The 144179-nt window shown below is 44.2% G+C and overlaps 2 protein-coding genes across 6 annotated transcripts; both read left to right on the forward strand.

Annotated features, from left to right (window-relative positions):
- The first annotated feature begins 21267 nt into the window (after positions 1–21267).
- add3a (adducin 3 (gamma) a) lies at positions 21268–82598 on the forward strand. Of its 4 annotated transcripts, none has more exons than XM_079160179.1 (16): positions 21268–21347; positions 51970–52214; positions 61528–61666; positions 62540–62691; positions 63166–63246; positions 66324–66473; positions 66855–66998; positions 67393–67491; positions 68995–69171; positions 70687–70941; positions 71702–71806; positions 71898–71984; positions 73713–73736; positions 74472–74595; positions 77305–77397; positions 79602–82598. In XM_079160179.1, the coding sequence occupies exons 2-16, from the start codon at positions 52020–52022 to the stop codon at positions 79850–79852; spliced, it is 2076 nt and encodes a 691-aa protein (XP_079016305.1). In that variant the 5' UTR covers positions 21268–21347; positions 51970–52019; the 3' UTR covers positions 79853–82598. The 4 variants fall into 4 exon arrangements, with proteins under 4 accessions (XP_079016305.1, XP_079016307.1, XP_079016304.1 ...); XM_079160178.1 differs by lacking the exon at positions 21268–21347 and adding an exon at positions 45874–46317; XM_079160181.1 differs by lacking the exons at positions 21268–21347; positions 77305–77397 and adding an exon at positions 45873–46317.
- Positions 82599–110715: 28117 nt separating this feature from the next.
- mxi1 (max interactor 1, dimerization protein) lies at positions 110716–139014 on the forward strand. 2 transcript variants are annotated; one of them, XM_079159124.1, is made up of 6 exons: positions 110716–111064; positions 113448–113550; positions 117689–117718; positions 133358–133472; positions 134619–134817; positions 135284–139014. In XM_079159124.1, exons 1-6 carry the CDS (start codon positions 110833–110835, stop codon positions 135445–135447), a joined length of 843 nt encoding a protein of 280 aa, XP_079015250.1. In that variant the 5' UTR covers positions 110716–110832; the 3' UTR covers positions 135448–139014. The 2 variants fall into 2 exon arrangements, with proteins under 2 accessions (XP_079015250.1, XP_079015251.1); XM_079159125.1 differs by lacking the exon at positions 110716–111064 and adding an exon at positions 112789–113272.
- The last annotated feature ends 5165 nt before the right edge of the window (positions 139015–144179 follow it).

Genomic DNA, 144179 nt, shown 5'->3' on the forward strand with positions numbered 1-144179 from the left:
ACTACATTCATGTAAGTTTCGTCAAACTCAACTTTAGGAATACAGCGATCCAGTGGAAATTACAATTCTATCCAGGAAATAAAAATCTGTCGGTGTGTGTGAACTCTTGTTGGCCTTATTTGTCCAGGAAACATGCTTTATTGCCTCTCTGACCAAACATCGACATTTACCACATCATCTGCCACTGTTTCAGCAGGCACACCCATGCCTCGGTTCCTGTTTGTGGACACACACGTACACACAAACACACACACACACACACACACACACCATGGTATTGTCACATCACACACACAGTGACAAGCCACAGTTGGCAGCACTGAGTTTAGCTGGCGGATGAATCCTGGTGCCGGGCTTAGTATGCGCTGTACTGTCCTCTGTTGTTGGTTGTAACTGCATCAGCTTGTGTACCAAATGATGATTCTTATCCTCGCTGCCACTGAACTAAAATTGCCTTGTCAGCACAGCTATTTGTTGTCCCTCGTCATGGTTTAATTGATATAGAGTGCTCTATTTGTACGTGTGTTGTGGTAGTAGGACGGGACAAGAGTGTGACATGAATAAGTCAAATGTCATCATACAAAACAGCGTTGACGTTTCCAAGGCAGACAATCAGAGTAGTTCTGTGCCTCCCAGAAATCACTTGTCAATCAGTTGTGCGTGTGCGTTACATGTGTGTGTTTTTAGCACATTGACCGAGCTGGCCATAGTGATAGATTGTATTTAAAGGCACAGTACATCTCTAGTATAGGGGGTGGTGGAGCGTGAGCTACGTGTGTGGTGACATTAGATCCGCAGTGTGTTTATGTCTGCTCCTGCTGGGCCACAAATAGTCGCGTGTCTCCTTGTATTGGTTTATGAAGTTGCATTTGCCTCTCATCCCTACATGACCAACAATACCACTCGGGACACGTCGATCCAAGCACTCCATTGGTCACAGTGTCTTTGTTTTGAAAGAATTGATGTCACTTACAACATCTGTTGTCAAATGCAGCACAATTATGTGCATCTTTCAATGAGAGAGAGAGTGATACACAGTGTTATTACACTGATACAGCATGATGAAACACCAGCTTGTCTATGTCCATGCAAGCTAATGCATTCTGGCGACTTGATGTGATAATAATTACAAGTACTGGACATCATAAACTCTTAAAATTTGAGTCTGACAAGTAGCTGCAGGTTTGTGAAGTTCAGGCACCTTAAGATACCATTAAAGACATTCACAAAAAAGGAAGACCATTAAGATGCTAAGGCTACCGGGGAAGTAGATTGGTTGCTTTGTTACACATAATACGACAGAGTATTATAGTATCGCTCCAATAACAGCTGCTTCTTTCGCATGTCGGCAGTAGTGCAAATATAAAATTCTGAATTTAACTGGACAACATCTGCTAGTAAAGACAACAAGGTCAGCAACGCCTGTAATCAGTTATCTATGTTATATTAACCACTGGTAGTCGATCGATAATCAAGACTGTTGATGTTTGTGTTCTTTCGGAAAAGGGTCACGTGATGGGGGCTTGACGAATCAGGAGAGGACACGTCGTGACTGCTAACACCCAATCAAAAAGCGAACGCGAGTGTCTTTAAGTCATCGTTTCCAAACGTATGCGGTTACGCCCGTCCACACTAGGAGATAACCCCGGAGTTTTCAAAGGTATCCGTTTTAAACTTTAAACTGTTTTCGGTGCCCTGAAACTCCGGCCTAGTGTGGACGCTCAGTGTAAACGTAGCAAAAGATATGCGTTTTAAAAGGGAAACGTAGTAGTGTGGACATGGCCTAAATTAACAGACGGGTAAAGTCCCTGCAGCTGCCCTGACTCATTATCACCTTTTCCCGGCCCCCAGCTCCCATCAACACATAGTACTGCACCATAAAGACTATCTAAAACCCCGTCGGGCATCACAAGCAGTCTTTGAGTCAGTGTGTGTTTGCTCGTGTGCATAGTACACAAATTGACACATTTTTTTAAGTGAATGTTTGTCTTCTTACAGTTGGATAATCTGTTGGTTTGTTTGTGTTGAACAAAGGTTTTTATTTCTCTTTTCATAATATTCTCTTTTGACATGTTAATGACCAGTTCAAGACATGTAGCCATTACTGATAAGGGCATCACAAGCAGTCTGTGCCTTTTCCATTTTAATTTTGAGTGCCTAATAATACACTTTTAAATCAATTTTCCTCCAGAATCTATTGTCAAAAGAATGAAAGCGCCATAAATCAAACACGTTTGTGTATCTGTGTGTTGCAGGTAAAGCACCCAAACTTCTCCATCTGTCTCTGCTCCCTCCGACTGTCACTCATCCTCTCCAGCTCAGTCTTGAGACATTATTTTCTCAGTGTCACACCCAGAGTTCCCCGTCTGTGACAAGTTTCAGTTACTCAAGGAGCAATGTTGCATTACATCCTGTGCATTCAGGTGGCAACGCAACCCTTCCTCTAAAGGGAAAACCCACCCAAATACACAAAGAAATCCACTGCAAGTGTCGGCAGGTAGACTAGTAGATATCACAAATTCCCAGTACAATTTTCATCACACTAAAATAAAATGTAAATTCTCAAACCACCATTAATATTCTGTGATTAACGTCTTAGTGTTCAATACATGCAACAACTGTCTGACTAGCAAGTTGATTTGACAGACACGGATTAATGCATTGAAATTATAATAGAAATTGCCCATTTCTTGTACAAGACAAATAAGTAATGCGGCAGAGACAAAAATAACTGTAATCTTTATTTTCAATGGAAGCCTTCATAGCAAACTCCTGCCAGCAGCTGCTTCTATATTTCATCAAATGTAATAACTATTTTAGATCTGTTTTTCCTCTAAGCATTTGAAAACAGATTCTCGTGACAAACTCACTTATCATTTTCCCTCCTGACGGATCGCTGCCCACACACACACACACACACACACACACACACACACACACACACACACACACACACACACACACACACACACACACACACACACACACACAGACTCACAGACTTTCCACGGAGGATGTATCTGGTCGGAGTGGGGGAGAGATACCCTGTCAGAGGTGCGTGGTGTCGTGTCACATGTTGTCGCAGTATGGGAAGTGTGGGAAGGCTGTATTTCCTTTTACCTCAGCAGAGGAAATCACTGGATAGGACCCATCTTTTGTTCTGTCCGTCCAGGACGGTCACTGATACGCCCGGGGTGGGAAGTCACAACATGTAGGACAAGGCCATGTGATATGCACATAACATGTCTCTGTGCCCTTTATGGGCCAACACAAGCTGTTGTTTATAACTTGGGCGAGTGATGTCATTCATTTTGTGGTCAAAGGGACTGTGGTGGCGTGTCCTAAAGATGATGTCATCAGTTTGAGCTTCGTTCTGGTGTTTCATGGCTCCTGGGACATGGCAATTAGGGGAAAAGAGGACAATTAGGCTTGTGGTTTTTGTGTGTGTGTGTGTGTGTGTGTTACAGGTTTTTTGAGTCCAAAATGTTCTCAGCATGACCTGAAGAGAAGGATCTTTCATAAGAAGTTAGGTTAGTAATGGTGTTGACACTCAATCTATAATTCAAACAGAATTTGGCAACATAGCGTTCTGTCGTATCATGGTTAGAGCTCCGGTAAAGCAAGGTCTGAGATGTATTGGTATACTTTTAAGTGGCAGAGCTAAACATTTTGCTGAACTTCAGTGTGAGCTGGTCTGGACTATAGTACATCAGAGTGATAAGTGTAGGAATCAAAGGATTCTACAACCAGCCGCATAGAGAAATCAAAACTACATCTGAACTTCACAGGCGTGTGGAAATAAATAAATTATTTGTGAGAGTTTAGTGAGAGGATTGATCTTCTCACCTAACTTCAAGAAAGAAAGCAAATGTTATTGATTTGACTTTCTGTTATTTTTAGGCTAGCGGTTTGTTTACTGCTCCAGTTACATTTGTGGTTTATGTTTGGATGAACCTTCAGAGATGCTGTCAAGCTTAGGGACAATAACCTCTTAAGTTAATGTAAGTGCGTGCACAGATATGTTTGGCTGTTACAGACACAAAGGGCGACTTGCCATAGCTTGAATTCAATCTGGTTGTCTTGTCATTTATTTAGCTTGTGGGGTTTTTCAGTAATCATTTTTATGATTCCTGGGACTGGCAGCAGGTTTCCTCTGAGAGGCCCCACATGCATCTTAAACTCGCCAGTTTGTGGGTTGGATGCCAACGGACCATGTTTAAAGAACCGTGAGGTTGACTCAAACTAACATTGGACTTATTCGGTTGCTTGGATTCTCCAAAAGACTTGCAGCCTGTTACAGTAGACTTGACTCTCTAAAGCAGTCTCTTCAGCTATGGTAGCCGCTCGGCTAATTAGCTAACTAACTAACTAACTATTTTTGTGACTGAACGATGGGAACGAGCCCTTTTCCCCAAAAAGAACACATCACATGGTGACTTGGTAAACGTTTCCCTCACACATCTTAAATTAGTGACTTTAAATGAATGTAAAGGGTTTTCACGACAATTGCTAGTTGCAGTTTATTTGTTCTTTCCAACAGTTTTTTGGGCAGCGCCGGCTGGCCGTGGCATCCTGAGCATCCTCCAACTACACGGCCCACGTCACATCATCAAACACTGACCCGGCTGAAGTGCTGTTGAGCAAAGCGCTGATACCGTATCAGCTCCAGAGGTGCCGCTGTACGGCTGAACACGACCCCTGACCTCCCTGAGGAGGGAGTGTTTGCCTGCTTGGATTAATAGTGTATCACATTTCCAAGTTGTTCTTATTGAGAAAACAAAAGTGAGTGTTTACTGGGGCTGTTTCCAGACCAGTCCTGTCATGTACTCCGCCTGAACTCATCCGTCAGCGAGGCTCTCTTCCCGTTAATACAGCTGTCTGGGTGATCTGTTCAGGAAGGCTTTGTAGAGCGTGGCGGGCTGCCAGCACCGAACACAGATCGACCCGAGGGGAGATTGTGTCATCTCTCCAGAACAACAGGAAACGTATGTAACATCATACACACACCAGTTGAATGCTCGTCCCGTAGTGTGACTGTGCACATATGGGCTGGGTAATCAGTGGGCATTACTTTACAGTTTCACCTGAAGTATTTCACGGATGCTGTTGTCCAGTTGTAGCAGGGGTCTCACTTGTGACCTCATGGTTAAAGTGTCATCTTTTTACACACACTTCTACACAACCTCCGTGTCTCTCTGCAGCCTGTGTGGTGTTGTTTTCCTCCAAACAAATTGTTTCTCTAGTAATTATCCATATTGGATTATCATGTAGGTGTTCTCGTGGTTTTTGTTGTTGTGTATTGATGCATGTGTACATCTCTTGTGCCCGTTTTTTAAACGCTGGAAAAGCTGTTCGATAGACTCCTTTCCTTTTGCCAGTATATGAGTTTGCCTTTCTGTTGTTGTTTTTTCTGTCGTGTCAGAAAACCCTGGGTTGGTAAATGGTAGAAAGCAGCCTGGAGCCCAGTGACAATGTTACGGTGGTTACTACTTTTTTTTTATATCTGTTACTTATTCAGTCTCCCCTTCGAACTCAGTGCCGACTAATTTAAAACAATGTTCCAGCGCCGCTTGGACGGAGACGGGCAGAACGTGAGGCTGAGAGTTGCAGAAGTTACCGAAAAGGGTTGAAAATCAGCGTGTCCAACTGGGTGTCATGTTTCCATCACTGCTGATTGGAGCTGAAGCCAATAAACACCTGTGACTGCTGCAGAGACATTTGTCCTGGGAATAAATGCTGATTGTTGCCTTTCCCACTGAAGACAAAAGCCAGATGTTAGTGGGTGTTAGGCTTTTTCTGTCCAGTGGGAAAGAGGCTTTAAAGACCCTGCAGTCCTAATGTTACCTGAAATGCATCGCTTCCACCAAAAAAAAAACTTCAATCTGGTTTTACCATGCGGGTTCATTTACTAATGAATGAGTGAGCCTTTATTTAAGGTTTCTACATTTTCCATATTCACACTTAACTTTTACGTGACGTATGTTAATATGTCATTTTCCACCCACAGTACAAACTCTCCAAGGCTGTGTATAAGTATGTCTAAATGTTATACAGTGGAAAGATATCTGGAAAGTTGTGTATGTTTATGGGTGGGGTTCCCCTTGTGAAATGAGGTCAGCGGTACGAAGCACATTTCTTGTGTTGGGGATGAGAGATGAAGGGCACATGTTGACGAAACAGCACTGCTGTTCCCTCACAGATCACCTCAGTGTTGTGTCACAAAGACACAGATGTGTTTATTGCAGAGCAATTGTACTGTAATTATACGTGCACTGTTAAGGCATCTGCGTGCGTGTGTGCATACTTGTGTGCAGTATTCCAGAGCTGAGCAGCTGTATTTATTTAGTATTCGTAAAGTATTATAGTGACCTGCGTGTTGTTGTACTGCTGTTTTCTCCAGTGAACTTCATATTCACCCCTAAGGGCTTCCATCAGATGCGAGGCACATTTGCACATTTGGCAGAATATACCAATAGCCCAGTTTCTGCAGCAGGAATAAGTTGATAACTCCAATCAAACAGCTACTATATGTTAATTTGTTTGTTTACTGTACATAGTAACTCACCGTTGCATCTTTTTTCTGCTGGGATGAGTTGCCATTTTGGCTATAGTTTCAATATAGTTTTCTGTCACCGTTTTTTTACTGTATGCTCTTTTATACCCGTTCCTGTTGCTAATTGAATGACCCTTTAATATACCCTGATTTGATTGTTCATTATTAAGCTATTGACCATTCTTGTCATTTTCGGCAATTAGTTGTTGGAAGTGTAAGAAGTAAATCATTTATTGTTAGACATTTATGGCCAGAAGTAGCATAAAGATGGAGACACACACACACACACACACACACACACACACACACACACACACACACACACACACACACACACACACACACACACACACACACACACGCACACACGCACACACGCACACACGCACACACACACAAACATTAGCCTGCAATCACCTGTGTGCGGTTGAGCTATAGTGGCAAGATGCTGTCATGTGCACATGTGATCACTCTGATAAATGGGTTGATAGTCACACCTGAACAACATTTTACAAAATATCCTCTACCCACCTCTGAATGAACACAGTCCTGACAGACTGTCCCATCTGCCATCTGTTCTGCCGCTGATGTGAAGATAAACAAACTCTGCAACACGCCTTGCTTTTGCTTTTCGCCTCAACTTAATTGTTTTGCCAGTGTGTTACGTCTGACGCTGGCTGCCGTCTCCTCATCTCACTTACTGATCCTCTTTCAATTTTAAAGTCACATGTTGCATTAATCAGCTCAAATAGCAGTGAAAAGCGTCACCTGTCATCCCCCTCATACCTCTGAATTTAGTCTCCAACCAGCACGCCGTCAGAGAGTGCCGGGGCTGAACAGACTGGACACTGCAGCTCTCACGTTCTTTCTCTATACCCGTGTGACAGAATCACTTTAATGAGATGTTGGGATTGTTGTGTAACTGTGGCAAAACTAACAAGACAGAAAAGCAAAGTCCACTGTCATCGCTTTTCAAAATAAATCAAAATAAAGTGGTGTCTTTTAGAGCTCAGGCTCACTTATTGAAGGCCTGCAAGTGCTTTATGTTTATCAGAAGTGACCCCACCTCCCCTAATATGGCTTGCGCAATAATTAGTTCAAAATAACATTTGCCTGGATCTTATATAATGAGGCCAAAGGGGGCCATGCTGTGTGACCGGACAGCCACATCCACCAAATCACTGTGGCCGCCGCAGCGGTCAGCAGAAACGGTTGTTATGTAACTGTGCTGGTTTTCCTTGTCTCTCTGCATCTCGCCTGAAGCAAAAATAATTAGTGTGTCAGGTGCGGTGCCCGGCTTAGTCAATGACGTGAAGCGGAATTCATTGTGGTTGGTCAACTTGCTCTGGTACAAATTAGTAATACTGCTGACAGTGTGGCTTGAACCCAGATGTGAGGCTGATGTTTCGGGGCTAAGATTTTTCGGGGCGAGAGCAGCCATGCTATACGTTAAGATGGTGGTTGACCCCAGGAGGGTATGGGTGATGGAAGACTTCAACCAGCTGACTATTTAAACGCCACACACCATTTTCAACTTCATTCTGCATAGATTACACACAAATAGAGGTACGACAGAGTACATTTTTGTACTTAAAAGTACCCGTTAACTGATGTATTTCTTGTACTTTTGCACCATAACACATAATGGGCCCTCGTGGTAGCGGGTGCTAACCTTTTTTACTCACCATAAAGCCAAGTCATTTCTGTTACAAATTTGTAGCAATCGAGCTGAAACCAAAGATGAAGTTATTCAGTTAGTTGAGGTAGAACGCTGATTGGGCGATCAGATGGTGTAGGAGGAAAAGCTCTGGCCCAAAATCAATCCTTGGCCCGATCACAACCGAAGTACGTGAGTCAAATAAGTTATTTCACATGATTCCCATGACCTTGTGTAAATTTAGACCAATGTCTAAGGGACTTGAATGAAAGGTATCACTGACTTCCTCTCATTATTTGGAAACGGACTGCATTTTCCCAGAGAGCTTTAAGTTTTCTCGCACATCCACCCATTCCACCCAAGGCACTAGCCAAAGCAACGGGATCAAACCCTCAACCCTGGGACTTCCTCCTGAGTGACAGCCGACCCACATGTGGTCAATCGAGAGACATCTGCAATTGACACTGGCAGATAGATCTGAACTATGGAAGAATGTGTACGCGCTGTCGGCGAGCTTCATGCTTCCCACACTTCTCGTTGTCCGTCCGCACCTGAAGGAAAATTCATTTCTCAGCAGGTGGTTTCAATTCCTGTTCACTCGGCCAACCTGGACAGAAAGTGTGTTACTTTCCACCACTGCTGGGCCGTCTGAGGCTTTTCACATTTCGGGTGCTCTGCAACCTCTCGCACAACTCCCAGAAGCAGCCTCAACGCCTCCAGTTACAAAATGTCGACCGTTGTGCTAAATACAACCTGATGTCACCTGACTATCTTCTACACATTCTTCCCTAATTCTATTTTTTAGTTGTTATTTTGGACCAATCCCAAATTCCTAGTAGCCAGTTATCGTGCTAATGGAATGCGGGCGCAGCAGCCTCGACAATAACACGTCTCGCGTGCTATCAATAGCGCTCATGTTCTCCAACAGCGAGCCGGGCTCCCTGGTGTTGACACAGTTGGTGTTTGTGCAGATGACATAGATAACCATCAAGGGCACAGACCGAGTCCCTGTGGCCCGGCTGTGGCCACCAGTACAGTACGCAGGCACAGCCCACTCTCCATAGTGGAAACTACTGACCGGCTTCACCAGTACAAACACATGGGCAGTAGTTGAGCCACAGCCAGAGATGGTAGAGGTTCCTTTTAGTGCAGAGAGCATTGGGGAGAGCATAATGAAAATGGAATGCATATAGCTTCTCGGAGCACATGCTCATTCATCACACTTTGCTTCCAGTTAATGATTCATACGAGAGGAACAAAGGCTTCTATTGTTTCCTTCGTGAAGTACGTTGTTAGTTACAAAGTCTGCCGTATCTCAACATAGGGCAGCTGTTTTATAATTTGGCCTGTGTGCAAAATGGGGTGTTTAAACAAAACATAAATCCAACATTACAGGTGTATGCTAAAATTGAATATCTTCTTTTTAATTAGATCTTTTTGAGTATGTCAAATATGCAGAATTACAGAGTTTGCAAGGATAATGAAAAGGCTTCAGGCTTTATTGTGGGAGCCTTCTTCCTTTTTAATGTCAGGTTTTTATTTCACTCATTCCCGGCTAAGTTGTGTTTTTGTATCTAGAACTTCAAAAAACGGAGTAAATAATGTTTAAAGCAAATTCATGTGTCTGCCTCTAGTTGTGACAGATTTCTTCACCTCAGACGCACAATATAGCTCAAAGTTTTAGTGGACAGATGTAAGAGGCTCCAGAAAACGTGCAAAGCAATAATGTGCTTCTCACTGTTTTTGTCCTAGTTGGCGAGACGTTGTTAATGCGAGCCGGCCGCTGGGAGGTAAGAATTTCTGCATCAACACGCGCACCATTTCAGCTCCTGCTCGAGCTTCTAAAACACCTGTTGGTTGCATTAACAGCGCAGCACCGTCTTGAGGATTATTTTGCACCATAACACTCAAAGTTGAGGGGAAATAAGATGGAGAAAAAAGTAGTTTTTGGTCTGATGTCCAAACGCCTCCGCCCTCCACTTTGGGTTTCCCAAGGAAACAGGAGGTAAGTGGAGAATTATAGCGATGTGATGGGAATTTACTGGAAAGGAAATAGTGACCTCTCTCTCTCTCTCTCTCTCTCTCTCTCTCTCTCTCTCTCTCTCTCTCTCTCTCTCTCTCTCTCTCTCTCTCTCTCTCTCTCTCTCTCTCTCTCTCTCTCTGTGTGAATGTTTTTGTGCGTTTGATGGAACCAGCATTTTAATCACGACATTTTGAGGGATTCAGACAGTCGTGTGCGTGTTCTAGATCATAATACTGCTGCAGATGGTTTGCCTAATGAAGGCAAGGCATGTCAGGTGTCACTACACTGCAACGCTTCCTGATGGCGGCTGTGCTATTGCAAGAAGCGCAGTGTTGCAAAGGTTGGACGGGATAAGTACACTACACTACGCTTTTAGTCATCCATGCCATCTCTATAGCAGGACAACGCCTCTTTAATTTCAACTTTTCAGGACATTAGAATTAAATAGCTTTTGACTGCGCAGTCCACAGCTGCCATGCTTCATTTTCACTTTTTGAGAAATGTTGCCTTTAACTATTTAGACAAATTGACTTGTCAGACTCTACTGTAATAATCACATTTGTTGCAGAAGTACCCGTTTGCTGTTTTGTATTTAACTTCTTATTCCCATTTTAGTCTTCTTTATTCTCTCTCTGTGGTTCTGATGTCTTCCTTTCTTCCCTCCCTAATACCTCCTTAGTGTTTGACTTTCTCTACCTGTCTTGTCTGTCCTGTTTTTTTTGTTTATTCTCTCTTTTTGTCTTCGTTGTGTAAATATGTTCACTTCCAATTGTCCAAGTTGAGAAGGGTTGTCTCTCCCCGTCTGTGTGTCCCTTGACCTGTCTCGCTTCCACTCAGTCTTATCTCGACTTTCTTCGTCGTATACTATAAGCGTCTCTCTCGTCCTCTTAGTCCCTTGGGGGGGAACATTGCAGCACTGCTTGCTGACATGTCTCACAATGTGTCTTCTCTGAGTACCATTGCAGACTGAGCTAGGCAGTAGCTGTCCTCATATCTTAATCCCTGTATGGGACCATTTGAACTCTCACCAGGTTTAGCTGCTGAGAGCTTCAGTTGTTTTCAAGACTCTTATTAGTTTCTCTGATCACAGCTGCGGCTCCTGCTCGCTGATGATACTGTGGTTTATATTTGCATCAGCATGTTGAATGGTATTGCACACACCGTGATTGGGAATGAGCTGCTTTGCATGCCTTTCCGATACACGTGCAAGTGTACATTTATAATAAGCTCGTCAAAGGTTAAAACGTCACGTTCTAAGCTGCCTCTTTCTCACAGACATCAAGTACAAAACGTCAACTTCAGTTTATTTAAAGTCTCTTATTACTCAGAGAGTCTCTGTAGACTTTACAAGTCAGCAAACACACAATATTAGTTGTAAACGAGTACACTTTTACATACATACACAAACGGGTAATAATGTTGAGGTTAGTACATTTTAAAAAATGAAGATCATACAGTATAACCGTGACAGGACTGCGGTAGCTAGCCTACTTGTCCACGAGGTGATTTGGGATCCCAGAGATCAAAACTCTTTTTAGGTTATATGAAGATTCTTGATACCTGCTCTAATCCAAACCTGTTCATTTGTCTATTATTGTTACTGTTGGCAACATGTCTAAAATTGACTCAACGAGCGTTCAGATTTTATAACTGAGTCGTGTTTTTGATTCAGGACTCGGCCACTGGAGCTGACTGCTTTGTGATTCTGACTCGTTTGCCTTTTACAGTGCAAACGACCACTAAGCCATCTGGCTGAGCTCCTAATGTATCATTTATAAATTACACCACAATAGAAAGTGGATTAACAGCTGTTGTCATCCCTTAATTTTATTAGTGATATAAGAGTCCAGGAACAATGCACACGATTGAACTGAATGAAGCTTGTTGACCTTCTGACATGTTGATATTGTTTAGTTATAATTGAACTCAGTGATGGTGAGATTAGAGTCAAGTCAATCGTTCTGTTCTCATTCTTTAAAGCTGAATTAACTGAACTTTGTGACCACTTTTGGCAGAGCTGTAAACACAACGTTGATATATTATCACCTCATAAAGTTAATGTGGGGAATGTCTTAGTTTGTGTCCAGTTGGTGAAAATAAGTCCAATATTCACACTCTCTTTTAGCTCTGTTTTTGGTCTCTACCAACTCCTGGGGGCTAAAGAGAAAGAGCCAAATATCTGACTATTTATCTGCTAAATGCTCCTCTTTGTTGACCAGCTAGTCGCTAACTTTGTGTGTCTGCTGTTGGGTGTTTGGCAGGTAGACCACAGTGGGTTTATCAGAGGTTTTCAATGAAAGCGGTGGAACGGTAAAGTTGTGCTGTGTAACTGGTAATTTCATGTAGGTTTGTCACCACCAGTCAACCCCTTTCGCATTTACAGTCCTTTCATTCATTGATACTAGTGCAGAGCCCACATACAGACATGCGAAGATGCCTACCATTTTAAGTTGGATACAAAATATTGCTTATAAGTCATTTGTCTCAGTGCTTTTGGTTCTCTTTCTCTCTCAAGCTTAGCATTCCTGTCAGCCAGTCTAGCGCGACTAATGTCCACGATAGAGGTTGACAGCGAAGGAGCAAAAACACTCGGCGTCACATAGAGTAGTCAAGGTGTCCACGTTACCAGGTAACAAAGACACAATGAGAGGCAGGAAAAAAGAAAGGACCGGCCATTATTGAGGCTTTTGAAGGGTGTCGGCACTACGAGGAAGGCTGAATAGACAAGCTGAGGGCCAAGCAAAAAGCACCAAGAAAGTGAAGAGAGATATAAAACCGCATGACTGCAAAACCGTTTACTGGGTCAAAAGTTTCCACTGGTCATCTTCTTTCTCCTTCTGTCTTTCCTCGGTCTCGACTGTTGTTTTTCTATCCTCCTCCTGTCAGTTCATGCTCCGCCTCTCTGTCTCTTCTCTGTACTTCAGTAAGACAAGCTGTCCTCTACTCAGCAGGACAGTAAAGAGACGTCAGCGTCTCTCCCTTCGCCCTCATTTACAGTCTCCTCATCTCCTGACTTGGATTAATGCCTCAGCCTGCAGTCTGGTCCCGGCTGCCTCGGCCTGTTGATGTCATGCACCTGCTTGTAATGTCATTACAGTTACGAGTTTTTACAGAAGTACAATGACTTCGGTGGCTTGTTGGCCTGCTCTCATAGTACATTGCCTTTTGTGAATGGCCCAAGCTGTTTTTTTTTTTTTGCAGCAAGAAAGTGATGGAAGCAGCTTTTCAATCATAATTTTGTCACGTTGCAGACTTGGGCTGCGGTTGAAAAGTCCTTTTTGCTTAAGAAGGTTCCTAACGGAGTGAAATGACCTGGAAGTATCTCAGTGGCCGTCATAATAGGAGCTGTTTGAATTCTCAAAATGCTAAGGAAAGGTGCTTCAATACTTCCTTTCTTAGATCTTTTAGCATAGGAAACACTGGACCTTCCTTTACCAAAGGAAAGATGATAATGGCGCCCCATAATTCCTTGCGGCGGCAACATTTAAAGTGGCGCACCCCATTCGGCCGTCCATGAAAACAAACGATATTCTTATCTTGCACAGGTTTAACAATTATTTTCATGCAGTTATAAACGAATGGGATTCCTGTTGATGAATATGAATAGACAGTGACAATCCTTTCGTTTCATTATATACAAATAAGTAAAGAAAAAAGCAAGAATACGAAAGAGAATGAACAGTTAATATAGCAATCAGTAAAAAAACAAGCTCGATTATTAAACTGTAAAAAAGCTAAATATAACCGAACCGTTGAATCTACATTAATGCACAACAGAAATATTGATATTAAACAGTTTCATTGATATTTCATGAGTGAATTGTCAGTTTCTACTGGAAGCAGTGTTGATTAAGTGTGACAGCAGCAGGAAGGACCTTCGGTTTCTCTCCTTCACACACTACGAGTGAAGCAGCCTTTCACAAAAGCAGCATTTTAAATAGCCTGCATGCTGAATTATGATATATTTCATGGGGCCATGATTAAGCTTTGTGTAGTCCTTTGTCGTTGTAGTTTCACCATGGCAGACCTACGTCATAATTACGTAGTTTAGTGAAAGTGGAGTTGAACTCTCTAAACACCACGGTTATCTTTTCCTAACTCCTCATGACTTCTCCTTCACATCTTTCCTTGACCTCATGACGTTTTCCATCAAGGTCAAGGAAAAGCGGTCAAGAATAGACGTTAGGAGGGAATTTTTTGAATTTTTCGACCGCAGCCCTGGTGAAGTTAATCAGCTCTGTGACCTGAGATGCTGACTGCCTGCTGTCTCCTCTCCAGCAGTCATCTGGATGGCCTCACAGCTGCTCTTGTGTCCCGGCCCGTCCAAACCTCACACGCCCGGCCGCCCACATGACTGCCCGTGTGAACACACGTACACAGAGTTAGTTTGATAAATCCATCAGGGATCAGTGATGATAGAAATTCCTTTGCCAGTTGAAATCACCTGGATTTTAATGCATGAATGTGGTTTGTGTGAAGATGATTTTTTTTTTTGATACTGAAGTCTAACTAAATGCAAATCAGGTGACGTTTTTCAGATATACCTCTTTTATGCAACGTACCGAGTAAGAAATAAGAAATACAAATTCCACAACTGGCCAAATAAAGGCAGTAATATTTGCCTTATATGATTTTAAAACCAATACAAGCTGATACAGAGAGCATGCTATATAGCATAACATGGGGAGGGATACACACAGACTAAACTGATGGCCCAGTTTGTTTTAATCCCATTAAGTTCAAGACAGAGAAGACCCTGAACACACCTTATACCTAATTAAACCTTATTTCATCATTTCTGAATTTGGGATCTGTGTTTCATTTTTTTTTATGCAGTGTAATTTAGTACTTGTTCATCTTTTCTTTTTGTGTGGTTTTAAATGTGAACTAAAAGTGCAAAAATGCCGCTTCCTGGTGCATTTAAAGAGAGACTCATCCCAGAGCTCTGCTCCTTAGCGATGAGTGCAGCTGAGGATCTGTGCACACATACTGTACGTATACAGTCTCATCTTCTCTCCCTCACTAATAGATCTGGAGTCAGACATGTCTGGGCCTCTCACTCACCTACTCCGTCAGACTAGTCAACACACATGATAAGCTGGCTGCAGTCTAGAGACTACTGGGAGTTTTCAGGACAACGGATGTTTTGAATTATCCTCGTTTTTTGCCACAGAGATGGCTGTTGGTGGGTGTACAGGCTGTGATACACAAACATAAAAAGACTAGTTATCCAGCCAAAGTGACGGGCCTCATAGATGGCGTAAGCAATGAAAAGCGTGCAGTTCTTGGACTTTCAGGGAGAGTCTGTGTGTAAATCATGAAAGGCCGGGCACATCTGACATGGAGAATGGCGTAATGATGTTCAGCCCAGCCCTCCAGCATAACAGTGGTTCAGTTTATTACAAGTTAATTCTTGTTAATCCCGTCCATTGTGGGAAATGTATTGCGCTGTCACATAAGCATTCACATTTAAATGAGCTGTGTAACCATATAATTCATTCTTTTGTGTGTGTGCAGTTCAGTCACTGTAAGAAAGATGACAGCGAGGTGAGACAGAGATGAATGTGGAAGGCGTCACGTCGACCGGCTCTTCTCTTGGCAGGCCTGGAGTAACACACAGATTTGTGGTAACCATGTGCATTGATGTTGATCTAAAGAGGTCTTTCCGAGAGCTGATACTGGTTTTGTAGTGACAAACCGTTTTTTAATCAGGACGGGTGTTTTCCTGATAAATAACAGCTGTCTCCTCTGTGACTCATCAGTCCTGACAGCAGCCAGAGGAGGAGTTTGGTTTGTGTGTTTGCATCTGTTTCTTATGTACTGTTTGGTTTGTGTTTTACAACCATATTTGATATGGTTTGTTGGCCTCCGTTTGTGTCAAGATCCAAGAAAGAGTTCTGGTGTTGTTGCAGCGGCCGTATATCTGTCTGTCTAACGGTTGGGCGGTTGAGTTTGTGTTCGACTGGTTCTGGGCCACACGATGTGTGTTTTGTAATCATTAGGGGCATCCTTGTAAAATACAGACAGGTTGTATGTGGCCACATCTTGACCACATACACAAACGCATGCACACACTTGTAAAAAAGACATGCACGTAGACATTGTTATGCACACAGACATACATGTACATCCATTCACTTTCAGCTCTGGCGGCCTGTGGGGCTTTTGTAGTGCCGAGGGGCCACAAACGTCAGCTTTGTGTTCTGGGAGGCTGGGAAAGTTGGACCGCAACACACACACACACACTGTCTCTTTTTCACACACACACACACACACACACGCACTCACACTTTGGCAGAGTCAAAGCCTGCGCACAGTTAAGGCTCAATGGGCTGATTCATTAGAACCTCGTCATGACACTAGAGGAGAACATGGACTTGCGGGAAAAGGGAGGATGAGGAGACGCAGAGTGTTACAGCTCAGCAATCCGCGGCTGAAGGCTCACATGACCTGTGTTCAGGTCAGTCTCAATAGAAAAATCCACCTAGAATACTTGTTTGTGATTTTGTGTCTTGAGCCTTGCGTTCCCCAATTAATGTCGTTGTCTTTTTTTGTTAAAAGACAGTTGGAAGGATGACGCGTCTTGTTCCTTGTTATAACAACCACTACAAACTATTTACTTCACTTAGAAGGTCCAGAAGGGATACATTACCTTTAGTCTTTAAAGCTGTCATAAAAAGTACACCATTTTATTAGCTGCACATTCAAGAACCCCACGATTTAAAGGGTACTGACAGCCACCATGACACATCACTTATTCACAATGATTCAAACATATTTACAATCTTCGGTCATTCTGTCCTAATGCATGAAAACACTCCAAAGTACAAACCCCTTTTTCTTTCCAATAGCTCATCCCCAAAAAATTGAATTGCTCTGTAGGGGAGGTTTTTTGTTTTATTTTACAAAGGAGGTTGTTTTTTTTTAATCTAATATCACGATTGCTGGACCTGGCAACAGGCAGTGGAAATGTGCCGTGGAGTCGAGCGGGTGTTGTGAGTAACGACGCTTGGCAGCGCGCTGTGTTTGTCTGGGTCCGTCCCCTCGCTGTCTCCACTGGAGTCAGGCAGACTTACAGCCCGGGCCTCCTGTCCATGAGGAGCTCTCACAGCCAAGACCAAGACCCCTCCCCCTCCATCTTTACGGCCTGTTGTATACGGATTACTTTTATGCTTTTGCTCAACCTGCCATCGTTATTATGACGCTTCCAGCATTTCTTTCTTTTGAAAAATACCAACAGACATTGGACTGATTTAAGGTCAGTTTTAGCCTACACGCCTGCATCGCTATGAAAACGAGTTGCCAACATGCTCGAACTATCACAAGGTGAGGTTAAAGTCCCCGTCACTGAGCGCATTTTTATTTTTTTTTGGCCATAATGAGAACTTCCCTGACCTTGAGTCAGACATGGACTCATTAGCTGAAACGCCATGTTTACCTCTGTCGCATGGTGTTACAGTCAACACGGGCAATTAAAGAGAACCCCCCCCCCCCCCCCCCCCCCCACCACCTCCATTGCAAATGGGGCAAGGGTCTCCACTCACCACACTGCGATGGGAGTTCGCCTCGGGACTCGAGTCGACCGAATTCTGTGAATAAACAAGGAAAAATACATCTAGATGATTAATAAAGACGCCTGCTTGGGGGCCATTGTGTCAGGTTTGGTTATTATAAAGCATGACATATACCCATGACTTATTTATTGAATGTCACATTTTGTCAACGCCTAGATTCATACTCCTGAAGGATAAATCATACGTACAAACATGCAGTCAGATATGCACACACAGTACTTTATTTGCAATCGCTGGCCAATGGTCTACTGCAGGCGACTCGCAGCACTTCCTCTGGGTTGCTCATGGGACGAGAGCTCAACAGTTACATTGCTTTGCAATCTCCTCGTGTTTGCCGGGAGTAGAAAGGGTTTGTTCACCCTGCGTGCACAGAGTTAGATTCTGGGGGAAGATAAATACTTTTTTTTTTGCGGGGGTGGTTTTTAGCCGCTTGATCTGATTTTTATGCACATTTTGTTCTCTCCAAGAAAACACTCTGACAAATGAAAATACAGCTATTATTGCTTTATTCTTGTCGTTGCTGCAGCTCTGTGGGTACGACTTTCTTTAGTTGTTTGTGATTAGGAAAGGCTACATATTGGTCACGTGCAACAGTGGAAAGAACTGTAACAATGTATGGTGGACATTCAGCAGCATGTTGTGTCGGCGAGAAGCAGCAGCAGGATCGTACGCACACATGTGAGCACACTTCGCTGTCCAGTTGTTGAGTCTGCATCACTGAGTGGAGAAATGTTATAATGAAAAGATACTGACGGACAAGCACTTAAGAATTTGATGATTTATCAATCCTGTGCACAGATCATATGTACGCACATAGAATTACCAACCTCAGCACAGATTTACAACTTTGCACTGGCTTTAGAGCTCACCCTGCTCTACTTGAGCTGTACAATTACCTCCCTATAAGTGCTTATTAACGTTCAGCGTGCGTATGCCCTCTGACATTTGTTGCAAAGTGCACTGCTCCACTCCATCGTCCTCCTTCCTCTCTTTTAAGTTATTGTCGAACGTTACAACTAGCGATTCCCGCTCATAAATAATCTAGACGTGCATGCCTTTTTGCCCCACGGAGACTGCCGGGCTTATGCACATTTCACTCAAATATGTGCTAATGTTAGACCAGGCATCCAGCGGGGAGGCCAGAGGGCGAGGTTTATTCTGGGACAGGTATGCACAGTCTGAGAGAGCCGGACGGACACCGCAAGAGTGGATGTGGTGCTGCTTCTTGTGGTTTAATATCCTGTTTAATAAATGCATGAGTGAGGTGTTTTCCCACGAAGCATCTTACCATCAATGTGTAAGGCTTAGAAGGTCGTGGGACAACGCAGGGGCGACGCAGGTTTTTAGATATTTCTGCAAACATGAGCCGTTAGCCGTCAGATACAAGTCATTCCCGACGACACTGAGGATGCCGTTTCTTCCAGTGCAGCAGCTTGAACACACCACAACTAAATAGTTTCCAGTGTGGGAGATCCACTGCTTTCAGCCCTGACGAGGGATTGATCCTCCCGTCCTGGACGCAGTTTCACAAACATAAAACCACACTCGCCGCACAGACGAGCAGAGTCGGCAGGGAATCCCTGCTACTTAGAGATTGACAGCTGGGTATACGGTAGCTTGTGTCTCGCCATAATCCCCCTCTCTCAGCTTAATTGATTGATTGTGAATTGATTTAGGCTCCGCTGGCTCACTGACTTCCTCTGCCATGTATGTATTTTTGCTTCTTATAATTATTGTCTGCCTTGTTTCTGTGCTAGTCAGCAATAAAGCTGCGCTTTTACCCTCCAAATGGAAGCGTTTTCGAGGAAACGGCAATTAAAAAGTAATTTGAGATTTGTTCGTTTCCCTGGCTGACTAAAGGTTACACACAGCAAGCATTTCTTTACATAAGGGAAGTTAAATGTCCGCCGATGCTCGTTTAAATTCCTCATGAGAAATCTCTTGGTACATGATTTTTCCTCAATATCAATCTCCTCAAAATCTGTTTAAAATCAACTAATGAATTGATGTGTATGAGAGCACACCTGCTTAATGCAGAGGACTTGTGAGCGGACACGGAGGGAAGACATGAAGATGAAGACATGGACAGCCTACTCAGTGTGAAGTCGGCGAGAGAGCCTTTCACATGCTAATTTAATGTCATTCATCTGCCCTCTTTTTTTTGTTATCATGTTAACAAATTGACCCGACAACACTGAAACATATTAATTATCTGTGTCCTCTTTAATCTGATCATCTATTGTATGAAATATACTCCCAACAATGTCTACCAACGAGCAGTATTTAACATTTTAACATTCATATGTGTGTCTGAGCTTTCCTTTTAAAGGAATAGTGGGATAGTCATGTTGTTAAATATTCGTATTCAATGTCTGGCCGAGAGTGACCTTTCATGCCTTTATGGTGAATGTGAAGGGACAGCCAGCAGGCGGTTAGTTTAGCTTCGCTTAGTTTAAGCTCTGGAAAGAGGGGGAAACAGCCAGCCATCATACATTGTTGTTTTTATAATTGTTTGAACTCAAAATTGAAATTGAAATGGGATGAATTGCACAGCCCTATTATGGAGTGTTATGTGCCTGACTACAAACTAGCTGTTTCCCTCTTTATGCTGAGCTCAGCAAACCGCCTGCTGACTCTCCCTTCATAGTTAGCATATAGGGGCATTAAAGTGCTATCAAACGTGAATATGCATATCTTTAAAAAAATGTCAAACTATTCCTTTAAAGGAATAGTCACTGTGTTTTATACGTATTCCCCTAATTCTAAATACCAGCCCTTCCCTCGTTTCTTGGTCAAATTCTCCTCCAAACTCTTTTGTGCGGAGGTGAGATTCCTCACATGAGGAGGTTGTTAAGCTGCTATCAGGGGAAGTGTTGGATGGAGGAATAATGGAAAGGGAGGGACTCTTTTAGTAGAGGGAAAGTAAGGGAAGGCTCTCCTGTCAGACCTTGCTGAAAGAAACTTTGGCATTTTTCGTTTTGTCCCGCCAAGAAAAAAACCGTTCTGATCTCAAAAGAAAGGAGGTGGCGGATAAAAAAGGTTTAGGGAAGTTAAGGTGAATGGGAGGAAGAAAAGAATGAAAGAAATGAGTGTTTCTATTTCTGAATGTCTTTTGAAGGGGAAATTACCCTGTCATCTCACTCCTGTGTGTGTGTGTGTGTGTGTGTGTCTGTGTGTGAATTTTAATCAGGTTTGACCCTCCCCCCCGTTCTCCCCTCTTCTACCCCTCCACCACCACCATCTCCCACTGATTTCACAGCTCCCCCGCCTCATGCATGCCGGCTAGTCATCTGCAGCTCCTGCAGCAGATAAGGGAGATATTGTAGGAGGAGGAGCGTGAAGGAAAGAGGGCAGCCGGTGCAACAGTTTTACACTGCGTGCAGCTACAATGGGAGAGGCGTGTTAGAGAGAGAGAGGGAGGGAGGGAGATAGAGAGAGAGAGAGCAGTGCAGGCAGAGGACTCGCTGCAGTGCAGGTGGATCACAACTGAAGAGGAAGGTTTCAGAGGCAGCAGTATAACTCTAACTGGCTTTCCAGCAGGTTTGTAGTTTGCAATTTCTTTACAATGCTAGCCGATTGTTGCATGGTGTGTGTGTGTGCCTGTGTGTCTTCTGTGACTGATATAATGGATGCTGTGTTCTCCACCATCAAGGGCTGCTGTCTCACTGCTGTCTACTCTTGTTGCCGCTGTGCACTTGTGACCATTTCCCAGAGCCGACACTGCTGAGGAAACAAACGTGAAACTCATACATGAGTTGTATTTTTCTCGCTGTCCCACGCATGACGAGCTCAGGCGACATGAAGAACTTCTAAGAAGGGAGTAGGAAACTTTCTGCTTTGGTTGCTTCATGCTAAATGAAATCGCAGAGGGCCTCTTCCCTCCATTCAGATTGCTTTCACTTTGGAGAAGAATGGATCCGGGAGCTGTGAATGGCCCCGAGATGGCTTTCTGTGTGCAGAAGAGAGGTGCCGCCCTCTCAAGTGTCAGCATGCTTAGTGGGTTGCTGGTGGGGGGTTAGGTTCATGTGCTTGTAGTTTATAGAGGGGGCTGGGCTTTATGCATCTGGGCCACTGATAAGAGACGCGCTATTGCCTCTACGTATAGTCCTCCACTTTTTATAACTTTTAAGAGTTGCTTATTTCTCATGTTTCGTCTTGTGACTCCTATCCCGCTCTTTAAACCCCAGAGGGAAAGGCGGAGTGATACAGTCAAGTGCTTTGTCGGTTCTCATCTTTTCAAAGGTGTCCATTTACCATTGGCTGAGCAGTGATAAGGAGCTGTTTGGAGCTGCTTGCTTCTATTTCTGACTGTTGTTTTCTGGGTGTTCCTATGAAAGGCCCCCTTTCATGGTCTGAGAACTGACTGGAAGATGGGAATGTTTGTGGTTTGGTTGCTCTTTACACGTTTTGTTATGTGTTTACCAGCCTTGAATGTGTTGCTAACATCATTTTGTTCAGTTTCATATCGCTTGGGGTGATTGGCATGATGGAGGTTATGGAGCATTTCTACTTGTTTTCTTGTTCTAGAGTAACTAATCCCCCAAACCACTTTTTTTTGCAGCTGAAACCCAATGTCTATGGGTATATAGTTGATGCTTTCAGCTCCAGATCTTAACATATTTCTGAAAAGTATTTTAATTCTACATATTGTGTCATAAATATGCATGATGTCTGCCCTCTACTGGTTGAAATCTGGCTATTGCATTCGAATTCTGCTATTGGCTGATCTGAAGTGCTTTTGAGGTGGGTTAAAATTTCAGCACCAAAAATCAAATCTACAAATGTGGGTGTCGTGTCCATGTGAAATTAACACTCCAGCGTGTGTATATTTGCTCATGTCGTCTTTCTGTCATCTCACCGCTCCTCCTGACGAGCACGGCTGAAATCATTTTCCAGCTGCTCGCAAATAATACTGACTTGCTGTCAAGCTCGTCTGCTCAGCGCTGCAGTGATGAAGTGTGATGGATTCACATCAGTGAAGCTGACGCCTGCGTCCATGGTGCTGCCTCCTGAAGGCAGTGACCTCCTGGCACTGACACACACACACACACACACACACACACACACACAATTTTGTCCTTTTATTGTTCTGTCTTCACCGTGGTGCACATTACTTTCAAATAGAGGTTCTCTGAGAACGTTATTGATTACACAATATAACGATGGGGTAGAGGAATGCTAAAGCAAACTTACATTTTAATTGTGTAATTTGGTTGAATGTGTGAGGATGTTGGATGTTGTTTTTGCTGAAAAGTAGATTAAAGTCACACTTTTCATAATGTTCACAATGCCTCAAAACACTTGATAAAGAAAATTGGGACGGTCCGTTCAAAGTGCAGTTCAATCCGCTAATAGTCTTGCTTCGCAGCCATTTTACCAAGCTGATGTGTATCCTGCTCTGAGATGTGACTGTGTCTGTAGAGGAGAGTTGTAATCTGCATACACATCCTGCTTCCATGGCACTCGCTGCCATGGCGATGGCCTCAGTCCTCTGACGAATCCTGAATCGTCAGATCAAATATTTGTCCGGAGTTGTTTTGCAGAGAAGCAATAAAACAGGACCTTTGCATCAGGCTTTCTTTGGTCTTCATCTTTTGGCCGTTCTCTGAGGTTTTCTCATTGCTTCAGGAAGGACTCTGTGTGCCGGAGCCCTTGAAGAAAGATATTGCTGCCTCAGGCTCAGTGATTTGCAGTCCTGCTGGCCTTGATTTCCTCTCCCCAGGCAAATGTGCATTCATCTGAACTCAACACCACATGCCTGCTCTCGGGTCAGGGTTTTAATGCAATATCTTTCTGTTAACATTAAGACAGATTTTCCTCAGTGTTCCATGTGAGTTATTGTACTTTTACCTTGGACATGTAGTTGGAATACATTTAAAAAGTAGCGAAAAGAGGTCACGTTTCCCCCACGCTGAGGCCGAGGAGGTGAAGTATTGTCCCGGTGTCTCAATCAACCTCCGTGACCCAAGCACCTCTCCAGTTCCTCTCCTTATGTTTCCACTTTAGCAGGGTTGATAGACCCTTGTGTGTGTGTGTGTGTGTGTGTGTGTGTGTGTGTGTGTGTGTGTTTTAGTGTGTTAGTGTGTGTGCGTGCTTGAGTGAGTGTGTTTTACATAGAGACAGGAAAGGGGGTGTCTTATCGTCCAAGAAATGGGTGTTCCTCTTCTTTCTAACATGTATTGTAAATCACTGGTTTAGTGTGTTTGTGTCTCTGTATGTGTGTGTGTGTGTGTGTGTGTGTGTGTGTGTGTGTGTTAAATAGCCCTGCTAGCCTGCCTGCGATTATGTCATACAGCATGGGTTCCAGCTGTCCGAGTCAGCTGCATTTGATTTAGCTTTCAAAAACGTCATCCCCAACCACAGAGTGTGTGTGTGTGTGTGTGTGTGTGTGTGTGTGTGTGTGTGTGTGTGTGTGTGTGTGTGTGTGTGTGTGTGTGTGTGTGTGTGTGTGTGTGTGAGAGACATTTATGTGTGTGTGTGTGAGAGAGACATTGTGTGTGTGCTAAAACTGTACGTCTTAAATTAGTGCTTAATTGTTTGTATAAAAGTGCACATAAACTCTGTGGAGCGTCACCTGTCGGCCCGCAGAGCGCAGCAGTCGTTGCCGTCAGGTTCTGGCTGATGAAGACTTTTTTCATGATTGTGATTTGGTTTTGATTGAACTCTGCAATCCAGCTCTAAGTTAAAGCAAATGTATTTGGGCTCGGTCCCACTGAGGGGCTTTAGATGCGAGCTTTGACAAAGGACTGCATGCATTTTTTTAAATCTTAAATGCAAGGTTCACACGCACAGGTCCAAACTCCCAACGATCGCGTTTCTGTGCACAAAGAAAACCAGTCATGCTAAATGGACATTTACAGTTTATTTACGGTTATTTTATTCAGTAAACACTGGGGTCTTTTGAAGTTTGATACTCCCACGGACAGCTGATCCTCAATTTCCTTCAGTCTTAAAATGATATCTAGTGTTTTGTTGACATAGGCTGATTGACTTGCTGCTGTCGTCTCCCGCAGACTGTTCAACTGTCATGTTACTTAATCAGATTCTTGGAAAAAACGGCTCCAATAAAAGGAGGATTGATGCTCTGTGGTTGAATGGTTGTTTGATTTACTGAGGATCTTGCTGCAGTTGATGTTCCTGTCTGAGAGGGCGGTGTATAGTGTACTCGCTGTGTTCCTCTGGATGATAATATCAGTTAAAGGGCTACATGCCGATAGAAATGTCTGTCACTGCCTTGCCCTTCTCTTTGCCCAGCAGTTGTTAGACCCGTCTGACCCCAGTTGGCCTTCATTAAACCACAAGGCTTTGAGGCTTATACATTGAAACCAATAATATTTTGAACTTTTCCCAACACTTTTTATAGGCTGCTCTGGTCAGGTCAGAGTTCATGGGAGAGCTTTGCTCAACCTGTCTTCACCAGAGTGGCAGGCCATGCTGCCATGCTACTCTGTGGACTCGTCACTATAATTGGATCTCACAGTTATTTCTAGAAGAAGAGAGAATATAAATGCACCCGTTGGACGTACTGTAGGTGCGCGATCAACTTTCAAATGTAAACATTTTAATACATACTAAGTGTGAATAGAATAAGTCATATTGTCTGTAAAGACGAGCTCAAGATTCAATTACTTACTGAATGCTGCAAGATGCTATGAGTAAAGGTTTCCACCAGATGAAACGTTGGGCAAAATTCACCAAAACCACAAGATGACTCAGGCCTCGGAGACACGACGCAACAGGACATTTCTCCCCCGCAGTTATGACCAACCTTTACTTTCCATTACGCTTCAGTTCCTTTTGGGTTCATGTCATTCACGTTGATTTATTCCTATCTGCAAATACAGTCCACTCATTTGCTCTTTGAACTTTGACCTGAGATGCCCGATGAGCAGTTTTATCTGCAGAGATCCGCATGTTGTTTCCATCTGAGTACAGTTTCTGCTCAGTTTCCATTTTGTCAAGGACAGCTTCCCTCCCTGTCTTGGCAGTGTTACTAGCAGACTGTTGCTGAGTCACAGGGACTATCATGTGTCTTGCACCAGATCAGCTGGAGGAATTTCAGGTTTTTTATTTGCATAAAACTAAAGTCAGCATTTCATTGGCGTTGGTTAGTAACGTTGATGCAAGCTATCCGAGTAACAAACCACTCAGCATCCAAGTGAAGCCATTCTGGTTTTTTCGTTAGCTGTGGTAAGTGGAGAAAAGCTCTTTGAAATGTACTTCATCAGCTTTTTTTTTATTGTAATGTTTAATGCCCCATTGATTCCCACTGTGATTGCTAACAAATGCAACGTAATGCGTGGTAATTTCTGAAACGGCACAACTTTTTGGTAAATTGTCTGTTTGCTCCAGATTTGGATTTGCGCCTCTGTGAAATGTGATGTGTGGCAGGTTGAGGACTTGTCAAAGGAAGAATGGCTCATACCTAGTGGAGGATGTTGCGTTGTTCATCCCGGCCTCGTCACTTTCTAAATGACTAGGAAACGTACCAACCAACCAGCACGGACACATATGACGTCCCTGATATTCACTGCAAAACAATACAGAACCTTGTTTTCTAAAGTCCCAAAAAACAATGACTTCATCGGTCAGCGGGAAGCTCTTCTGTACTGACTCTGGTGGTGAGGAGGCTGAACACACAACCTCCCAATTTCCCCTAAAATCCCTTTCTCTTCCTTTCTTTTTTTTCTCACCATCATTTCTTTCCTCCATCCTTCTTAACCGAAACCTGGAAGTCATTTACAAAGTCGGGATGGGGTTTCTCCCGTCCAGAAGTGGATATGTGAGCGGGGCTGAGCGAGGAGGGACTGCCCACACCTCCCATCAAGGGAATTGCATCAGAGTGAGGCTGAAGATCTCAATGCTGGAACCAGCTGTGGTTTGACGTTAAAACCAAGCCTGGTTACTAAAGCAGAGATTGTGTTTACTACAGTCACAACCTTTTTAACAATTAAAGTCTGGAACATACGTCTGGAACATTTTGGCCGCGTTTGGTGTCGAGACATTGTATGAGACTCATCATGGTGGGCCTCAAAGCGCCATCTGATGTAAGTTACAAAGATGGTTATTTTTACATCTAAATGTGCTCAAGAATTCACAAAAATGTCAAATTTAAAATGCATAACTTAAATAAGTGGTCATCGTTTAATATCCCCACACAACAGGTCGAGGCAAACGTGTTTTTACTGTCAGCTATTGTTCCCTCGGATGCACTGACTCGACATGGATCAGTTTTGGAAGGAGGAAATATGACCCTGAATACTTTTAAATTTGGATTATAATGGCAGTGATGGGTGAGGGTAAGCAGAATATTTATTTTGGTCGTTACAGCTGACAGTGGAAACACACATATTCATTGTTTCTCCTTGTTTTGTCTTTCGTCTTTCACACATTCAGAAGTGAGAATCCCTCTTGTAGACTATGTAGGCATGGTATTTTCAAAGGACAGCCCCCCCCCCCCCCCTCCCATAGCTTGTCCGGGGTAAAGAATAAAGGAATATATTGTTGAGTCACCTTTGAGGGAATCAAATCCAAATCATCCATCATTCAAGGTGCTCTCCAAAGGGAAAGAAAAGAAACATTCCCATGTTTCACTTCTAACCTTTTACCTTCGTTCTGTCTCTGTGAATCCTGTTGATCTTGTAAGACTTCCCTTTGCTCTCGTCTCATACGTGCATCACACAAACTGGATTAGAGGAGATGGCTGGTTTTGTGCTCTGATTGTGGTTTCTCTTTTCTGATCTGCTTAATCAGGTTTACCAGAAAATCGTCTGATTTGATACGTTTCAGACTCTTTGTGGTTGTCTGTACCTTTTTCGTTCTTCTTCTGTGAGGGCGTTTTAAAGTCAGCATGTACCTGTATTTATCACACTGTGACCACTACAGGAGAAAGGGGGATTATGAAAGGGCTGAAAACGTTTAACTGTTCAGATACACATGCAGTGGTTTTCCTCAGATCTCCTGATTGAAAGCTCTAACGTCACAACTTTGGGGGAGTTCTGTGGGTCCGCTCTCCGAGGCCTGCTAATCATTGTGGGCTTAAAGTTGGAGAACGCAGCCCGGATTCCTCATGCATGACGGAGGACGGGGTCCAACGGGGGGGGGGGGGGGGGGGGGGCGATACGAAATCTGCAAGTGAGCGAGCCTCCTGAGCAAGACAGAGTGACGTGTCAATTTCACGGGTCAGGGGTCTCGATCGGGTAGATGAAACGAGCAGAAATGCAGATTGAGGAGTGGACCGGGAGGTCAAACGAGCCACATGTACTGAAAAAGAGCAGTTACATGGAGGACGAAGAGAGTAGGGAGCCTGAGTAGGTGGGAGGAGGTGTTATTAATCTCTGTTGTTTTCCCTTCGTATTGTCATTTCCTCTGCAGCTGGTCCCGGGTTGAGAGGGAAAGAAAAACACAACGGAGGAGATCAGAAATCTAAACAGTGGTCCTGCCAGCGGGCTGGGTGTTCCCCACCGCTGACACATCTGTAATACAACACATAGTCTGATTTCATAATGTGCTGCTCGTGAAGGCGAAGAGGAGGCCATGCAGGTGAAAAATGCACAGATGCAGAGCAAAGATTCACAGTTCAGAACAAGTTCAAAACTGATATTTTGGTACAAATTCATTAGAAATCATGTGAAAGGTTGGGTCAGGAATTGGATCACCATAGTTTTTAACGGACTGTTTACTTCTGAGCTCTGTTTCGTCTTTGGTTTCTCTGTTTCTTAAATAGACCTAAATATTTGGTGTGACACAGTAATTCCACAGATTTATTGCCCTGCCTCTTAACAGAGACCAACCCCATGTCTGCTCTCAGGTCAGGTCAGTGGAGTCTGACCTGACAGTCTGTGGGTCACGGCCCCATTAAAACACACTCCCAACAAGGCTTTTCCCACCTGGCAGTGAGTTTCTACTGCACCTCAAGCGCTGCACACACAAACATACGCTCTTGAACGATCATGTGTGCACTCATACACACCAGAGACTTTCCAGCGCTGGGGAAAAGTGATTTGTTTGGGATACCCGCTGCATGTCATACTCTACGCAACTGTGATCAGAGCTCCTCATAAAAACCCTCTGTAGCCGATGCACGCACTGTTTGGTCTATATTAAGGCCCACGGTGTCATGGGTCACTCGTATGCAGTTGTTCCCTTCTGTGAGGCTGCTTTGATCCCCGCTGAACAGGCCACTATGTGTTTATTAATGTGTGCCTTATTGGGTCGGCGTAATGGGGGATTCAAGGTATTTTCTGTTGTTCTACTTTAATAAGATGCAGGTGAGACATTAAGATGTATGAGTTTTATTTAGCATATGTAGCTCAGAGATTTGTCTATATGGCTTCTAGCTTGAGAAGGTCTTTGAAGCTGCTCAGCTCTTCAAAGGTTCCTGCTTGGCTCAGCCTCACAGAGCTCGTCATCAGTGCCGCTAACGCCGGCTCGTCCAGAGTCCACTGTTCTTACCCGATGCTGCCTGGGGTTTGGCAGGTAGAAGAAGTCAAAGTTATGGAAGTCATTAAAATTCCTCGGGAACATGTGGACGCTTGTTTATTTTTCCGCCCAGGCAGGGGAGGGCGGAGAGCTGCCGGGACGCTGCACTGTCCGTCTCTCAGCGAGAGGGACAGAGTGTGGGAGAGAAGGAGGACCTGGTGGAGGACGAAGGAGATGAAAGACAGATGAGTGGAAGGAATGAGTGAAGCGGAGGACAGGCGGGTGTGAGGGAAGAGGGAAGGAAGGAGAGTGGAAGTGGATGAAAGAGGGAAACTGAGGACGGAGGGATGAATGGAGTCGGAGGAGGGAGAGAGGCAGACACCCTCAACTGGATGTCAAACAAAGGGTCGGACGAATGAACGTCGAGGTTTTAGCGATCCGTACAGGAAGCGGATTAGAGACGGATGGATTGTCACAGCGGTTGGAGGCGGGAGAGAGGAGTCGAGGGAGGGAGGGAAGGACAGAAGTATAGAACTACATTTTGTCCAACTGTCAAGTGAAATTTAGACAGAAATGTCACAAAAAGTGTACTACTTTTTTTTTTTTATTGGTTTGGTTAAAGCAAAATGACATGGCTGTGAAAAGAGAAACATGAGCATCCACCTGTGCTAACGTTAGCTGTTAGCGCTGTGATGTCGGCAGACAGCTGGTCACTGTGATTACCACATAAGTGTCTGATTAAGTTAGTTGTTCCAAATGTTTTAAGATTGTTCCTCCACGACTTATTTTGGACTTTCAGATGTGACAAATCGCAAGCTTTATGTCTTCTCACGTGCTGCACATGTGTGTAAATGTGTGCGGTAAAGAAAATCTATTAGATGAGACCGGTTTCAATCGGCAGCCTGTGCATTTCTAGCTGTGGGTTTGTTTCCAGCACCGTCTATCAAATCACTGCCGCTTTATTATTAACGTAAGCAGCTAATCAGATCCCTTCCCCGCCGTCCTCTGTTAAAGCTATCCAGCATTGCCGGCTGTTAATAAGAGTCCTCTGATGGCGTCTCATTTTCTGTGATTTTCCTTATAGTTCCTTATGCTTTACATCGGCCCCTCAACGAGCCATGCATCTTCCTTGCCTTCGTCTCAAATGTGGAAAGAATTCTTCATGCTCGTCTTTAAACACCAGATCCAAAAACGGCCTGCTGTGACAGTGGGCGTTTTTTCTGATCGTTTAAACAGAGGGGATGACGTGAAAGGGATATTAATGCAGCGTTACCCAGAGGAAACTAACCCTATAATATATAGGGGTGCACGTGGGGGAAAATATTCAGAAATGACGGGTCTGTCTGTTCCGTCGGGCACCTTGTAAACCGAGTCACCGCCTCAACTTTAAAGCACTATTCTCCTTTTTCATGTCTGCTGACGATATTCTGTTAACCATCTGATCTGACAGATGCTCGATAGCATTAATGGATGAGGATATTGTGAAGGCATCGCAGGGGGAAGGAAAAAAGAAGGATGAGGACGGTGCTGTCAGCCAAGGAGCATGAGGAGGGAGAGAGACCGACAGAAGGGAGTTGTGGAATTTCTCGGTGCATAGCTTCGGTATCGCCTTGCACAGCTCAAAAATTGTATCGCAGCGATTTATCTTGCTGCCGATACTCCCCTCATCGTGGTCCAGGAGACAGATATTTCAGCAACAGGCATCGGGGGGAGGTCACTCTCCACCCCCGTCCCTCTTTTTTTTTCTCCTTTCCCTTTCTGCATTTCCCTTTCTGCATTTCCCTGTGTTTGATCATGCTAATTGGAACCGACACTGCCATGAAGGCCCTGGAGGCGATCCTCGCATTTACCTGCCTGGCCGACAAATCGGTGTGTAATCGAGGCGTAACACGAGACCCCGCGTCTCCCTCCAAGAAAAGGCTGTGGCCTTTGACATCGGTCCAACTGTGGGATCACATGTCTGTGATGCCAATTTAAATCATTATGTGGCATGTCTGAAAGCTGACATGACATCAGTGCTTTGGGGTCAGAAGCCTTCCAAAAATTGCTTTCGTTACCAAAGACGGGAAGTAGATATGACAGCGGGATATGGTATGTTAAGGTTATTACTAGGAGACAAATGCCAAGGGTTCGTTGGGGTTCTGGTGTCATGAGCATCTGTGGGGAAAAAAAATATGAACATTTTCAAACCCTCTGACCTGCCGAAGATCCAGGTATGATCAAAACATGAATAAGTTAGTAGGTGTGCAGGCGTTACCTTTTTCCTTATTGACGTTGAATTGAAGCTTGGCCTTTTAATAGAAGCTCTTATTTTGTTTCACCAAAGGACTCCTGATTCATCTCAAAGTGTTGTCAGACGAGTGAGCTGAGCCACTTGGAGTTGACGCTGATGCACAGTGACACGCCGTAGTTCCTAGTAACCATTAGCCTGCATGAGTTTTTGATGGTTGGAAAGATAATCCCTTGTGCTCAATGATCCGTCATCGGTTGCGTAATCCTTCCTTTGCCTGCTTTGAGATATCTTTAAGATGTCAGTCATTAGATCCTTGGCATGTTCCTCGTCAGCCTCAAGTTGACAGTGACACGTGTGGTGGCGGTACAGGCCGCAAGTCTGCCATGGAGAAAAGATCCTCCTGTCAAGATGCCAAATAGATAAAAGAGCAAGGCAGCGTTTAAAGTTTTTGTTTATTGAACAGCTCACTGTACAAACAAACCTCTCTACGACTGGATTTGGGTTTAAATCAAGCAACCCTTCCCTGAAACATACACAAGTTTAATCTCTTCTAACTGAAAACTTTTTTTTTAATTTGCCACAAGTCCTTCATTTAATCTGAGAAATGCAATTAGCTTCTTAGGTTTCCCAAGTCACTTCAGTATAGTCAGGATATTCAGAGGCAGCATTTAGCAGCTCTCAGGGAAAATTAACTTTAGCAGCCAGCTGTGGCGATTGTCAATTGCGTCAAAGTTTTCCTTCCTGATTGCATCACGAGGCCTCGGTCTGCATGGCGGCTTTGATGACACACTGGTAGCCAGGAACAATAAATTGACAGAATGAAAACGCTGCTTAAAGCAGCTCTTCCTGACTGGGAAGTGTGTGTGTGTGTGTGTGTGTGTGTGTGTGTGTGTGTGTGTGTGCGTGTGCGTGTGCGCGCAACTGGTGTGTAAGTGGGAACGTGAAGGGTGTGTGAGGAAACAGCTGGACCTAGTTGTATAAACATACACAAGAACACTCATCCACATCCAGAACAGTTGGTAATGAGGTCATTTATACGTTTGTGCAGAAATGTGTTTGCTGCCTTTAAATAGCACCATGGTGCAGCATGTCTTTTCTTCAAATCACAAGAGCACCTCAGACAAACTTACTCCATTTATGCATCCACAGTTTTTTTTTTAAATGCTCCTTGTTGTAAAAATGCTACTTATTGATTGAGGCCATTTGTCTTTCTGCCACTTTTGTCGTTTTATTTAAGGCATAAAAGTACATTAATGCGACTGAAAAGATCATATAAATCTGCGTGAGATATCATGTGATAGTGGGATGATTGAAATTATCCTGGTTATAAGAAAACTTACATTTTATAGTATTTATGACAACGTTTCCTTAAGTTTCTGATGTGTCCTGATGTAAATCGTTCTCTACTATTCCCTCCTTCCACAGCACCTTCTTTAGCATACACACTTCTTGCTCAATAAAACTTCATTCTTGCTCAGAGCATGAGCAACTGTGCACCGTTTTTGCACTTCTTGTGCAGATCCAAATTATTTCTATATATTTCACCTGGTAGAAAGACAGAGAGAACATGAACTATGGTGAGAAGAAGTGAGAATGCAGATAGAGAAGGCAAAGGAGATCAATGGAGAGAGTAGAGAGGCCGGAGGAGGGATCTCTGAGGCCCAGGCTCTGGAGTATTTTCTCCTCCTCGGTGGTCTAATTATCTACAGTCACTATGATCGTGGCGCAGGAGGGACGCTGATAATTTGCCTCATTTGGGTTCATCTGGAGCTCTGCTGTAGAAGAGTTCATGACTGAAATCTCTGCTACAGCATGAGCCCCAAATGTTCCAGAAGAAATTTCCTACAGTCAATGAAATGAAGTATACTTGCTCAGTGGCCCGAGCAATCAGGACACGGACAACTTCACGTGAATGCACGGACCACAAGGACACACACACACACACACACACACACACACACACACACACACACACACACACACACACACACACACACACACACACACACACACACACACACACACACACACTCTGACACACTTGGTTTCAGCAGAAAGTTGTGACTTCTGGCTAAGTGCCACTGTCCCCCTGCTGGACCCCACATCCTGACAGGAAGCTTGTTCTTCCTTCTCACACACACACACGCACACACACACACACCACACACACCACACACACGCACAGACTGTCCCCGAGGGAGAGAGGCACTGCAAACACTGCAGGCTTCACATTTGGACAACCACAAAATAAGAGCGATAAGGAGACAGACCACAAATGGAGGGAAATGGATCCTAAATTACTCCAGGACCCCTTAATAGAGAGCACGGATCCCGTGTTGAGGGCCCGGCATCCCTAAAGCATGTCTGCTATAATCAGTGTTGTTGAGTATCATTGGCTTTAAGCAGAGCTAAGTGTTCCAGGATGACTTTGGGAAGCAGATTTAGAAAGAAGCTGGAAACCATTTTAATCATATTTACAAATACCACTTTATTTAGGCATTTGTTGGCCTCCAGTGGTTTTGCTACAGTGATGTCGAGGTGAACTCAGGGTGTGGTCGGTACACCCTGACATCACCACTGTTGGGTGTGGTTACAGGTTCAATAGAGCAGACTTGAGACAGTGAAACAATGCTCTTCATCTCTGGGTCAAGGAACTTGAAGTGATGTAATTCTTCTGTTTTCAGGTTGCAACTGACAATTATCTTTTGCATGAATTGTTTAGTACACAATGACAGAAAACGGTTGAATAATAAAAGAAATATTGGATACTTGGTGACAGCATGCCATGTTGCATCATTCATCTCAACGACACACACACCAGCTAAATGGACATCTTTCCAACCTCGAAGCTGAACTTCTTCTATCTTCTGCCGTGTTTGCTGGACTCTGCGTGACATTGATGCTGAGTGAATAGATTGTTGACGAGGCGAGGAAGGACCCCGGGGGGGGCAGCAAGATGCCTGAACTCCTGCATGTCATCAGCATCAGTTGCGGCCACTTTCCTTCCCATGATGGATGCTTTGTATGGATTTGTGTCGCAACCCCCGAGGCTCGAGCCTGACAGGCCCGGAAACATGCTCATAAACACACACACACACACACACACACATACACACACACACACACACACACACACACACACACACACACTCTCACTTGTTGGAGGCTGTTTTCCACCCCGTTCTGACAGCGTGTCATTGAGCGGTCAGACGTGATAGAAAGGGTCAAAGCGCAGCACAGTGACAGTGACTCACTGGGGAGAACTCTGCTTGTTTCCATTTCCTGTTGTGGGAGAGACATGCTGAGATTTCCTTTCAAATAAAGAACTCATCAAAGCCCCCCCTCCTGGCCGATTTCCAGTCTGTGGAGACCACCCATTTCATAGTTCACATGGGTTCAGAAGCTCATGCCCTTGAGAGCAGGAGCTTTTGGGATTGTTCACGGCTGTCACTATTTATTTATTTATTGTTTCATAAACGTAGCTTCTTGGCGTGCCCCACCTTTGTCGATTAATCCGCTAAATGTCCGTTATGATCCCGGTGGACTACTAACTTGATTGGTTAATTATCTTTTTTATGAGTAACAAGCTATTACACTACATTAGTGGTTACTGGCATTACAGCCACATTTCACTGCTCACACTGTTAGACAGCAGCTTGACATTTATACGTAGTGTATCGTTGGTAGTTTGACACTTTATATCTTCTTTATGCATGCGACCATAAAGCAGTGAAACCCATCTCAGTTCATGTGCTGCTTTAGTGGAATCTATCCCACAACCTTTCAGCAGCAACAGCAGAGTCCCAGCTTTCATCTTGGCAGGATGGACTCAAAGAAAAAAAAACACAAAAGGAAAAATGCCAAAAGTCCAAACGGTCAGAGGCTTGTTCTAAATGCCCGTGTCTTTTTAATGTGCGGATGTGGGCGTTGTTCTACCGCGACTGACCTTGGAGGCTGCTAAGCCTCAATAGCTGGACTTCACTTTGATACAAAGCTGCATGTCTGCTGTTGGTGTGTTCCCCTTGCTGTTTCTGGAGCTCCAAGGTGAATGAATTGGCCTTTTTGGAAAGGGAAGGCGGGGGGGGGGGGATGTTGCCTTTGTGGTCACTGTGTACTCAGGTTGCGACCTGTGTGGTGGAACAACTTAAAAGGCTCCTGAGATTCTGATGGGATGAGATTATTCCACAATTCCCTGAACTGAAATATATCCTGGTGCACTTTTTAGAAAGTGACCTCCATGGGCAGTGGGTGATCTTCTTCATTTTTTTTTTTTTTATGTCTCTGCTATGAATGAGACACAGGGCGAGCATAAAGTGAAGCACATGGAGCTGCAGTGTGATGTCGCTCGCTGCCGCATTCATCTCCGCTCGCGCTTCCTGTCTTACTGTTAAGTCTGTTTTTTGCCTCGTTGTCTCCGTTTCTCCCTCTTTTCTGCAGGGGTGGGGTCGCCACATGCACGGACTGTTTGTTTGGAGTTGCTATAGTAACTCATGAGAGAGTGTGACTGTTTGTCTGCCCGTGTGTGTGTGTGTGTGTGCGCCCCTGTGTGTGTGTGTGTGTGTGTGTGTGTGTGTGTGTGTGGTGTGAGTGTGTGTGTGAGATGGGGCTGCAGTTCTGCTTCATGCGTAATGACCTCATCCAGACACAGACCCCGAAATTTCGAATCCGGCTGCTTCCTGGGATTGTGTAATGGATAGTCCCTGAACCCCCCCCCCCCCCCCCCCCCCCCCCCCCCCACACACACACACACACACACACACACACACACACACACACACACACACACACACACACACACACACACACCAGCTCTCTGGGCCGACGCCCCCTCAGTGTTGTGCCTCGTTGCTTGACCACAGATGATTCACGGGATCCCTTAGCAACGATAGTCCAACTCCATCTGACAAAAGGAACAGAGCTTGATTTCTGGATAATTTCATTTCATATCATGCGCGAGGTTGGAATTAGATTAATTTGATTCATACGTCCCTTTAGGAAAGGGGACGGAAAGTTCATGAACTGACAGTGAACCCTCAAACTTTAGTTCTCTTCATCGAGTGTATGTGTTTCATGTCACTCCTACTCCCACCTGATCACCCGGGGTCAACCACTACTAGACGTTCCTCAGCAGGGTATCTCGGATAGTGTGAATATGTGGAACACAGCCCAGCTGTTGATGAGCGGCGACTCGAGTCAAAATCGGACGTTCATCAGCATTATTGATCGTGTGGACAAGAATGCTGAAAAAAAATTCTGCTTCATTCAGACAAAGATTTCTGGAAGATCTATTTTCCCCCCAAAGCATAAACGCATAAACACGGTTATTATAGTCCTTGCTATTGACGTGACTGTGGTCGTCCACGCAAAGGCCATATTCACTGTAAAACGGGCACATTCAGAAACAGCTTGATAAAGCTCAGAAAAACCACATCTGTTACATTTGGATACACATGACTAATCCTGTGAAATGCAACTTTACAAGTCTGATTTCAAAAAGCAGACGTTTCATATTGGAAGGAATAAATAAATAACTGACTGGACTCGAGCCATTCCGTGGATGTACCATCAGCTCAGGTATCATCAGCTCAGAAATCCCCAAAAGCTACTGTTGCTCTGCATAGATAATCTGTTCCCACATGTCCGTTCAGGTAAAATGAGTGCTCAATTTATTGCCCAACATACAGAATGAACCCATTAGTTCCAAATGAATTATCGACTGTCGCTGTAATAGAGACACACGGTCCATCTCAGTGCTTCGCTCTGCATCATCTGTTGGAAATCGAGGACAGAAGTGTATTCTTATCCTCTACTGCAGGGACTCTGTATAAGGGACTGCAGCATAGAGCGTGAACTCTCCAGGGGTTTTACAAATATAAAAAGAAAAGGTTATAAAAGGTTTATCTGTCCAACGTTTGTTCTGACAGCCAAAGGGAAACTGCACTGGCTATGTGTTATGTGGTTCAACATTTCTGATGAATTAATCATACATGACTGAACGAACAAAATGATTAATAAAACACATTTTCGAATCAGAATGTCCCAGTGGACTTGAAAGGAGGCCGTGGAGAAAGATGCAGCCATTTAAGTCAAAAACCGCCCTCCTCCTCCGAGTCATTACTCCAATCTGATTCAGTGTGACTTTCTCTTTCCAAGGATCTCATATATGTATATATGTCATCTATTGTGTCCCATCGGGAATATGTGTCTAAATGCTCCTAATTACTCCAGAAGTAGAGTAAGAATCGCCATGTTTTTAAGTACAAACGCAATCCAATGATAGTTGTCTTGTGCATCCATGAGTACAATGCAAACAGGAATTGCTAATAGCTAATTCGGCATTCTATATATGGTGCAGATTTGCCAAAAATGTTCATTTAGACCAAAAAATTTACTTAGACCACAAGTTGTAGACCACAGCCTAGTAACTGATTCCACGGCAACATTGTGCTTCCTGTTTACATCCCCCAAAGCATTATGGGAACTGACTTTTGTCAGGGTGTTTTTTAATGGGTACCATGAAGACTTTTCCAAAGGGTTCTTGTTTGTAGAAACCATCATGGCGTAGTTGAATAAAGACAGCAGAGTCAACTTTAAAGAATCTTCTCTTTTTTTCTCAGTCAGGCATTGATGTCAGTAAGAGCTTTGAGAAAATGTCAAGTGATTCACACCGAAGCCTATTCAGCACACAGCTCTCCTGTAAAAGTATATTGTGTCGGTGTAGCCATGGAGCAGCGTGGACCGCTCTGCCGTTCAGCCCGTCTGACTACAAAGCCAGCGTCTGGCGGTGAGGACATACGGTAGCAGTTAGCCGCCGCGGCACCCGGCGATGGATTGTTTTTGTTTGTGTGGTTAAAGCAACAGGGTCCTGTGAAACTATGTCTCTGGCTCTGTCATTACCAGCTACATTCACAGGGTGATTAGCAGTGTGTGTGTGTGTGTGTGTGCATCAGTTTATTCTAACATTTCAGTGGGGTTTGTTTGTGTAATCCTTTTTTAAATTGCTCTAACAATGTCAGAATCACTTAACTGAGCAAGCCCAATTAACTTAAATATAACAATAGTAAATGACCTGTGTGACTATCGCATTTTGAAGTATGCTGTACAAATGCAGCAATGGCTGCTATGAAGCTCTGTGACAGGACAACATTAAACAAGCAAGTAATTACCTGTTAATTACTGAGCTTTAGAGGTACTGGTTGGCAGAATTTATTAGCTCTGGGCAAAACCAGGCTTTCTGTGTCCCTCTTTATGCTAAGCTAAGCTAAACGTCTCCTGGCTGCAGCTTCATATTCAGGGTACAGACGTGAGGTGGTCTGCGTTCAAACGAAAGAGTGTTTCGGTATTAAAGCTGCTGCAGAGGAAGCTAACCATGTTGTTGGTGCTTGTAATAATTCATTAACACATTGTGACTTTCACTTGAATTGTATTGTGCCTGTTATGGGGTATTGTTCTATGTTATTCTGCTAACATTTCCATATCATGAGACACATTCATATAACCATCCTTTTAATGCTACCTTCATTTTTGTCCTAATTTATGAAATGTCAGTGGTACGATTAGTGGTTAAAGCTTTACTGTGCCAGCCGTCTTAATGACCTCGCCACTCATTAACGTTTGATGCTGATCAGTCACAAATCTTTCAACTAAAAATGTAAATCTCTCTTTACACTCACTTGCTTGTTTCAGCTTTTTGAAAGAATAATGAAAAAAAAGAACACACCCCAACGAGTGCATTTGAATTCAATTTAATTAATGCGTCACAAAAAAAATCTACTTCTCACTGTTAAACGGTGTTGACCGTTGACCAAAGGCTTAGGACACGCGTGCACACAGAAACATGTGTGCGTGCGCATAGAAACGTGTGTGTGCGCATAGAAACGTGTGCACACACATTCTCCAGACTTGAAGGTCACCACCTTCTTTCATGCTACACGCACGGCGGCGTTCAGTGGCGGGGATGAAAGCGGGCGACCCCTTCCTTTCACGGCTTTGATTCAGAGGAATTGGCCGGTGGGATGGATGTGAAGCTACAAAGCACTTTTTTGTCTCCTGAAAGTTAGTGCGACTCGCACTGCTTTGGCTTTCATGTCACGGTTTCATTGAAGACTCATGCAACTGACCGCCCAGTGTGGACTTTTTTGGTCGACTTGGTTCTCATTGGCTTCAAAAAGGTGCCATCAGCTGTGAACTTCTAAGCTTTCCCAAACTCATTGGCAGTTTTTGTTCAAAGTTTATCCAGCCACTTTGGACTTAAGGTGACGTTTTGACATGTTGTTCTGTTCAAATCGTTCCCTCTGGCTCCTTTACAACGTAACTACTGCAGGACAACCAGGACTCCCTTTTTCTTCTTTCCGTTTTGACGACTCATTTTACATTTTACATAGTAAAATACATGTATTTATGTATGTTGGAGTGTCAACATGAAAACTTACTGAACATACAAATATGAAAAGCTGAATTTACAACCAGAGGATGTGATGTTTTGTTCTCCTTTTCTGTTGACACAAGGTGTGTATTCTCCTTTGCATTCTCTTACCAACAGGGAGTGGAAAAGGTGTGTGTGTGTGTGTGTGTGTGTGTGTGTGTGTGTGTGTGTGTGTGTGTGTGTGTGTGTGTGTGTGTGTGTGTGTGTGTGTGTGTGTGTGTGTGTGTGTGTGTGTGTGTGTGTGTGTGTGTCAGAGGTTATCTGATATGCTGTGATTGCTCTGTGATCATCCAATTGGTGTCAGGCTTCAAAAAACAATCGCATCAAATGAAAATGGCTTCAGTGCTAATCATCCTATCCCCATGCTGCGACACCAGGGCAAGAGAGAGTGAATATAAATCAATGGGTCATTATTTTTAGCTGTTTCCATCTTCATCCTAGTTTTAGTTACGAGCATCGTCGGGTGAATCATGGTTTCTTTTGGGTCCTCAATGAGCATACGTGCTCTAAATTTCCAACAGACAAACACTGTATTTCCTCAGCCACCTGTCACTGAGGTGCTTTTCGTTCAACTTGACCTGGAATGGCACATTTGACCCTCGGTGACGACTGGGCGGAGACTTCCCATTGTCACGTCCAGGCCTCCTTTTACCTCCGTCAATAGAGGAAATAAAGGAGTAACGACTTCTTACAACACACCGACACAAGCACTCTGCTTCCTTGCTCGCTCTCTCTCTCTCTCTCTCTCTCTCTCTCTCTCTCTCTCTCTCTCTCTCTCTCTCTCTCTCTCTCTCTCTCTCTCTCTCTCTCTCTCTCCTTTCTCTAAAGAAGCTCGTTGTCTCTCTACCTGAACCTGGAGGCAGACTTCTCTTGTCACGCATTAGTACATCCCTGTAATGGTGTGTGTGCGTGCTTCATCTCCATGCTAAGTAACACAGCTGCTCAGACAGGGACAGCATTGTTCCCAGTGAACGCTCCAGGAAGTGAATCATGAGCACGTCTCAGTGCGTTAAACATTAGCTGCTCTCTAAATGCCTCTTTACCCCTCAAACATGGATTAGAGGCTATTTAGGATCACTCCCATACAAGTGTAAAACTAGACAGGCTGTTAAGAGCCGGATATACAGAGGAGTGACAGTTTTACAGGTTTTCCTCTCCGTGTGTGGGTGTGTGTAGGTGTGTGAGGGTGTGTGTGTGTGTGTGTGTGTGTGTGTGTATACACAGCAGGTGATTCAATACTGGACGTTTTTTCAGCCCTGCAGGGGTAAAAAAAAATGATCAGAGAAAAACTTGCTTCAGCACAGCAGCCTTTATGAACATAGCTGATATATAAACTAAGGCCATGTTCAGACCAGCAAGCTTTGAATGAATGTTTTACGGCTTGCATACAGTACATAAATCTAGCACTTCCCACAGTAGAACAAACTTAATCCAGGAAGCTAGCAAAGCTAGCTTTGTGGTTTTCATCGACACATAACTGGCAATATAAAAAAAGGTACGAGACGCGGCTGGTCATTCATTTCCCTGAGACCAACTGTGTCGACACCATCTGGCACCGATCGTTTTGGCCGGTCCGAAATGTGTAAGTGCACGCTCAGATTATTTTGTAACGTGAACAGGGTAATTGTACCGTTAACCTTGCGATCATCGAGACGCAGGATAAATGAATGTCCTAACTCTGCAGAGTTGCTAAATTGTTTCTTGCAGTATTATAAATGGCTGCAGTGTTTTGACATCTGGTAAGCCTTCAAATTATTGGATTTACACTACAGTATAACTCAAACTGGACTTCCTGAACCCTTCTTCATCGCCTCACCAGTAGCCCGACGCGGCCCAAAGCAAGTCTTTTTCAGTGCTGTTTTTATTCTAATTGTCCGGTAAAATGGGTGAAAAGCTCCAGGTGAAGTTGAAATCCTCCTTGGCAGATGTAAACGTCTCAATCTGCTCTGTAGACTTGCTTCTCCCGCAGGTCGAGTTTCCTGTCATGAACGGACAAGAGCTGTTCCCAAAAGCTGTTATTTTGGAGGCCGTCATGCAGCTTTATACTGTCCTCTGGGAATCTACTTGACCTCGCTGTCATGTGGGTGAAAGGCGTTTGAAGTAAAAGCAGTCAAAACAAGCTTTGTAAAAAGAAAAAAAGAATGCTCCTTATGTCACTGGGGTTGCTTCACAGCCATTAACTGAATGAGTTTTATTTTCTTAAGCATAACCACATCTGTCAATTTCCCACCGAGGGGTCTCACCACCATGTTGTTTCTGTTCTTGTGAAAAAGCTCCGAGAGCCCAATAATGAGCTCAAGTGTTTGCGCATTCCTGAACGGTTAGCGTCGGTGAACGTGCCCCCGCGCTCCTCTCCTGTTACCGCTCGGCGTTCGGTGGGAAAACGCTGACAGCGGGGCTTTTGGCAGTAAATGGATACCTGCATGCATTTAGACCAGGAGTCTTCCTCTCTCTCCTGTGTTTTGTTTTTGTGCACGGCTTATCGCCGAGGTCAAGGAGGGGACGACTTCTACAGAAATACGGGAATACTCAAGAGCACCGTGGTGTGCAACGGACTCCATCAGACTTGATAACAGTTGCGTAGAGACGGCAGAACATCAAGCCCTTTTTTTTTTTGGACCGCCTGGGTTTAGTCTAACTTTGTCTCTAATGTGTCACATGAGTCAACCTAAAGCAATAACAGTAATGTGGGTTGCCACGGGGTCGTGATTAGCTATCGTTAAGAGCCTGCTGTTGTCAAGCAGTGAGACATGGCTGCTTGGACGCTGTCCTGGGACTGTCCCGGCTTGATTTAGCACTTTTGTACTCGAGGTTTAGGTAAAACAAAGGTTGCAGTTAAGTTTGTCGAACTGTTTGGTTTTTTTCACCTCTGACAGTTATGTATATTTCTAGGTTGGGATGTGTGTTACACAATCCATAGTACAGTGTAATGTCTCCTCTGCTAGAATCTGTTTAGAAGTGGTATCATTCAGTATAGTGCAGGTGTGTGTGTGGGTGTGGGTGTGTGTGGAGCTCTGTTTCCCTGAGTCAGGCCTGGCAGTGACAACTCGGGATTGTGATTGCGGGTAGTGGAGTTGGGCATAAAGTGCTGAGTGATGCATCAACATCCAGGAGAGAGGGGGGGGGGGGGGGGGGGGATCAGTCTCCTTTCTATGCCAGTCTGTACTTGGCGCATACACTCGCTGCACTGCAGATGAGATGAGAACACTGTGTGCAGACGCAGGGCAGGGCGACACAGAAACAACCTAAGATTCAACAGATATCAATATTTGGCAACAAACTTTAATTCCATTAAAGTTTCTTTTTATCAAACATGAGAAATTCTTAAAGTTATTTACATTGTATCATTCATTTTGCAAACCAATTGACAGGTTATAGTAAATTAAAATCAGTTCAGCATTGCTCAGCCCTTTGCAAGCGTGAAAAATAATATAAAAGTCAAATATAAGAGTCGTCCCTGCAGCTTGTTACGTGTTCCTAACAGAAAATGTAATGAAGGATATACACAACGATGCAGACGCTGATGCCAGTCAGTGAGTAATGCTGCAGATTTTACTGATCAGACCCAGAAACTAATCAGTGAGATCTCATCCGTCAGCATTTGGTTGGAATGAAGACCTGCAGACTTATTGCACTAAAAGAGCATTTTCTTTAAGACGATGCTGCAGTGGATTCTCAATCTGAAATAAAAAGTCCCCACTCAAGCTACGTAACACAAATACGGATATTGTCTATAAGCGTAATGTCATTTCACGGACAAGCAGCACAAGTGATGCCCAACAGCACATGGTTGTTCTTTGTATAGAGGACGCAGCATGCAGGGACTGCAGGATGACGTGTAAACCCATTACCTGCATGTATTAATAAGTTATTATTGAGTGTTTTGTACGTTGTAGACTCACGAAGAGGGCAGTTTGAAAAACCTCCAAACTCTATACAGCAAAACGGGATATAATACACAATGTATCAGCATATAGAATTTGTCCAAATCATGAAAACTATAGTGACTGCCAGTTGTGGTTTTATACTATATTAAGCTCACATGGTTGCAGTGTGTTACAGGTTCACCTCTGCTGCTTTAACTTGCTCCTGTGTCCTGCTGTCAATCGTAGAGAATCCCTCTCATTTCAACTGATGGCTCAGAGTGATGTAGAGACATACGACACACACCTAAACTCTAACTATCATCCAGCAGGTAGTCAATCTTGGCAAACTCATTCAGTCACCGACATTATCACAGACTGTGATGAAACGTGGTGGTGTTTTCAGTTTAACTTCGTGCCTGAACTCGTGTTGCAAACTGTTTTTTACCGTAGTGATGCACCAGCACACGACTCTCTCCACCTTGTTTTACAGCATGGACGACATCATACTTACACGGCTGTGGACGCTGGTTTGAACTGATATCAGGGGGAAATACAGAGTCAGATTTCACAAAACAATGCAGGATTTCGTGTCAAGTTTCATTTTGGCAGGATTTCAACTTGCGTGCAGGTCGTCAGAGGCTTGGTCGGCTTGGTGTCTGTTGCCACAGCCTTGTTTTTACAGTTTCTCCTACAGGAGCCGAAACAAAAACTTCTTGTCATCTCTAAGCTATCAAATGATGGCGGTCAACGTGTACTACGGCTCTTTATTACCCAAAAGCTCTTTTATGAAAAACCTTTGGCATCAACTGCTCACATGAACTGGAGGTCACGTTTTATGACGGACTTCTGTGACAAAGTGAAAGAAAGACAGGAAAGAGACACCTACGAATATCCTGCATCTTTAAGACATTTAGATATGATGAAAGGGTTTTAAAGTAGTTGACTCTTTTTTTTTTTTTTTTTGAAATCTGCACATTTCAAAAGTTTTCTCTGAAGGTGGTTCATTGCAACAATCATCAATTATATGTGTGGTTTTGTATACGAATGAATACAAATATTCAAATGAGTATACAGCCGATGACTCATGACTCTAAGACGATATCTCATGTCACGATGTCGGTATAATGTCGGTATATTGCTCATCCCTACATGGTGAGTAATTGATAAACAAACGGTCATTTTAAGGGGCAAGTATTCCTTTAAGCATATCACCCTAGACATCAATCAAAGTACATTGTTTTCATTGATCATCTATCTATCAAAGAGTATAAAATGTGACAAAAAGACAAAACACCAAATGACAAAACTGCATGAAGAGCTGATAATTGATTATTTCATTCATGTCTCATTATAGCGTGAGCAACACAAATGGAAGAAAACAAGCTTTGAGTGGTTGTCCTTGGTTTTTAAAGTATCATTTAGGAACGTACTGTAGAAAAGCAACATGTAAGTGGGTCAGGAGTCGCAGCTTTGGTGAGAATCAATCGTCAGTAAAAAAAAAAAAATCTTTTTTGCTTTGGGCAAGACACTGAATCACAGCTGACCTCTGACCTAGGATCAGTTAACTGTGACATTGTCTAACAGTGTAGTTATGACTGTTCGAGTCTCACCACAGACCCAGATAACACTGGTTCTGAGGAGAAGCGGCTATAAAGGCGGGGCAGCTTTGGCTGCAGCAGGTTTGTGTGGCTGTATTACGCCGCTGCCAGCCGGACTCGTAAACACTGACCTTTAGTGCGGTCGCCTGAGGGGTGACGATGTAGCAGCGATTGTGAATGAAGGATGTGAAGAGAGAGCGAAGAGTCAGAGAGCGAAGATTGTGGAATGTGGGTAGGGAGACCAGAAAGTGAATGGATCAAAGAAAAAAAGAAAAAAAGATGACTAGACAGAAGAAGAGAGAGAGAGAGAGAGAGAGAGAGAGAGAGAGAGAGAGAGAGAGAGAGAGAGAAGGCGAGGGAGGAGGTGGTGGTGGTGTGATTAGTCTGTGTGAGCCTGAGCTCTGATTGGTTGAGCAAGCCTGTATGTGTGTGTGTGTTTGCCTGAGTGTGTGTGTGTGTGTGTTTCTAGCCAGTGGGCGGGGGATTAAGCCTGCGTCACGTGGTCCCTTTAGCTTCTTTTCCACACAAACACACACCCTCATTTGCAGAGGGCACACAGACACACACACACACACACACACGCCTATCTTCTCACATACACACTCACAGCTGTTGATGCGTCTCTCTGTGATAAACGCCGGGGCAGCCGAGGAGCAGAGCCCGCAGGAATCTGGGAGAATCTGCTGGCAGCTCGGACCAAAGAGCATCTATATGGACGATCTGGTCGGATAAGTGGACCGACTGGTTTTCTAAACGCAGCCCTGCTCTCACTTTCTGTCGTTCATATCCCGCTCTTTCTCTCTCTCTCTCTCTCTCTCGTCTTTCCCCGGCTCCTCTCTGGGACTCACTGTTGGAATTTGAGCGCAGACTGCAAGCAGCAGAGAAAAATAGAGACATGTGTTTTGCCCCAGCTGCTTACTACTGCTGCCTGATCTCTCCCATTCACTGATCGAGGAGGAAATACAAGGTTGGTTGGGCTTGGCTCATTTCTTTATGGACTGGTTTCTTGTGTCTTTACACCTAGATTTTGGTTTGGATGTTCACATTTCTTTGAAAGACCCAGAATTCCTCTTCTGTTTTTTGTGTTCCCACAAGCTGCCAAAGCATGACTCCAACTCTCATCCCTAAAACTGATTTTGTAGTTTTAGGGGAATTCCATGTTTGTATGGCTGCTCAGGCACACACACACATGCACACACACATGCACACGCATGCAGGCACACACTCCTGCCCTATAAACAGTAACAGTGCAGTGAGTGTGAGCTCCAGAGGAGATTAGCTGTGGCTGTTATCTCTAATGTGTAGACTAGCAGAGGCTGCATGTGAAGGAAGACACACTTTGTAACAAGAATCAGCCTTCAGCAGATACTTTTCTCAATAGTTTCAGGGAATGGCCGTAAAACGAACCAAAATAAGTTTGTTTTCGTGTGTGTTTGTGTTGCAATCTGCACAATAAGGTTGCACAAGAAACCAACAGCCCAAAGCAGTGGTAGACCAGCCGCTGCCGTGGGTTGCAGTGGCAGACAAAAGCAGTCGGTGGGCTCAGAAGAAGAGTTTTCTCTTCCTCATAGTAAAGCGTCTAGGAGAAACACACACACACACACACACACACACACACACACACACACACACACGCACCGTCCTCCAGTTTCACTGCTGGATCTGTCATGCAGGCGTGTTTAAACACACTCTGAGTTTGTTTGTGTGTGTGTGTGTGTGCCTCTACAGGTTTTACACTGCAGGTGACCTGTGTGCAGATTTGTTCATGTGCTCATTTACAGTGTGTGTGTGGATATAATTAGCCAACGTACAGATTCTTTCCTGGTATTGTTGCCGTTGGGGTCGTAACACAACCCAAAGGGCTGTTTGTCTATTTTTAGTGGTGGAGACTCAAGTAGCCAGGCTATGAAGCTTCCCCCCGGGCAAGATAAAGATAAGAGGTGTGTGTGTGTGTGTGTGTGTGTGTGTGTGTGTGTGTGTGTGTGTGTGTGTGTGTGTGTGTGTGTGTGTGTGTGTGAGCTGGTTGGTGGGTGCATTATCCAGAGTGTTGTGTTGACTGCCTGTGTTGTTGTGACTTTGTTTTCAGTATCTTCTCTACTAATTTTGCATGCGCCAGGCGGGTTGTTCAGTCTTTAAGGACAGCAAATTAATTTTCAAGGAAACCAGAGAGACGGGACCAGACAGAGAGATGCAGCAGCAGATACGCGGGTTGGAACGTAGGTTTCCAGATTAGCTGGCTGTCATCAGATGAAGATGGAGAGTTGTGTGTCGTCTGAGCCGCTGGCTCTGCTCCAGCTCCAAATGTCAGAGAACTACTGAGGCGTTATGGGTGAGCACTGTCATAGAGATATACAGTTAGCTCCCGTAATAGAGATTAAGAAAGGAAGTCATTTTATCAAATAAAAATAAGGATTTTTGGATTTGAATGCAGCCACGCATTAATAAGACTTCTCTGATGTTTTTCAGATTTGTTTATTAAGTCATTCATAATTTGATGTATGAGCTGCAACAAGTAGTTGATTGATCGGTTAGTCGTATGAAGTTAATTGGCAACTGTTTTGATAATTAAATAGTTTTAAGCGAAAGTTTGCTGCCTCTGAAATGTGAGGATTCAGCTTTTCTTGGTCATACCTGGTAGTAAACTGAATGTATTTGGGTTTTGGACTGTTGGTGAAGACATAACAACACATTTATTAAAGCTGTCACCTTATGTAGTTATTGCTTCTTAATTGAAGGGTTTTGCTGTTCTTTGTGTTTTGTGACGGTAAATTGAATATCTTCAAGTTTTGGACAGTAAGTCAGACAAATCAAGTAAACTGAAGATATCAGCTTGGGCTTTACAAATTGCGATCAGCCTTTTTGGCTTTTTTTCTGACATTTCTGACCCAAGTAATAATAATTATATATTATTCAAGGAAATGATGCCATAAAAATGGATAGTAAAAATAACCATAAGACCTAGTAGAATATAGTTTAATCTACACAGTCCAGTTATGTTTAAAACCTAGAGGAGCGTTTGTCTCATGACCAGAGCTCCCAGATGAAGAGATCTTGAATCTCAATGGGACATTCCTGTTTAAATGGACTTAAAGTGACATATTGTGAGGGTTAAGGACGGACATCATGTAACTCCTGATAACCAAAGACGTGTTGACCATCGTTAGAGGTTAGGTTTATTGCGGTCATTGGTTTTGTAGCACTCTTAAAGTAATTGTTTATAGATGAGAAAGTTTTCATGGACAACTCGCCCACTGTTGAAGACGGGTTATGTCTGCAGAGCTGTGAGGGGGGGGCACTAAAGGTCACAGGGTGGGAGGTTGCAGTCTCCTTAACCTCGGGCAGCGGTCGCAGTCTGGCGCCCTTCAGTAAACCCAGTCAGCCTCGTCTATATCTTCCACATATTAATGGAGCGTAAATCAACACAGCGCTGTCCTTTTAATGTCGTATCTTCAAAGGGCAATTGTGTCTCGAAATTTCCAGCCGGTCACTGAACTCAATCTACACTTCTGGCCTTGTTGTGCAAACTTCAATGTGTCTCATCGGATGAGTGTTCGAACGAATCACAAGAGAACATCTGCCGTGAAGCGTGACATTTCAAGTATAAACATTGGCGCCGTGATGCGGTGGATCAGATTTCATTCTCACTCAGATTAATTGTGCACACTCACACAACCACCGCCGCCGCTCTCACCCTCCCGAACCTCCCAACCGTCGATCTCTCTGGATGTGACCAGACCGAGAGGATTCGGGATGGGGGACAATGATCTATTGAGAGAGGCGTAGGGAGGAAGGGAGGGAGGGAGGAAGCTCATGCTGAGGACTGCTGTAGTGTGTCTTGTGACAGAGTGGTGTTTGTGTAAAAGGAGGGGGAGGCAGGGTTTGGAGCTTGGAGGGGGGTGCAACTTTATTTTGGTGAGGCTACAGCTGTTGCATTCGGCAGTGACAGAATTCCACTCATTCAGCCTATTTCAGGCGTGAGCGCCTCTCCTGTCAATCATCACTTCTTCAGATGTGTTTCTGAGCATTTTCGGCTCATCACATTTCATTTTACTTTCGGAGCAATTGGACACTTTGAAAGAGTGCAAAAGAAAGAGAAATATAGAGGTAAAGGGGTTTAAAAGCTGAGACGGAGACTGTAAAAACGTCAGAGGGACGTGTTGATGACGGAGTGCAAACAGGGCACAACGGCAAATAATTCCTTTTACTCCCATCACCAACCCATCGCTTTGCGGTTTCATCCCAGCCTGGCTCGTGCACTCAGGAAGCAGAACAGTGCAGTGAGGATGAATTCAATATCGGGTTACATAACTCTTCCCCGCACAGCTGCCGTCAATTAAAGAGGATTTTTGGGGCGGCTTTTATTCGCTTCCATAGTATAAATCAGAGCTTTCGTTGTGGGATCAGGTAGTGAGCGAGAGGCTTCCTGCGCTCTTAGGGATTCTCTGTGTTGCAGATAACATAGATATATCTGCACGTTATTGTCATATTTGAGGCGTAAGCTTCTTTCTTTATCCGACGATTTACCGGAACTCGTGACTGTATGTCATCTCCGAAACACGGAGATCATCTGCATAGGAAACTAGTTCCAATGGGGAAAAGCAACTGACAAAAACATTGAGCTACCACTGAAGTGTCCTCGAGCAAAGCACTCAACACTTGGCACCTCAGTGACCATCAGTAGAGGAAGCAGCGCTGGTTATATCAGGCTGAGAATAATGGCCGCTTTAGGCCATTGACAATCCTTCAGAAAGGATATGTTGTTGTTAGCTGTCTTGCATATTTGAATTGGTACAGCAATACAGTAAATGTTAAGGCAACACAGTGAGTTTCATCCAACAAGAGAAGGCAAGAGGTCATGATGAAGGAAAAAAACAACACTTTTCTGAAACTCATTGTTTGTTTGGTGTGACTCCTCTATACACCGAGCAGTGTGTCACTGCACTAATCTCAACCATCTTTTTAAGTGGCATTTGACCCGAGTGAGTAGCTTAGCGGCATGTGCCGACCAAATCACCTCAACATTCCCCCTGTTTCCCATCAGATGTAGTTCAGAGAAAAGGTTAAAAAAGGGAGAAAGAGTCACTTCTGGTGGAGTAACCACTACATTTTTATCCTCCTGCTGTCAGATGACCACTGGGCTTTTGAAAGCCGGAAAGCAGCGTGATTCCTTTCTTAAACTCTTTCTTGCTCTCTCTTTATCTCCCTCTCTCTCTCTCTCTCTCATTCCTCTGCTCTTCAAGCCAAGACACCATCTGTTAGGGCTCCCATAAGCCCCGCCTCTCCCTAATACACCACCAGCTTATCCTTTGCTGCTGCTGCAACAGCAGCCTTGTTGCAAGGCATCCTGGAAAATGCAGTTTTGTGTGTATTTGTCTGTCTTTTCCAGTGAATTGATCTTTGCATTTCACCAAGCGTGTTGTGCATTTGGTCTCTTGTTAAAGGTTTTCCCAAACAAGGTAAAAAGTCAAACGGACCAGTGAATCAGTCTTTGTTTCTTCACTTGGTCATCGGTCAGGATTTACAGGAATCGCTTAAATCAGAAGAAAATCTGTTTCCCAGTTTTTTGTTTTGTTTTTGTCAGGCTTCCTCTAAAATGTGTGTTGCAACACAAGTTGAGTCAACTCTTTCACATGCACAACAAACGCTGCCATATTTTCAAGTGCATTGCCTTTGTCTTTATCGGCTGCGTCCCTTTTGGCGTGACACCAAGGGATTCGGGGTCACTCTGGTTGCTGTAACGATTCCTGTATCCTGCAAAATGCTTGTTGTCATGCCAGCTGACCTGAGAGTGAACGGTGGGAGTAAACCACCTCAGCAGCCAAGGCCTGGATGATCAAACAAAAACTGCTCATTTCCTCCTCGTGCGCTTTGCTGGATGCTGTCTCAGTCGAGTGGCCCGACTAATGTCTACGTGCTGCTGCGACACGATGAGCGCGCTAATCACAGGGCCGTCCATTGCCACGAGCCGTGACTCTGTCATCTGCTGATGATGTGTTGATGATGTGTTGTTTGTCAGTATACTGGATTGCCAGTTTAGAAAGTAATATATTACTTGTTGATTACTCTATTGAGTAAGCCCTTATGTCAGAAAGTTATTCCTGTTGCAAAAATGACAACAATCATTTAACTTCAGCGATGGATGTCAAACATGAGCGGTGTGTCCATCAGTGAAGCCTTTGTTGTTGTTTGTGTGGTAGTTATTTCGGTGGAAGTAAAGCAGCATACAAATTAAATTGATAATAATAGACATTATGAAAGTTGGCAACGTGTTTCTTTTGCGTTCTGCAAGCAAATCTGGTTTGCACCCTAATAATTTGCATACCACATTGCCATAGGTGCTTTAGTTTGAGTCCTGGTGCATTCTGTTCAGTTCCTTAAACTCCCTTTATATGTGCTGTGAAATCATTCAAAACATTTGAGTGAATATGTTTCTTTTTTTAATGCTAAATATTAAACTAAGTTGAATGAAAAACAATTGAATACCTATAAATACCACTTTTCTTTTTTTAATGCTAAATATTAAACTAAGTTGAATGAAAAACAATTGAATACCTATAAATGCAATTAAAACCCACTTTGCCTTTCAAATGACATGATTTGCGTTCTGTTGTCTTCTCAGGTGGGAGTCTGAGCGGCGGCCATAGAGCGAGCGAGAGCGGTGAAGCAGGCATGAGCGCGGACAGCCATCAGGAGGTGGTGACCACCCCGCCCCCACCGAGCGGAGGGACTAAGGAGCGCTACTTCGACCGCGTCAACGTCAACGATCCGGCGTACATCAGGGCCAGGAACATGTCACCTGACCTCCGGCAGGACTTCAATGTCCTGGAGCAGAAGAAACGTGTCACGCAGATCTTACAGAGCCCCGTAAGTCCGTTAACTGCATTTCAAAATGAGGGAAATGAATGAAATCTCTCACTGGAGGGACATCCAATCTTTTGGTAAACTGGCAACTCTAAATCCCCTCTGTCTGTTAACATGAGAGTGAATGTGTTGGTCTGACTACTGCTGACCTGTCCAGGGTGTACCCCACCTGTTCCTCCATCTATGAATATGGAGTCTGGAGCCCTTTTCTTCCAGAAATGGAATGGAAGGACGAATAGACAGAATAGGGTGGTAGTTTCCAAATGGAGAACTTGCTACGAGCAATGAATGTTTCCCCTCACTGACTACTACCGTGGGTAATCAGTTCCCATTTTCTCTTCCGTCAGTTATTATTCCCCAATCAAGGGATTTCTAAAGACGTTACAGCATCACATGTGCTTGTGTTGATGTTGCGACACCGACCACAGAATGAAAGCAGCCAGCGGCCTGTTATAACCCGATTATAACCACCAGCTGCCACGCCCTCGCTCAGGCTTACTGTCGGAGCAGTCCCAATCCAGCGGCTCTCATGTTGGGTCAGGTTTTGCTGAGGTAAACAACTCTGTGAGCACAGGGCATATTTCAGCCAACACGCATCATGTTGTGCTTTGATTTTCTTTTTCCTGGAGGTCTGGATTCTTGAGAATTACTGTTGCTCTAGTAGCCAAACTGAAGTGCTGGAGGTACAGTTGGGGGTCCGAGGCCTTTTTTTTGGGACCACACATACTAATAGTTTAGGCACTGTAAAGGCAAAGTACTGGGCTGTATCGCTGCTGGAGGTTTGCAGATGACTGTAACCTGCAAAGATCAGAATCCAGCGCAAATATTGTGATTATAAGAGGCTTAATAAACACAAGCCACAGCAACACTTGAACACACTTACAATAATTCAATATTTGCCGTGCTATGTAGATCAACTTGTTTCCTTGTGCATTTGCATCCGTGAGGAACTCAGCATCTAACTCTGGTAACAATAGCCCAACACTCTCTGCCTATTAACCCATGAACACAGTCAAGCTCAATGTTGTCCTATCTTGCTGTTTGGTTTCTGCCCTTTGAACAGTTGCTTCACCTTGAGTGAAGATTTTACAACAAGCCCCCTGCTTCAGTTCAGCCCACATAGTATTGGGAATATTAACTCTGCACTATTGACTCAAGGCTGGTCTGTGACTGAAGTGCTCTTCACTGTTGACAATGGAACCTTACATTTGCAAAGACAAGGTGTGTGCATGTGGGTCTGTATGCATTTTGTACTCTGCGATGACAAATGAACTTTGAAGGAGTCAGCGGGGACGCATGGTGAAGTTAAAGTTAGATAAAGTTAAACGTTGCACAGGCAATGAATGTCATGAATGAATGTCCCTCCCAAGCAGAGTTATACAAGCCTGGAAGTGTGTACGTGTATGTGTGTGTGTGTGTGTGATTTGATATTGGGTAGTGGCCGCCGTGGTCTGGCCCGTCTCGTTTTTAAGCTTTAAATGTGATCCGCATTCTGCACATGCCCAGTGTGGTTTCCTTGGCACGCTGTGTTTTGTGCCAGATGTCTGGAAGGGCACCGGCATAGCGCTGCTGATTCAGGTTTCCACTTGATACTTGGTGTACGTCCGTGTACGTGATTGAGTACCACAAGTGTAGTTAGGGGTGAGCAAAATGAGTGAGTGCATCGCAGCTCCCTGCTTTAACTAGACAGTCAAGCTGGTCTGTGGCCGACCATCACTGGTGTTTTTCGAGGTGTGTCTCGCACACCTGGCTCCAGTCCGTACTCATCAGCGAAGATTCAGCGTGTTGAATTGACGGCGAAGGCCGTCAGTGAGAGAAAGAGAGCTGTCTGACCACAGCCTGACAACACCAGCACGAGGCAAAGCAAAACAGTGCCGGCCACAGTGATCCATCAAACACGTCCACCCTTTGTATTACAAACTCTCATGCAGGTGCAGAGAACACATGGATGCTGCCGACCACCAGCTGACCATTGGCTCTATTCTCTGTGGTGTGTTCAAGTGCTACACTTGACGTCACGCAGTGTTATGCATATTATTCCCGCTTGCGGTAGTCGAGTCAAATGACGCGCCAAACGTCCTACTTTTATGGGAACGCTCGCAGGTGCTGAGGATGAAAGCCTGAGTTCACGTCACAAAGCAAGTTGATTTGTGGTTACCTGTTCAACGGAACGTAAGGCTTTATCGAGCCAGCTTAGGCAAAGAAAAGCCCGGCTCTGTTGAACCTGCTTCGTGGTGAAACCCCTCAGCTCTCAGTCAGCAGTAACAGGTGGCTCCCTGTTGGCTGCAGAGGGTTTTTTCCGGCCTTACATCAGGACAGTTGGCCTCAGTGGTTTACTCGTATTCAACAACAACAACAAGTGTGTGTCACCAGCTGGTCTTTGCACACGCGTGCCCTCTCTCATCGCAATTTCTTTCTCGGTTGCTCTCGCTCATATTCAGCTCCAACAACAACGTCACCAGCTGGGTGTCCGCACATGGCGTCTCTCTCTCTCTCTCTCTCTCTCTCTCTCTCTCTCTCTCTCTCTCTCTCTCTCTCTCTCTCTCTTCCTCCCCCCGTGTCTCTCTGTCTGTTTGTTTTGATTCCAGTGTTATGGGACTAGTGGCGGCTCCAGATTACATGTTTGTAGCGCTCGGCTGGCAGGTTGTATTTAAAGTCGGACCAATATAGACCAGGAGGGACTGAATCAAACCACTCGCCTCATTCATGCAACAGTGTGTTTACCTTTAGGAACTGGCAGCTACGGCTGAACCTTGAACCCATTCAGTCCCTTTGTGTTCTACCAGGCTGTCCGGACACTTGCATTGCCTTTATGCAACAACAATGTGCATAGGGAGGCAAAGTGAGACAACGCATGAAGGGTGGGTGGGAGGTAATGCATGATTGTGTAAATTGGAACACATGAAACAAATACATAGACTGCAAAGTCCGTTGATGCATTTATGGAAGTGACGCGGGCAAAAATATTGATCTCGTTTTCAACCTGAAAGCTAAAGTGTTTTTATTCCCTCTATACATATAAGAGCAAAACAATCCTGAAGACTTTGGATGCAGTTAATGTCATTTAAAACACTTTGTAGAAATAGTTTTAATATGTAATTTCTTTAAGATAAACAGCCGAGCATTGTTTTCCCTCGGTGAACTCCTGGTTCATTTGTATGACAATCTGCTTTAGTTTTCATAATACTTGATTTATTCGGTTACTTAAAACCATACGAGGAAGGAAGAGAGGAAAGGAAGCGAAAGATTTTTCAGAGGGCTTTTGGTGGAGTGTTTTGTATGACATGCAAGGATTACAATTTGCCTTGAGGTGGTTTGTGAGGCACACTAAGGGGATTTTCCGTTGCATTTCGAGAGCTTGGATACAGATTCTGGCTGCAAATGCAAGTCTCATGATGTCATGGTTGTTAAATCATGATATTAATTTGTTTGTGTTAAATTCCGAGGATAAGCTTCTTCTCCCCGTGATGGGAACTAGGTTGACGAGACTCTATTTGCGACCCAAAAAGTCAAAAGGTCAAAAGCCCCGAGAGGCTTGAAATCAAATCAGATGAAATTGAATTTGAGTTATACTTCCACATGCTGCTTCTATTTTCTGCATCTCCGCTCATCTTGCGTTTTTCCCCCTGCTATTAGGTTTTCCTCTCCACTCTTGTCCTTGTCTTGTGGCACACTTTTACATCATCCATAGGAATGACTTACTGATGCCACGGGGTAAATTTACTCAGTCTCATTTGCACTAGTCATGTGGCACATTGTGTCCTCTCGCCCCCCCCCCCCCCACTTGTCAGAAAACACAAGTGGATGATTTATGGTGCTTTGGCGGGTTCTGCCAATTACCCACTCGTGTGAGGTAAATGTCACGGCATGCGCTCTATTATGTCTTCCCTTTTTCTTCTTAAAGTCCTGAAGGTCTCATTTGGCAGAACATTAGTGGTTGAAACTTTTTTTTTTAAAACCTCCTCCGTTCCGCTCAGAGCCATGTCTCAGCGACTGTGTTTCAGTTTTGGCATTTCACGACATCTCTTGGGCGCTGAACTTTGCAAAACCTCCAGCAGTGGAGCAGTGTCGTCAGGATTAGAGGGTAACATACTAAAATGTTAGTAAGTCCACTTTAGCTCATGTGCAACCTCAAAAGGATAGGCCACAAGTCAAAAGACTCTCTTGGGTGCTTAGTGTGTAAGCTTTCCACGTCTGGCAACTGAACTCAACATTTTACAACAGTAATGTTTTAGTCAAAAAGGAAAATAAATGTTAAGATTTCTATCTTGCTGAAACGGATGCGTGAACCTATTCCGAACTAGAAAGGTGCACTCAGTAGAGTGCTGATCTCTGTGATTGAATGAAGACAACCCACATTTGGCTAAACCACTGTCTAGACACTAACTAGTAAGGCGGCGTAAAACTCACTTCGTTCAAACTCAAAAAAATGTGGCAATGAAATAAGGCACAAGCACTCTTGCCTGTTTAGCGGAGGTTGAGTGGCAGCGATGTACTCAGCAGTGTGTGTACTGATAGTTCTGTTAGCTGTCAGCCAAACACACCGTCCAAAACAAAAAAAAAGTGAGCCGCAGACAAAGAGAGGTACTCCGCAAACGTCTTTTACCTTACTGTTGGTGCAGAGTATTCAGAAAGTTCCATGTTCCAATTCTAAATGTGTGAAAAACCAGCGGTGCTATCAAAATGGTGCTCGGCCAATATCCTGAGTTGTGGTATCGGAAACATGCTGTTTACTTTCTGTCCGGGTAAACATGTGAGATAAAGGGCAGAGTTTATGCAGAGTTACGGAGCTGTTGCAGCTAAAAGTGGGGGACCAATTTCCCTGACGCACACTCTGAGGTTAGACGGGGGGAAATCAATAGCTTTGGCAAGCTTGCAGGCAGGCACTCACTTACTTTGTAACACTGTCACGTTGGCAGCTTGAAAGAACAGCATTGTGCTGACATAACTGGGGAGGTTGTGGCTGAAATTACAGGCCTCACCTGGTGAGCAAGTGTGTCTGCATGCTGTAAGGATAATGGGTGTGTGTTTGCCTTTTCATCGATCTTTACATGCATGTCTGAAGTTCTCACGGCAAGTCGATTTATTTTGAATCTGTTGAGATGCCTCCTTTACTTATTTACCGGTTTATCCAGCCGGTTAACGTAATCTGAGCTTGAATGCCATCACCAAGGGACCTGAAAAAATGCAGGTCACTATGTTCTTCCAGGTGAACTGAGACGCAGTTTTGTAAGAGTGTGCATGTAATCCTACCCTGCTTCAGGAAAAACATTGTGTTCACAGGCATAAGTAAACCGAATTGGACCTTTGATATCCAGCAGATAAAGCCTGGTTTAGGATCGGGCCGACACGAGCGACTCGTGAGTGTTGTTTTCAAGCCTTTTCAAGTTTGCTGTGTGAACTTGAACAATAACCCGATCGTTTCAAAGGTAATAATTAAACTCTGCTGAAGTGAGTCAGTCAAACTCATTTCGCATGAGGACACGAGTGTGTGTGAGGTAATGCTGAAACCATCACTTCTTCAGTGCACAAGCACAGACGTGCAAGAACGGCAGCGCTCCAACAAAGTCATAACTGTCTTCCTTTCCCACAGGACGGACGTACGACGGTTAAAGTGTGACCTGCATCTGCAACAATAACTGACTTGGACAAAAGGAAACGTCTCAGTAGATCATATGACGCAAGCTCTCGGAAGACTAGAAACTTCCTGTAGTAGTAAGAGTTCGAAGAACAGTTTCTATCGTCTCTAAAATACGCATGTGAAAATGTATTTTCGTTTAGCATCCACCAAATAGTGAAGTCTGATAAAGTTCCCTTTCCAGGAAGCATCTGCTCTGATGTAATGTCCTCCGGCGAGGCATGAATCTTAAAGACCGTTTCTCAGCAGGAACCAATAAACTCTCACCTTTTGAGAACGTCTAAAACATTTACATGTCCGACTCTGACTGTTGTTACGTTACACAAGTGGCCATGTGTTACTACTTTCTCTCTCAGGCTTTGACTCGTACACCGAAGTGCTGGCCAAGCTCCAATCTTGCACGCCAACTTAATTCTCTCAAGACCGCTGCCGGTCCATTTTGAGAGATTCACTTTTGTCATATTGGAGCAGTCACGGAGACCCTTCCTCATTTCTCTGATTGGATCACATGTGTCTCCTCCAGTAGGTGGAGAGACCTGCTTGCCCGTCATTGATCTTAAACAGGCAAGTGAGATGATGGATATTTGTGGGGGGTTTTAACTCCGGAGGCAAATGTGCTGTAACTGCAATGATGTAATGTTGTTTTGAAGGGAGAGTCTTTAGTTCAGCTGTCACGGCACAGCAGTTAAAAAACACATTTGATGTGTTTTGTTTTTGCTGCAGATGTGGGATTTTTTTCCGAAATAATAATGGTCGGATCCACTCTAGGCTCCAGAATTAATCTGTTTAGATGATGAGAATCAAATCCCTGCTGTCATAATCTTCTTGGGAATACACACACAAATTGTAGACCAGATGCCTGCTAGTGTGTGTGTGTGTGTGTGTGTGTGTTTCTGAAGGTGTGGTTTTATGCTCATGTGTTTTTTTTTAGGTTTTGTTCCAAAACATTGCGAGTCTGTTTTGTTGAGATTTTCTCTAAAATTGATTGGACGATATTTTAAAAACAACATTTATATTAGTTTTGTTCGGCCCACAACTTTTTCAGTTTTGGTGCACTGCATCACTTTCAGCCATGACAGGCAGCTGGTTTCAGCACAAAGCTCTAAAAGTCCGCTGTACACCACCTGCTCGGCAGCAGACAGCGAGCAGACAAAGCTGGCGACTAGCAGGTGAACATAACGGAGCATTTAGCCGCTAAAGAGCCAGGCAGAGAGCTGGTGGAGACCAAAACAGAGCTGAAAGGAGAGAAAAGCTTAGACTTGATGTGTAAATAAGCATCTGTCAGCTAACAAACTTCAACTCGTAAAATGATAAGAAGTCAGTGTTGTGTTAACATCTTGTATTGTCTTAATGCGGGTTTAAGACCTAAAACAAAGACCTCTCCGTCTCCAATGAGCTGTGTCTTCAGCACTGCGGCTCCAGTGTAAATGTGATGGCACAACAGTCTTTGAAACAGAAATGCTCAGAACAACAACAACAACAGCAACTGAAGATTAAATTTAAAAAAAAACCCCGACCCGCCACCGTCAGACATCAGCAACATGCTGGTTGCCACGGCAACCTCGCCACTAGGGACTGAAGAATGTCTGGCTTGGGTTCAGAATCAGCGGTGCTCCGGGACAGTGTGTGTCCTCACACACACGGGGGGGGGGGTTGCTCCACTTTCAACAAACCCCCCCCCACACAGGCACAAAACCAAAGTTCTCAACCCTATTCGCATAAGACTAATGGACCGTCCCATGGGGTGACTCGAGGGGATGCGTGGGGCAGAGACAAGGGGAAGTTAACGGTCAGGGATGCTTTTGTGCACAGCTTATATTGGAAATGTGTTGTTAAGCAGTGAGATGAAATGAAGGCATTAATATTGGATGTTGCCCTGCAATAGGAGTGGAAGCATGGAGAAAGTGTCGTGGCCTATTTTCACTCTCAAGCTACGCTGATCTCGCCACAGATTCCCATCACTGCTTTCTACCAGGAGGTTAGACTCAGAGTGTCAGGTTATTGTCAGCTAACTCTATGATAAGGTGAAGTTGAATTTAGACCAAATCCAATGGGCTTAGTAGCCCGACATCACCAGACCAAATCACAAATGTGAATTAGTCCGGAACATTCATTTCGTAAGCAATGGCGTAGACCAAAATGCCTCAGGACGCGATAGTATACAGGAGCTCTACAACCAATACGAGCGATGCTACATGTCACGTAGCCCTGAGTGATCAGTGACCAATCACAGCACATTAGGGCGGGACTTAGCGCAAAGCCGGTATAAGAAATAAGGCGTCAACGGAAAAATTCAATCAAACTACAGCGTGCAAGAATGAGCTTCTGAATTGTGAGTTGGTATTTTAAACTTTTGGCCAAATCCTATCGGTCTGTGTGGCAAACACATTTGATTGTGTTTCTTTTTGTGAAAATATACTCTCCAGTTTGTTCATTTCTGACACAATAGTGGCTTCAAACAGAAAGTGCCACATCTTTTCAAAAATGCCTCATCTTACCAGTTCCTTAAAACCTCTGTAATGCAGGACAGAAGATAGGATGGTGGAGCAGCTGGAGAAAACCTAATTAAAATGTCCCCAACATCCAATAATGAGTAGCATTATGCATACAGACTGTTGTCTTTGTAAGGTGTTCTTCACGGCTGATTGTAGGCTGCAGTGCTGGAAATCATTTCCATCGTCAAGCACAACGAGATGCAGGGGATGAGATTACAGTCGAGCCATGAGATGTTTGAGTGTTCGTTTCGATATTTTAACGTTAAACACAGGAATAATGCTTCTGCCAATGAATTATCTTACCAGCTAAGCTGACTACAGACAAACTTAAAAACAATACATACAGTATTACTTTGTCTCCTGTCACACTCTGCAGCCCGGCGTTGACTGTTGCTTTATTAATATAACATGTTTGCGTTAGTTGAATAGGCTTTAGCACCATTATATTCAACACTTTCTGCTCCGATCTTCATGCATACCGAGAAGTCTTGTGATTTCTGTTTGAAGGTTTAATTTCATGATGAGTAACATTTGCCTCGAAGAAAAAGTAAAAGCATAAAATCATACAGTGCTCCATGTGATGTAACGCAGCCAGCTGTGTGTGTATCTGGTCTGGCATGAGAGCATGTTAGCACGTACCGCATTGTTGTCTGTGGATTCAACAGATGACTGGAGACTGGAGGAGACTATGAGAGTTAGCCACAAACACACACTTCCAGTCAAGCAGCCAATCGTTACGCAGGCTGTGAGCAGGCCGGACGGCCAATCCTGACTCGGCTTGTTGTGAAGCCAGCCTATCCTGGTCCGGCTGAATCGAGCCCTTTGAGGACAATTCAGATTAACACCGAAGGCGATTGTCTAATCTGTGATTAACACGTCTTCTTCTTTATCCCTTCTCTTCCTGTCTCTCTTAATGTTCGAACATCTTTTTACTCTTTCATCCCTCTGTCGCCACTAATCCCCTGCTCTCTCTTCTCCCTTTGACTCTAACCTCACCATCATCTCGCCCTGTCTTTAGATGTCATTACAGTTAGTAATATGTGAAATGGTCGCTGTTTAAGCTGCATAATACCGGATGGAGGTGTCCGATCTGTTGTTGAAAAGATGTTGTTCCCGTCTCAGTGCCATCCCCCCGGCCTGTTTAACATGATTTCCTCTCCTCATCTTTTCTCTTGTCTTCCAGGCCTTCAAGGAGGAGTTGGAGAGTCTCATCCAGGAGCAGCAGCGGATAGGGAACAACCCCACCAGCCTGCTGGCCCTCAGGCAGATCGCCGACTTCTTCATGGCCACCTCCGTGGGCGGCTTCAACACCTCCCCCCTCAGTAAGTGCTCACAGTGCTGTGAGCACGCGACGCTATCATTTAGCCCAACATGCCACACTTGCAAAATGCAGCATCAGTATTTGAAGACAGGAGATCCATATCCAAACACGAGCTCTGCGTGCTTTGGGGCATAAATACCCCAAGACAACCCAACCCCAGACTCCGGAAGAGCTGCGCATACTTCTCTGGGTTTTGATCTAGGATTTCTGTCCAGGAGACCATATGTGAAGCCTGCTTCCAATCCCAGCGCTGGAATGCACAACTAATGCCGCATTACACATCAAATGCAATATAGTAGTGCAGTTCGGCTTTCTTAAGATATTCCGCTAATGAGTAAGTCTGAGAGGCATTGGCAGTAAACAAAGTATTGGTTGGAGGGTCTGTTTACATCGCCTCAGTGTGATTCATGTGGAGCTGGATCTCAGGCGATTCATCTCGGTAATCGATTACAAAATACATTAATTTGCATAACCTGTGTTGGCGAGTCATAAGAATGGATCCCGGGGAACAAACTGCAGCTAAAAAAAACAACCTCTAAAGTGTGCAAGTATTTTAGACAGAGACCCAACGATGCGGTGCTAGGGTCTATTTCCGTTTCACATTTGTTTGTTTTTAAGAGAAGTTGATTGAATTAAATACTGAAATGTTTATTCGACAAGTTTAGATATTTATTATGGGTACTAATAAAGAAAATAATCGTTAGATTAATCAATAGAAAAGTAACCGTTAGGTGGAGCCAGATGTGTGAGCTACATCATTAGATAAAAAGACAGATGTTGACAGTGGTCCTTTGTTGCTGTCGTGGTTGGGAAGAGAGGATACAAGTGTGTGTTCTTTAACCCGTATTCTGTTGTTTCCCTTTACATTGTTCAGGTCTGGGGATGGTCACTCCCATCAACGACCTGTACGGAGTGGAATCCACCACGATGGTGAAAGGCGAGAGGCTGACGCGCTGTAAACTGGCCAGCACGTACAGACTGGTGGACCTGTTCAGCTGGGCCCACCTCTCCAACGCCTACATCACAGTAAGTAGCTGCACCAAGACTGGATTTCATCACTGAGTTCTTAAATGTGTTGACAGTTATGGGCTGTGTCCGAAAGCAGTCCCTAGTTACCTTATAGCGCACCACATTTACTGCCCGCCAATTTTTTTCGGTGTCCCACAATGCAGTGCATCACATTTTATAACAAAAATGACAAAACTCTACATCTGAGAATTTATAATTGAGTGACCATAGAGAGTATATTTCGGACACAGGCAGGAATGGATATATGTCGATCGATTCGATTGTCTGTATTCCCGTGTTACTGTGAGAGGTGGAAGCATGCTTAAAAAAAGATAAAGAATTGGTTTCCTTTTGAGTCATCACTCACTTGAATTTTGACTGGAATATTTGCCCTGTTTAATTTTCAGAATAAGAAACGTGTATCCTTACTAAAGCCTGAGTTAACGTCAGCTGTTATCACATTTACATCCATTTGATTCTTTCTTGTCTTAGGCTCGAGTCAGCAAGGAGCAAGACCACATCCTCATCATCCCCAGAGGACTGTCATTCGCTGAGGCGTCTGCATCAAATCTGGTAAGAAACATAAGAAGCCGTGGATCCTTTCCCAACACGTATAAAGCCGTTTAGTTATGTGCTCGGCCCTAAAAAGAAATTGTATTTAAGCAGTAAAGCAAAAATAGTTGCAAAAATAGTTGAGGTAATTTCACTTAACTGCATACAAATATAATATTTTAATTTCATTTTCAGTGGAATGTAACAAGCGCAAGATTCTGAGTTGGGAGATTTTTATTTTTTTATTTTTTTTAAAATAAGATAGTAATTAAGTGATTGTGTATCTAAAGAATTGAAACACAAAGAAGTAAGATGCCCACAGCATCTGGTCTTTGCATCACCCTCTCTCTCTTTATGTGTTCTCTCTGTCTGCTGCTTTCACACAGCTCAGCAAAGTGTTGGTTCTAAGAGTGCACACGCCGTGTATTATGTGCGTTTGTAACCTCCTGCCTTACATTTTAGATCCCTTTAATTAAGTCATTAAGTTTGTCTCCGTTTGTCGGCTCTCGCTCTTCTTTCTCCCTCTGGTTTCCACCCAAATGTTTGTCTTCTCATTCCAATGTATCAGACACATTTATTAAGTTTTATCAGTGTTTAAAACAAGATATATTCCTGATTTGTGGATGTCATGAATATTTTTGTAGACGTATTAAATAACTTGAATAGAATAATAACTATGGTTTTGTTTTGATGCACATAAAGACGTTTATCAGGAATATTTCCCTAAAAAAATCGGTAGTTTCTGAGACTTTGTTTTGTTTTGTCTTGGTTTAATCCATAAAATATGAAATATGGAAAACATGAACTGACACTTAAACACGGTAATATCAACTTGCCCAGTAGCAATACATTCCTTGAATGCTTTTCATGTTGCATATTCAGGAGAAATATGTGTGTGCGTCTACCAAACAAAGCCACGTGACTCCCCCGTCATTCACTTCTTATGTTTTGTGACATTACTCGGGTTTACATAAAAGTCACTCGACACTTGAATGATATCTTTTTCTCTCCTCTGTTCTCTCTGCTTTGTTGTACTTCACCCCTAGTTTATCTTCAACACCTGGGCAAACATACGCACATGTGTGGGACGACAGCTGGATGTCGTAGCCGCACTGCTGACAGGCACATTTCACTGTTTGACCCGCAGCAGCGGTTGGCAGATAGGCAGAGATATGCAACAAAGCTCGGTAGTGTAGTTCCAGCTCGTCATCTTCAGCAGTGTTTACCGATCCAGAGTTGGTGTTGCTTTGTTTCCCTACATTTCAAATGAAGCATACATTGCCCACTATACCAATGCAGTTCTCACTGTACTCTGTGAAATCTTTTAGGTGTCTGAGTGACTGAAATAGTTAAAAAATAAACTGTTATCAAGCAGCTCGTATTGGCACTTTTTGTAACTCACAGGCGACAGCAGGGTAAAATGTAGGCTCTAAGCCAAAATCCTATTTTTAGTGCATCTGGATCACATCCATCTTTTCTGTGGTTGTCTGTATGAGAGCGATGACCGCAACAAAACGATGTTGTCTGGCGCTTTCATATTGCCCTGACTGTGTTTTAGTCTGTTTGTGTTTTGACGCCAGTCTGTCGCTGCTGGTCTTCCCCCTCGCTAATCTCCTCCCCTTCTTATTCTTCTAATCTCAGCCTGTTTTGAACTCGCGACCTCTATGTTTACACGGTGTTGAGTTCAGGTGTTCAGAGAAGCGAACAGATTGATCATTCAAGTCATCCAGAATAAAGCGTTTGGGAGGTCGTGTCGGAGTCAGCTGGGTGGAGCGCTCTGTTTGATCTCGGAGGTGAAGCTGCGGTCCTTTCAGTTCACTGTTTTGCTCCACCTCAGTGGTTTGTTGCTTCCAGATAACATTCATCTTTGAGTTTAGTTTGATGTCAGTGCGATGATGAGGTCAGAAGGTTAAAGTTCAAGTTTCAGCTGACCACACTTCTTCTTTAGACCCTTATCGTGTACTTTCCATCCAACCCGAGTCACGTTTCAGATTCTTTCCTTTGGCGTCTTTTTATAATTAGAAGTGCTATGTTTGTCAGAAGGGCCTCTCAGCAGCAGGGCAGGTTTTACTGAGGGACGTGACAGGGTGACCTCATACTGTACTGGACATGTGATTTAAACCAATCGATGTTCGATCCTCTGACAGCTGGCCGCGGCCGCGGGTGTCTGTGCTGACAAAGATTGCGGTAGTTAGTTACGCTCGGCCGGTGCCATTCTCTTTCCTCTGCTGGGAGAAAGATCAATAGACGGTCATCCATCCAGACAATCCTTATGGCTGTTAAAAGGCAGAGCAGCACTGGGGACGTGCATCAGGATTTTCAGCTTGAGTTGATCCAGAGGATCACCAGCAAGCTGTGGACTCCTCCCTGCTGTTAATTCATCAATACGTTTCTATATCGGTGCCATTATAACACCTGTATTTTTGTTTTTGTAACAAAACACTTTGTTGTGAAAGAGAAATGTGATCTCGTTGGTTCTGGTTTGTAGCACAGAACAACATGTGGTTGCGTTGATGACGATGATTTTGTAGAAAGCCTGCAGACAAAGTAGTGTTTCTTTTGTTTGTTATTAGGCTTTACAGCGAGGACTGTCATCTGTGGTCAGTTTCTCTTTCTTCAGGTTTTGAATACCTCAGTCTCTTTGTCCCCTTATTCGTCTTCACTTTCTCCAGTTAAAGAACTCTCCTTCCTCCAGGTTTCTACCTCTATCTCTCCCTTCATCGCTCTTCTCTCTCTCTTTGTAATCTAATATCCTATAACCGGCTGGTAATGAAGTTGTCAAGGACGTCATGTCCACTACATTATGTTTCCCGGAATCGCTTGATAATGTGATTTCTGTCGTCACGCTCATTGATTTTGACTTCATGTCTTCTTAGCTTACGTTGCCGGGTTACCAGCTCTGTGATTGTGTGTGATGAAAGATGCTGCCGTCCACTTTTCATCAAGCTGGTTCAGCTTGTGTTTGAGTGCCTTTGCACCAGTTAAGAAAAAAAAAAAGTGTATATATTTCTATATATATATATATATATATATATATATATAGGTTTGGGCTCCACGAAGCATTCACCAAGCTTGCTCTCCTCTCCTTGTTTCCCCAGGTGAAGGTCAACATCCTCGGGGATGTGATCGAACAGGGCTCCACCACCCTGAGGATCGACCCCACGGGTTTCAGCCCCCACGCTGCCATCTACTCCATGCGTCCAGACATCCGCTGCATCCTTCATGTGCAAACTCCTGCCATAGCTGCGGTAAGTTCACGTCACGCTGGAACGTCTTCAAACCTGCCCTGCAAGCGAGCGACTGTCGAAGCTCCCGATTAACGCCGGAATGTGGTGCTCAGATGTTGGATTTTGAGTCGAGTTGTTTTCGTGGGAGGTTGATGGCGTGATTATACCGTGCGAATGGTGTAACTGTATCACACGTCAGAGGAGTAATGATCTGTAAATTGACGCTGTTATGGGAAGTGTTTCTGATATGCAACAAAGTGTCTCGTCTCTGCAGCTCTGAGAGAAGTACAGATCCTCAAAGTTTTCTTCACAAAGGCAGCTAACTTAAATGTCAAAACAGCTCCAACACACCTGTCAAAGCTTCTCACCTGCCTCTGCTCCCCCTCTTCTCACCTGCTTTAGGTGTCATCCATGAAGTGTGGCATCCTGCCCATTTCCCAGGAGTCATTGGTCCTGGGTGATATCGCCTACTACAGCTACCAGGGCAGCCTGGACGACCAGGAGGACCGCAGAGAGCTGCAGAAGGCCCTGGGGCCCACGACGAAGGTAGGAAAACCAAGAAAGCTACACACGGAGCAAGGGCTTCTGGCTGGGCAGTCCTCCTCGGTCTTAATAAAGGAATAACTTGCTTATTAGAAATACGCTTGATTCGCTTTCCTGCCAAAGGTTAGATGAGAAGGGAGATACCACTCTGAGGTTGAAGGCAAAAGTACAAGACACAAGTTTTAAGAGTGATGGAGCTACGCACCCCGTAAACCATACACAGGTTTTCTATGAGCGTCAATATCGCAGTTGATCGTGTTCATTTAATTGTGGGAAGCCCAAATCGTGATTGCGATAAATATTCAATTATTTGCCCCGTTGAGTGTTGAGCTCTATGGAGCTCTAAAGTCTTCTGCTGTTCCTAACAATGCTATGCCTGTAACTTTGTGTGTTACAGGTTCTGGTGCTGAGGAATCACGGCATAGTTGCTCTCGGGGAGAGCATCGAAGAGGCCTTTACCTACATGTACAATGTCCAATATGTCTGTGAAATCCAGGTACACAAATGCACACACACACACACACACACACACACACACACACACACACACTCCCACACGGGCTAACTGCTGCTGTTTTTGGGGTACCCAGCACATTCAGCTTCCCCTGCACATGTAATAGACTAACAGGGCGCAGCTTTTCCCGCTAAATATAATCTCTCGACAGCCATTCTTACATTTCCCCACTCTCACTATTTTAGCAACACTCCATAAATCATAATCTCCTGCCTTGTGGGAACTGTTCGCTAAACAGTTTAACAGCCAGGCTATTAGGAGTGATGAAGGGAGTAACGAGATGATTTGTTGTTGTTGATGTCTGTCCAAAGCAGCATTTACCGAAGGGTGTTGCTCTTCCTTTTTATTTATTCAGCCGGTAAGAAAGCTGGAAGGAAGACGGCAGAGGGGATTTCAGGAGGTCTGGATCAAGCAGGGGAAATGAATACATTTTAGATATGAAATCAGTAACAGCCGACATTCAGTTTCACATTCATATTTTGTGTATCTTCTCTTAAAAATCGCCTGTACCCCTTGGATGGTTGAACGGGATGTGTGGAAAGATTGTGGAGTAGCTCGGCTAATTTAAAACATTCATTTCTAACAGTTGGAGCAGTTCGGTGAAAGCAGCGGCTAAAAGTACCAGATAAACAGTTGGAGCAGTTAGGTTAAAGTAACGGTTAAAATGGATTAGTTCATCTTAAGGTGACGTATGAACAGTTGAAACAGTTAATTAAAAGTAATGGATAAATGGAATAGTCAGCCAAAAGAAAGAGTTGAGACAGTCAAGTAACGGACAAAAATGAACCAATTCAACATAAACCCCAACAATTCAACTGTCTGAAACAATATTGTTGTAATATCTACTTATATAATTAATGGTTGAGTATTATACAGTTTAAAATATTTTCAAAGGAGCACATTTGGAACATGAAGGGTGTCGAGGAGTGTTGGGGGTCAACAGATTCAAAGCTGACTTTTTTATTTTTTTTTAAAATGTGGTCACTTGTGTTGTACAGTGGCAGAGCTATGAGAGACGTCATGATGCATCAATGCTTGTATTAAAGTTAGTGTGTCATGTGGGGGGGTGTTTCTCTGGCGTTTTGCCGTGAGACTCTTGCGTGTCTTTCGTGTTTACTTGTACGGAGGATTTTAGAGATGTTATTGCGTCCCTCGCTGTAACGGGCACACCAAATCTCCTCATTGACTCTCCCCGGTCAAGCAAAAGAAAACATTAATCCATCCTGCAAAGCCCAGCTTAATTTCTATAAATAAATCCCCCCCTTCATGTGTGTTGTATGCCCTGTGCAGTACTGTATATTCCTTGGTGCTGTGGCAGCTTTAGATTAAGGGGCAGCCCATTTAGATTTTGGTAAACAACGTCTTTCTCCTAGATATTCCCATTTTAGGTGACGGATCTAATGCCACAGTTGTTTGATGATAGAAAAGTATTTTTGTCTATTTTGTGTCTCACACTCTTCTCCCTCTGTCCTTTTGTGACTGCAGGTGAAGGCCATGGCGTGTGCTGGCGGGGTGGACAACCTGATAGTGCTGGACTCGGCGAAGTTGAAAGCACAAGTAAAGGCTGTTGGCAAAGCAGATGCTGTCAACATGTGTGGCAGCCATAAGTGGAAGTATGGCGAGATGGAGTTTGAGTCTCTGATGAGGATGCTGGATAACCTGGTGAGTCCACAGACAACAAAGTGAGAGTAAGCATAGTCATCAGGCTCATTAAAAACACTTTTCACTTCACTTCAGGGTGTTAGCTTTTGATCCGTTCTTGAATCTCAGCACACTGTGGCATGTTTGAGAGGTTGTTTTTCGACAAAAAAACAGTCCAACCAGTCATTTTCATATGACTAAATGTCTGTCTGGTTTTTCTTTGTCGTTCATTGAAAAGATACATTAGTGACACAACCTATAGGCGTTTCATGAATGCATTGCGTTTCTTTCAAATTTCCACCCTGGGAGAAACGCATGTGTGGGTTGTTTTATGGTACGTTTCTGTTTCTTTGTAATGAACTGAAGGGGGACTGGGTAACGACCGTGTGCAGTGTCCCACCGCTGTGGGAGAACAGAGGTGTTAATTAAAGAGCGCCCCCTACAGAAACCTCTACTGTATGATCAGAAAGTACAGGGAGCACAGCAGTACTGGGTGCTTGTTAAACAGGTAAATGTTATTTGAGAAGCACAGTGCGGAAAACAGCTCGAAATTACACAATTTGGGGCGAAGAGGACATGGGCCAAATGCATTTTGAAGAGTAAAGGACTGATGGTTGAAAAGTGTATAATTTTGCATCGCCACTAAGAGCCGCTGTGACATTGATGACGTTGCCTCTCAGCATGTCATCTCAGTCTCATCCCTCTCTCTACTGACCCCTCATGAACTCAGCATTGGTCAGAATGGGAGGAAAATAAACGAGTTACTCTCTTCATCAGCCTCTTACAACCCAGCATACAAATGCAAAAAGACCTTCCTGATTTGAATGTGTAAAACAAACAAAAAAACAGGCATGATATGAAACAGGACTTTATGGAAAAAATGAATGCCAGCACCAGCATGACGGTGTCTGGATAGAAAAGGGTGATCGAGTCAAGTTGAAAGGTCAACTTCGAGCATGGAACTGAGATGAATAGCGAAGGACAAAATGAAAACGGAATGTCAGTGTGAAGCCGAGTGTGGAAAAATGTCCGACGAACAAACAGCGGGACCATGTGAGAGTTCAGCGACAGAGAGAAGGGCCGGGAAACGGGATGTGTGAGGGGGAAAAAGGAGAGATGAAGAGGAGAGGGGTGAGTGGAATAGGCGGATGAAGGGAGAAGGGACAAGAGAGAAAGGGTCAGAAAGGAAGTGGCTCTCTGACTCCGTCCTCTGTGCTGCCAGAAACCCCGTGTGCACAACACTGTGTCTGTCTATTGCTTTCATTTGACTAACTGTGAAACTGGCAGCTCAACCAGGGATGCAGGAAGGGAAAAGCAAAAATACATCACTATGAATGTATAATGATGTGATCTATTGAATAGCATTCATGGGGTAAAGTTACCACAGTGGATACATAAATACAACAAGTACAAATGTATGAATCAGCCTCCCGTGTGGCCGTGAGCTTTTGTTTTGGTTTCCTGGTCATTGCGAGACGAAACAAACCAAATCGTCTCCGATCAAAGAACTCAAACCGCCGTTGTTTCCTGCTGCAGGGCTACAGGACAGGTTACACATACAGGCACGTCATCGTCCGAGAGAAGCCCAGGCACAAGAGCGACGTGGAGATCCCCGCCACGGTCACAGCGTTCATGTTTGAGGAGGACGGGGACTGCGCCACGCGGCTGCCCTTGAAGTTCCTGCAGCAGCGGCAGCAGAGGGAGAAGACGCGCTGGCTCAACTCGCCCAACAGCTACACCAAGGTCAGCGTGGAGGGCGGAGAGGAGCGCTACAACAGCCGGACAACCACGGTGAGCAGAGTGTGTGTGTGTGTGTGTGTGTGTGTGTGTGTTGATGTGAAGGAAGGAAGGAAGATTTTTGTTTTTATACTGATTTCTGCACGTACGAAGCTGAACTGAGAGAAAACTCTTTCCGAAGGTTTTAAGAAGTGATATGTGTGTTTATGTTTGTGTGCTACGACACAGTTTATATAATAAACCCTGAACTTGCAGTGACAAAGTGAAGTTCAATGTCGGTTGGTGTTGACTGCTTTGTTTGGTCGGCAGTTGTTCCTCAGGGTTTGAAAGCTGATGTGAGGTCGCCACCTACAGGCTGAACAGAGATCTACATTGGTTTTTTGTTCAGCTGCAATGGTTCATGATCTTTGAGGCATTTAGCTTCGTGGTTTTATAAAAGAGTAGTCCAGTGATTTAGTGTTGCACTTCTACGAGGTGGGATGTCTCACGGGAGACGCATTTGAAAAGAATGATCAAAATCAAAGAGCAGACACTGAAATATCTTACTGTATTTTTAGGGACTTTAAGTTTCTAATGATGGTGGATCCTACAGTTCCCTTAATGCATCGCTGTAGAGTTGTTCACCAGACCCTCTCTGACCGCTGGATGCCTTTCTCTTAAGACCCCCCGTTTTGTAACACACACTTCTGATTAAAAATATAATTTGAGTGTAAGATCTCTATAAATAGGGTGACATATAACAGTCACAATACTGATTGTACATGTTTTCACAGTGCTGTGTTGTTGTTTTATATTGCCTGCCTTCCTTCTACAGTGGATGAAGGCGGAGGAGACGGGAACCCCGATCCGGATCGAGGACCCCAATCAGTTTGTCCCTCTCAACACAGACCCCAGTGAGGTGCTGCAGAAGAGGAACAAAGTGAGTCTCACGCTTGTCTCCTCTCCGTCAGCATTGTTTTCAACACCGAATGCTCTCCGCTGACGTCACCGTGCGTTTTGTCCTCTCACAGATCAGAGAACAGAACCGCTTTGATATGATGTCGTCAGGGCCGCGCTCTCAGCACCTTGCAGGCATCCCTGTTGATCCACCGCGACGGGTGAGAATTATTTCTCTTTGGACCTTCTGACATTTTTTTAAATTCACTTTGTTGGCTGGCCTTTTCGGCCTGATGTAGATCTGTTCAATCGAGAAGTTGAATCATCTCATGTCTATAAAGCATTTTTCACAGGAAAAACAAATACGTGATTTAATGCAGATTACCTTTACTGTTTGATGTTACAGTCCAAACTGAAAATAGTTTTGTTTCCTGCTAAAGGGAAAAATGTAGCTGTAAACCGAGTCCTCTGGCGCTAAGGTTCAGAATATTCTTCTGTTAATACACGTGACAGAATTATCTTTATTGGTTTTATAACTCAACAGCCCTAAGGCTGAATAATGCAACAACGTACAGGAATGTAATCACATAGATGCCAGATCGAGCCCTCCCTCCCTCCCTCCCTCCACCACATAGCCCACATCCATCCATCCATCCCTTCAGGTCCTATTCAAAGAAACAGTAATAACCTAAATAGAAACAGTACATGATATAGTACAGCAAAACATGAAATACGATATGCCTAGTTGCTAATAGATAACCGCCCTCGTGTATAAATTAAGTTGTAATAGAACTGTAAGCTATGACACAGACTCACACGTGACAGTTGGATTGTTTGAATATAAAAGGATATAAAACTATGTTGTGGACTCTGTCTCGTATCCTCAGGTTGTACGTTATCTTGTCATTTGATAAACACAACATTCATCAATTTGTCCATCGAGCAGATTCTAGGTGGTTGTTCATCTTCCCATTGCATTGCTACACATTTGTTGGCCGTGATAAAAGCTATTCTAATGAATTCGAGTTTATTTGTATTGACTTTTATCATAGATGTGTCGCCCAGTCAGATTGCTCTTGGTTGTGCAGGGATGGTCATTCCTGTTGAGCATAGAGGTCCGATATGAATTTAGACATTTAGACCAGAACACATGTATCGGCACACTTCTTCCAGTTATACATCTTGGGCAGAACTGGGAGTGCTGAGGATTTATTTAGTGCAGCCCATCAGGGCTATAGTATATTCTATGACTGAGCTTATATTGTGTTTTGTTTCGTGTTGTGTATAAGTGTTGAAAGAGAAATGCTGACCAACACACAGTGCTCCCCATTCTACCTCTTCACTCGTCTTCCAACCCTGCGATTTAAAATAAATATATAAATACAAGATGTAAACCCTTTTACATCTATTTTTCACGCACCAGACAATGCGGAAATTTGAAGAAATAAAAGAAATCTGGACTACACAGGAGCAACATCATATGTTCAGAGTCGGAGACATTTCAATTCCATTCTGCTCCAGAGAAAGGCTCCCGTGTGTGTCTTTTTGTGGGCATGCAGTGCTTTATTGCCTGTTGGACCAACAATACAGATTTCCCTCATTACTGGTTATTGAGCAATGACTCAAAGGTGTTTTTCAGTTACTCTGGCTGATTAGACACAAGTGAAAACACCTGTGTCGGCGCGCCATCGTTGTGTAGGAGCTTTAATCGCCTTCCTCAGCGGATCACCAGAAAGCCAGTTTAATGACACCTCTTGACCACTAGGTGGAGCTAAGGAGAACATTTTGAAAAGGCAAAAGGAACCTCTAGTAAGTTGATATTTGGACTTAGTTATCAAGATAAATGATTAGATAGACAATGATAAATACATAGGAAAGAATAAGGTAGAAAATATCTAATTTAGACATTTCGATGTTGATGGTTTTGTGGTTGGTCTCTTATCTTGAAGGATCTGGCGCAGATACAAGTTCTGGTAAATATCCACAAATGTTTTCTAATTGTTGCCGTTGCTGTGGTGTTTGACACATTATTGCCCGTTCAGAACAGAAAACATTGCATGTGTTTATTAATGTATCGTGTTTTTAAGACTTGACACCAATTTTCTATTCATTTTCAACCGTTTTATTTCTGCTGTCCACGGAATTGCACGAGTTGTTTTCCCGCGTGCGAGTCCTCGAGGATGACATGTTGCGTTGGAGCATGATGGTCTTCTGAGGATTTTATTTTACACAGAAATCTTGTGAAATGTGTGTTTTTTTTCCGTGTGCACACGTGTGACTTGTTTTGTGAGTATGCCGGTTGCCCCTATTAGTGCGTGTCTCATGCTCGGTGTTTATGTTTCCACAGTCTGTTAAAAAGATGTTGGTTTGCAGACTAATTAGTCGGTGATTATATGAGCTCTGTGTGATGCGGTCGACACTTTCATCTTTATATGAGCGGCCTCAGTTGGGTCGTAATGAATGATTGTTCCTCTCATACACAGCGGGTCTGTGTGGATACCAGTGTGTTTCCTTTTTTTCCATTTGTGTGTTTAAATCAGTGGTTGTGTGCATGCGTTTATGCTCTGATGCGTACCGTAGCAGTTTGTGTGTGTGTGTGTATTTGCCTCCTGACTGTGTGTGTGTGTGTGTGTGTGTGTGTATGTATGTGTGTGTGTGTGTGTGAGTGAGTGCTCCCATGCTCACCCCTCTCCCTGTCTCCTCCCCAGCCATACGTGCCCACAGAGGAGGAGCAGATGGCTCCCTTGCCTCCCAACCCCTTCAGTGAGCAGACACAGAAGGAGCTGCAGGAGTACCGCACAAACGTGGATAGGAGGCATCTAGGCCCCAATGGTACGACACACACACACACACATGCATTGACACACACACACACACACACTTGAGCAAACATGCAAACTCATGAGTTCATGGACTGGTGTGTGTGTGTGTTTGTTCATACGTGTGTGGATTTGTTTTTCTTTAACTGTTTCACGCTCAACTTGCAAACACCACAAGAGCTCAGTCCCACTGAGAGACATATGGACTGCTCACACTGGAACAGACACACACACACACACACACACACACACACACACACACACACACACACACACACACATAGTGACTTGTGCTCTACGTTCTCCATGTGTGAGCAGTAAACAATCATGCAAATCTGTGAAGGTTCATTTAACTGCTACTTATTGATTTTTAGACACTCAATCAATAATCAATCCGTAAAGCCACAGTTTGAAAGCTCGCAGGAAGAGATTAGTTTGAGCCAGACGGATTCGACACTAGATTTCAGCGAGCCGCAGGTCTTTGATGTGTGCGTCTCGTCTTCGTCAGTTTCTTATTAGAGCCCGCTGATGTGTCAGCGGGGCAGATAGCATCAGCCAATAGTGGTCAATCACAGATATCGGTTTATGTTTTGGCAGTAATCAATTGCAGCGAAATATGTTTCATAGTTAGCGTTTTTATAGAGAACTGTCACCTCAATTTCTCTTAAATTCTATATATTATGTTTAGATTTATAGTTATTTATATTAGTAATATTCTTGTTACTTTGCCGTCTTTTAAAGTTAAATGTATTTTACAATTGTAAAAATATTCCGATCCCGGCATACATTATCTTTTTTGCAACTCTTTAATGACAAAATCTGAGCTATCTATGAAAGTAAACACATTCCCGATATAACACTATCTTATTTCTATAGTTCCCAGATAATGGTATCAGCTTAAAAACGGACTATATATTGTTCTGAGAATCTATTGAATTTGACCTGAAGTCTCAACCTAGCAGATTCCTCTCTCGAACTATAGTGTTCTCACGGTCTGTAGTGCTGTCACCATAGCGTCGATCTCAGTGGACGTATTCTAACCGACTGCCTGGGGTATCACACACACACACACACACACACACACACACACACACACACACACACACACACACACACACACACACCTATATACCTTTTAACAAGAGGGCTTGTCCCTGCGGACTCCACTGCTGCCTTCATCTTAACCTTGTGTGTGTGCGCACACACACACACAGTATTGTCAATGCTAATCATATTATCCCTCTGTCCCACTGCCTTTCAGACAGGCGGGGGGGGGAATCAATAGTGAACAGATAGTGGAGGGGGGGGGTTGACCACTAGTCCCCATTCTGCACAGAACCCTGCCACGTTGGAGCGGATTAGTGTGTGCGCTTGCAAACATGCGTGCGTACATCAGCGTGCACAACGTGTTCATGCGCGTTCGCCCGAATCGATCGTCCTTACGAAACGCGGCGCAAGTGCCCAATGTGTGTGTGTGTGTGCACATGAACTGTATGAGAGGCCGGTATGACTAAAAGATGGCAGACCGAACAGACAGCAGGTCTTCACACCCACCACATGAGCAGAGCCCGTTGCTATGACACTGTTGCCTCCACAGGCCCACGAATCCCCCGATGGCCAATCTGGAAGCAAGCTGGAGACCGTCTGTCATGGCCTCATATATGCCTGGGCAACACACACACACACACACACACACACACACACACACACACACACACACGCACGTATAGGTTTACCCTGTGATTAGTAGAGTTCAGTCCACTGGGTATTAGCTTTGTAAAGTGTGGTCATTTTTAACATTACATGTCAAAACTGACTGAATTAAATGTGCATATTGCATATTGAAATCGATATTGGACCCATGCAGCTCATTCTACATTTAACTGACTGAGTTCACGCCTCAAATCTCAACTTTGTGCATGTAACATCTGACAGAGAACATATTCACACTCTCAGGCTGTTACGCAACCCCGTTCTATATGCTGTTGAGAATGTGCGACCCTGAATGTGCCAATGAACGTGTTAAAAAGGATATGGGAATGTCATTCATTCACACTAATCAGTGTTCAACACTAATAAAGTTACTAATGCGGAGCTCGACTGTAACATTCTCAAGCTGTTAATTTGATCATTTAAGACGTACAAAAACACGAGTCATCATTTAGTGTCATTGCTTTAAAAGCCATGAAGGAACATGAAGGGCTTTTAAAGATAAAAAGATAGGTTAGGAAATAAGAACATCTTTACTCTTAAGTAGAGTAAGGATATGAAGGGCGGTATGAAGGTTGCTATTGCTCCTTTTGTTCATTTTTAGCCTGAAGTTTGGACAACATCATTCGCTACGATACAATTGAATGTGTCCACCCTGCAGCCCAGAAGTCTCTGTTCGTCAGTGGGACACGAAGGCACCACAAAGCGTTACAGTGCACACTCAGACACCAGGAGAAACAGATAACAAACGATCAACAAGAATTTTGGGACATTTTGTTGAAAAGCAGCTGTGCATGGCCTGATTCTAACATGTGTGTTACCACTAATCTCTCCAACCCACCCACTCCCTCCCCCTGACCCTTCATCCCTTCATCCCCCCCCCCCCCCCCCCCCCCCCCCCCAACCTCTCATCCCACTCACCCCTGCTGTCGTCCCACTACTTCAATCCTCCACACCGCCCTGCAATCCCCTCATCCCTCCCTCGACCACCCCCTCCCCACCCTCCCTGCAGATGGAGAGCACGAGCTAACCTCCGACGACGGCTCCACTCTCTCTCAGTCTCTGTCTCTCACCCAGTCCCCGCAAAGCACTCCAGCTAAAGAAGGTATCACTCACCCAGAGAGAGAGAGAGAGAGAGAGAGAGAGACACTTTGTCAGAATGATCTTAAGTTTTTTGCTCTTTGAGTGTTTGAGTGTGTGCGCATGAGAGGGCAAATGAATTGTTAATTCTGTATGCAATGCCTAAACTACTGATCTGTGCTATGAGTTTGTACCTCACTAATGATTTTTCGTGTCAAAACGTGTCCGTCTGCAATAATAATACTGCAATAATGTCCCATCCCCTCCGTATCTTTTTTTTTTATAAAAATACATTTCTGCCGTTGGTTATGAAAGCTCATCCATACCCACCGGAGGTAATGACGCAAAACTTTTAAAGCGCTTTCTTGCCTATTTAGCGTTACTGCTGACAGCTTTTTTAAAGCGGACATTTATATTCTCTACATTTGAAGATACTAAACAGATTCAGACCCACTGGTTTCCGTTCATTTCAGTACAATATGAGAATCAAGTCAAAATCAAGAGTATCACAGCAGCAACTGTGTTAACTCGCTTGAACTGCCTTTGAAAGCTCCGCCTGTTGGAGCATTTGGGGACATTGAGGGTTTTTTTGGAGGTGGCTGCAAAATCCAATTTACATTATTCTTTTCAGAATGTAAATATTTGCTTATTAGTAAAAGTCTTCTGGGTCTGACCTTAAACGATACCAATCATCATGTCTGTACGTTTAGTGTGGAGCTTAGCTTAGCATAAAGACTGGAAGCAAAAATACGCTCACACCTAAGGCCTAATAATTAAAATGGTACATCGCTGGTTTAACTTGTTCAAAACAAATGTAAATACACAACAGACCATTTTTTTGTTTTACAGAAATGAGGAAGAACAGTTTTTCTGTCCCTTATGCTAAGCTAAGCTAAGCTAAAAAACCCTGCTAGCTGTAGCTCCCTCCTTAAAGCTTAGACATGAGTTATGACATGAGTGTCAAACTATTGCTTTGAGCGTAGATCACAAAGTCTGTCCTCAACCTTGAATGTTGCAGCGTCCTTAAACGCACCACAAACTAGAATAGTTCAAGCGAGTTCACATCGGGACGAGATCTTTTGCCGACTTGGTAACACGAACATGCTATGATGTCGCATCACATGATTTCTGGGTATTGAATAGTTGCCTCTTGGATCTACAGACTCGTATCTATTAACCAAGAGATTTTTGTGTCCGAGGCCAGTCGATGTGCATCACAGCGGCCTCCTTACAGGTTGTAAATAACGACACTGATGGATTGACTTCCTGTCAGCTTCCCTCCAGCACTAACACGCAAAACCACACAATGAGTAACAATTAACCCACGACAGCACGTTGGCTCAGGGGAAACATATTTTCTGACACCGCCGCTACGACGTCAGCCCCCAGTTGTGCTGACACCAGCTCAATTGTTGCGTGAGCCGCTTTTTAATTTCGCACTGTGTTCTTTTTGTGTAAAACTAACACAAGAGGTCGTCTCTGGTTTCATGTTTTAGTACAGCAACATGATGCCGCTGCTCTGCATTCCCTAATCTGCATTTGCAACGCAGAGGAAGAGATGTGACACTGGCAGGCCTGTTTCGTGAACATTCATTAAGGCAGTAGCTCTAAGCCACTGTTCAATGCCCCATTTATTTTAAGGTGAAAGGAGGACGGGCTCAACGGGCTATCGGGTCACTGGCGTTGTAGGCGGGGACATTATGAAACCTGTAGAGCACTAGGACACCAAGTCTCTTTGTGTGACGTTCAACACACAGTTCAAATAGTATTGGAACTTTGGTGACGTTTATAATGTTCCATTTTGGTTGAGACGGTAAAAGAGAGGATGTCATTCAACTTTGATTTTTTTTTGCGGCTGTGGCTCGTGCTTCTTTTAAATACCGTATCATTTTACAAGCTGTTTCTGTCATTTTGTCCAAATACATGGATTCTGTTACATTTTACAACCGTTCATGTTGGCGAAGTAACCTCCCTGTATGCTGGACATGAGCCTGATATATTCTGTGTGTTTATGTGAGCTGCTATTTCCCACATTATCTCCTCTTGCATATTAGTTCCCTTCGACTTTGCGCAGAGGTTAGTCATATGAAGCGTCGTCCCTGTCGTTATTTATGTGTTATGGGTGCTGTCTGTGAATAGGGTGCGTCTATCAGAGTTGAGTGATGTGGCCTTCCTTTGTTCCTTGATCCCTGTCCTCGCCCAACCTCTGTCTCTCTTCTTCTCCCTCAGACAACCACACGGGCCTGATGAACGGCAAAGACAGCCACGGTGACGTGGACGAGGAGCTGTCCAAGCGCGTCAGCCAGCTGACCACCAGCGTGGAAAGCGTGGAGATCAAGGTGCGCTCCGGCGAGAAGATCGAGGAGGCGCTGTCCCCCGAGAGCTCACCCTCCAAGTCCCCCAACACCAAGAAGAAGAAGAAGTTCCGCACGCCGTCCTTCCTGAAGAAGAACAAAAAGAAAGAGAAGACGGAGGCCTGAGAGCAGACGGGAAGGCCGTCTGCACAGAAGAAGAAAGAGGGGCGGCAGCCACCTTTTCTGTTTCATGTCTGTGTTTATATTATGTCTCCGTTTTCCATGTCCTTTCATGTTTTTAATTTTATTCAAATTTTTAACAAAAGGTTTTATGTGCAAAAGGCAGGAGGACGGATCACGTAGAGAAAATGAATTGGTTTTCTGCAACAACAAAAGAGGAAAGACCTCTCCTTCTGCTAGAAGACGAGAATGTTTGTGAAATGTTGGGATGGGCATGTGGGTGCACAAATTAAAGTTGCAGCAGATTTGAGGTGACTTGCATGGGTCCAAGGTGTCGGGTGTCTACACACGCGATCACCTGTGCAGTACTCTTAACAGGGCTCCATGGTGTCATGTGAGGCGCTTTAGATCCTGAATAACTGGCTCCTCCTGTGTCGTTTCCCAGGCTGAAAATAGAACTGGAAACCACCTCGCATATTTCTTGCTTTGAAACCCAATTGTATTCAATGATTACGTTGCAACATTGAGTGACGTTAAACTGCACAAGTTGAAACTAAATTAGTTTTGAAAGTTTTGTTATTATTAAACCCTGGCCACCTGACTCTCAATAGTGAACTGAGGGGGCCACATGAAATTTGGAGTCACACTGGAAAACTGCTCTCAGAATTGACAGCCAAAAGGGTTTGTGTTGATTTATTTACCGTGTGAGAAGTTTTCTCTCGGCTCTCTCTCTCTCTCGCACGCTTCTGATACAAACCTTCTCTTCAGCTGACTGCGGTTGAACTAGAAGAAGAGTTAAAAAGAAAAAACTGGACTGGACAACATAGTGGGGATGAAGGCTGGCAGTTTATCACAACTAGGTTGACATAATCGCAAAAGAGCCGCTGACTCGCCCAAATTATTTATGTAGCATTTTCACATCTCTTCATCTCAACGTTGTTTTTTTGCCAAACTAAAAAGAAGAAACAACCTCATTTCAGTAGAGCTTCACCGTTTGTGTCTCGTTTGTCACCTCATGAAATGTGATCTTTTTTTTTTTTATTCTACACAGATTTGGTATTAGTCAACTCATTTTGTACTCATTTGTAAGCTTTTACAGAGAATTACAGCTGTTATGCACGTTTTCTCTTTTTGCGAGAGCTGAATTTATATGGCTGACTATGTTCTTTAGTGATGCCTGATTGCTGAAATTATATTCTAATCTTCAGAGTACACAAATTTACTATATAACACAGATATATGAAAACTGGATATGTTGGCTATAGATTTTTAACTATATTTTTTATTTTATTGTGCTGCACTTTTCTTGTGGTATATAACCTATTTCAGTTGCAGGTGGTTTCACCAGTGAAGGAGATTGTGAAGTAATTTGATAAAAGTTGTGCAAGTAGCAAGCGAGGCATGGTGTCGGAGAAAGGTCAAGGACCCCGAAAGTGAGTCGAATGAAGCGGGACAGAACAGTCTTTCATTGGTGTCGCACGTGAGAAATCATCTCTGCTTCTCAACCGAACAGGAAGTGTAGTGTCGAAATACTGAGTCCAGATATCTGCAGTCGCCAGCTGAAATGAGAGTCACGGGTCGCGGAGTGAGGAGCGGCGACACCTTTATTGTTTGATGTGTTTCTGTGTTTGTTTTCAAAGCCATATTCAAATTTTATTTTTCCTCCGTTGTTTTTAATGATGAGACAAGGGTTGCGATTGTCGTCTGCCTGCTCGGGCGTCAATGGACCCGAACAAGACCGCTGTTAAATCTCCCCAGTGACTGCATCGACACCCCTCAGGCTCCCGGAAACTTTATTTCTTTTTCAGTAGCTACATCCACTGCAGCTTTTGTTTGCCATTTATTTTCTCCTGGAACTGGAACATTACAAGGAGGTCGTACGGACATTTTTATTTCATCGCTCTGAGAGCCCACTCGTCATTTCAGCTTTTAAAGCCTCCCCCTCGTGTCATTTCTCCAGTCAACACGATGGTGCTGTAACTGTCAGATGACCCACAGTTGAACTCTGCAAAGCCAAAGTGTAATGGGTTGCCACATATCCTCCCCCCAGCAGTTTAACCAGATGTACCAATATCCCAGCTAGCAATGTGAAGTATTGGATTTGGGGGGGAGGGCGTTTCGGGACACATATTTAGCTGTGTTAAATGATAGCTTTTGGCTCTGAGCAAAGAGCTGCTGAGGTCACACAACTGGAAGATGGAGAAGGGAGGTGTGAGTTTGGAAATGGAAGTGCATATATAGTATATATATATATACATACATGTGTGTGTAATAGAGAGGGTCGGTGGGTAAGGACAACCTGACACTAACGCACCATCTTTTCATCACTCAGACAGTCTTCTTCTTTCATACCATCTCTCTTCCTGGAAAGTTCTCTCTTTTTTCATCCTCCATGTTTATCGCAGTAGACGCTTTCTTTTTTTTTTTTTCTTTTAGTTTGCAGAGAGCGCTAGGCTTATTTTAATTTTTATTAACCATTCTATGAGCAAATTGCTCCCAGGTGAACTGAATGTGCATTGGATCCTTGTTATTTTCTCCACTTTTGTTTCCGACTGTTTGCACCTTGCTTTACTAATGCTCTCTATCCACCTTTTTTTCTGTTTTAAAAATAAATAACGAGTTTTGCTTTGGCATGCCAGAATAAGCCAAGCGACTTTGTGACCTGTGAAAATCCTATATAAATGGTTATCTAATGGAGTTGCTTTTAGATGTATTGCTAATCAGTGTAAATTCACAAATAAAGCTGTATTTTAAGAAACGGAAGCTCATTTTTCACGTTTGTTCATCACAATTTGCCTCATTCCTCAAAACAGTTTTTAAGTTCAACATAATCCATGCACACTCATTTTTCCTTTATGCCACGATCAGCAGAGTAGACCGGCTTCAAAGTGAAGGACCTCTGCTGAAATACAGGGCTTTGTTGTTAAATGAGCAGGAAAAAAAACACTACCCGGTGCCTTATTTTAAATCTCCATCCAAGATGTTGAAATATGAGAATAAATATATTGTATGCGTGAATAGTTCAATCAGGAAGTCGTGACACATTTATGGCAATAATTGACTAAATGCGAGAGAGAATGTGACGATGACAACGGAGGCACAGGAAATGTGGAAGCACTTGAGCAGACGTGCTGTGAAATGCCGAGTGAGCACGACGACACCGAGATCTGCATTGCTCTGTGAACACAGAGAGAGCAGTGTATACAAAGTACTTTCTCCAACACGCTGTATATTCAGACGGTACACACTACCAGAAATGCACCGTTCAGTGCGAGATGTATTTAGTTATTGACATACTGTAAATACTGGATGTCATTGTTGTATTCTTTGTGTTCTTCAGAGCAGTGTTGGGACTGCCACGGCGGGTTGCAAGATGATTACTGGTGTAGGAAATAAGAATATCTCAGTTCTGCGGCAGCACATTTTATTTTTTTCAGGGCTTTTATTTATAAGCGTTGATTCTTTCTTGTGAAATGCCGTCTAGTTTAGAAAAGAAACACAGCGTCAAGCCGCTGGCCTTCAGCAGAGATGAGGAGTGGGCTACAGAGGTCAGGTCAGCTCACTTCTTTCTAACTTCACACCCCTGATTTATTTTTAAATTGTAAAACTTTTAGTCCCAATTCACTCAAGTGACATCACATGAGGAAATTAATCAGATTTCATAAGCCACGAAAGCCTTTCAACTACTTTTTCCAAATACAACCCAGTCCCCAAGACCTGTAAACAGACTTTGTTGTGTAACATCAGTGGAGTTCCCCTTTAAAGGGTAAAAAACAGAGGGAAGGAACCGCTGCTTGAAACAATGGTTATGTTGTTCTATTTTTTGTATGAGTAGGTGTGACTTTTTGTCTGGCGTCCTTATGATGTGTCCACAGATGCTCACTTTACTGCCAAAGAGTCCGCTTCTCTCCTCAAATTTGAAATCAGCTGCACTCCTCCCACATCAGCGTCTCATGTCGGTGCAAAGCTGTCGCAGATGGGACACGACGTGGCGTCTGTGTTGCACAGCGAGCGTGGACTGTTCAGCAGAGTATCCAGGCTACTTTGTGTGCATATGAGCAGCCAGTGTGCCTTGACTGCATTGATCTCCTCAGATGCAAAACAAAATATGCAAAACCGACAGTATGCGTGTCATAATGGTGTGTGCTAACCGTAAGATGTGGGAAGATTGACTCAATAATTACATCCTGACGTAGAACTAGCTTACCCCCAAACCTGTCCTTACCCTGCAGTGACCTTAAATCATGATAATAAAAGAAACATTTCTATTTTTATGTTACTAAGCTGCTGCAGATATTATTGGTGATGTCCACTGTGGACTGTCCATTGCCTCTTATGATGTCACTTTTTTTTAAGAAAGGATTAGAAATGTCATCAAAGTAATGATGCCTTTTCTCACCTTAGTCTATTTTTACTTGTACTTGAAAACAACACAATTCAGCGTCCACCACGACCGTCAAAGATCATCATTTTCAGGACGCTTGTACGGCCAATAATTTAGTTGACAATTTAAGAAATGGCTGAATGGTTGGAGAAAAAGTTACTTGAATGTAATTTTAGTGAAAGTAAAGCACTAAAGGCACTATAAGAGACCCATCAGGGAGTGTTTTAGTGAGAGGGGAGGATGTCATGAGAAAGCCTTTATCTAGGATCATTTTTTGTTTTACATGTAGCTTCCATATATAGCATTTGCAATTCTGTAATCCTGTGCTGGCGTCAGTGAACATGATATCAGTATGCAGCACTTTATTTGGCAACGTTCCTGATATGAACAATAAAAGCGTGTGAGCAATCCTGTGACTTGTGCGTCTCATGATTGTGTAAATGTGAAGTCTGTTACTGGCAGTTAAACAGGTAACGGAAGCCAGCAAACTGGTTGATCAAAATGAAAGAAGGCCTGTGTTTTGTTCTCTCATTCATTTAATGAGTGATAAACCGACTGAAATGGTTTGCATTTCTCTGTGTTGTGGCCTGTCTGACTACATTTAGTTTTTCAAGTACAACATGTGGTGGCTGTGGTGGGATGGTACGCCTTTGTGAATGTGAAACCAGTGAAGGAAATAGACTGGAGGGAGAGCATGAGGTGTGGATGAGATTCTGAGGTCATTTGATTAGTTTGTTGTTCAGACTTCAACTCAGATGTATGGAAAGACAAAAAACTATATGAGAGAGGAAACTATTGATCCCTTGGGCAATTGAGTTTGACTCGATAAAGCTTCTTCTCTCATAATGTGTTCCTCTTCCTCTTTAGCAGAAGAGACGGATAGAAGATAAGTGGAGAATGTATATTCATGAGTTCTATGTTGGGAAGTTTATTTGCAACATGTTACAGTATATTGTCAATTCTATCAATTCAGGAAAACAAAATAACTTAATCATCCAGTTTTTAGTCAAAACCAGAGATTGATCACAGTTATTTTGGAATATGTCTGATTACTTTAGTGGCCCTGAAAACTGAGTGCACTGCAACTCAAAGAAGCGCATTCAAACATCTTCACCAACTTGACAACTGATAGGAAACAAGGCTTCAAAGTGAGAAACCTCAACCGAATACAGAAACACACCTCACAAACAGAAACTCACACAGCCAAGTATGGACAGAATGCTGAAAGTTACAACGGAAATAAGTCACGAAAAAGTGTCTAGGGGACGTTAATTAAAACACACCGGCCATATTTAGTGTCCCCATACAGACTGTTGTTGTTTTGTATCATCAATTGTGTTTTGTTTGACTTGCAGCGTTTCTGAATGTGTTTCTTATGTATGCTGTGCGTGAGCCGTCAAGTTGGTGAAGATGTTTTCTTCGCTTGCTCGTATCTTTTCTAGCTGCGTGTGTTTACTTGAGTTGCCGTGCATTGAGCCTTCAGGGCCACCGTTCTTTCACATGAGTGTCCCATTTCAGACTGAAGCTCTTCAACACAGACACACACACACACACATCCGTCCTATTGCATCATGCACAGCACAATTAAGGAGGTTTTCTCCCCTCCAGACAGCACCACGCTGTGAGTGTCAAAACAATGAACCTACTTGCGTCCAGATGGATGATCTGCTAGCGGAGGGTGGAAACCTTGATAGGCCTTTTTTTTCAGGACAACCCTACCCCTCCACACACACACACACACACACACACACACACACACACCGCCCCATCCCAACAGACCCTGCTAGACACCCCAGCACTCCAAGCTTCTCAGCTACCAGAGAATGCAGTGATGCTCAGAGGCCTCTGGGATGAATTAGGGATTTATAAACAACATGAGGGGTCAGTTTGGTTTGAGCGCAAATGCACATCCCATGGAACCACACACACACACACACACACACACACACACACACACACACACACACACACACACAGTCATACAAGCTGGTGGTAAATGTTGTTCATCCATGAAGCCTTCTGTGTGAGAGAGAACATGAGTGAAGAAAGAAGCAAAGGCTCTTGACTGGCTGAGGCCTTGAAGTAAATATCCTCAGATTGTCGTCACCAAAAAGACGTCTTCAATTCTTTACCATTTCATTGTGTTTCATTATGTTTCACATAGCATTGGTGTGGATACTTTTATCCGACATGAGTGCACGTGTTTTGACTCTCGCTCCACCCTTCTCTGTGCCTTTGACCGCAAAGGCCTTTTATAGTGCTCAATTAAAGCTGCTATTATAATCCCACGAAGCTGTTTTCAGCAAAAAGGCTCTAAAAACACACAACATGCTACCTGTCCAGAGCAGCAATTAGCTGATGAACATAGTGGAGCACTTAGCAGCTAAAGACACTGATATTTCCCTCAGGGGTTGGTAGAGACCAAAGACGGAGCTAAAACAGGATTCAAAAGGTTAATGTTGCTCCGTAACTGCTGGATGTGTGAATAAGCAACTGTTTGCGAACAAGTTCGCCACATCAACTTAAAAGGAGACCCCATTGTGTTTACAGCTTTTTTACTGCTGCCCACATAAGGCCACAAATAATCAGTTAATGCAGTTTTAGTAAAGTATTATGTATTATGTATTTTATGTAAAGTATTATGAAATCTACATCATTTATTGACCTCAGTGTCATGTAATCAACAGAACTAATAAAGTAACATTGTCTGCAAAAGTGTCTTGTGATGAAGTAATCACGATGCAGTACACTGGGAGTACAGTACTGCTGTGTTAGTGGCTTTGTTGGCTTGAGTACATAATGGTGCCCTCATAGCACTGTCCTGCGTCACTGAGCGGGTGGGGTGAAAAGTGCAAGTCAGTGTGTGTGCATGTGTGTGTGTGTGTGTGTGTGTGTGTGTGTGTGTGTGGGTTGGGGGGGATTATTTTGTGGTATTGATCAACTGCTCTGTCAAATCCTTGAAGATGTATTATGTTCATTTTGTGCTGCCGGGCAGTAAGGATCTCACTTATGGCCCCTTAATCTTTAATTCATTGATGGCCGACATTATAGATGTTGTTTGGGAAACCAAGACAAGGAAATCTGCTGAGCAGCATTATCTTGGTGTTTTATCATTCCTCCCCCAACAGGCAACGCAGTGCAATTTTTTTAGCATCGACATTCAAGGGCAGGGGACAAAAGGGGAGTCGTCAACAATGACCTGATGGAGGAATCACATGACTGGGTTTACTGATTGGCTGGAGGTCTGGCCACAACTCGCAGCCAAACTATCCCCAACTTTTAATTTGACCACACCTTGCCGCTGCTCTGGTGTGTTTCTGGAGTTATTGCCCTCTTCAGTGTGCGATAGTCCTCAGGTTCGAGTAGTGGTCACCAGTAAACTGTGTATTTATTTATGGCCACTTGGGGGCAGCAGAACAAGCTGCAAACACAACATTGACATATTATCATCTTATGAAGTTGATTTTGCGAATGTGTTTGCAAACAGTATGTGCTTGTTTACACATCCAGCCGCCACATCAACATTATCATGGTGCACTTGACAAATGTGAGAACAATATTCACTCTCTCTTTAGCGCTGTTTTTGATTTCCGCTATCTGCGAAATATCTGGCTTTTATTTGCTAAATGCTCCACTATGTTCACCAGCTAGTCGCTAACTTTGACTGCCTGCTGTTTGGTGCTGATCAGGTATGAGCATTCTGTATGGGCGTGCATTTGAGTGAAAAACAAGACACTTACTTATCCCCCAACAAAACAATCGTACCATGTCCATTAATCTCTAACAGAGCGGAAGTGGGCTTAACCGCATTATTAAGAACATCTTTTGTTTTTTTTCACTCACACAGGAGTCATATATGCAGCTCCTAGAATTATATCCTGTATCAGTTTTTTTTAAAGTTTTTTATATAGATGGCCCAAAATTAAAAGTTGTTATTGTCAGAAACTGGTCTGAGGTAAAATTCCAGTAAGACTTGTAGTATGCAGAACAACTTGATCTAATGCAAAATACAAAATACCACAAAGTGGTTCTGCATACTACAAGTGTTGCTGGAGTTCTTCCTCTTCAAGACTTTTTTCCATTCTCCACGCACCTTGGAAGTACGTTGTGCTGAAAATCCCGACTCTGCCTCGTCTATTATACTCTCCTATATCTCTACAGCATACCACACCCTCGATCCATAGACTATCAATTTGGAGGAAAAATGTGATAAAGAGCAACAGGACATAAAGACGTTAAGTAACTGCTGCTTGTAGTGTAGAATAGACAGAAGAGGCAGTGGCAGAATTACAATGTTAAATAGCAGAAATACAGAATACAACTAAGAACCACAGAAGAGTGATTCTACAAAGGGCTTCAAAATAACAGAATAACAACACCCAACAAACCAGCAAACAGGAACAGTGGCTACATGTTGGAGCTAACCAATAGTGAAGTGATGCACATGGAGTGCCCTTCAACCAAAGCCATGCAGGAGCTCCCACTGACTTCAGCTCTGGAAACGTATGAAAAGCTGCTTCATGAGCTCTCCTACAATTGATAGATCCATGTGATGAAAGGCAGGGACAGAGAAATTAGTGGCATGGATTGCCTTTAGCCACAATATCATTTGTTCTGCTGTCTATTGACTCCCTTCTATTGGTTATATATAGGCCACTCTGTCACATGCTCCTCCCATTGTCGAATGAGACCTGCATGTAGGTTTTGCTATAGGAAATCTAATCCTCCATTGTAGATCAATAGCATCCTATTTCCTCTTCACTTGTCAAGGACTCAATAGATTTCAAGCGTGGACTGGGTGTCCGCTCAATGTTTTGAAAAAAGCAGGATTTATTGGATCCCAAACCACAGATGATGATTTACTATTGGTTATTAACAGAACATTCCTACCATATGCAGCACACCACCTTGACCAATCTGACCTGATTGTTTCTTAATACAACTATAAACTGTTTCAGGGATCAATGTCGTTTTACACTGGGGATGATGGAGGGGCATGTTTGTGCATCCTTTGCAAAAAAAAGAAAGAGCTATGGTTACTCGCTGTGATCTATAGTCCCATGTCAACCACACACACACACACACACGCTGACCTTTAACCTCCTTATCAGCACAAACCAGGGCTCCAGGAAGGAAGAGACGAAGAAGCGCTCTGATCTAAGCTGGGTTTGAAGGGCTTCTTGTGCCATCCAGGTTAAGAAGAACTGGCAAGACAATTCGAGGGTAAACTGGGCCAAACTGCTGGGTTGGACTGGAGTGGGCTGAAGTAGGCTAAATTGTGAATGGCTTAGTTAGCTGGACCAGTAGACTGACAGCTGAACTGGATTTGACTGGACCAGACTGGACAGACACAAATATACTTGAATTATATATGTCTGTTGGATTATTTTAGGAGTTTTAAAGGGGAAATGTCATCCTGAGACACAGTTAAATCAAACCCTAATTTTGATACTATTTATGTTTTTAGCCATTAAATGTATTATGTTCAATAATTACTGTTCTATTTAGTATTTTTCATCTTAAGTGGCGGAGTCCACCATTCCCGAAAGTGAAATTCGGTCACAAATAGTCACCCAAGACACATTTACTGGTGTTTTGAGTAACAGTATGCCATCCAAGTTGAGTGAAACACCTGCTTTCTTTCTTCCTACCCCGACCCCCAGGAATTGCAGCAATTGTCCGACTCCTGCTAGATAAAAAAAGTGCACACGTTTGTCTGTATGTGTGTGCGTGGCGTGTGTGTTGCATGGGATTGACTATATAACATCCCTGCGTTAAATACCAGCGTCAGGAGGCCTGCTGAAAAGAGGGTGTATACCTTTGCTGACAATGTCTTAATAGAGACACTGTATAGTTTAGTTTTTCTCTCTATTCTCCCATCCTTCCTTTCTTTCACTATCTGCCACACCCCACTGAAGAAAGGGGGGTTGGGGGAGGAGTGGAAGACAACGCCTAGCTCCCTGAAGGGGTGCATCTGCCATAAGGGGGCTTAATAAGGTACCAACAGGCTACTGTGGTTTGATCCTCCTCTTTTGTGTCAGCCACTATCTTCAATGGCACGCTGATGGGAGGCTTGGATTTCCCGAAGTGACACTGATTAATGGCTGAGAATGCAGGGAGATCATTCTCCTCATCAGTACAAGCCCAAACTTATATTTGCCTTGAAGTATGAGGTGAAGTGTGCCTTTGAAAGAACGTTTTGAATTTTCGAAAAGTTAAATTTAAATGTCTTGCCAAGTTAAAGCAGCTACAGTTGGGTTGTTTTGCCACTTTTGGGCAGCGCAACAAGCTATAAACACAACTCTGACATGTTATCGCTTCATGAAGATTTTGATCCCATTGAGAGTTTAACAAATCATAAAGCAGAGTATGCTTTAGGGCGTGGCTACCTTGTGATTGACAGGTCACTATCACAGCGTTGTGCAGTCTGGGAGTGTGTTTTCATTTCATAAAAGTTGTAACATGTTGGCCTGAAGATTATTCAGCATTCGGTAGTACTTGTCTCCACCCTCCTACGGCCTAAAACCAAGATGACAAACTCAAAGCTTCAAAACCGTGGTCCACAAATCAAAGGGTGACGTCACAGTGACTACATCCACTTCTTAAATACAGTCTGTATGATTTGGAGACATTTCTCTGGCCACTCAACAAGTGTAACTTCAATATTCACTTTCTTTTAGCTCTGTTTTTGGTCTCCACCAACTCCTGAGGGAGATATCTGGCTCTTTAGCTGCTAAATGTCCCACTATATGTTCACCAGCTGGTCGCTCACTTCCAGGTGTCTGCCACTTGGTGCTGAGTAGGTAGTGTACAGTAAGTACACCGCTGACACTAGTGAGTTTTTTTTATCTTTTTGTTGGAAGCAGATTTCTGCTGCTGCTAACAGGATGTTGAAAGCACAGACAGCTGCAAAAGCAAAGCACTGAGCTGAAAGATGCTAAAATAATGTTTAAAACTGTAGAGTCACTGGATCAATATCTGTGGGTTCTTGACTTCAATTGACATTGACATTGTTGATATGAAAATATAGATTCGTGCAGCTTTAAATGTATCTGAATGTTTTTAATGTGTATTATTGTAATGAAAGGAAACCACAATCCACAGTTCCATTCCCTAGCTCCCATGAAATGCACTGGGCTTTGAAGCAAATTTCACATAGTGGCCAAATAAGTCCGCGGTGATGTCAAGGGGCCCAAAAAGGCTTTAGTCCCATAGACTTACATTGGGAAAGAGATGTCTGTTAATCAACAGATCATTTTCTTTTTAGGTAAATTAACTTCCCAGCATGAACACTGACATAGCCCTTATTTAGGTCTTAAAAGTTGTAAAATGCACTAATAGCCAAATCTCGAGTTGCCTATAAACATCCAACAGACAGAGACCAACATTTAACATTCACTGAGTCATGTTTCTGGCCACCTGATGAATGTATCACCAATATTCACCATCTAACCAATATCTTGGTCATTAACTCTAGATGTATGAATTGCTTAGTTGTTAACTTTGTTGGCGCTGGGCAGGTAACTACAGTAGGTTTATCAGAGCTTTTTTGCCACTCTAACAACATCTTTCACAAAGTGATATGATTGGTTTGTTAATGTAAAAAAAATGTATTGGTGCAACTCTAAACTTTCATACCCTGATCAAACTGTAGGATGGAAAAAATGCAAGTCATAGAAAATAATGGATGTACAGCTTATGTCTCAAAAGTTAGTGCCAAATGAGCAAAGCCAACAATAATTACATTTTAAACCATCGCATTGAGGGGATTTTCATGCAGAATTATTTGGACATAAACTGGGCCGCATTACACTCAATGAGCTATTTATCATTGCTGCAACCGAAGCCCTGTGAGTGGGAGCTTTGTGAGAAAAAAAAAAGAGATTGGGGCGAAAGGTCTTTCTAAAGAGAAAAAATAGCTCATTGATGTATTTTCATTTCAATGGATACCAATGGTATTACTGTGCAGCAAAGACATACTGCGAGAGTCTCATAATGCTATTCATTTCCAGCACTTGAGATGTGTGTTATGTACACACAGACACCATATCGTCCCCCTGGGAGCCGCCAATCGTTTTGTCTGGCCCGGATCCCTCTTTTGTCTCCCTCCTTCTCTCTCTCTCTATCCCTCCTCCTGTCTTCTTATCCCTCTCCCAACCCCCTTGTCCCAAAACCTGATATTAAAAAAGGATTACCAAAAAAACAACATGGGTAATTTCCTGCCGCCCTGAGAACTATCCCCCTGTTGTGAAGACTCCCAAACCTCTCTCTCCTTCCTACCATCCTTCTCTATCTCTTTCTTTGGCCTGCCAGTAGAAATTTGGAGGGGCGACAAACACAACAACAGTGGGGGGATGATGGGGTGAGGACGGTTTCGGGGAGGGGAGGCAGAAGTCTATTTCTTTCTGCCTGCCATCTTGCTCCCTCCATAGTCTGCCAGCAGAGATTTGGAGGGTATAACAGCAACAGTGGGGGATACTGAAGGGAGGAGGGAGGCAGAAATGGGACTCCCCAGCGACCATCTCTCTGCTGAGGCGAGAGAGGGGAAAATAAAGGAGGGAGAGGTGGATGGAGGCGATGAAGGGCACAGGGGAGGAGTGGTGTAGCAGACAGGGGAGAGATGTGAGACGTGGAGTAGAGCTGGAGGACTGCAGAGAGGGGGGAATATGGATCGGGATAAACTTTCTGCTCGGTCATATCTTCATGCTCTCGAGGAATTTGAGCCCCTGCTATGTGAGAGGCATCAGAGTGTGGTTTCAAAATGAAACAGACAGGGAAGAGGAGAGACAGCAAGATGAGGGAATGGTTTTATGTATTTATTTTATCTTTTTAAACCTGCACTTTTAAAAGCATCACTCAAATAGATCCAATCCAAAGCAAGTAATGACAGTAATAACTTCAGCGGTTTACCAAAATGAGTTTTTCGATTGACACTTTTCAAATAGTGGATATCTCATTTGACAGCTAAACAGTCAAAAAAATGAATGTTAGTGCATTCGAATCAATTTACCTCCCCAGTTCATTTGCATGTATATTACCGTGACATTGAGCTGATGCAAGAAATATCCAGGCTGACACCACAATGGCAATACATGAGGGAAGAATAAAGGCAGAAGGTTAAATATCAAATACTGCTGTAGAAATGTGTATTGCAGGAATAATTAATGTCACATTAATTGGGGATTTTATATGGATTTCATTTTGTAATCGCGTTTGCTGGCAGAATGTGCCCAATTTCATGCTTCCCACAGGGGAAATCATCTCCATTAACACAATAACACTGTGTTTGATGTGGGATCATGCAAAAGCTTTCAACCCACATTTGACCGATCCCTTCTTCGTCTGTTCACCCGCCGTTCACCTGTGTGTCATGTGGCTCATTCACACCAACTTCAAACAATATTGGGTCACTGAAGTGGCCTGAAAATGGTGAACGAGTCTTCAGCATTTTGAGTGCAGTAATTCATGATGTTTTACAGTATTTGATGATTTCCATTTAGGTTTTACTTTAGATCTTTATCTTCAGACTTATTCTCTTGCTTCATATTGATAAAGTTACGCTGGAACAGCCACAAAGGTAAAATAACAGTCCTTCACTATTGGTTGCAGGGCAGTTCCAGTCAACACTGCTTTGCAACATGGCTGTGGCTGGAGATGGAGGGAGTGGAGAGACAAAAGGGGGAAGGGAGGAGAGGATAGAGAGAGAGAAAGAGAGAGAGAGAAAGAGAGAGGAGGAGAGAGAGAGAGAGAAAGAGAGAGGAGGAGAGAGAGAGAGCTGTTGATTCCTCCTCTGTCATGTTTTCCTCTCTCTTCCCTACTATTCAGGAGTCACACTGACCTCCATTCACAGGCTACTAACAGGGGCTCCATGTCTACTGTAACGCTACACTCTGGGACTCTACAGACACACACACACACACACACACACACACACACACACACACACACACACACAGTGTACAACTGCAACACAAAACCTTTTCTCAGCCACTTCTACTCACTCATTCCAGTTACACACAATGTTTTTATGCACACAGCCTTGACAACAATCCGTCCTTTATCCCCCGCTCACTCTACAATACACATCCATGTGCACACAAACGCACACCAATGCACACATGCTGTATAATACATACTCAAAATTGCAAACAATCCGGGTGTACATATGCATAAATGTTTCATATGCATGTGCATGTCCTCCTTTCGCCTCAGCAGGAACTGGTTTAAACAAGCATTACTCGTCTATGCACTCACTCACTCTCTCTTACACACCCACACCCACACCCACACACACACACACACACACACATTGTCTGCATGCACACTTAAGCTTTTAGACATGTTCTCAGAAAACACACAATGCACACACGCGAACTTAAGACTAAGTATTTTCTCCCTTTTCTTTATATTTCACACACACACACACACACACACACACACACACACACACACACACACACACACACACAGGCTCTTACAAAGATGCCCACAGGCACACACTAATATATGCCACACAACACATGCCCCCTTTGACTGGCAGGCAATATATTCTACCACCTTTTCTGTCATTATTACGTACACATACTTAGACTTGCAAACAGTCTTCCCTCCCTCCCTTTCTTCCTCCATTAGCGCGCACACACACTACTACTATACCTTCCATACAGTGTGTGGGACAGCTGCCAGAGCGCCTACATACATCCCACTGCCCATTATAATGCACACATTGTGGTCAAATCCCCCTGGATCTGGAGTGGGCTGACAAGCGCCTCACTGTGCCTGAGGTCCCTCCCGATAAGCCATTGTAAGCCTTTCAATATCACAATATAGGCTCCCCCTTCGACAAGACAGGATATGGGTCATTGGGTCAAAGGGACTAAGAGCTGTGTATTACATAGGAATTATGAATGTGCCTCCTCTTCCCTATCCACCACAGATAATCACCTGCAGATTATCCCTCATCGAATGTTGTCCTTAATCAAACTCCGCTTAGGGAAAGTAGACGATGTATGTTGACATGTTTTGGGGTAGCCTAAACATGAGCGGGATGGGATCACTGCTAATCAGCCACATTGAAACAGTTTGACAGTGTTATGTCAGCCGACCTGGGAGATCTCCTGAAAAACAAGAACAAGCTATCTGAATTGGGTTAAATTAACAAAACAAGGTGCCCGAGTGCTCTGGGTCAAGTTAAGGAGGGATTATTGAGACATGAACACGAGCACACGAGCACACGAGCACACAAGCACACGAACAAACCATCTCCTCCAAAGATAACAAATATTTGAGATAAGTGGAAGGGACTGATCAGTCTGCGTCAGTAGATAACCTTCTTGTTCTTGTTCTTGTTCTTGTTCTTGTTCTTGTTCTTCTTCTTCTTCTTCTTCTCATTAATTCACCACTTTTCCATTTTCAATGGAAAAGTTCAACATTTTGGAGACTGGATATCTCATGTCCGTATGGTAATTATGAAGCTACAGCTAGCAGGCTGTTAGCTTAGCTGAGCATATAGACAGGAAGCAGGGTGAAACAGCTATAGCTTGGCTCTGTTCAAAATGAAAACAAATCAACCTACCGGTCTCTTTGAAGCTCACCATTTACGTGCTATATATTTTTTGTTTAATTCTGAAAATAAAATAATATTTGAAATGTAGCAACGTCAATTTGCTGGAACTCTTTCTGGACCTGGGTAGCGAGCTAAGCTAACTGGTTCTAGCTTCATATTTGATGAACATGAGAGTAGTTGGCCTATTGATCGTCAAAATGGGATTAATTCAACATGTGACACAACATTTATTGTTGCGATTCATTTATTATTTTAACCACAGTTGGCAAATTCATTGCCAACAAAATTCATCAAAACTCATTGATAAGGAAGTTTTTCTATTGAATTTAGAGTGTGTTATACTCCTTTTTTCGGGCTCTCATCTCTCTTACAGATTAAAGAGGAAGAATACAAACTGAGCACATTCTGCTTTTGTTGCAAGACGATTAGACGAGTTGTTTTTATGGCCAGGTTGTGTGCTCTCTGTCGCCCTATGTCTCGTTCCCTTTCTGCCTCCTCTGCTTCGGCATTCCTCCCACCTTCGTAGCTGTGCATGTGACCTGGTTAGGAGCAAGGGTCATGGGCCAGTAGTGAGGGGGCGTCGGGGCGTTGGGGGGGGGGGCAGTTCAGGGTCTCTAAGCCCTTCTTGTTATGAGCAAGGCCCCCCTGTCTGCTGTCTCTTTCAGTGGGGAACTGAAATGAACTCCATGGGAGGGCACGGCGCTCCGTCGCAGGCGTCTGCTTGCACCACCCCACCCTAAAGCTGAGGAGGGCCAGCCATCTGCGCCCTTTGTCTACGGAGGGGGAGAGCTTCCCCATTTCTTTTCCACACACACCCCTTCAGACACACATACACAACTGCAAGAAGGACAGCAGAATTAGAGATTTTCTACAAGGTGGAAGGGATCCCACCCCTCTCTGTCTATCTGTTTGTGTTCCCCGTCTCTCTCCACTTTAAAAAAGAAGGACTGACAGAAAGAAAGAAAGAAAAAAGGAAAGGATTCTTATTGGAGTAGCCATTTCTTGTCCTCTGCAGCTGGCTGTGTTGAGCTCTGCCCCTCCTCTCACTCACTCAGTATGAAATATCAACTTTTCTCTCGTCTTTCTTCTCTTCGGCCTCTCCCATCACACTGGCACACAATGAGAGGCTGTGTTTTCCTGGGAGTTGCCGATTGACTTGCTGAAATTGTTGACGTAGCTCATTGTCTCTGCCCAGACTTTTTTTTTGGGGGGGAAGAAGAAAAAAAAAAGACCAGACACCCCCCTAAAAGATAATGTTTGAATTATTCAACAGAGCAATAACTTCTCACCAGCGTCGTTTTCAACCAACAGTGAAATTTAAGATTTGTTCATCTGAATATCAAACATGATGCAAAGGCACAAAAAAAAAAAAGAAGAAAAGAAAAAGGAGACGCCTCCCTGTTGACAGCCGCGGCTTAACTCATAACTCATTTTAATGTCCGGCGAGAAGCAGAATGAATGAAATAGTGGAAAAAGGTGACATCTGACATGTAATCAGCCATGGAAATGGGACACTTTCTTTTAAAAAACCTCCCTGGGAGTAAAATCACAGAGCAGGGTTCATGACCACAGAGCTGAACAATACAAATTAAATCGCCATTCAGGGGCTATGAGAGTGGGAAATGAATAGAGGACAACAGTTTGCTTTTGATAAAGCACAGATGTTCAGTAAGGACACATGTTTAGCTGCAGAGGACCCATAACCGGGGTCCAAGGCTCGGCTATAGGGGCTCCTTCTATCTGTGTTTGTGTGCACAAGAGTGTGTGTGGTTTATGTAGATTGGTTCCTCTCAAAGAAATCAGAGCACACTTGCACATGCGCCTTAAAGATTTATACATTTACTTGCCTGGCACCGGCAATCTCTACATGCCCATGAAGTCGTCACTCGCTCACTCACTCTCCCCCATCCAGCCCCATTGTCTGTGGAGAACGGCTCAGTGAATGGAAGACCTAGTTTTGGGGATAGAGGTTGGAGGACCCTCTCCACCACTCTTTCCCTTTGGCTCCTATTGTTTGGCTGGGCCTCCTCGTCGCTGGAGGCCCATCCTGGACCTACTTACCCAGAAACAGCCAACTGCTATGGTCACCCTATTTCCACTGAGGGTCAAAGGGAGAACAAAGAGTATCTTAGTCCAAAAGTACATCATATTTTATTTTGCAAATAGTAATAGGCTTAAAATGTTTTCAATAAACCTGGTTAGGTTGAACTTTCTACAGTTAATTTACATGAAGCATTACTTGCAAGTTGTCAATGTTTTCTAATAATGCATTGCACCTACTGGCAGCCATTTTGGATGCCAATTCATTAGCGCCAAAATACTAGTAGAGTACTTTGATAGTATGTTGGTTAGAATTAAGGTGGTTTTCTACTTGGCAACTATACCTCATAGTCCTCAGAGAATGAACAATCAAAGTCAAGTCTCTGGACATCTTTGCATATTGAAGCCAGTGTACAGTACAGTTGCTCATTTACTTATCCAGCAATTACCGAACTACATTGTCATTTATTTGGAGTCATGTTGCTGCCTACCTAATAAATGAAAGTCCAATATTCACTCTCCCTTCAGCTCCTCTCTAGTCTCCACCAACATCTGCTAAATGTTCCCCAGCTAGTCACTAACTGTCCGTCTGCTGTTTGGTACTGGACAGGTAACACATGTGGGGTTCATCACAGCTTCCTGAAAACTGCTGCCTGTTGCTTCTGGAAACAACACTGATGAGAGCAGTGAGAGTGCACAAAAACTAATTTGCAGGCCGTAAAAGCCAAACAATGAGCAGAGAGGTGCTAAAACGTCCCACAGAGCTGGAGGGAACTGTAGATTTGGGTGATAATGGACTTTGGATTCATCACTATGAGCGACCCCTTTAGTTATTTGATATATCGTTAACAAGTTGGATTGATTAACGCAGCTCCCTAAAACCACATCCCAAGATTGTTTATAACAAACTCATAAATCGTCTTTCCTGAGAGACACCCAGCCACTGAAGAGCAACCAAACCATAATTGCGTCGGAGATTCTCAGTTTCATTTGTGAAAACAAAAACAGGATGAGTCACTCAGGAACTGGAAGGGTTTATGTGTTTCTGTGTGTCTCTACTTCTTTGTGAGAATGTATCTCAACATCAGCTTGAAGGGAGACACCATTCTATTCATGATGGGGCTTACTCTCTGGTACAGCTAGGACTCCAGTTATGGTTTAGTTCGGATTAAGTCAGGATCTGATTAAGGGTTAACCCCCTGGACCCGAGCGAGCCCCATTTGGGGTTTACAAGATTTTTAATCTATCTATGCCAAAATGATGCCAAACAGCTCTGTTAGGATAGATTGTACAATATGAGTGACAAATAAAGTGAAATATATAATTATAAAGTATATAAAATGAGAATTTTGCATGTTTTTGTTTAGATAAACACCTATAATTGGGGTTTGCTTCACTTTATTTACACCAAATCTTTTTGTGAGGTACCTGCACCCTTTGTGCTATGAATTGGGAATGTTTTTAGGCTAGCCAGGGCCTCATTTAATAAATTACAGTGCTTTTTCTTCAGACGAACTTGGGAATTTTCCCTGTTTGCTGTGTTTGCTGTGTTCAGCTACTATTAACCAGTAACATATACACAATATTTACTCATCTCATCAAATCTCACAATCGTGTTAGTGTTATTCAAGCATCAACATTTTTAAAATAGACCTTGTAGTTACAGAATTGTAGTCTCTTTTGTATGGGTTACAATTTTCGAGAAAAGGCCTAAAAAAGGCTTAGGGTCCAAAAGGCTACGGTTTCACATGTGGACCATCATAAGGGATAGACATTCAAGTATTTGTGTGTGTGTGTGTGTGTGTGTGTGTGTGTGTGTGTGTGTGTGTGTGTGCATAGTGGTGACACTTGATCTTCATCTCCATGGTTACCAAGAGGATAAAAAACAGCATGTTGCAGTCTCAACCCTAATTTCATTACCAAGCTTTGTATCTGCGTGCGAGTTCCCCGATCCCTCCCTTCCTATATGTGTATGTTTTCATGGGCTCTGCCAAATATTAGATTGGAGATTGAGCACCGCAAACGCTGTACATACATTTCCTCTGATCATCACTTGCGTGACCCGGGCAACAAACTCGTGGCATTTATTCTGCTGACGGCAACATTGAAGTCTTGGACCGATAAGGATTTAGCTGCTGCAGTCATGAGTTTAGGGGGGAAAGGGTCTGTTTGAGCCAAAGGCCATTACAGGGCTGGATGGCTATGTATCTGTGTGTGTGTGAGCGTGTATGTATATGTGTGTAAATGTGACTGGTATGTATTAGTGTATGTAGCATGTACATATGTGTCCGTACACCCTTGGGTTTAAATGAGCCCTTCACCCCCTCCTGCTCCCCTCCTCTGCACACTCACACACACACACACACACACGCACACACACAAAAGGGCACTAAATGGTGCATTTAAGCTGTCAGGGTGATGAGTGCAGGGCGGGAGTTGGGCTCCAGATGATGATGTTGTGAGGAGGCCGCTGAGGTTCACACCCCCTCACTCTCGAGATGATTCATTGGCTATTACGTTCCTCTGCTCCCTCTGAGGCTCATCAGAGACGCAAGTGAGTTAGGAGACGTAGCCTGTAAATGATAGCTCTGTGAGGAATTAGCGTTGTTTGTCAGAAAATTGTAATTAACATTACTCCCAGATTTGTTATCTTATAAAATACAGTGCTGAGAAATGTTGCTCTCTGTCTTTATAGGCAATGTGCCGCCAAGAAATATGCACCTGCATGAAGAATAATCAGTCAATCAATCAATAATATGATAAAGAGGACTTTTGAGGAGGACTTTTGCCTAGAGCCATACACATATATATATATATATATATGTACATGAATGTTTGTGCCTCCTTTTCCGCTCCTCTTTTCGTGTCCCCCATGGTGATGGACACTTACTGTCTGGGCTTTTATCACAGCCTCTTTGAACATCAAGTTGTGCTTCAGCCACCGAGCCGGCCTTCAGTGACTCGTGGACAGCCACTGAAGAAAACTATGCTTAATCTTCAGCAGTTCCTCATTGGCAGGTGGGTAGCTGAGAGAGGGCAGGATGGACTTGCATTCTGTGGTGGTATTTCCGCTAAAGGTCCTGCACACCCACACAGGTGTTTTCAATTACTCCGGCTGATTAGACCTCTAGTTAAGTTGGGCGGAGCTATAGGCAGCTGGAAATGACGCGAGGTCCCATAAATTGTCATGGAGTAAAGTACGGAGAGCTGTGCTCACTAATAGGGTAAGGCCTGGTCACCGCTCCAGCTGATAAACACTTGATGACATCAGTTTTCTAAATAAAATATTAAGAGCAGCAAAAAAAAACGACTAGAGTTCCTCTTCCTCTTTACGGCAGTGAAGTTGATTTACACCACCAATAACTGATTAGAGAAGCAAGGTTTCTTTTCATGGATTATTTCATCTAAGGAGATTTATTGATTGACTGCACATGTGCAGAATGATTTACCTGTCAACTTTATATGTAACTAATGACTGTATCTGATCAGTTTGGAAGCCCTATTTTTCCAGTTGTTGGTGAATTGCTGACAATATCTCAAAGTGATAATCAACATTACTGTGATGCTCATTTTAGTTTATAAAGAAAATCTTTGAATGGTCAGCTTTACACTCATAATCAGCTATTAAAGTCACAGGCAAATATCAAAACTTAGACATTCTTAATTTAGCCCCCCCCCCCCCCCCCCCTGACAATCCGGGTAAATGTAGCTGTGCTTAAGTTAAGGCTCTTATCCTGCGGGACACCCACTCCATTTACTCACACACACACACACACACACACACACGAACCACCCAAAACCCCCAGGCAGCGCACCCTCTCCTGCTGGGCCCCGTCTTATCCTAATGGGATTGCTACGGTGGAAATCTCCCAATAATGAAAATAATGAAATCAGCAAGGACCCAAAGAAAGGTTACTGCTCTTGTTGCACGCAGCATCCCCAGCCAGACTGCACGCCCCCCCCCCCCCGTCTTAGAAAACAGACAGAGGGGAGAAGGAGGGGAAGGAGAGGGGGAGATTTACAGACAGAACCCAGGGGGGGAGGAAGGTGAAGGCCTGAGAAAGGAAGAAGTAACTGGGAACAAATAAAAAAAAGAAAAGGGAGGAAAGCCAGAGGTACGTACAGTAGGTGAAGGACGATAAGATAAGAAGGGGGATGTGTGTTTGTAGTTCGGTTGGTTGACCCAATCATTGCTAGACATGACAAGAATTTGAACAAGGGTATTGTCAGACTTCACATATGTGAACAATGTGGCTCCTTCAAGACTCCAGATACAGAGTCATCTATTTGTTACTCTGATATTCAGACAGAAATACCACAGGTGTGTACACCCCCCACAAATAAAAATGTATTTAGCAGACCAGGACGGGAAATAAACAAACAAAAAAAAAGGAGAATTGTGGGATGTGCGAGCAGATTTCCTCTGGGACAGGAAATGGGAACAGTGACAACAGGAAGCCAGTGTGAAAACGACAGAGGGAGGATTCCTACAGCATCTCCTCTGATGTCTTCTCCTCTCCTCTGTTTCCTTCTCCTCGGGCTCCTCTTCTCACCTCGCCTTCAGCATCTCTAAGTGCACACAATCATCACACCGTGGAGTCTCCAGGGGTCTGAGACTTCTTGTCTACAGCGACAAGAAAGATGAACATGTTATTGTGCCTGCATGTGTGTGTGTGTGTGTTGGGGACAAATGAAAGTGTTTCGTCACTTGGTGTTCTGTGAGGATGAAATAATGTTGGCCATGTTTAACACGTTCATCTGAAGATGTAAAGCAAAGAAATGCATTTGGCGGCATTTTATTGTGCAAACTGAAGACCATGCATCTCAACATCTAGGATTTGGTTGACAGACGTTTTGCAGACAACATTCCAGAAAATCCACAAAGAAGCAGAACCATTTGTCATGCAGATCATGCCAAGCCTGCATGATTATTTACTGGCCAACTGCAACGCCAACTCCACAATTTACCGCATTGTGTTTTCATCATGAAGAAGAAAATCCACTTGAATGTGGGGTTTTGATGTAAATACCTCAAGGACGGTCTGATGAGATTCCATGAAATGATTAAAAACAACACATTTAATTATAAAACCCATATTGTTGTCCAACAACTATTACAAATATATCATTTTATTTAGCCGCTACGTTGCACTGGCTGACATGTTTCCTTTAAGATGAACACAGGCATTGAGTCAATCCCACACACACGTCATCCAGCTGCTGTAAATACTACTACACTTGAACACCAAATCTGTATTAATCCAGTGCTTAAAATAGTCCCCACCAAAAGCAGTATTTACTCCTGTGTGAATAACGTTTGCTAAAAACTGCATTGCACAGCTGTTTTAGGAAATGATTAAGCCTTTTTTTTAAAAAAATCAAAGTATATATTTGGGACCTGTTTTTAAAGAATTACGTCTTCAGTGGGAACTAATGGACTAGTTAAGCCACAGACAGTGTGGGGGGTCAGCGAATATTGAGATACAGACCACACCACGTTGTTGTTTTTGGCCTCTTCGTGGGAGTTGCTGACAATATGAGCAGAATTTTTTTCTTTTTACGATATAGTCAACGTTTGTTATTTGATAAATCCGAGTAAACCAGCTTCAGGGCTCAATGACAAAGCTTTCATATTGTCTGTGTCACACCAAAAATAATTTGGATAACCCCGCTAAGATGGAATAGGGACTGATCCACAAAAGAGACGTTGCATATGGTTTACTGTCAGTCGTGAGACAGACGTGGATGCAAATAATTACTTGTTAACTTATCTGGTTAGTGAGCTCGTCACTACGTCAACAAGCTTCCAGTTCATCCTATTTTGTGAGGAAACGAATGTCCTACTTCCTGGTCTGATCAGGCTAAACCAGCAACAGGGATGAGGTCATGTCTCTTTCTTGTCCTATTCCTCCACCGACTCCCATTACTGGCCTCCTCCTATACAGGTCATTAGCTCTTTGAACCTGTAATCTCTCTCTCTCTCTCTCTCTCTCTCTCTCTCTCTCCCTCTCTCTCTCTCTTTCTCTCTCTCTCCTTGTCCTGCGTACGCCCTCTCTCGCCGGCCTTCCTCTGTTCTCTCTCCTCTAATTTGCAGAGGAGACACACTGCCCCAAGGCCCTCCTGTCTAATTTGCCCCACATCAGAGACACAAGGTAGAGGCGGGTAGCAGGAGGTGGCAGAAGGGAGGAAGGGGGGGGGGGGTTTGTAATGTTTTAGGGGAGCGCGGTGCCACACCTCCAGTGGTGCTGCAGAGACACAGAGACAGCAGTCTGAGGCCCCCGTGGGTAAATGGCAGGTTAGCACGGAAACCAGAAGCAAACAATGCTCACAATGGTATGCCGTCGCCAAGAGAAAGGACATGCTGGGTGTGCGTGTGTCCCCCGCTCAGCCTATCTGTCTAACTTTCCACTTTAACAGGGTTACGTGTGTGTGTGTGTGTGTGTGTGTGTGTGTGTGTGTGTGTGTGTGTGTGTGTGTGACCATGTGTATTTGTACATGTGTGTGCTGGTTTTGTGTGGTCCCTTAAACTTTTAATAAGCATGTCTGACTTGTCTGCATTACTTTGTATGGCTCTGCATGTACCAATGTGTGTGTGTGTGTGTGTGTGTGTGTGTGTGTGTGTGTCACTCTGTATCTCGCCCCACCTATTCCTGGGGAAGTGTGTGTGTGTGTGTGCGTGCATAACCGTCTGCAACTGTGTTTGTTTGTGCTTTCATTCTTTTTTTGGTTCCACTCTCGCCTTCGAGTTCATTTCTGTTTAGAGATGTTTAGTTTGCTTCCTTTTCTGTGTGTGTTCATATGTAACTTTGTAAACATGTGCATGTGCATGTGTGTGTGTGTGTGTGCACTCAATTTAGCCCTTTGTTTCAGTTCCTTACACACAGTTTGTTTGTTTCTCTGATGTCTGCAAATATTCTGGATGTTTCTTTGTGTGTGTGCGTGTGTGTGTGTGTGTGTGTGTGTGTGTGTTTGTATGTATTTGTGTAAGTGTGCAGGCTCTCTTTCCTCTTTCCCGCCGCAGCCATTGTCACCAGATGTCAGTGCCTGGGAACAGAGGCGAACAATGGTCACCAAGAGCCAAAGAGCAAGTCGCCTCGGGAGGGGCAACACCAGTCTGCCGTCTAACGGGTTTATGTTTCACCCACCGTCGTTTCATCAGCATGTTTCTGAGTGACTTAGTGCTTTGGGTGTTTTGGGTGTCCTCTCTCACCGTAGAACACTGAAGTGAATTTTTTTTTTAAATAGTGGAAATATGCACCGGGGACAGTGTTGAGACAGGAAGTGAGAATTGAGATAGAGAAGTGCAGATGTAGTGGCATCAGCAGCGCTGATTTGAGGAACAGGGCGGGGTACAGCTGTATAATGTGTTGTTTTGATACTGTATCACAAGGAAGGGCTGAGAATATCCTGGAATGGAGATAATACCCAGGAAGCCTTTCCCAAGCGGCTGCACGGTTCGAGCCAAACAAAAGAAGAGCCTGACTGCAATCTTGATGGAAGACAGATTAGTATCTTTGACAGAAAGCCCTGACAAAGCAGACAACCGCACAGCTCGGGGCCCTTGGGAAAATAAGCACACCGACGGTAGCACAGCCCGCGGTGTCAACATGAGGTCAGCTGAAGAGGCTCCCACGAAAAGAAAAAGAAAAAATGCTTTGTCACTCTCACCCGGTCATTTATTCTTTGAACGAGCGTCCCCTCTATCTGATGGACGGTGTTTTAAACAAGCAGCAATTACGCTCAGGCACCTGTGCTAGCTTGCTGTCGGTTTGCACAGCGGGTTTTGTAAATAAGGTGCAACCGAAACACAGTGGTAGCTAATTGTTGTGTACCTTGGGACAATTCAATCTGGGATTTGCAGATTTGTGTGAGTTTGTGATGTAAAGTGTCACAACGGTTGGTTCACATGTAAGCCAGCAATTACAGTAATTTATCTGTGGAGGGGGGAAAAAAACCGCAGGCAGGACATGTATTCAGTGTTTGTGTGTCAAGCTTGACCTCCCATGGAGAACAAATACTTATTGTGACTGATGAGGAGAGGACATAAAGGTTTAGGATGAGGGTCTCTTTCAGGGGCCTTGTTAACCACACCAGTGGACAGAGGCCAAAACAAAAGAGAGAGGCTGATTTAGGGCGCATGGTTCCACCCTGCAGCTGACACTCACATGCTCTATAGTCAATCTTTGGAAGTAACCGTTTGTAATGTATTTTGATATGCATCTTTTAATTGGACATGCTTAACAGTGTTTAGGCATGCTGCTGTGTTTAGTTTCATCCTTTAGTTTCAATGAAAATTCATCCGTTTACTCATTCACCTTGTGGAAACAGTACATATAGGAAGAGGTCAAAAGGCCGACTGGGTGAATGAGAAGCAGAAGAGTGCTTCTGGTGCTTTGGAAAGCTAAACAGACAGGGATACAAGGCTGTGAAAAGGTCAGCAGAATGAATGGCCACTCTTCAAATCTCTACTCCCTGCTGTCCGGACAAAGGTTTCATCCTGGAGGTCAGTGCATGTTTATCCTCAAGACATTCGATGATATTCTCTCAACTATCACTCAATTTCTTTAAACAGTTTTCCCCTCTTTCCTCCTATAACTCAGTCGCCCTTCTCCGTTTCCTCCCGCTCTACCTCCTGGGTTGCACGTTGTAGACGTTACCTAATTGCCCGTGAACGCCACCAGTTGAAGTGGTCCCCAGAGAATGACGTAGATCTGTGACATTTACGAAAATGTCAGTGACTTTTCAGGGGAAGCAATGAGGGGCGAGAGAGACCCATTATAGCTGAGTGTTCTTTATTGTTTCAATGTGTCTCCCATCCCTGCGTTATAGCCTTCAAAAGATTTGAGAGTTTAATTTTGCCGGTTTCTCTAATATGTCCTCAATCCACAGAGATTGAATAGATGATGTTGACTCAGGGATGATGCAAGATGGCTCCAACAAACCAAACTCTTTCATTTCGCCCCGGCAAATTGTAATTAGATCAATGTTCACCGTGCCTCAAAATGGTTTCATATCCCCTGAAAACAAATGGTTGCTTATGATAAATGATGGGCTTGCATTGTCATCATCATCATCGTCACATTATGATCTTCATCCTTGAGCTACAACATCAGCTCTACCATCCTCATATCAGTACTGCTCTCCATTTAAACACTCCAGATGTCACTCAGTGCTGAAATAATAAGTTGATGAACAAAATAATTAATCTTTAGCTATTTTAATACATTTATTGATTGTAATTTCTCACCGTAGTGAAGCCGGCTTGTGGTGCGCACTAGAAAATTAGATCATCAAAGGTTGTGAGTTAAGCGCGAAGGCCCCTCAAGTGGTCGCTTGGTTGTGCACTCTGACTTGTACAATTTCTGTAACTAGGCGCTCTGAGCTTTTCAGACATGACTGTCGCAAGTAGTTCACTGATAAAAGCACTATTAACATCTTAAAAATAATCCTTGATATTAAAACTTGACTTCTTTCTTTTGCAGGGCTTGTATAAAGGCAGATACTTAGTCCATGATTATGAGATATGAGTCTACAGTTACTTACAATTCCTCCTCAGCATTGTGAAGATTGGTTAATGCTGTTTTGCCAGTTACACTCATTGACTTCTTGCTTATTATGATAAGCAAGAAGTCATTATGACGAGCATTAACACCTTTGTGCTTCATTGTAGCTCCCACACCATCTGTGGAGGAAACCGCCACAGTGCTACGCGAGAGTATAAACAAAGCTTAAGACTACAGCCATGCTAGCAGTTCTGTGAGGCTATGCTTAGGCACAGCGGAGCGTTGAGCTAAATGCTAATGTCACTATGCTAACATGCTGACAATCACAATGCTAACTTGTTGATGTTCAGCAGGCTAACACACTTACATTTGCTAATTAGCACTAAACCCAATGTTATACATTTTGCAAGAGTTGGTCATAAACAAGAGTTTTAGACAAATTAATATTTTGATCTGAAAATGGCACTAGATGAAAAGTCTGGGGATCACCAAAGTGTATGTGTATGTGTATGTGTATGTATCCTCCTGGAACCCTGAATATTTCAAGCTACATTCATGGCAATCCATCAGACAGTTGACAAGATATTTTCCTCTGAGTCACAAGTGTCACGCTTGTGGTGGCACTAGAGGAAAAGTGGGGGGGTCGCCAAAGCCAGTAGGATTCATCGTCTAGGGACCATGAACAAAGTTTCATGGAAACCCAATAGTTATAGACATTTCAGTCTTGGCCTAAGTGTAGGAGGAACTGTCCAACATTGCCATCACTAGAGCCCCTTGCATAACTAAAATCTGACTTCTCTGTTTATATGATTTTGAATTGAATACTTTTGGCTTTTAAACAGTTGGTTTGACACATAAAGCTTTTGGTGACATCCTGTTTGGCTCAGTGAATTTGTGAAGATTTTTCACTATTATATATATTTATTAATTATCCACAGATTAAACTAAAACTAAAGTTATCGCAGTCCTAATTTTTACTGATGATCTAAGGTCATTCCAGTGAAAGGGCCATCCCTGTTGTAGCACTTCATTTAATTTCCATTTAGGAGACAGTATAGCATTTGTTTTGTCATTTGCTACTTTCCCCCCTTTCACAGATGTGCGGGAGGTTGTTGTGGTTTGCCCCTCGGGCTCAGAAAAATGAACTTGTTGAAAGCGTTTGACCTCGGTCCCTGTGTCTCCTATGGCTGTAGTCTATGGTTGATTTGACATGCGTGCTGCCTTTTCATTCCTTTAATTGGAAAGATAGCATGAAGAGGAATGGTTTGACCTGGCTACAAACAATGTGTCTGTAGGACATGAGATATACCTCGGTCTTTACCTTCATACTGTGACCAGTGATGCCTATGGGGCTGCTTTTCAGCATTCCTCTATTCTCCCTCCCTGCAGTACGTGAACTGACTGGTCCAACAGTGGCGTGTGTGGCCTGTTGGGCTTGTGACCCTGTGTGATCTTTACTGAGAAGAAAATATGGTCTAGCCGTAACAATTTCTCATGTCTGTGAATTGATGGACAGTTGCCCTGAAGCTATGCACTATAGGGCGCAAATGCAACCTAAAAAAGCACAGTCAACAAGGATGCACTCAGTAACCTCAAATGGGGAAGCTGGCCTAAAATCCCAATGAAGGTGTGGCCGAGTGCTTTTCTCAATAACCTTTTGTCAATGTACAGGTGGTGGCAGCCTCCAAACTGTTCATGGGACTGCTCTGCATTGGGTTTCCTTCCTCTACAGCCCTCACTGGGGGTAGAGAGGTGGGGCAGGGACCTTCAGAGATTCCCTTGTGCGTCCAACTTGAAAGTTTCCGTTTCTGTGAACTTTACATCAAACGCTCATGGGCTGCTGCTGGCTCTTTGAAGTGGCAGAAGGGGAGGGGGTATCTGAGCTGAGTACGGGCCTCTGCCTCGACATGTTCTGGTTCAAAACGGACTCTGCAGCAGTGTAAAAACAGCTCAGCCAAAGGTCTAGTGAGAATGGCACGACATCGAGTCTTCGGACTTAGAGTATCTCTCAGTTACCATTGCTGACTCATAATGAAACATCTACAGACTCACTAGTGTTATTTTACACACAGTTATTGAAGTTCCTCTTCAAGGTTAGTGTTTCTACTGAAGGCCATCCTGGGTGTGATGTCTTTCAGGCGTAGAAAGCAAACACTCAACTATCACAAAGTTACCACTGCTGCTACTTTATTGCTTTCCCTACCAGCTACTGCTGCTCCTAATACATCCATTTACTTCTTTAAGTAAAATGTCAATTACATTTTTTATGAAGTAACATACCACATGAGCATTGAAAACAGGAAATCAGTGGAGCTATTTCCAGTAAATGCACAATCAGGTGTGAATTATGTCCACTCATCCACCTGATGTCATACAGGTCACGCCCTTTATTTTCATTTTCTATTACAGCTCAATGCAGGATAACGGCTGCTCCACCATTCTTGATCATAACTAAGGGGCTGGGAGTATCAAACTCATACAATAGATAGCTGTGCATAGATATAAAGTACACTCTGCATAGATCTGTGTGCTGATATCTATTCTATCTATTACTGTGTTACATCACATTCTGCAAGGAAGACATGTGGCTATGCCTTTATACCATATGCCTACTGTACCAAATTAATAGAATATTTCAACACAAATCACAAATTTGGCTCAGAGGGCTTTACAATCTGTACACATATGACATCCTCTGTCCCAGAACCCTCACATCGGCACAGGAAAAACTCCCCCAAATGAACCTTTAACAGGGAGGAAAAAAAGGAAGAAACCTTAAGAAGAGCAAAAGAGGGGGGATCCCTCTCCCAGGATGGACAGAAGTGCAATAGATGCATATGATAGATATCATTCATACAATGAGAGTAGCAGTGGGTGTCCAACATCCAGCTAGATTTTTAACGTCGTTCATATATTTATACAACTTTTGAGCAGCTTATTTTTACATTGAAAGCCAAATCTTGAACTGAGAAATACTCATGTACATTTGTTTATCAGTTACCGGCTTAGTAAAGTGGCATGCTGATATAAGTAAAATAGCAGTAGACTACAGTAAAAGTATTAATATTACAATTACATTCTCTTCTGATATGATGATGAGGCTACATTGTATTCACTAATAAAAACACATATATCAGCTCTATTTGTGTATGAAATAGAATACTAAACTGTGTAATCGTAATGTCACATTGACATGTGAATGTGCCTGTTTACTTGTTTTGTTTTATTCTGTAGAACAGAAAGTGTATCACCGACGGGCACAAGGACCATGCGGACTCCTCAGACAGAGGGGGGGGCCGGGCTCTCGTTTTCCCATGCACCACCATCTACTGACATTGGCCACTGCTCCACATTGAACACCCCGCATTCAGAAAAAGAGAAGAGAAACCATCTGACAAGAGCAGCATCCACTAGTAGCTGCCTCACTGTCTAACGCGCTCAGCACGCCGCCCAGCTCCGAAGCCACACAAACTAAACAGGGTGGGGAAAAAAAATGGCCCAAAGTGAGATGCAAAGAGGAAGTTTGAAGAGTGAGGAGTTCTTTTTTGATTCCGAGGCGTCTCTCTTGGATCAGCAAGATTTCGACATGTCTAGTAGTTGCCCTTTCAATGACGTCTTCAACTCCAAAGACTCCCACATGGAGCAGATCAACACTTTTCTGAAAAACGTACAAGTTTTGCTGGAAGCTGCTCGGTTTCTCGAGAGCGCCGAGAGGAAGGACGGAAGTGAGTTTTTATGTGCTGCGTTTGATCCTTGTCGTTTGCCTCTGAATTTCAGGAAAACAAGACTTCATTGTCAATAGTCTCAGACAACAAAGGGCTGAGTTCATTCAACTAAGCACCACTGCCTGCTGTAAGCACAGCCTGCACCAGACTAATATGACTGATGTATCAATATATCAATTATAGAGTATAATAGGCTCTATGCTTTCACTGGTATCCGGACTATTTGTGTCTGCATTACCTGCATGATGAGTGCCGTGTATCGCTTTGCGCCTGCACAGCACTCATCCCGGGAATCTGTAATATTTTTTCACAACAGCATTGATAAAGTTGCATGACATTACGATGGGCTGTGTGGGTGTGCATGTTGGCAACCACTCCGATATGATAAATCTGACCACATCGCAGCGCCCTCCAACTCAGTTTAGGATGATGTCATTGTGCCCCCGCAGACTCCATCGAAAAAACATGTAACTTTATAGATATAACGCAAATGAAACAACTGAATGGTGAATCGGACATATGTGAAACATGCAAACGTATCGCCTGACTGTTTAATTAGCTTTATTTTTTTTAATAACTTATAAACCCTTCATATAGGGTTAATTGCAAGTGGCCTATCAAATTGCAGATACATCATGCCCCACGTATCCTTTAATGGCAGCTCATTTGTAACAAATGCAATATTAAAAACGACTTTTTAAAAATGAATTATTAATGATGTCCTAGTTTCCTTTTAACAAGTCATGATTCAAAGACAGTGGAAAATAAGCTGTTTTTCCATCGCTTTTCGTTCAGGGCTGCTGTGCAGAAATGCTGAGTATATGGGCTCGTGCGCGTCGCAAAAGACCTTTGAGTAATATAACCTATTATAATGTAACGTGGCGATTTTTGCAGCAGCTCAGCTCTTCTCTCGATTGTTTGCTTCCTGCTATTTGTGGGCGTGTCCCACTGGTTTCCACATGGCGCAAAGCTCCTCTGCGGTTGGTCAGGTGCGAGCTCAACCCTCAACGCCTGTCAAAGCCATCCGCCAATCAGACGCCCGCTCGGTAGCGACGTCATGTGTTGCTGGGCCTGGCTTCAGCCGGCAAGTACACCCCTATGGTCGTGGTGGATCATGGGATTTGTAGGGCTTTTTTTTTTTTTGCAGAGAGGGGAATGGAAAAAGTGAATGTGAGAGCAAAAATGGCACAAAATTAGTATTTTTATTTCGTCAGTAACACATCAAACAACCGCCTCGACCTATCTATTATATGAATAATTGTCGTATCCTAACTATTTCAGGCCTGTGATCTAGAATAATGGTGCATATTTGATCATAATTGCATTATAATGTATTTCATCATTATTTGTCTTAATTGCCACAGCAGCAATAACCTCGAATAAACCTTGCAGGAATGATAATCACATTAACTTCATATATATATATATATATATATATATATATACACACACATATATGTTGATCTGTGCCACATATGTATTTAATCAATAAACTGACCTGCCATTCTTAAAGGTAAATCATTAAATAATTACGGACGGTGTCTTACTTGATAAATCGCAGTAACAGCGTGCTAAAAATTATGTATATTGGGCATGTTTGACAGTAATTTATAAACGCACCGAAAGACTCCGTTTCCCGGAATGCACCGCGCAAGACCGGCCTCTCCGCCAGGTCCCCGCCTCTCAGCTGTGCAGCTAGGTAAACAAACAGGAGAGGAGAGGAAACGAGCAGCAGCAGTCACTTTGCTGGCTCTGGGCTCCCTCGGGGGAATTTTATATTGTTTATATCCGTTTTTGTAAACATTTAATATCGTGTTTCCTCGAAACTTTTAATACTTTGATACACTGATTTTGACCTTTTCTTATAACGAAACCTGGCAAGGATTGGCTGTAGCTTGCCAGCTTGGAAACACTGGATTTCCCCCCTCTTCTTTCGACAAAGGCTGCAGATGAGCCAGCGAAGACACTGACCAAAATAATAACACGACGTTTTTTAAATATCACGCAGTGCAGTAATAACCGATGCACCCTCTTCCCTGTTATTCAAAAACAACGACCTGCCGTTGCTGCTTTCTGCGAAGCTAACGTTAACCTGAAGAGAGCCTAGCTAACGTCAACGACAGCCTCACGAGAGAATGACGGCTGTTCAGCTCATAAATGTCCAACGGTTATTGGAAGCTGCGGAATATCTAGAAAGGAGAGAAAGAGGTAATTATATATTACAACAAAATAGGAAGTGTTGTCAGCAAAATTCCCTCACAAACGCACTCGAACTAGCTTACCTGAATGTTCATGTCGAGCTGAAGGATTTGTTGGATATATGGTCGAGAGAAAAAAGTGCCCAAACTAGCTTAACTGTTAACCACACATTTTCTTTCGACAGAGTGTGAACACGGATATGCTTCGACGTTTCCATCAAGTCCGAATACAAACTACCAGAGGCAAAGAAAATTCCGAAATAAGAAGTTTAGCAGTAACCACAATAGGTAAGACACGTCTCTCTCTCTCTCATCCCTGGCACATTGTGGACACTGTTGACGACGCATTTACTTGCTTTTACTGATGATAGGTGTTCGGAATTCAAACTGTCTTTTACGTGAGATGTACTGGGAGGTGGTGCAGCCAGCATGTGGTTTGGTAAAAGCAACGTTTTGGTAAACAAGCGAGCTGTCACCACAGCGGGGGGGATACAGTTGCTGGCAGCTTTTTCACGGTCCAGAAAAAAAACACTCTTTAGTTAAAAATATCTATATATGTAACAAAAAAAGTTTGCATGGATGTTCGTCCAACTAGAGACGTGTTTAGGACATAGGTGCACTGCACTATGTCCGTGCACACCGCTGTCTGCTGGCTTGGGGGAGGGGGTAGCACCGAGGGCTCTGCTAGCTTTTCATCAGCTGATTGTCAAACAGACTGCAGTGGCTGAGGTTAGGCACCGCGGTGAAAGTGACGGTTTTTAAAGCGACGAAACGTCATCTATAATGCTGTGCATTCCTCTCACCCCTCGGTCGAAATAGCCCACAGGCCTTTGCTTTATTTTAAATTGAGTCATTATTTCAGTTTTCAGTGGAAGTCGTGGTCATTTTCTCCTGTGTCAAATGTATTCTACACTTTGGGAGAGAGGGATAGCTTTGCCTTTTGCCCTAAAGGGGAAAAACTGCTATTTATGGCTGGTGTTGTGGCTTTCCAATGCTGAATATGTGGAGTCTTTACCAGGATTAATCCTGTTCTAGGGTAATCAGTTATTTGTTGTTACACTTGTTTTATATAATTTAAAGAAAAGCATGTTTGAGCCTCTTGTTGTATGCATCATCAAGCATGCACCACATCAAGCTGTTGATGTGTGTGTGCTCTGGAGCTTATGGTCTATTCTATTGTGCAGCTGGATGTAACACTGTCTGATAATCACATCATCAGCTGCTTGAGCCCTTGTCAAGCACAATGCTCTCACTGATGAAAGCAACTCGCCTTTAATAAGAATCTCCAAAGTTAAGACTCATTGGTATTGTGTGTGTTTTTTTTCTTGATGCTAGGCTGCTTACATTAATCTGTCCATTGACAGTCATGCATCAAACGCAGGCCCCACTCTCTCCCCCTCTCTCTCTCTCTCTGAGCCTTTTAATATTAATGTAAGAGCGGGACACAAACAGGAAGTGCGCATTACTCATCTCGAGCGCAGAACGCTGCCTACTAGTTCTGCATGGCAACAGTCATGATCAGATATAGGTCTGAGGCTGTTGTCATAAAGCCCCTAAAGAGTTGCTCCTAATAGGGAAATTCTTCACGAGTACACAGAATAATAGCATTTTGAAACAATATCATCTTCAATGTACAAGGAAAACCGCTGACACCTAAGCGCTTTTCTGCCACAACAGAAGCTTCTTGGCCACTAAGGTGAACGACTCTTTAGGAGGACGAGGACGGGTGCACTCATAGGAAGAAGTTGGCACAGTTATACATACGAGACTGTGCAGGAATGATGTTTTGATCTTGCTCTTCACAGAGACGCGTTCTCATCTCACTCGGTGAGATGACACCATTTAGCGTTTCGCACCATTTCTCAGCCTCGTGTTTGTGATGCCGTTCATTTCATTCCCCACTGGATTTGCACACCTCGCAAACCAACAAAACCGCATTTTTTTTGTATATCACCACTGCTGCACCGGTCACCGATGGGGGCACGTGTCCGCGTCTTTACCCAACGCTCCTATTCATGGCCTCCAGACATGGAACGAGGAGAAATCGTGATAATTAGTTGACGTTGTGATACATTTTCCCCCACCTCGCAATGTCATAATACAATGTCCACAGATGCCAGAGAGAAAACAGCCACAACTGAAATCTACCTCGTACAGTACCTGCACCTCAGTCATATAGATGCTCCTGCTCGGTACTGGCCTGCTGCAGCCATGCAGCAGCTATACCTTCTCAGTAGCGTGTTGAGGCTTAAAGCGATGGGCTTATCTTGACTCTGTCCTCGCTTGTCTACCGTTTATAGCAGGGTTGCTTTATCTCATTGACCCACTCTGTGTGTGCATATACATGCACACACATACACAGTGTAACTGCAGTTGTTTTTGCGTGTGTGGCCTTGAGCCAGTTTATAATCTCTATCGCATTGTTGTGGAGCTCGAGACACAGAGATATCTGATTCAGGCGACAGGGAGAGCGGTTTGTGATGATAAAAGCCAATGGGGAAAGCAAGCTGACTTAGACGGATCTCTCTGAATGAGAGGCCATACTAAGGTGTGTGTGTGTGTGTGTGTGTGTGTGTGTGTGTGTGTGTGTGTGTGTGTGTGTGTGTGTGTGTGTGTGTGTGTGTTTGTGTGTGTGTGTCGCTTGGACCAGGGTGGACCTAAGGCCTCTCCCATTTTCAGATGAACAGATGGACAGATGGTGTAGGTGATGTCAGTATTGCCCTAAAATAGACTTCCATTGGGGGGAAAAATATTGTGTCTGTATCATCGCCACCTTTCAAAACACGTTTGTAAGCTGCTTGACATGGCCACAATTGTAACAGCCCCCCCCCCCCCCCCCCCCCCCCCCCCCAAATATTTTTTTTAATCACTCTTGAATCGTGATAGTCAGCCGGGAAACAAAATGACATGATTACACGGGATCAGACTGTGGTGTAAATGCTTAAAGAGGAAGAGATTACATTTCGTGATGAGGGTTTCCAAGCAACACGGACACAGTGCAAGCACAGCGGCGGCCGATGACGCAAGTTATGCACTCCAAAGTATTCGTCTGACAGAAATCGGTGGACTCGCTGCCATTGCAAAGTCATCTTAAAGTAACTCTATATTCACGTAAAGACCGCGACTATTCGTTTTCCCGACAAAGAAATCATTCTGGAGCACCGAGTCCATCTTTAGAGGGTAGAAGTAGCCGGACCGAAGAGATCAAGCTGATCGTTAAGTGTATCCGTTTTTATTTTGATTCCTTATGTTGTGACTGGTAGTGTGAAGCGGAACACAGTCATGTATGACCACTACGGAGTTGTAGAATATGTTAGTTGAAACCCGTGAGGAGAGCGCACGTGTGAGCACTCAGGCTCTCGCAGAGAGTGGCTTTCATGTGAGCCCTGTGTTCTCCACCTGGCCACACACCTTTTCATGTTCAATCCAACACGACGCCGCAGTTGACTGAACATCCAGTCTTGCGTACCCAACTACAGGAAATGTAATTTATTCAAATAGAGACAGACATATGGTGTTTTTTTATTGGTGTAAATAATTCAACTGGAAAAAAAATCCTTTCCTCTAAGAGCAGGGACATATGTTTTATTTTACTGACTGAACCACAGCCTCGCACTGGTCCCTCTGTCTTATCCGTCTCTACCTCCTTCCTCCCCCATTCTTATCTCCCCCCCCCCCATATTTCCTGCTTTCATGTTAAGAAGGCGGCAGTTTTTTGGCAGCTCAGTATTAAAAGAAAAAGTACGACGACAGAGGAAAGCGTATTGCAGTATTGATAGCCCACAATACAGAGAGTGCTGTGTACATGACTCAGGAGAGGTTGTTGAGTCCACACACCCCCCCCCCCCCCCCCCCCCCCACCCGGAGCTGGAGTGCAGTTTGTGTGGATGGGAACTTGGCCATTTAAGCATCAGGAGGAGGGCTCGTCTCTCCCTTCAGTATGTTGCCCCACAAAGAGACTCTTAGGAACCAGCTGATTCACTTTACATTATTAACAGAGCTCTGAACCCTGACTGCTGCTGTGCACGTGAGTGTGTGCACGCTCACTCTTGCCCAGCAGCACACACACACACACACACACACACACAGAGTTGTGCTGTGCATTATTGAGGAAGAGGCTGTATAGAGCCACAGTGAATGCCTGGCTGTCACGTTGACGTTTCTTGGTGTACAGGCTCCAGTGCCCTGGGCCTCCAGTTTGGTCTCGTTTGGGATTAATTAATAAATCCATAATTCAAATTCGACAAGGTGCCTATCTCGGCCCCCTGCTTGTCTAGCTCGTATAGTTATTATCTTTATGTCATGACTTACTTCCCCAATCGGAGTGAGTGCATTGCTTGTTCAGGAGGAACAGATACTCTGGGACTTTGCTTGTTCAGCGTGCGAAACTATGCATTTGCTTAACGTCTGTTTTCTGTCTTTGCAGGTCCACACACAATGAGCTGGAGAAGAATAGGTGAGTTGGCATGACCTTTTCCAAAATATTTAACCTTTTAAATCATGGCCTGCAGGCACATGCACACCCTGCACTGACACGTAAACAAGTCCATCACGTCCTGCTTTTGTTTCTGCCCCACAAATATTTTTTTGCTCTTCCTCTTCAACAGCTCCTCAGAGCTTAAAGTAAATGGTCACCCAGTAGTGTTAAGTTAAAGACGTTTCCTCCTTTCGCACGCACGCACACACACACACACACACACACACACACACACACACACACACACACACACACACACCTTTTTGGAGTTATGCAACAGTGCGGTTGCCGGGCTAAGGGCGTCGAGTTACAGTGGGCAGGCAAGGGTGCATGCAGGCGGAGCTGGAGCTTAAGTCAAAAGTGCAGTGCTTGTTTTGATGCAAAGATGTTTTGTTTGATTCGTGTGTGGAGGTGGCAACAAAGTCAGCCTTACGCCCGAACAAAATGTCCTTTCAGTGGCTTTGCATGATGATGATTGCAATCCTGAGTTATATCTGCATCCATGATAGTGATCTACAGTGGAAGAGATGTGTGGTGTTCAGGGAGGCCGTGGCTCGTGATGGTTTACCACACCATCTTCTGAGGGCGCCGGCGCTGGTCTCTTCCAAAGCCCTTATCAGATTGAGTTCACCACCCACACAGGGTGCTTGCTGGTGTTTATTCCCGGTGACTTTGCAGGCTTCAAGAGTCAAGTCGTTATGGGTTTTCTTTCGACACCGTAAATAAGAGCAGGCTAGACTTGCTAGGATTAATGGTAAATGGAGAAAAGAAGCTTGCCTTCCATTTCATTATCTGTGAGGGCGTGGGTACAATGAAAGGATGTGGGAGGCCGGATCCATTCAGCGTAATTACAGATCACCTCGTCCCTGTTTTTCTCACCATTCTCCCTGGCAGCCTTTTTTTCTAAAAAAGCACGGGAACATTGGAAAGAGAGGCATCCAGTGAGTTAAATATAGACAAGAGTTGATGTGTCATCTTGGTGCTCATACGCGATGCCACTCGAGGCCAGCCGGTCGGCCGACTGGCCTCGGCAGATTGCAGCACCCTTGTGTTTTTTTTTGTATTTTCCTTGTATTCCACCCACACAAAATACATTTAAAAAAAAAAAGAGAGGGTGCCGGCTCAAATGTTGCTTCCTGCAAACACAGTGTGAAGGCTGTTTTCGTCACTCCTTCCACATTCACGCGGCCAGGCGCTTCGTAGTACGGCCTGTTCCCATGGCCATTTATGGGCTTTAGTCATCTCTGCCAATCAGAGCACACTAAAGCCCGTGGATGGCAGGACAGAAGGGATCGCTGCTGGCTTGGTTCGGCACTGAATCATGGGTACTGCGGAGTTATGAACCGTTGGAGAGATAACTTAATGATGTAAAAATGAAACTGCTTGTAAAATGTGATGTAAAAAAAAAAAAAAAAGGGTGAAATAGCCACTCACTTATGCATTTGACTGCATACGTTTAGCATCAGTGTGTTTTCAGTTCATTGACCACCTTGCTGGTCTGTGCAGAATCTGAGAGAGAGAGAGAGAGAGAGAACAGAGTGGGCTGGGAACAGGCCGTCCTGTAAAATCCAGATACTAGCACCCTGCTCTATTTCTCTTGTCTCCGTCTTCAGTGTGGTGGTGTTGCTGAGTAGTTGAACAGTACAAGATTAATTCAAAATTCCATTAGCAAAGAAAGAGGGTCAAAATTGAAATTGTAATCCATCTTTTTGGAAGCACACTTAAAGTCAGCATCGTTTATAATCCCCTCCCCCACCCCTTCCCTTTTTTTTTTTGTGCCAGCAGTTAATCCAATTCTCTTTTAAGCACATGCCTCAATGTAAGCTCTATGTATCAGGCATAGTTGTTCACCCAAGTGTGTCAGGCTTATACTATGATTCTACAACAGCAGCAGCAGCAGTAGTAGTAGCAGCTTTCGTTCCATCTCGGCAGACGTCCCAAGTCCTGTAAATTGGGAGGCAGCTCTTTTATGGTCCAGCCTGTCTGGGGCCTTTTTTCCCCAACACTTATCAATCTCGTGTATCTGCCGCCAGCCAGACGATATGCCTTGCATGGCTACCACAGGCCCCCGATAACCTCTGTGACGGGTAGAGTCGTCGGGACAGCGGAGACCAAAGGATGCGAATAAAAGGGACCGAAAGTGTGTGTGTTTGTGGGGGGTGGGGGGTGGGGGGGGCAACCAACATTCCAGATGCTCGCACTGTGCGGCGGGTCCAGATAACATGGTGGCTCTGCGGCTTTGATCATGTGCCTCACTAACAGCCCTACTTCTCACAGCCTTTCCGCCTATTAGTCCTTTTTTCTTTTAAACATGTTGATAACAAATTCCCCAGCTCAGGTTAGTTGTCGGCTGATCCTTGTTTTACAGTGAAATACTGTATTCCAGGGTTCCAGGGTTTGGTCTATTATCATTCAACCAGTTGCTTTCTCGTCCCTTTTTCAGATGATGACTCCGTTTACGGATAATCAATACAGCCGGCTTTTACTTGCTACAATAAATCCTGTCGCTTATCACTTACCCTCCTCCTCCACAGCGACCTATTCGTTTTAATATTGTTTATCAAGGCCAGGCTTATAATAAACCCCTCAAATTGTGTTTCCCCAGTGCCCAGGCAGTGGAAGCAATATTAGCTTTTCCGCTGGATTTCTTTTTTTTTTTTTTTTTTTTTTTTTACGAGGGGAGTTGGGCAAACGGTGTGGGTTAAACACTTATCAGTGTGTGCCTGTGGAATATTGAAAAGGCTCAGTCTTGCCCATTAGAGCTGGGAGGCAGGCCGCTTGTCCTTGGGTGCCATGTAAGGAGCATCCACGAGGTCTGCGCTCTCGGGATTTGTTTTGGCTCAGTGGTATGTGAAATGGCAAATGAAGATAATTACGCCTCTTTTACGATTTGTATTGGTGCGGGTGACCTCGACTGCCAGTGTTTTTATTTTCCGCGTGTGTGTGTGAGAGAGATAGGCTTCTTTCTTTGGCTGCAAAGCAGACCAGATTGTCCGGATATACCGTCAGATTTAAGAGCTTGCTCCTCTTATTTAGCTTTAAAAGATCCTTCAGTGTTACAACCACTTTGTGAGTTTTAGTAACATGTACTCCAGGCAGTAACATTCACCACTGAATATCAATGAATAGGTGTCACATTTTCAAATGGTACATAACTCTGTTGGGATTGAAGCACCTTCATGTATTTCCTCCTTGTTTTTTTTACAACCAGTGGGCTATAAACTCAGCGCAGTTGTTCCAGCCTTGAGGTTGGATGAGCAGTCAAACATGAATAAGCCTGGGCTACATTTCCTCTGGCTGTGCTGATGCTCCACGAAGAAAGCCAAACTGCTTCAGCAGTCTTTCTGTTGTCTGCCCAGTGAGTGCATCCTATTCTCAGGCTCCGCTGCGGGGCCTAACACTCGGACCATTTGTCCCGACCAACGTGACGACTTGTGAGCTTTTCTTGGCACCGAAAAAGCAGCTTAAGGGACTTGATCTTTGGTCTGGTGAGCCCAGCTAGAGCACGCACACGTGCAGGGGAATGCCCCCCCCCCCCCCACACACCCCTTCCTCTCGCAGGCCACCCGGTGCTAGTCCTTAAGAGCCTAGCTTTTGGCTTTGCCTTAGCGAACGACGGTGTCAGAGGACCAGGAAGTAATTGACAGGCTGATGGGATGAGCGGAGGGATGGGTTCACAACACACCTGACTAAGGGGAAGCCTCGAACAGCACGCAAGCCTGATCCGCCGTGTGTCAGTGTGAGCATTCCCCAACCGGTAATTAAAACCGTGGTGACACATCAGCCAGTATCAGGGCGGGACTAATCGCCACACGCAGTCAGATGGCGACAGGTTGTGGCTACAAGCCTGCCTTCTCTACAACCAGTGTGGCAGGTGACCAGCTTTAACGATGAGATCATATTGGGTTTTAAAACTTCGAGATTGGGGGAAGCTACCTCGTTCAACCTGTGTACTTTGCACACCAGTAAAAGCAGCGATACTCCCTTTCAGTCCGAGACAAGAGATACTTGGGTTTTCACTTGTGCCGTGTGTGTGTGTGTGGGCGTGTAGCTCTGAGTTGAGCTTGAGGAGGAGTGCATTATCCTGCATTGATTCGCCTCTCTGTCGCACCCACCTGCTTGAGGTTGCCAGGTTTCTGACAGTAGAGAGTTTTTACAGGATTGGCACCCTCAGTTACTTACCTTTTTTTTTTTTTAAAGAGAGGCACTTGCCTTTAAGCATCAATAAACTCACCAGAGTGACACAGCGCTGCTGAGAGATGGCAGACAGTAAGAATGAGCTGACTGTTTTCAATGTGAGCAGTTCATATGGGCTATGTATGTAGCCGCTTCATGCAGAGAACACGTCATAGTAAAGACAACAATACACATTATAAATGCATATTATATGGCATATTATATGGAATAACATCTGTTTAATTTAATATTATCTCGAGTGAGAACTTTGATGCAAAGGCCGCAGATCTCTACACCGCTGCGGACCCCGACATTTCCAGTGGCTTGCTGTCAGACGGTACCAGACAGTGTGAAGTTAGAGGTCGCCATTGTTCTGCCTCACATCCTCAGAAGCCGTCCCCACACAGATGTTCTGTAGACAGGTGTGAAGAAGGCCCCCTCGCAGGGGGATTGGTTGTCGCCACTCGAAGGCTCCCCCCAGCACTCCATTCTTGCCCTCGTCCTGATAAAGTGCATCTGCATAGCACTCTGCGGACGGACGGTGTAACCGAACGGAACAAGGCCGGAAGGGCACGCGGGCTTAGTCAGCAGGCTTAAACCCGGTGCTTGTTCTTATGTCTGAATGACTGAAGTGGGAACAATCTCAGTGATTTGTTTTGTGGTCGTTCAAAAATGAATCAACTTCCGAGTGGGGACTGTTTGTCCGGGCTGTACTTCAATCCTCTGCAAAGTGTTCAGTTCCTCCCACATAGTGTGCCGTTCAACCTGTTCCATTATTGTGCAGGGCTTGTTGATAAGCCCACTTTGGGCCAAATGGATGAGTCTGTGGTCACGTTGTTCCTGGGAGAAAAAAAAAAAAATGCTCCTGTTTTTCCTTCCCCCTCCCCGGAGTGACTTGTCACGTTAGCAGCCGAGCTAACTTAATCTGTACCTTGAGGAGAGAGAGAGAGAGAAAGAGAGACACAGAGATAGAAAGCAGGGGGGGGGGGATAGGATGCTCGATAAAGACACAAGACAGACTCAATTAAGCTAAATCTGACTATGGCTTCTATTTTTAGCCGTACAGCTGGGGAAAAGCGGGGAAACACCACTGCCTTCTGACCAATCACAGGGGTCGGCGTCTCACCAATGAGAGCTGTGAGATGAAGCGGCAGCGAGACGAGTCTCCACCCCTCACTCTCGTTGCAGCCACCTTGCATGCTCTCTCGTGGTCAACGCCTGCACTAAATGTCATTATTTATCCAACCCCAGCGGAGCGCCCTCTGTTCCAACTGGGTTAAGTGACTTAGCGAGATAAGTTAGTGAGTTTCACCAAAGTGAGTGTGTGCCACAACTGTGCGTTAAACGTTGATTTAGAATATTTGGATGGCCCTCTGTTGCAGGTATTAAAACACATTCACAGCTGGATGTGGTCTGAGAGGGCAACCCCCCCCCTCACATACACCACCCAGTTCCCTCCCTGCCCCAGGAGTCAACATCTGGCTGGATCCCCGTGGCTTTACGCCAGGCCCGTTTTAGGAGCCAGGCCATATTGAAGTTTTAATCCAAAGCCTCTGCCCTAACCCCTCATGTCCCACAGGGCTAAAGGGCAGAGCGAGGGGACGCGGGTGGGTCAGTGTCGTTGTGTCAGTGCGGGTTTGAAGGAAGTAAGCGGTTAAGAGTCCAGTCACGTGATCTGCGAGTGCGTGTGCTTTTTAAAGGGATTTGGGGAATCCACCAAAGACGTGTGTGTATTGATTAAATTGGTCGTTTGTCGTGCACAGTGCACCTAAAGGCACGCCCCCCTCCTCCGTCCTCCTCTCGTGTCCCCCCCCCCCTCTTTCGTAAACTCCATCCCTTCTGTCTCCAGCCTTCTTTCTTTTCTTTCTTTCTTTCTCTCTCTCTCTCTCTTCCAACCTTTGTCAGTGGAGCAGATTAAAAGGCAGTGTGCACGTGTGAACTAATCCGTGCGCTGGTGATGGGCTCCGGCCCCAGAGTCTCTCGGCCCCCGTTACGTTCCGCACGGCACGTAACAGCCCCGCTGCACAGCTAGCGCATCCCCACCCCACCCCCACCCCCGCTCCCTCTCTACTCCAATACGCTCTGCACGTGTGTACGTGTTTGTGCACGTGTTTTGTCTGTGGCCGCTGTAAGAAAGGGGGCAAACTATTCTTTCATCCCTTTCTTCTCAAGCTCAACCGTCTTTTTGCTTCGTCTCTGTCCCCATCTAGTCCTCCTCTCTTCATTCCAGTCTGTCCTCCATCCCTCCTCTGCACTTTGGCCATGCATGGCGGATGCTGTCCGTGTGTGCATCGGCAGGTTTGGCGTGACGACAAGCATCGGTCTGCCTAGTAATCAGCCGCGTTTTCGCTTTATTTACCACTCGTGGCCTCGCGATTGGTTGTGCGGAGGCGGGGTGGATTCATGCGAGTCCAAATTGATTTCTGCCCTCCCATTTGCATTTTATTGGCCCCAGTTTCCAGTGTGGTTTCAACCCCGAATCCATATGCGTTTTTACAGCGAGCTTTACTGCCAACCGGAAAGATTCTCTCTCTCTCTCTCTCTCTCTCTCTCTCTCTCTCTCTCTCTCTCTCTCCCCCCCCCCTCCACACATGCTGAATCTCTTTTTTTGGGGGGGGATTGAGGTCACAACTGCCTGAATGCTCCGAAATATCAAAGTCCATTTCCCCACCCACCCACATGCAGCAATGCATTTTCACACCCTCTGCATTTCTGTTTCCTTCCCTGCCATCGAAGCAGAATATGGGTCATCCTCCAGCATAGTTCCCATGGAGTCCCAAGACTTGTTAATAATTGTTCCTCAGATGAAAAAGAAAAAGCGGTTGCTGTGTGTGTGTGTGTGTGGGAGAGGGATGAGCATTCCCGTCATTCCTCAGCCCTGTTTGTCAAACTTAACAAATGTCTGTCAGTTTGGACAGGAAAAGCCCTCAGTGGATGATTGAACCGCTACGACTTGAGCTGCAAGGGAGGCGACACCCGAGGGGGGAGCGTTTTTCATTTTTTTTCCAAGGAGCATCCGGAAGAGTTGAGCTGCTGGTGTTAAAAGTATCTGATCAAGTTTCTATCAAGGGACGCAACAGCGTTCTGTGTTCTTGTTTCCGGCCCCTTTCATGTTCACTGTCAGGTGAAAGACGAAGAAGGGGAACTTTTCTAACACTTGTAGTTGAAGTAGCCTCACAAGCGCTTACATGCTGTCACCGCCAATACGTAGCACAAACTATTCAGTTCACTCAGTCAGTGTGTCCTTTGCAGCTCCAGGAGTAGAGCTCTCAACCTTTCAGGGTTAGGGGTGAAATTTCCACTGATGTCATCCACGCATGAAATATACACACTCGTGGCAAAGCATGCCTGTCTGTCATGTGTTTTGTAGTCGTTCATCTTCACATTTGAGTCAGAACTTGAGAGGAGCGAGTGGATTTTAGCCGCTTGCCATCGGTAAACCCGGTGGAAGTGGGGACAGACTGGCTCTGGTTTGTGCCCGTGGCTAGTTTCTGGGCAGATTAGACAGAACTCTCCCCTTCCTCCCCCCCACTCTGTATCTCACCCTCTCTGTCTCGCTCCGACTCTCCGCATCTATCCCATCTGTCCGTGTTTCATAAAGGAGATGAGGGATGCATCGGTCTGTCAGGGAAAAAAAAAGAAAAAAAGAGAGCCTGCAGTTGCTGTAGGGCAAAGATCGCTCTAATCTTGTGTGTGCATGTGGAAACTCCACGGACTAACTGGCGCATCCGCAGTGAACGAAATCTAACTGTCGCCACACCAGCTCTGATGTAGCTCTTCGTATTTGCCTATCTTTGCCTCAGTAACAAGGACGCCATTTCAAATCGTAAAGGTTAGTCTTAAGGTCCGACTAACATCTTGTGCCATTCATGGGCTAACGCTGGAACCGTCTGGCGAATCATAAATCATCCAAAAAAAAGTTTTCAACATGAAGGGAAACCACCAGAATAATGATTTCACCATCCCAATCCAGAGCCATTCAACATAAAAGATAGTCTTCATGTGCGTTTGCCATTTATAGCTCAGATAATAAGGCTGGTAGCTGGCTAAAGCACACGAGGGCCGGCGCCAGTTCTTTCAGCCAGGCTGTTGCCTCTTTGATGACTGTTCCGGCAGTCGACCTAGTGAGTGGTAGTTTCCTCTATTAAAAAAGAAAAAGCCTATTCAGTCAGGTGCCACTGTCTGTACTGGGTAAACATGTGACCCTGGCTGCAACCCGTCATGTGAGAGAGGCACACACACACACACACACACACACACACACACACACAATGAAAGAGAGACATAGAACGACATAGGTGGCATAAAAACCAGAGAATCCTGGAAGAGGCATCTTTAGCAGAGGAAAAAAACAACAACACAACCCTGCCCTTTGTGTTAACTCAGCGATCCAGTCAACAAAGGTGGTGAGCAAACACAGAGAACTGTTGTCTTTCCTGTAGTTGGGTGTGTGCTCTGCGTTGCATTATAAGCGCTCATGTGTATGGGCTACAGGGCCTAGAGCACGGGTTGTTAATGCACATGTCAGGTGTTGTCACTCCTGATCAAATAATTGCACTTAATTTTCACTCTGAATTAAGCCAAACGCAGGTATACTTTATGTCATTGTATTGCACTGCCGGGAAAAGAAAATGGAAAACGGTCCAGGTGTTGATGCCAAATGTGCTATATCATGGGGAACATGTGTATGGGCTACCATGTGTGTTGAGCCCCCCCCCCCCCGCTCCCCCCCATGTATATTGTATGTCAGCATCTGCACAGAGTGTGGATGGCTGTGCGACATGTTCACATGTTGTTTCACTACACATGATCCGGGAGAGGGAGCCTTAACATGCGGATCCGCCTCGGCAACCGGTCCGCACCAATTCGAACCCACCCGGGCGTCATCTCACGCCGGTTATTTTTAACCATGTGATAATGGATTTGGGGTGTTTTGGAAAATACCGCTCAAAGCGTAGGAGGGAAAAAAACATCTGTGCCCACATCTTCTGTTTTGATTTAATTGCCCTCCGCCACACAGTGAGATCATTGGCCGTTGATTTGATGCAGTGCTCGGTTGGACGTGGCTTAGTCTACGTTTAAATGAGGCTTTGCGTTACAAAATGCTCTAATCACTCCGATGATCTTTGATGTCGCCGTGAATCATGATTCGTGGCTGCTTGAAATGAGCCTCGACACTCGAGAAGGAGCGAGGAACAGTAGAACTCCTTTTCAAAGTCAAGTTTTACATTTTCTTTCTCTCTAAGAGGGTGTCGTGATGTCTTCATTTCCTTTTGCATGTCAATTTAGGAGATTTAGCGCTGAGACGGTCATTGGTGATGTGTAATTAGTGTAATAACTGGGCGAAGGGTCAAATATCCTCCCCCTCTGCGCGCATAGAAGTAGGTCGAATCGCGCGCGCGTGTGTGTTTTAAATGTGTTGGAGAGAGTGTAGGATTTGCTAAAGAGACGTGTGTTTTGACTGGTATCTGGGCTGGAAATCTAACTCTCCCCTTTTAAGAGCACATCCAGTAATTATGTCAGACATCTTGGATGGCCTGAGAAGTTATCCATTATTTATGTATTCACAAGTTTGGAATCTAGGGCAGCCATATTTTCTTTTTTTCTTTTTTTTTTTTCCTCCATCGCTCGCGCTTCGACTAACGGCGTTGGTTCCGGAGGACATCGAATGGAAAAAGAAGCAGAGACTCTGGTTGCATTGTCAGTGCTGCTTTCAGATGCTTTTGCTTCCTGAAAAGAAGAAGAAAAAAATACAATTCTGTCCGTGCCACTTTTCAGGCCCAGGTGTTTCTTTTATTTCCATTTATTTTAATCACACACAAAGAACACTCGCATGAATATGCATTTTCTATTTATTTTTTTCTCCCGCTCAGCCCCTCTCAATACTCACTGCCCTCAGGAAACGCCAGGCATCACATTTGCACACATTTAATCAAGTGAGGCTTTGACTTTGTGTTCGTAAAATTTAACACAGAGCGTAATTGTCTGGATTGCTCCCTTGTTGTCTGCAAAGCCAACGAGTAATGCAATTAAAGTAACAGGATGCTCCTGAGCAAGTAAAACGACGTCTCAAGTAATTAAGTCTAAAGTATTATACCTTTTTAAATAACATGGCTGTTAAACAAAAAGGAAAATGTAGATGACGTGTGCCGTATGAAAAGGGAAGACACTGGAAGATTAGATGCTGTTAGCATCAGAGCTAACTTGAGGACTACACGGTCTTTGAGGCCGATAAATATATATTTGGAAAATTGCTAAACAAATGGACTGAAACCATGTGGCTTGGTTTGAGAGATAAGTTTGGACATTTCGGTTGACTGAGAATGTGCTGAAAAGCCGCCTGTCTCTGAACTGTTTACTATGCTCTCACGCTCCTCTCTTGCATCACCCCTCCTGACAGTCACAGGAATATTTTTGGCACCACACTGCGCCGTTTGCGTCTTGTCATCTTGACGGAATTACGGCTTGTCGCTGCCATTACACGTGTTTCACGTCACGCTGACAAAAATCTAAAGGGCTATTTGTCTGACACTGGGTTTTGATTACAGAGGTATCAGATATCTGTGTGTGTGTGTGTGTGTGTGTGTGTGTGTGTGTGTGTGTGTGTGTGTGTGTGTGTGTGTGTGTGTGTGTGTGTGTGTGTGTGTGTGTGTGTGTGTGTGTGTGTGTGTGTGTGCGTGTGTTTGTGCCCTTCAGTGCCCATCCAAAGGCACATGCACTCTGTGTATTTGTGTGCGATATGATTCAAGGACGAGGGAGGTTGAGTGCAGCGCTGTTGTCCGCTGCGCTGACGAGAGATGTGCATATGATGTGCGTGGGTTCTGTAAGAGCTGTGGTGGGCAGCTCTCCCATACATACCAACAGGGAGGGCTTCAAAGTGCTCCTTTTTAAAGAGGCCTCTGCTTCTGAAACGGCTACAGGGAGAGGAAAAAGACGTGCAGAAATGACGACATATTTGCCGATAATATAACTGTTTCTCAGCGTTACTTATGAGGCAGTGCTCTGCGCTTGATTTCGACTGAATTGGAGCGAGGGGAAGAAGGCTGGATTTGGGAGAAAAGGGCAGGTCCCGCACGTGATTCATGGGGAGGAGGGAGGAGGGAGGAGGGAGGAGGGAGGAGGGAGGAGAGAGGAGAGAGGAGAGAGGAGAGAGGAGGGTGGACGAGGAGGAAAGGTGTGGTGCAGTGACCCGGGGCCGGCTGGCTGCTCGCTCGCATGTCAAAGCCAAAAAGGCAGAGCTGCCTGCCTGCGTACCCATCTGGGGCCCACACAGGAAGACACGGACACACACACACACACTGGTAGGAGTGGAAGCACCCCATTGTCTCAGGAGGAAAGGGAAGGCCGGCTGTGTCTGCGGTGAGCCTGCAGGTGGTGCCTCTAGGATTTTGCATACTTTAATTCTGACGGGTGTGTAGCAGGATATAATAAATCTGCAGGTTTTTTTTTGTTTTTGATCTGTTTTTGCTGGAAATTTAAATGAATACTTAAATATCACTTGCGATCTACCAGTTGAAATGCATTTTTTATTTTTTTTTATTTTAAAAAATAACACACATTTACATTTCCAGGTAACTCTCGTGAAGTCGTGGGAGATCAGCAGCCGTGGTTTCCTTTTGAGTAGCCAGTTACATGATCAGGCGATCTGTATTGAGACTGTAGTCCACCGAAGCTCACCGCCTCGCTCCCAGAGGGAGAGCGTGGGTTTTCAAAAGCGGCCGTTTGCTGAGGTATATCCTCAAGGCAGCGGGGGGGAAAAAAAACCAACCCAATGAAACATGCTATTATATTCGCTTGCAATCCCAGGAATCTCCCACAGCTGAATACCAGGAAAAAGAAAAAAAGCGAGGCTTTTCTGCCCGTGTTGTCTTGTTGTCAGCGAGGGATTTGATATCCCTGCTGTGCGTGACAGTTTGGAGCACAGGTCCCGGTAGCAACTGGCCACGTGTTATGTAATCCGCCACAGATGAAGAGCTCCCCATTCAGGCGAACCTACAGCTCTCTGTGCCTTTCACTCGACACTGGGAATACAAAGGGCCTTCGCCACTGTCAGTCTGCATTAGGGAGAGTTTAATATGCGTTCTGTCGACGTACTCCTTTGTCACTTTGTTGATCTTTCCACCCGGCCGGTTGTAGGGTTCCTGTCATTCATTGCGTTTATGGCTTTATTATACATTTTTATTGTTTTGACATTTTTTTTTTGAGCACTAGAAGGTGTGATTATTACAAAAAAAATACCTTAATGAGCTCCAACTTGACATTTTATAGTCATTGCATCGATGATTTTTAAAATCCTTTCATAATAAAGCTAAACATAGCTAACTAGTAGTACAGCATCAGGCCTGTTCTTAGCTCTTCAAGATGCTATAGCTAGTGAGCACTTGTCTCCGGGGAGCAGCTTAACCCGCGACGAAAGCGTCGCCACATTAACAGCAACCCTTCGTCAGCTTTATCGGCTGAGGACATGAAGTTATGGGACTGCACAGCAGATCCGCTTGCTGTTTATGTAACTAGCGCCAGTCTTTTCCTAAGCCCTGGGGCTCGTTGCGGTGTTACTTGGCTACAGGAGGAGGCAGAGGCACGCAGGTATTAATGGTCACAAGCCGCCACTCATATCGTAAGCCGCGAGTGGCTTAAGCTCTTTGGCTGCGGGTCCGCACGATAAACAAGCCTTTTAAAAGGGATTGGGAGGCTGTCTTGGGGCCATCGCCGGTAGCTAGTAGCTTGTGGCCTTTAACCCTTTACTGAGACAGTTAGAGATAGTGCTGGTGACACAGATAAACCAGTCTCAGACAGTATCTTTAGTTGCCTTTGTAGTTGCTCTGAGGACATAATGCATTTTTCTTTTCTTTTCTTTTTTTTTACCAGAATGAGTTCAGAAATACTAGTAAATACTTTTACCAATTATCAGGCAGCCTATTGCTTCTTCTAGTTATCAGAGTTGCTCCACAGCAGAGCACATCGTGCACCCTGAGATTAGGACAAACTGTCACATAGACGTCTGTCTACCAATGAGAGGCACGGGGAGGGCGTTTGAGTCCAGCATGTGTTTGCTGTAACAGGAGATCACACCGTGCAGAAAGTAGCTGAACTTTCAAGAAGGTGCCGGCGTGGCAGACTCCTCCTCCTCCTCCTCCTCCTCCTCCTCCTCCTCATCATGCGGGTGGGGAAAGGGTGTTGATGTTTTCGACACTGACTCGGCACAAAGTGGCGATTCAGCAGCTCCTCACACCGCACTCTCTAATAGAGCGCTGGGAACCGTAATGGGGAGTTTTTGGGGCTAGATATGTGGTGCCTGTGCGGTCAGCGTACACCCCCCCCCCCCCCCCCCAGCTTCCTCCGTCATCCATCCTGTCAGTTTGGGTCAGGGAGAGGGGAGGGTGGAAGGAGGACAGGAGTGGTTGTAAGTAGGGGTTATCTGAGGCGCGATGGTTGTTTTAATCTCGATGGGAGTGGAGGAGAAGATGGTGGCCTCCTCGCGTCTGGCGTCTGTTAGCACGGTGCCTGTAGACATACACGTCCGTACAAGACCAGTGCGTCCTCCTGCTCTGCCCTCGCAGCCTTCGTTCTTTATCAGAACCCCCCCCACACACACACACACATCCCCACCCCCCCCCACCCCGTGTGTGGAAACATTTTTGGATTTGTGACTAAGGCAGAAAAGTAAGAACGAACAGTATGTCCTTACAGTGTTCACACGCACGAGTGGCACGCTCGTTTAAGGATTTTAAATAGGTACGTTCATGAGCAAGTGTGCGTTTGTTCTTGCACGTAATGTGAAAGTACATGTGTGTCAGCTCTTCGGCTACAGCTGCACAATAAATCATTTATTGGCCCATCAGCAATGCGGAAACGGTCCCCCGTACATGGCCTACTTAAGTTGTAAATGGTTCCAACAGCAAGCGGGGCAAATTGCAGATGGACTGCCTCGTTTTTTTCGATGATCAAGTAATAATCATCACTACCGTGGTGAACACAATGGTCACAATTGGGATTGCTGAGGCCGATATTCTGCCATGTTGTCCTCTCCCTGTAGCGTCTCCTAGACATCTCCCGGGTGGATCTGCACGTAGAGTAAGAGTAGATGGTGATTAATCGCCAGCTGATCTCTGTATACGGGCATACGTGCGTATGTGTGTGTTGGGGTTCGTATGAGACAAACAGAGATAAAGAGCGAAGGTGGACTCTGCTCTCTCCCGTGATCAGAACTGATTACACAGACAGATGACCTGAGCCGGACCCATCATCATTACAAACCTCCCCGGCTGTGTGTGTGTGTGTGTGTGTGTGTGTTCTGTGACTTTAACGCTACCAACTGGATCGGTGGGGGAACTCCTCTTTCATTACCCAGACAATTGTCTTGTTCATGTAGTTTAAGCACACACTCACGCATACTCCACCGGTGTAAAGGTTGCTCTCCTCTCGTGTTCTTATCACCGCCGTCCCTGCATAGCCGAACCTCTCCTTCACACACACACACACACACACACACACACACATGCAGATATACTCCATCCAGTGCTCGCATGTCTCCCCCAGTGTTAAAGCGGTAGAGCATCGCAGAGAGCATGTCTAGCCCGGCATAATCAGTGCAGTGAATTCCTGCTCTGGTCCCCTGGGCTTGCCTCCTTCGGGGCCCCCCCCCCCCCACACACACACACAGATTGTTCCTGAGGTCCTGGATGGCTCCACTGAGTCCACTGACTCTTAATGTCTCTCCACTTTTCCCCTTCTGGCTAGCTAAAAGGGCAGCCCCCTGCTAATGGAGCGCTGATTGTGTTATAACCACAATTATCGCCCTTTACCTCTCAACTCGGGAGCCATTAGCAGGATAGATAGTACCCCGGGCCTGTCTGCAGTCACGGACTAAGGGACTGTCAGGATGATGGAGCATGCAAGCCGAGCAGGGTCCAGGAAATGCCATTACACCTTTCCCTCCCTCACACACACACACACACAAACACACACACACTCTCAGCTAAAACTTGTTTGTAATGGAGACGAGAAGAGTAACTAAAGCTGGGCGCAAGAAATACCAGCAGAGGATAATGTATCGTCCCGAGGCTTACACGAGACGTGAATCATAGCAACCTGCAGTATTGTGTGAACTATAAGCCGGGTCTGCAGCTGGTGGATTGTCCCAAAGTGAGAATACAATGTGTCTTAATGAGTCTGCATCCCAGGATGGCAGAATGCCACTTGTATTTAGGTGCTAAAGTGCAGATCTTTTAAAAGGTAGACATCCTACTCTCAGATGCTTTAAGGGCTTTAAACGGTGTTTAGGGTGAACTTTGATTTGTTACAATTCCTCGGCGCTATTGTAGCAAGACATTTGACTGCCAGCATGCCCGACTTTTCCCTTTTTCCTGTCCAGGCCTAAGCCCCTCCCCTTCCGTACGCTGTCATGTGTCTGATCATTCTGTTTCTCTCTTTCCCGCGCAGACGAGCTCACCTGCGGCTGTGTCTGGAGAGGTTGAAGGCCCTCATACCCCTGGGACCCGACTGCAACCGCCACACCACCCTGGGCCTGCTCAACAAAGCCAAAGCACACATAAAGGTAAAGGAGCTAAAGATTCGTGAATATGAGCCGCGTGGCGAAGGAAGAAAATGAAGCAAGCCAAACGGCAATAAAATGTATTTGACCCTCAAGACTTTAAAAATGAAGTATAACACATGAAGTATTCTTGCAACAAAAGATGAGAACCAGATAACAATTAATTGCTCAGATGACAAGTTAACGTAATGATGTGTTGGTAACATGCGCTAAAAAAACCCGCTGCGATCAGCGTTCATGGACCAGCTGTTGTGTAATAGATTACAGTACAAACATCCAATGAGGGGCAGAACTAGAGCACATCCATGAACAATTCCACCCAAATGTTTTGACAACAACATGCCGTGTGAATATCCTACATTTCCCTCAGCATCAAAAATGGTCTCATGCAAACAAACCTCCAGTTGAAGTGTGACCTGTACTCAGCTGGTCACTGCCCGAGCATGTAACACGTTACGACGTCCTGCTTCATGCTTTCCCGTCCACTTAAACAACAGGCATGAGACGGGAGCACGGGAAACGCCTGCCGTGGTGTGCGTTCATGTAAAGGAGAGGGGAAGCATAAAGCCGGGTATTGTTGTTGTGAGCCCCGCCCCGCCCCACCCCCCCGCCTCACTACTCCCGTCACCACTGAGCACTTCTGCTGCTGTCAGCTTGAGTCTCTCCATCTCCTCTTTTGACGGCCTATTGTTTTGGTGCGTCGCCGGGAGTCTCGCTGGTCACGGTCGGGCGAACGGTGACGTAAGGCTAGAGGGTTAGAAGCCCGACGCGCGGTACTGTGTCCGTCCCTGCTGCGGCCCCTCCCTCGCAGCGCAAGGCGTACACGAGAAGAGGCGCCGCGGTGTAAACGAGGCAGGTGAGGGGGGGGGGGGATCATTTAGGGGTGTCGGAGCTGGCAGGAGGAAAGTCCAAGGGAACCAAATGGTTCAGTGGCTGAATTCCAAAACAGACGCCGTTTGTTTATTTCCGTGCCGCCTTTGTATTCTGACAGGCTTTTGATATGAAAGGAATTTCCTTAGAGACAGACAACATCTATCTCTTATATCCAGCTTTCGGTCTCTCACTCCGATCAACTCTGTATCCCTCCGCCGTCTTGCTCTCTCAAGGTTTCATACGGCTCACCATTTTTTTTGTCTTTCTCCTGACCAGAAACTTGAAGAGGCGGACAGGAAGAGCCAGTACCAGCTGGAGTCTCTGGAGCGGGAGCAGAGGCACCTCCACCGCCAGCTGGAGCTGCTGAGGGGAGGCAGCGGTGCTGCAGCCCAGAGCAGCCCCGGGGAGGGAGAGAGGATACGCATGGACAGCGTGAGCTCCACCCTCTGCTCCGAACACTCTGACTCGGACCAAGGTGAGTTGGGCCGCAGTCTCTACAACTGGTTTTTAATTTAGCCATCAAACCCCCCCCCCCCTCTCTCCCCACCTGCTCCGGGGCTCATTTTGCCCTCAGAGTCTCCTCTGGGGCTGGATGTGAAGTGAGGTGGAGCTGAAGACATGTAAATGCTTCCTGATAGTAAACTTTGGCCCTATTCTTTGTCACTCCGACCTGGTCCAGTCAAGTGAAACCGGATACATATTTAACTACATGGACTACAGCAAGTAGGGATGTAAATAGTGTTTGAAAGCGTTTGACTATAGATAACACAGTGTGTTGCATAATTGGTTTCGGTCTCTTCATTTGTTGACTCTTAACAAGATTATAAAAACATCAACCGCATTATCCTGGCATCGATGTATTTCCCCACTAAGGAGTTCTTCTCTCTCTCTCTCTCTCTCTCTCTCTCTGTGTTTGTTCTCCTCTCCGTCCTCGGCTGCAGAGGAGATCGAGGTGGACGTGGAAAGCACGGAGTTCTCCCATGGAGAGCTGGACAGTGTGAGCACAGCCAGCACCAGCGACCTGGACGACCACAGCAGCCTGCAGAGCATGGGCAGCGACGAGGGCTACTCCTCCTGCAGTGTCAAACTTGCCTTCTCCTCCTAAAGCCCCCACCACCCAACCACTACCACCACACACACCTCCTCCACCACCTCCTCCCTGCCAAACCTCGCCCGCCCTCCCATCCGTTCGTCCATCCAGCCAATGCCTACGTACACACACACCCCCCCCCCCCCCCCCCCCCCCCCGACCAACACCGACAGCAGGGACCCAAACAAACACCGTGACGGGAAACTGCCAATTGATTTTAATCTTCTTTTAAAAAGGGAGATCAGAGACTTGGTTGACATGAAAAATAAAAATTAATACACATCTTGATTTTAAAAGCCACGCAAATGATATTATTTCTTTTATTTCCTCAAACTGTCGTATGTCCGACATTTTTGTGAGCATATGTGGACCCCTAATTTGATCCAAAATGCACTTAAATTCATATGATATTGAAATAATTATTTCTGTTCGGTTCTCTCTCCTGTGGTGTGTGTGTGTGTGTGTGTGTGTGTGTGTGTGTGTGTGTGTGTGTGTGTGTGTGTGTGTGTGTGTGTGTGTGTGTGTGTGTGTGTGTGTGTGTGTGTGTGTGTGTGTGTGTGTGAGGAGCTCGTCCAGTGTAAACCTTTTTAACTCTCTGGTGTTGGGTCTGGACAAACAGGAGCACATCTAATCTGGACTATAATCAACACTGTGGGTGAACTTTGCTACATCAACACAGCTTGGCCCTGATAGACGTCCCCCGAGCCCTGAATTTAATCCTCGTCTTATTGTTTTTTCATTACCTCTGCTTCGACAACGCAGAAGCTCGGACACTCATAATGGTGCTATTGTGGAACAGACCCAACGGGGGAGGTCGATCAAATCCACCACCGCTAAGCTTTTAAAGCCAAAACACCGATTGTTTCCAACCGAGCACGGAGGAAAACAACCTGAGAAAATGGAGGGAAAAAAAACAAACCAACAACAACATTCCTGTTTGAATGTGGGTGCTCAGTGCATTTTCAAAGAGTACAAATTGTAACTTGTGTGTTTTTGTTCTGGTTTCCCTCCCCTCGACAAGCAGCTAAGCTATCCTGCACTTGCCTACTTTAGAGCTGTCCATAGAAATGGCACAAAACAACAGCAACAATGAAAAAGTCCAAACAACAACACAGTTTGGAATAGATGTCCATCCTCTTTCCAGCAGTAACGAGCAATAACTCTTGAAGTCCTTTTTGTCTCCTCAGTTTGAACACCCTCCCTTTTTGTTTTCTCTCTCTCTCTCTCTCTCTTCTCCCCTAAAGACTGTGTGACCGTCCAAAAAGCTATTTTCTCTTTTTTGTTTGTTTTGTACATACAAATAGCTTAATGAATTAAACCTTTAAAAAGGATTTTTCTTTTTCTTTTTTTTTAAATGAGTTTATGGATAGAACTATTGCCTCTGTTGCTGTTTGACCTGTGTTTATTGTGCATTTTAAATTCCAATTTTGGAAAGATTTTATCCTCTTCAGAGTGGCAGTGGATGGGGAATAGACACTATTAGTTTGCAGGTGGAAACTTGTATAAGCTACACATCCTGTTGCTGCCCTGAGAAGGAAAAGAAAAGTTACTCTATGAAGTGATTTTAAAAAAAGAAAAACAGACAGACAGAGCAACTTCCCATCCAGTTGCGGAAAATCGACCCAGTATGACTTCTGATGGAGAATGCTGAGTTTGTGCGGCACTCTTTTTTTTAATTTATTTTACTTTTTTTCTCTCTCGTTTATTATATTCATAAACTGGGGGGGGGGGGGGCTGTGTATGGCATTCCACTGGTGGTGAGGCGATCTGTGGAGGAAAGTGTGGGGAGAAGAAAACGGGTTGTATGATGTCAATGTTCGCCATCCCAACTCCACTGGCATTAAGAATTGCACTTCAGCCACAGTTCTCTGTATTTTATTTTATTTTATTTCCACTTGTCTTTCTCTCTCACATGAGTCCTTTTGTCTGTGAAAGAAAAAAAAAGAAAAAAAATACAACACCTCCCTTTTTAAATATTTATTTCTCTATCCCTCAAAGGACACACGCAATGGGGAAAAAGAAGTTAACTTATTTTGTTTCTGTCTTATTTTACTCCTCTTTTTTGATGCTTGTATATTCCTCATTCCTTATTTTAAGAATTGTATATTTGATGGCTTTTTTTTTTTTGTTTGTCAATTGTTTTGGGTGGGGAGGGTGGGAGGGGGATAAGCAATGTAGCCATTTTGTTTTCTTGTTTTTCTGACTTTTTATTCAATGGACACTTGAAATGTAATCGGCCCCTAAGCTGCTCCTAGTGCTGAGCCTCGCCTGTTTAGAGTCGCCCCAACAACGCGCTATGGCTGTTACCGTAAGCGCTGACCGAAAAACAACCAGATAGACAACATGGCTTCCATACCCAGCCTTCCGATGCGAGGTGAAACATTCGCCATCTTGTTTGTATGTTAGCCAGGTTCTGTACTGGAAAGGGGGGTCGTCTCTGCACAAGACTTATCGATAGCCGAAGACTTTACTGGCAACTATTGAAGCCAGCTACTACACAACAGAAGGGGTCTAAAACTCCGCTTTCCTCTATTAGGAGGACTGTAGTCTCTATTAGACTTGTGTTTTAGTTGACAAAATGTGTCTTACATTTACAATTCAATGCCTCCGACTGAGGATTTAAAGAAATAATAAACAACAAAAAGAACAAATCCTTTGGTTTCCTCTAAAGGACGTCAATAAGGTGTAGAGTTTGACTTGTAAGCTCTTTGCGGAGCTACGTTGAGGTTGTTGGACTTGGCAGTGAATCAGAAAGTCACCGCTTCTGGTGCTTGAAAAGAAATGAAAGAAAGAAAAATGCCAAAACCACCTCAGAACACCTCAGTGTCCTCTCTCTTTATCTCTCTCTCTCTCCCTCTCTCTCTCTCCCTCTCTCAGAGGGACAGTTTACATGTATTCTTCCCCTGTTTAAGTTATTAACCTTCAACTCTTTGATTTTTTTTGTTTTCGTCTTCATATGTTGGTTTTATGAACCTGCACTGCTGGCAGGAAAAAAAAAAAAAAAGAAGTCCCGTGTTTTGACGACAAATGAATTCCACTCCGTGTGCCGACCGGAATCGCATCCCAGTGGTGTTTTAACCTGCTCAGAGTACAATATATTTTTACTGCATTGGGACAACTCTGATAGTGTTGTTGTTTATCACTGAAATGTGTGAGAACTGTCTGGCACTCATTGTATTGTCTCATGTGGCAAGCTAATCTGATCTTGTATTCCCAGATGGGATAAATCCAACTCTTAGAACTGATTTTACTGAAGCCAGGTCTGTCCTCTCTCTTATGTGAGCGTACAGTGTGTGTGTGTGTGTGTGTGTGTGCGAGAGTGAGTGAGTGAGTGCTCGATGATCTTACCAAGGCTGAGCTTCAGAGAGGCACCTGGTCCATGACTAGTCTGCACTGATCTCGGTTGGGCCGATTCCCACCTGCTGCTCGGTAAACATCAGACTTCTGCACAGTATTTGTCATGAAAAGACAAATACATCCAGGCAATGCTGTAGATTCCAAACAATAGCGTGTCTCCATAAGCTGGTGATCCCAAAGCTACGTCTGTACCCCCCCTCCCCCCCTCGTGTTTAAGGTTAGGTGTAGACAAGACGTGCGTGTCTCGACTGGTTCAGGTTAACTCTCCGGGAGCGTTGAGTTCCAGTTTCGCAGCTTGGCCTGAAGTCTGCCGGTCGCGACTTAAGTGGAAGCTGCAGTGTCTTTTTGTAAACCGCACTCCATTCTTGGCGTCTTGGCATTGAGCGAAACGGGTCCACGAGGTGAACCAAACGAGCAGCAGCCCCCCCCCTGTAGGGAGAGTCGTCCTGTTGTTCTGAACCTGTGGCCATCCTTTGTAAAACATGCAGTCTGATGATGATTCTAGCCGTGTACGTTGAGGATGCAATACTTCAAATAAAAAAAACACCAAGATTTTCAAACCTGAATGACTCAACCGGCCTCTTCCTACCATGCAATGTGTCAATGCCGATGATTCACGCTGCAAAACATGCTGTGTTAAAGAATGACTTGCAGTTTCAGCTTTTTTTTTTTTTAAATGTATGCCTTTGTGCTGGCTACAGCTGTCCATTCCGGTCCGTTCTTGTGGACGCATAATCTGAGAAGCACCTGGAGCGAATGTCTTCAAATCCGAGGACGAACCGATGGTCAAAGGTCTCTGTGGCCATAACTCAATAATTCATATGCTAATTGTGACAATTTCTCACACATGTCTACGAGATTACAATGATGAAGTGGTGACATTTTGGACAGACATGGAGATAAACTGCACCTTTAATGGTTAGGGGGGGGCATACAACAAAGAGGTGGTGATTCTAGTTCATATTAGCTGTCTTCTATTATCCAAATTATTCTCCCTGACCAGAGTAACAACATATGTTTTTTTTATTCCCTATATTATGCAATCTTTCTGTCAAAAACGTAGTATATCATAAAATGGTGGTTGCCAGCATTTAGGTCAGTGGATTATGTGAAAGAAAAACAATTCTTCATCCCATATTTATGCTTTCTCTGATAGTTTTGTTTTCCTTCTGAAATACCAGATTATTTTTCCTATAATTGACAACATGAGAAGAAATACTGCTCCCACTTTACGGACAAATGCAACCTGTGAGGAGGGGTCACACAAGCAGGTTAGTGAACCACAATCAGAACATGTATTAGATATGCAAACTCTTTAACTGGAAGACGCGTTTCTCATAATGATCTATATTCTGTGCTGTCAAAATGAATAGCTGTTATCACTTCTTAATAGAAAAACCCTCTTATTTGGACGGTAAACAGCGACTGCGCTCTGTTTTCAGTGTCACATGAGTCAAAAGTATGCCTACTGCCTGTTAGTCTACCTCCAGCAATCTGCACGTGCCACGAATCTGTAGATCACAAGATGCCTGTGTGATCAAAGCAGTCTTGTGGGGCGATTTACAGTTGTTTTTGTTCCCCTCTCTTCTCTCTAACAAACCACATGAGCATCCACCACATGTAATATTCCTCTGAAGTGATCACAGCTTGTAAAAAAAAAAAGGGTTCAGAGGCTCGACCTCCCAAGTTGTACAAAACCACCGTGATTCACCGCGGCGAGTAATGCAGTGATAATGAAGATGTTGATCCCTCAGTGTCATAAAACACTCACTGTAACTGCACATAATCCGGTTCGGATTACATCTCCACATCAGCTGACAGTGGCTGTGTTCATCTCGAAACAGAAACAAGGACGCGTCGAAGTGCTAGGGTGTGTAAAACAAATGAAAAGATAAGCGCGTGACTCAATAGAGAAAGCAATCAAATAAGCTCTCTTTGTTTACAAGTTCCCTCTATACTTTTAATGGTTTTATAAATTGTGAAATACATAAGCAGCAGTATCGTTATCAATCACACTGTGGAGTCATCTCAAATAAAACACCAGCAAGGTATTTAAGGTTATATATAAGGTTTGTATTGTTTCTGACAGTAATTGCTATGTATATATATGTGTGTGTATGTGTGTTGGGTTTGGGGACACAAAACTATTTTTGAATACGATTTCAAACATAAAGGGAAATATTACACATTTAACTCATGTTCATTTATTTTGTTTTTTGTCCTCAACAAAGCTGTTGAACTCTTACCCTCAGAAGGAACACACTGGTAAAGCCACTTTGTTGCAGTGACAACAGGTTACATTCAGGCTGGTCATGTTGAGAGAGATGCTGCCACCTAGAGGGCAAAAACAGTAGTTTTTGCCCTCTAGGTGGCAGCATCTCTAGGTGATAGTACAAAGTACTACTATCTATAGCATCGGCACACGCAGTTAATGATATAAATAACACCACATCTATAATGACGTAATGTAATGAATGAGACCAGACTATAGGACTAGTCAACTGCGCGGCAATTTATACTATTTTCCCATCAAAATAAATCTCTCTCCATTCTATAATATATATTCTAAAAAACATATTGCTGTAACACATCACAGCGCGAACCACTAGGAGGCACAAGAGGCCTGCAAATGACCAATAACACACTGAATGACATCACCACTATATCAGAATCAGAATCAGAACCGTTTATTGCCAAGAACGTCACACATACAAGGCATTTGGCTTGGTGAGTGGTGCATAACAATAAACAATGAACACAGTGCAATAACCGAGACCATCAGATCATTTAAAAATAGAAAAATATTAAAATGTACAATAAAATATTGTAAAGAAACAGATAACAGTACTTTAAAACAAGTGTATTGTAAAAGTGGCAAGTGTATTTAAATATAGAAACATAGAAAGGATGTGCAAGAGAGTGTATCAGTAGGAAATTGTCCTGGATGTCAGTGGGGGTCAGCAATCTTGACACAAACCTGCTGAGCTGTCCACTCATTGCATTGAGCCATTGGTTTCTCTATTCAACAGTGATTCTATTATTCCAAGTCCAGCAGGTCCTAAAGATTTGCATTCAACCAACCTTCACATAAATATTTTGGAGGGACCAACATCTGTATTGTTTTCTATACAGCTGGTTCTGATTTCACTACATTTTTGTGTTTTTTTTCCTTTTTAGCTGGGAATCTAAAACGGTGTCCACACTGCACATTTGTCCTCGTGGATCACTAAAAATACTTTTCCCAAATTAAACTTATAGCGATCGGCTGCAGTAGCGCAGAAGCTACAGGTGTGTCTGCGGCTGCAGGAGGGCGGAGCTCCACGTCTAAACAGGTGACACTCCGTAAATGATACGTTATGAATGCTTGTGTTCACCAGCCGAGTTCACGCACTGAGGCCACTTCAGGCCCCTTCAAATCAGGATAATATTCATTATGTAGCTATAACGAGCATTATGGAACCTCGGCATGGTTGAACAAAAATGTTGCTTCTATCTTAATTAATGACTGATTTAATGAACCACCTATGCACGATGATCGTGACCTGAACTGGTGACATGCTAACATGCTAACATGCTCGGTGGATCCTCTAGCGGTGACTTCTGTGTTCAAACTTCGATCATCAGTGAGGCGTTTGAGGACCTTCTGCTGCTAGAGGCTGTTAAACCCTGATGTGACGATAGATTCTCATTCAGTCCAAAACGTTTTGAATTTGAGAAGCGAAGTGAGACGAGAGGACTGTTTATACTGGGACAGAGAGGACGAGAGGACTGTTTATACTGGGACAGAGAGAAGACGAAAGGACTGGTTATACTGGGACACAGAGGTCGAGAGGACTGGTTATACTGGGACAGAGAAGACGAGAGGACTGGTTATACTGGGACAGAGAAGACGAGAGGACTGGTTATACTGGGACAGAGAAGACGAGAGGACTGGTTATACTGGGACACAGAGGACGAGAGGACAGGTTATACTGGGACAGAGAGAAGACAAAAGGACTGGTTATACTGGGAAACAGAGGTCGAGAGGACTGGTTATACTGGGACACAGAGGACGAGAGGACTGGTTATACTGGGACACAGAGGACGAGAGGACCAGGAGCAGATTGTGGATGACTTCGCGGTGCCGTTCAGACAGGTGAGTACAACAACAACACACCGCTGAACTCTGTAGATGAGAACATCAACAACCACTTATTTGCGGCATCAACGTTGCCTAGCAACGTAGTTGTGTGCGCGCACTGTGGGTCTCTCCTTTGCTGTAATATGCGACTTAATGTTAATGTTAATGTTAATGTTAATTACTGTAGAGTTTATATTATTCACATGTCCACGCTGTTTGCTTTGTTGATGTTTTATTCTACTGTTTATTCTGAAAGAAGTTTCAGTCGACTTTGTGTCCATCGCTGTTTTTATTTATGGCCGATCATTTTTGTTTAATGTTGTTTCATATTCTTGTGAGGCCACACTGTGGACGGCAGTTGTATATTTATAATAATTGCTAATAATCAGTTGTATTCACAATGCCCTCCTGTTGGTTTGGACACAAGGGGTTTTGTTGCTGATGTTGTTCTACATCTGTATAAGTTGACATTGAATACAACCTACTCTACAGTAGTGTCATATAATACTATCTTATATTGTTGTACTCTTTCCACCTCTCTTTAACACACTGAATGCTATATTCGAATCTGATGTGTTACATCCAGAGATGGGCAAAAATACATCAAAATGTATTTTGATACAAAATACAAAATACCCCCAAATAAATGTATTACAACAAAATACAAAATACAAAATACTGGTGCCAGAAAATGTAACAAAATACATGTATTTTGTATTTAAAATATAAGAAATACTTTTTTCTAGATTTTCTGTTTTCTCACAATTTGGTATAGCAGAGCATTCAGGTTTGGACCATATAATGTACACAAAGCTCTGGTGAACCCCACAAAAAGGAAGAACAGTCACAGAATGTCAATGTAACTAAGCAAAGCTATTGAAAGACAACAACTTGATTATGTATATATATATTTTTATTAATGGGACTTAACAGCCCATAAACTTTGGCTTTGTATCAACAAGAACATATTCATCACATATGACATACAAGCTCCCAATCTCCCTCTTCCTATAGCTAGCTACTCGACTGATAAGTTAACTTGCTAAACACTGGCTATGCACTAGCCTAGACAGCATGCTAGCGTCATTAGCATGTTAGCATCGATCGCTAGCTTGATATTATAACCATCACCATGCATATACAATAGGCTATGTAGCCAGACCCAGCATAAGTTATACATCAAGCTAGTTGACATCTGTCACACTCAGATACAATATTTAACTTGACAGATAATCCGTTGAACTTGAAGATCTGAAGACTGAACTCGTGA

The sequence above is a fragment of the Pholis gunnellus genome (genome assembly GCF_910591455.1).
Source record: "Pholis gunnellus genome assembly, chromosome: 5".
NCBI lineage: Eukaryota > Metazoa > Chordata > Actinopteri > Perciformes > Pholidae > Pholis > Pholis gunnellus.

What these genes read in the sequence shown, in the direction of transcription:
- add3a (XM_079160179.1), top strand. Translation starts at nt 52,020, where the DNA reads ATGAGCGCGGACAGCCATCAGGAGGTGGTGACCACCCCGCCCCCACCG. An exon ending in CGCAGATCTTACAGAGCCCC is followed by an intron (nt 52,215 to 61,527) that starts GTAAGTCCGTTA and finishes CTTGTCTTCCAG; the next exon opens with GCCTTCAAGGAGGAGTTGGA. An exon ending in GAGGCATCTAGGCCCCAATG is followed by an intron (nt 74,596 to 77,304) that starts GTACGACACACA and finishes CCCTCCCTGCAG; the next exon opens with ATGGAGAGCACGAGCTAACC.
- mxi1 (XM_079159124.1), top strand. Translation starts at nt 110,833, where the DNA reads ATGGCCCAAAGTGAGATGCAAAGAGGAAGTTTGAAGAGTGAGGAGTTC. An exon ending in CGCCGAGAGGAAGGACGGAA is followed by an intron (nt 111,065 to 113,447) that starts GTGAGTTTTTAT and finishes TTCTTTCGACAG; the next exon opens with AGTGTGAACACGGATATGCT. An exon ending in AATGAGCTGGAGAAGAATAG is followed by an intron (nt 117,719 to 133,357) that starts GTGAGTTGGCAT and finishes TTTCCCGCGCAG; the next exon opens with ACGAGCTCACCTGCGGCTGT.